Raw genomic sequence first — 144,179 nt, 5'->3', positions numbered from 1 at the left:
AGGGATTACTGCACTGTCTGTGGGTTAGTACTGAGGAATTGCTGCAATGTCAGAGGGTTAGTACTGAGGGATTACTGCACTGACAGAGGGTTAGTACTGAGGGAGTGCTGCATTGTCAGAGTGTCAGTACAGAGGGAGTACTGCACTGTCAGAGGGTTAGTACAGAGGGAGTACTGCACTGTCAGAGGGTTAGTACAGAGGGATTACTGCAGTGTCAGAGGGTAGGTACTGAGGGAGTACTGCACTGTCAGAGGGTAGGTACTGAGGTATTACTGCACTGTCTGTGGGTTAGTTCTGAGGAATTGCTGTAATGTCAGAGGGTTAGTACAGAGGGAGTACTGCACTGTCAGAGGGTTAGTACAGAGGGAGTACTGCACTGTCAGAGGGTTAGTACAGAGGGAGTACTGCACTGTCAGAGGGTTAGTACAGAGGGATTACTGCACTGTCAGATGGTAGGTACTGAAGGAGTACTGCACTGTCAGAGGGTAGCTACTGAGGGTGTGCTGCACTGTCAGAGGGTCAGTAGAGAGCGAGTACTGCATTGTCAGAGGGTCTGTACAGAGGGATTACTGCACTGTCGGAGGGTTAGTACTAAGGAATTTCTGCACTGACAGAGGGTTAGTACTGAGGGAGTGCTGCATTGTCAGAGGGTCAGTACAGAGGGAGTACTGCAATGTGAGAAGGTTAGTACAGAGGAAGTACTGCACTGTCAGAGGGTTAGCACAGAGGGAGTACTGCACTGTCTGAGGGTAGGTATTGATGGAGTACTGCACTGTCAGAGGGTAGGTACTAAGGGAGTGCTGCACTGTCTGAGGGTTAGTACTGAGGGATAACTGCACTGTCAGAGGGTTAGTACAGAGGAATTACTGCACTGTCGGAGGGTTGGTACTGAGGGATTACTGCACTGTCAGAGGGTTAGTACAGAGGAATTACTGCACTGTTGGAGGGTTAGTACTGAGGGATTACTGCACTGTCAGAGGTTTAGTACAGGGGAATTAATGCACTGTCAGAGGGTTAGTACAGAGGAATTACTGCACTGTCAGAGGGTTGGTTCTGACGGATCACTGCACTGTGTGAGGGTTCGTACTGAGGGAGTGCTGCACTGTCTGAGGGTTTGTACTGAGTGATTACTGCACTGTCAGAGGGTTCGTACAGAGGGAGTGCTGCACTGTCAGAGGTTTAGTACTGAGGGAATACTGCACTGTCTGAGGGTTAGTACTGAGGGATTACATTACTGTCGGAGGGTTTGTACTGAGGGATTACTGCACTGACAGAGGCTGAGTACTGAGGGAGTGCTGCATTGTCAGAGGGTCAGTACAGAGGGAGTACTGCAATGTGAGAAGGTTAGTACAGAGGAAGTACTGCACTGTCAGAGGGTTAGCACAGAGGGAGTACTGCACTGTCTGAGGGTAGGTATTGATGGAGTACTGCACTGTCAGAGGGTAGGTACTAAGGGAGTGCTGCACTGTCTGAGGGTTAGTACTGAGGGATAACTGCACTGTCAGAGGGTTAGTACAGAGGAATTACTGCACTGTCGGAGGGTTGGTACTGAGGGATTACTGCACTGTCAGAGGGTTAGTACAGAGGAATTACTGCACTGTTGGAGGGTTAGTACTGAGGGATTACTGCACTGTCAGAGGTTTAGTACAGGGGAATTAATGCACTGTCAGAGGGTTAGTACAGAGGAATTACTGCACTGTCAGAGGGTTGGTTCTGACGGATCACTGCACTGTGTGAGGGTTCGTACTGAGGGAGTGCTGCACTGTCTGAGGGTTTGTACTGAGTGATTACTGCACTGTCAGAGGGTTCGTACAGAGGGAGTGCTGCACTGTCAGAGGTTTAGTACTGAGGGAATACTGCACTGTCTGAGGGTTAGTACTGAGGGATTACATTACTGTCGGAGGGTTTGTACTGAGGGATTACTGCACTGACAGAGGCTGAGTACTGAGGGAATGCTGCGCTGTCTGAGTGTTAGTACAGAGGAATTACTGCACTGTCAGGGGGTTGGTACTGTCGGATTACTGCACTGTTTGAGGATTCGTACTGAGGGCGTGCTGCACTGTCTGAGGGTTAGTACTGAGGGAGTGCTGCACTGTCTGAGGATTAGTACTGACGGAGTGCTGCACTGTCAGAGGGTTTGTACTGAGTGATTACTGCACTGTGTGAGGGTTAGTACTGAGGGAGTGCTGCACTGTCTGAGGGTTAGTACAGACGGAGTACTGCACTGTCGGAAGGTTAGTACAGAGGGAGTACTGCACTGTTTGAGGGTTACTACTGAGGGATTACTGCACTGTCGGAGTGTTAGTGCTGAGGGATTACTGCACTGTCTGAGGGTTAGTACTGAGGGATTACTGCACTGTCAGAGGGTTAGTACAGAGGGAGTGCTGCACTGTCGGAGGGTTAGTACTGAGGGATTACTGCACTGTCGGAGGGTTAGTACTGAGGGATTACTGCACTGTCAGAGGGTCAGTACTGAGGGAGTTGTGCACTGTCTGAGGGTTAGTACTGAGGGATTACTGTACTGTTGGAGGGTTTGTACTGAGGGATTACTGCACTGACAGAGGGTTAGTACTGAGGGAGTGCTGCACTGTCGGAGGGTTAGTACACAGGAATTACTGCACAGTCAGTGGGTTAGTACTGAGGGATTACTGCACTGACAGAGGGTTTGTACTGAGTGATTACTGCACTGTCAGAGGTTTAGTACTGAGGGAATACTGCACTGTCTGAGGGTTAGTACTGAGGGATTACTATACTGTCGGAGGGTTTGTACTGAGGGATTACTGCACTGACAGAGGCTGAGTACTGAGGGAGTGCTGCGCTTCCTGAGTGTTAGTACAGAGGAATTACTGCACTGTCAGGGGGTTGGTACTGTCGGATTACTGCACTGTTTGAGGATTCGTACTGAGGGCGTGCTGCACTGTCTGAGGGTTAGTACTGAGGGAGTGCTGCACTGTCTGAGGGTTAGTACAGACGGAGAACTGCACTGTCGGAAAGTTAGTACAGAGGGAGTACTGCACTGTGAGAGGGTCAGTACTGAGGGAGTACTGCACTGTCTGAGGGGTAGCACTGAGGGATTACTGCACTGTCGGAGTGTTAGTGCTGAGGGATTACTGCACTGTCTGAGGGTTAGTACTGAGGGATTACTGCACTGTCAGAGGGTTAGTACTGAGGGAGTACTGCACTGTCTGAGGGGTAGCACTGAGGGATTATTGCAAAGTCGGAGTGTTAGTGCTGAGGGATTACTGCACTGTCTGAGGGTTAGTACTGAGGGATTACTGCACTGTCAGAGGGTTAGTACAGAGGGAGTGCTGCACTGTCGGAAGGTTAGTACTGAGGGATTACTGCACTGTCGGAGGGTTTGTACTGAGGGATTACTGCACTGTCAGAGGGTCAGTACTGAGGGAGTGCTGCACTGTCTGAGGGTTAGTACTGAGGGATTACTGTACTGTCGGACCGTTAGTATTGAGGGATTACTGCACTGTCTGTGGGTTAGTACTGAGGGAGTGCTGCACTGTCTGAGGGTTAGTACTGAGGGATTACTGCACTGTCAGAGGGTTAGTACAGAGGGAGTGCTGCACTGTCGGAGGGTAAGTACTGAGGGATTACTGCACTGTCGGAGGGTTAGTACTGAGGGATTACTGCACTGTCAGAGGGTCAGTACTGAGGGAGTTGTGCACTGTCTGAGGGTTAGTACTGAGGGATTACTGTACTGTTGGAGGGTTTGTACTGAGGGATTACTGCACTGACAGAGGGTTAGTACTGAGGGAGTGCTGCACTGTCGGAGGGTTAGTACACAGGAATTACTGCACAGTCAGTGGGTTAGTACTGAGGGATTACTGCACTGACAGAGGGTTTGTACTGAGTGATTACTGCACTGTCAGAGGTTTAGTACTGAGGGAATACTGCACTGTCTGAGGGTTAGTACTGAGGGATTACTATACTGTCGGAGGGTTTGTACTGAGGGATTACTGCACTGACAGAGGCTGAGTACTGAGGGAGTGCTGCGCTTCCTGAGTGTTAGTACAGAGGAATTACTGCACTGTCAGGGGGTTGGTACTGTCGGATTACTGCACTGTTTGAGGATTCGTACTGAGGGCGTGCTGCACTGTCTGAGGGTTAGTACTGAGGGAGTGCTGCACTGTCTGAGGGTTAGTACAGACGGAGAACTGCACTGTCGGAAAGTTAGTACAGAGGGAGTACTGCACTGTGAGAGGGTCAGTACTGAGGGAGTACTGCACTGTCTGAGGGGTAGCACTGAGGGATTACTGCACTGTCGGAGTGTTAGTGCTGAGGGATTACTGCACTGTCTGAGGGTTAGTACTGAGGGATTACTGCACTGTTGGAGGGTTAGTACAGAGGGAGTACTGCACTGTCGGAGAGTTAGTACGGAGGGAGTACTGCACTGTCGGACCGTTAGAACTGAGGGACTACTGCACTGTCGGAGGGTTAGTACTGAGGGAGTGCTGCACTGTCGGAAGGTTAATACTGAGGGAGTACTGCACTGTCAGAGAGTTAGTACTGACGGAGTGATGCACTGTCAGAGGGTTAGTACACAGGGAGTACTGCACTGACGTAGGGTTAGTACTGAGGGATAACTGCACTGTCAGAGGGTTCGTACTGAGGGATTACTGCACTGTCTGAGGGTAGGTACTGAGGGAGTGATGCACTGTCTGAGGGTTAGTACTGAGGGATTACTGCACTGTCGGGGGGTTAGTACAGAGGGAGTACTACACTGTCAGAGGGTTAGTACAGAGGGAGTACTGCACTGTCAGATGTTCAGTACAGAGGGATTACTGCACTGTCAGAGAGTAGGTACTGAAGGAGTACTGCACTGTCAGAGGGTAGGTACTGAGGGAGTGCTGCTCTGTCAGAGGGTCAGTATAGAGCGAATACTGCACTGTCAGGTGGTCAGTACAGAGGGAGCACTGCACTGTCCGAGGGTCAGTATTGAGGGAGTACTGCACTGTCAGAGGGTTCGTACAGAGGGAGTGCTGCACTGTCAGAGGTTTAGTACTGAGGGAGTACTGCACTGTCTGAGGGTCAGTACTGAGGGATTACTGTACTGTCGGAGGGTTTGTACTGAGGGATTACTGCACTGACAGAGGGTTAGTACTGAGGGAGTGCTGCACTGTCGGAGGGTTAGTACACAGGAATTACTGCACAGTCAGTGGGTTAGTACTGAGGGATTACTGCAATGTCAGAGGGTCAGTATTGAGGGAGTACTGCACTGTCAGAGGGTTCGTACAGAGGGAGTGCTGCACTGTCAGAGGTTTAGTACTGAGTGAGTACTGCACTGTCTGAGGTTTAGTACTGAGGGATTACTGTACTGTCAGAGGGTTTGTACTGAGCGATTACTGCACTGACAGAGGCTGAGTACTGAGGGAGTGCTGCGCTTCCTGAGTGTTAGTACAGAGGAATTACTGCACTGTCAGGGGGTTGGTACTGACGGATGACTGCACTGTTTGAGGGTTCGTACTGAGGGCGTGCTGCACTGTCTGAGGGTTAGTACTGAGGGAGTGCTGCACTGTCTGAGGATTAGTACTGACAGAGTGCTGCACTGTCAGAGGGTTAGTACTGAGTGATTACTGCACTGTGTGAGGATTAGTACTGAGGCAGTGCTGCACTGTCTGAGGGTTAGTACAGACGGAGTACTGCACTGTCGGAAGGTTAGTACAGAGGGAGTACTGCACTGTCAGAGGGGCAGTACTGAGGGAGTACTGCACTGTCTGAGGGGTAGCACTGAGGGATTATTGCAAAGTCGGAGTGTTAGTGCTGAGGGATTACTGCACTGTCTGAGGGTTAGTACTGAGGGATTACTGCACAGTCAGAGGGTTAGTACAGAGGGAGTGCTGCACTGTCGGAAGGTTAGTACTGAGGGATTACTGCACTGTCGGAGGGTTTGTACTGAGGGATTACTGCACTGTCAGAGGGTCAGTACTGAGGGAGTGCTGCACTGTCTGAGGGTTAGTACTGAGGGATTACTGTACTGTCGGACCGTTAGTATTGAGGGATTACTGCACTGTCTGTGGGTTAGTACTGAGGGAGTGCTGCACTGTCTGAGGGTTAGTACTGAGGGATGACTGCACTGTCTGAGGGTTAGTACAGAGGGATTTCTGCACTGTCAGATGGTAGGTACTGAAGGAGTACTGCACTGTCAGAGGGTAGCTACTGAGGGAGTGATGCACTGTTAGAGGGTCAGTACAGAGGGAGCCCTGCACTGTCAGAGGGTCAGTATTGAGGGACTACTGCACTGTCGGAGGGTTCGTACAGAGGGAGTGCTGCACTGTCAGTGATTTAGCACTGAGCGAGTACTGCACATTCTGAGGGTTAGTACTGAGGGAGTGCTGCAATGTCAGAGGGTTAGTACAGAGGGATTACTGCACTGTCGGAGGGTTAGTACTGAGGGATTTCTGCACTGACAGAGGGTTAGTACTGAGGGAGTGCTGCATTTTCAGTGGGTCAGTACAGCGGGAGTACTGCACTGTCAGAAGGTTAGTTCAGAGGAAGTACTGCACTGTCAGAGTGTTAGTACAGAGGGAGTACTGCACTGTCTGAGGGTTAGTACTGAGGGAGTGCTGCACTGTCAGAGGGTTAGTACAGAGGGATTACTGCACTGTCGGAGTGTTTGTACTGAGGGATTACTGCACTGACAGAGGGTTAGTACTTAGGGAGTGCTGCACTGTCGGAGGGTTAGTGCACAGGAATTACTGCACAGTCAGTGGGTTAGTACTGAGGGATTACTGCACTGACAGAGGGTTTGTACTGAATGATTACTGCACTGTCAGAGGGTCAGTATTGAGGGAGTACTGCACTGTCAGAGGGTTCGTACAGAGGGAGTGCTGCACTGTCAGAGGTTTAGTACTGAGGGAGTACTGCACTGTCTGTGGGTTAGTACTGAGGGATTACTGTACTGACAGATGCTGAGTACTGAGGGAATGCTGCGCTTCCTGAGTGTTAGTAAAGAGGAATTACTGCACTGTCAGGGTGTTGGTACTGACGGATTACTGCTCTGTTTGAGGGTTCGTACTGAGGGAGTGCTGCACTGTCTGAGGGTTAGTACTGAGGGAGTGCTGCACTGTCTGAGGATTAGTACTGATGGAGTGCTGCACTGTCAGAGGGTTTGTACTGAGTGATTACTGCACTGTGTGAGGGTTAGTACTGAGGGAGTGTGGCACTGTCTGAGGGTTAGTACAGACGGAGTACTGCACTGTCGGAAGGTTAGTACAGAGGGAGTACTGCACTGTCAGAGGGTCAGTACTGAGGGAGTACTGCACTGTCTGAGGGGTAGCACTGAGGGATTACTGCACTGTCGGAGTGTTAGTGCTGAGGGATTACTGCACTGTCTGAGGGTTAGTACTGAGGGATTACTGCACTGTCAGAGGGTTAGTACAGAGGGAGTGCTGCACTGTCGGAGGGTTAGTACTGAGGGATTACTGCACTGTCGGAGGGTTAGTACTGAGGGATTACTGCACTGTCAGAGGGTCAGTACTGAGGGAGTGCTGCACTGGAGGAGGGTTAGTACTGAGGGATTACTATACTGTCGGACCGTTAGTACTGAGGGATTACTGCACTGTCGGAGGGTTAGTACTGAGGGAGTGCTGCACTGTCTGAGGGTTAGTACTGAGCGATGACTGCACTGTCTGAGGGTTAGTACTGAGGGATTACTGCACTGTCTGAGGGTTAGTACTGAGGGAGAGCTGCACTGTCAGAGGGTTAGTACAGAGGGATTACTGCACTGTCAGAGGGTAGGTACTGAGGGAGTACTGCATTGTCAGAGGGTAGGTACTGAGGGATTACTGCACTGTCTGTGGGTTAGTACTGAGGAATTGCTGCAATGTCAGAGGCTTAGTACAGAGGGAGTACTGCACTGTCAGAGGGGTAGTACAGAGGGATTACTGCACTGTCAGATGGTAGGTACTGAAGGAGTACTGCACTGTCAGAGGGTAGCTACTGAGGGAGTGCTGCACTGTCAGAGGGTCAGTAGAGAGCGAGTACTGCATTGTCAGAGGGTCAGTACAGAGGGAGCCCTGCACTGTCAGAGGGTCAGTATTGTGGGACTACTGCACTGTCGGAGGGTTCGTACAGAGGGAGTGCTGCACTGTCAGAGGTTTAGTACTGAGGGAGTACTGCACTTTCTGAGGGTTAGTACTGAGCGAGTGCTGCACTGTCAGAGGGTTAGAACAGAGGGATTACTGCACTGTCGGAGGGTTAGTACTGAGGGATTTCACCACTGACAGAGGGTTAGTACTGAGGGAGTGCTGCATTGTCAGAGGGTCAGTACAGAGGGAGTACTGCATTGTCAGAAGGTTAGTACAGAGGAAGTACTGCACTGTCAGAGGGTTAGTACAGAGGGAGTGCTGCACTGTCTGAGGGTAGGTATTGAGGGAGTACTGCACTGTCAGAGGGTAGGTACTGAGGGAGTGCTGCACTGTCTGAGGGTTAGTACTGAGGGATAACTGCACTGTCAGAGGGTTAGTACAGAGGAATTACTGCACTTTCGGACGGTTAGTACTGAGGGATTACTGCACTGTCAGAGGGTTAGTACAGAGGAATTCCTGCACTGTCGGAAGGTTAGTACTGAGGGATTGCTGCACTGAGAGCGGGTTAGTACTGAGGGAGTGCTGCACTGTCTGAGGGTTAGTACTGAGTGAGTGCTGCACTGTCAGAGGGTTAGTACTGAGTGATTACTGCACTGTGTGAGGGTTAGTACTTTAGGAGTGCTGCACTGTCTGAGGGTTAGTACAGAGGGAGTACTGCACTTTCGGAGGGTTAGTACAGAGGGAGTACTTCAGTGTCAGAGGGTTAGTACAGAGGGAGTACTGCACTGTCGGAGAGTTAGTACAGAGGGAGTACTGCACTGTCGGACCGTTAGAACTGAGGGACTACTGCACTGTCTGAGGGTTAGTACAGAGGGAGTACTGCACTGTCGGAGAGTTAGTACAGAGGGAGTACTGCACTGTCGGACCGTTAGAACTGAGGGACTACTGCACTGTCAGAGAGTTAGTACTGACGGAGTGATGCACTGTCAGAGGGTTAGTACAGAGGGAGTAATGCACTGTCGTAGGGTTAGTACTGACGGATTACTGCACTGTCGGAGTGTTTGTACTGAGGGATTACTGCACTGACAGAGGGTTAGTACTTAGGGAGTGCTGCACTGTCGGAGGGTTAGTACACAGGAATTACTGCACAGTCAGTGGGTTAGTACTGAGGGATTACTGCACTGACAGAGGGTTTGTACTGAATGATTACTGCACTGTCAGAGGGTCAGGATTGAGGGAGTACTGCACTGTCAGAGGGTTCGTACAGAGGGAGTGCTGCACTGTCAGAGGTTTAGTACTGAGGGAGTACTGCACTGTCTGTGGGTTAGTACTGAGGGATTACTGTACTGTCGGAGGGTTTGTACTGAGCGATTACTGCACTGACAGAGGCTGAGTACTGAGGGAATGCTGCGCTTCCTGAGTGTTAGTAAAGAGGAATTACTGCACTGTCAGGGTGTTGGTACTGACGGATTACTGCACTGTTTGAGGGTTAGTACAGAGGGATTACTGCACTGTTTGAGGGTTTGTACTGAGGGAGTGCTGCGCTGTCTGAGGGTTAGTACAGAGAAATTACTGCACTGTCAGAGAGTTTGTACTGACCGAGTGCTGCACTGTCGGAGGGTTAGTCCTGAGGGATTACTGCACTGTCGGAGGGTTAGTACTAAGGGATTACTGCACTGTCAGAGGGTCAGTACTGAGGGAGTGCTGCACTGTCAGAGGGTTAGTACTAACGGAGTGCTGCACTGTCAGAGGGTTTGTACTGAGTGATTAGTGCACTGTGTGAGGGTTAGTACTGAGGGAGTGCTGCACTGTCTGAGGGTTAGTACAGACGGAGTACTGCACTGTCGGAGGGTTAGTACAGAGGGAGAACTGCATTGTCAGAGGGTTAGTACTGAGGGAGTACTGCACTGTTGGACCGTTAGAACTGAGGGTCTACTGCACTGTCGGAGTTTTAGTACTGAGGGATTACTGCACTGTCGGAAGGTTAGTACTGAGGGTTTACTGCACTGACATAGGTTTAGTATTGAGGGAGTGCTGCATTGTCAGAGGGTCATGAAAGAGGGAGTACTGCACTGTCAGAGGGTTCGTACAGAGGGAGTACTGCACTGTCAGAGGGTAGGTACTGAAGGAGTACTGCACTGTCAGAGGGTAGGTACTGAGGGAGTACTGCACTGTCAGAGGGTCAGTATAGAGCGAGTACTGCACTGTCAGAGGGTCAGTATTGAGGGAGTACTGCACTGTCAGAGGGTTCGTACAGAGGGAGTGCTGCACTGTCAGAGGTTTAGTACTGACGGAGTGCTGCACTATCAGTATGTTTGTACTGAGTGATTACTGCACTGTGTGAGGGTTAGTACTGAGGGAGTGCTGCACTGTCGGAGGGTTAGTACAGAGGGAGTACTGCACTGTCAGAGGGTTAGTACTGAGGGAGTACTGCACTGTCGGACCGTTAGAACTGAGGGTCTACTGCACTGTCGGAGGTTTAGTCCTGAGGGATTACTGCACTGTCGGAGGGTTAGTACTGAGGGAGTACTGCACTGTCTGAGAGTTGGTACTGACGGAGTACTGCACTGTCGGAGGGTTAGTCCTGAGGGATTACTGCACTGTCGGAGGGTTAGTACTGAGGGATTACTGCACTGTCAGAGGGTCAGTACTGAGGGAGTGCTGCACTGTCTGAGGGTTAGTACTGAGGGAGTGCTGCACTGTCTGAGGGTTAGTACTGAGGGAGTGCTGCACTGTCAGAGGGTTAGTACAGAGGGATTACTGCACTGATAGAGGGTTAGTACTGAGGGAGTGCTGCAATGTCTAAGGGTTAGTACAGAGGAATTACTGCACTGTCAGAGGGTTAGTACTGACGGATTACTGCACTGTGTGAGGGTTCGTACTGGGGGAGTGCTGCACTGTCTGAGGGTTAGTACTAAGGGAGTACTGCACTGTCTGAGGGTTAGTACTGAGGGAGTTCTGCACTGTCAGAGGGTTTGTACTGAGTGATTACTGCACTGTCAGAGGGTTAGTACTGAGGGAGTACTGCACTGTCGGAGGGTTAGTACAGAGGGAGTACTGCACTGTCGGATCGTTAGAAATGAGGGACTACTGCACTGTCAGAGGGTTCTTACTGAGGGATTACTGCACTGTCGGAGGGTAGGTTCTGAAGGAGTACTGCACTGTCATGGGTAGGTACTGAGGGAGTACTGCACTGTCGGAGGGTTAATACAGAGGGAGTACTGCACTGTCGGATCGTTAGAAATGAGGGACTACTGCACTGTCAGAGGGTTCTTACTGAGGGATTACTGCACTGTCGGAGGGTAAGTACTGAGGGAGTACTGCACTGTCAGAGGGTTAGTACTGAGGGATTACTGCATTGTCAGAGGGTCAGTACTGAGGGCGTGCTGCACTGTCTGAGGGTTTGTACTGACGGAGTGCTGCACTGTCGGAGGGTTAGTCCTGAGGGATTACTGCACTGTCAGAGGGTTAGTACTGAGGGATTACTGCATTGTCAGAGGGTCAGTACTGAGGGCGTGCTGCACTGTCTGAGGGTTTGTACTGAGGGAGTGCTGCACTGTCTCAGGGTTCGTACTGAGGGATTACTGCACTGTCTGAGGGTAGTTACTGAGGGAGTGCTGCACTGTCAGAGGGTTATTACTGAGTGATTACTGCACTGTCGGAAGGTTAGTACTGAGGGATTACTGCACTGACAGAGGGTTAGTATTGAGGGAGTGCTGCATTGTCAGAGGGTCATGAAAGAGGGAGTACTGCACTGTCAGAGGGTTAGAACAGAGGGAGTACTGCACTGTCAGAGGGTTAGGACAGAGGGATTACTGCACTGTCAGAGGGTAGGTTCTGAAGGAGTACTGCACTGTCATGGGTAGGTACTGAGGGAGTACTGCACTGTCAGAGGGTCAGTATAGAGCAAGCACTGCACTGTCAGAGGGTCAGTACAGAGGTAGCACTGCACTGTCAGAGGGTCAGTATTGAGGGAGTACTGCACTGTCAGAGGGTTCGTACAGAGGGAGTGCTGCACTGTCAGAGGGTTAGTACAGAGGGAGTGCTACAATGTCTGAGGGTTAGTACAGAGGAATTACTGCACTGTCAGAGGGTTAGTATTGACGGATTACTGCACTGTGTGAGGGTTCGTACTGGGGGATTGCTGCACTGTCTGAGGGTTAGTACTGAGGGAGAACTGCACTGTCAGAGGGTTTGTACTGAGTGATTACTGCACTTTCAGAGGGTTAGTACTGAGGGAGTACTGCACTGTCGGAGGGTTAGTACAGAGGGAGTTCTGCACTGTCGGACCGTTAGAACTGAGGGACGACTGCACTGTCGGACGGTTTGTACTGAGGGATTACATGCACTGTCGGAGGGTTCGTACTGAGGGAGTACTGCACTGTCAGAGTGTTTGTACTGACAGAGTGCTGCACTGTCGGAGGGTTAGTACTGAGGGAGTGCTGCGCTGTCTGAGGGTTAGTACTGAGGGATTACTGCACTGTCTGAGGGTAGGTACTGAGGGAGTGCTGCACTGTCAGAGGGTTAGTACTGAGTGATTACTGCACTGTCGGAAGGTTAGTACTGAGGGATTACTGCACTGACAGAGGGTTAGTACTGAGGGAGTGCTGCATTGTCAGAGGGTCATGAAAGAGGGAGTACTGCACTGTCAGAGGGTTAGTACAGAGGGAGTACTGCACTGTCAGAGGGTTAGTACAGAGGGATTACTGCACTGTCAGAGGGTAGGTACTGAAGGAGTACTGCACTGTCATAGGGTAGGTACTGAGGGAGTACTGCACTGTCAGAGGGTCAGTATAGAGCGAGCACTGCACTGTCAGAGGGTCAGTACAGAGGGAGCACTGCACTGTCAGAGGGTCAGTATTGAGGGAGTACTGCACTGTCAGAGGGTTCGTACAGAGGGAGTGCTGCACTGTCAGAGGTTTATTACTGAGGGAGTGCTGCGCTGTCTGAGTGTTAGTACAGAGGAATTACTGCACTGTCAGGGGGTTGGTACTGACGGATTACTGCAATGTGTGAGGGTTCGTACTGAGGGAGTGCTGCACTGTCTGAGGGTTACTACTGAGGGAATGCTGCAATGTCTGAGGGTTAGTACTGACGGAGTGCTGCACTGTCAGAGGGTTTGTACTCAGTGATTACTGCACTGTGTGAGGGTTAGTACTGAGGGAGTGCTGCACTGTCTGAGGGTTAGTACAGACGGAGTACTGCACTGTCGTAGGGTTAGTACAGAGGGAGTACTGCACTGTCAGAGGGTTAGTACTGAGGGAGTACTGCACTGTCGGACCGTTTGAACTGAGGGTCTACTGCACTGTCGGAGGTTTCGTACTGAGGGATTACTGCACTGTTGGAGGGTTAGTACTGAGGGAGTACTGCACTGTCAGAGAGTTGGTACTGACGGAGTGCTGCCCTGTCGGAGGGTTAGTCCTGAGGGATTACTGCATTGTCGGGTGGTTAGTACTGAGGGATTAATGCACTGTCAGAGGGTCAGTACTGAGAGAGTGCTGCACTGTCAGAGGGTTAGTACTGAGGGAGTGCTGCACTGTCTGAGGGTTACTACTGAGGGATTGCTGCAATGTCTGAGGGTTAGTACTGACGGAGTGCTGCACTGTCAGAGGGTTTGTACTGAGTGATTACTGCACTGTGTGAGGGTTAGTACTGAGGGAGTGCTGCACTGTCTGAGGGTTAGTACAGACGGAGTACTGCACTGTCGGAGGGTTAGTACAGAGGGAGTACTGCACTGTCAGAGGGTTAGTACTGAGGGAGTACTGCACTGTCGGACCGTTAGAACTTAGGGTCTACTGCACTGTCGGAGGTTTAGTACTGAGGGATTACTGCACTGTTGGAGGGTTAGTACTGAGGGAGTACTGCACTGTCAGAGAGTTGGTACTGACGGAGTGCTGCCCTGTCGGAGGGTTAGTCCTGAGGGGTTACTGCATTGTCGGGTGGTTAGTACTGAGGGATTAATGCACTGTCAGAGAGTTGGTACTGACGGAGTACTGCACTGTCGGATCGTTAGAAATGAGGGACTACTGCACTGTCGGAGGTTTCTTACTGAGGGATTACTGCACTGTCGGAGGGTAAGTACTGAGGGAGTACTGCACTGTCAGAGAGTTGGTACTGACGGAGTACTGCACTGTCGGAGGGTTAGTCCTGAGGGATTACTGCACTGTCGGAGGGTTAGTACTGAGGGATTACTGCACTGTCAGAGGGTCAGTACTGAGGGAGTGCTGCACTGTCTGAGGGTTAGTACTGAGGGAGTGCTGCACTGTCTGAGGGTTAGTACTGAGGGAGTGCTGCACTGTCAGAGGGTTAGTACAGAGGGATTACTGCACTGATAGAGGGTTAGTACTGAGGGAGTGCTGCAATGTCTAAGGGTTAGTACAGAGGAATTACTGCACTGTCAGAGGGTTAGTACTGACGGATTACTGCACTGTGTAAGGGTTCGTACTGGGGGAGTGCTGCACTGTCTGAGGGTTAGTACTAAGGGAGTACTGCACTGTCTGAGGGTTAGTACTGAGGGAGTTCTGCACTGTCAGAGGGTTTGTACTGAGTGATTACTGCACTGTCAGAGGGTTAGTACTGAGGGAGTACTGCACTGTCGGAGGGTTAGTACAGAGGGAGTACTGCACTGTCGGATCGTTAGAAATGAGGGACTACTGCACTGTCGGAGGTTTCTTACTGAGGGATTACTGCACTGTCGGAGGGTAAGTACTGAGGGAGTACTGCACTGTCAGAGAGTTTGTACTGACGGAGTGCTGCACTGTCGGAGGGTTAGTCCTGAGGGATTACTGCACTGTCAGAGGGTTAGTACTGAGGGATTACTGCACTGTCAGAGGGTCAGTACTGAGGGCGTGCTGCACTGTCTGAGGGTTTGTACTGAGGGAGTGCTGCACTGTCTCAGGGTTAGTACTGAGGGATTACTGCACTGTCTGAGGGTAGTTACTGAGGGAGTGCTGCACTGTCAGAGGGTTAGTACTGAGTGATTACTGCACTGTCGGAAGGTTAGTACTGAGGGATTACTGCACTGACAGAGGGTTAGTATTGAGGGAGTGCTGCATTGTCAGAGGGTCATGAAAGAGGGAGTACTGCACTGTCAGAGGGTTAGGACAGAGGGATTACTGCACTGTCAGAGGGTAGGTTCTGAAGGAGTACTGCACTGTCATGGGTAGGTACTGAGGGAGTACTGCACTGTCGGAGGGTTAATACAGAGGGAGTACTGCACTGTCGGATCGTTAGAAATGAGGGACTACTGCACTGTCGGAGGGTTCTTACTGAGGGATTACTGCACTGTCGGAGGGTAAGTACTGAGGGAGTACTGCACTGTCAGAGAGTTTGTACTGACGGAGTGCTGCACTGTCGGAGGGTTAGTCCTGAGGGATTACTGCACTGTCAGAGGGTTAGTACTGAGGGATTACTGCATTGTCAGAGGGTCAGTACTGAGGGCGTGCTGCACTGTCTGAGGGTTTGTACTGAGGGAGTGCTGCACTGTCTCAGGGTTCGTACTGAGGGATTACTGCACTGTCTGAGGGTAGTTACTGAGGGAGTGCTGCACTGTCAGAGGGTTAGTACTGAGTGATTACTGCACTGTCGGAAGGTTAGTACTGAGGGATTACTGCACTGACAGAGGGTTAGTATTGAGGGAGTGCTGCATTGTCAGAGGGTCATGAAAGAGGGAGTACTGCACTGTCAGAGGGTTAGAACAGAGGGACTACTGCACTGTCAGAGGGTTAGGACAGAGGGATTACTGCACTGTCAGAGGGTAGGTTCTGAAGGAGTACTGCACTGTCATGGGTAGGTACTGAGGGAGTACTGCACTGTCAGAGGGTCAGTACAGAGGTAGCACTGCACTGTCAGAGGGTCAGTATTGAGGGAGTACTGCACTGTCAGAGGGTTCGTACAGAGGGAGTGCTGCACTGTCAGAGGGTTTGCACTGAGGGAGTGCTACAATGTCTGAGGGTTAGTACAGAGGAATTACTGCACTGTCAGAGGGTTAGTATTGACGGATTACTGCACTGTGTGAGGGTTCGTACTGGGGGATTGCTGCACTATCTGAGGGTTAGTACTAAGGGAGTACTGCACTGTCTGAGGGTTAGTGCTGAGGGAGAACTGCACTGTCAGAGGGTTTGTACTGAGTGATTACTGCACTGTCAGAGGGTTAGTACTGAGGGAGTACTGCACTGTCGGAGGGTTAGTACAGAGGGAGTACTGCACTGTCGGACCGTTAGAACTGAGGGACGACTGCACTGTCGGAGGGTTTGTACTGAGGGTTTACATGCACTGTCGGAGGGTTAGTACTGAGGGAGTACTGCGCTGTCTGAGGGTTAGTACTGAGGGATTACTGCACTGTCTGAGGGTAGGTACTGAGGGAGTGCTGCACTGTCAGAGGGTTAGTACTGAGTGATTACTGCACTGTCGGAAGGTTAGTACTGAGGGATTACTGCACTGACAGAGGGTTAGTACTGAGGGAGTGCTGCATTGTCAGAGGGTCATGAAAGAGGGAGTACTGCACTGTCAGAGGGTTAGTACAGAGGGAGTACTGCACTGTCAGAGGGTTAGTACAGAGGGATTACGGCACTGTCAGAGGTTTAGTACTGAGGGAGTACTGCACTGTTTGAGGGTTAGTACTGAGGGATTTCTGCACTGTCGGAGTGTTAGTACAGAGGAATTACTGCACTCTCAGAGGGTTAGTACTGAGGGATCACTGCACTGACAGAGGCTGAGTACTGAGGGAGTACTGCACTGTCTGAGGGTTAGTACTGAGGGATTTCTGCACTGTCGGAGTGTTAGTACAGAGGAATTACTGCACTCTCAGAGGGTTTGTACTGAGTGATTACTGCACTGTGTGAGCGTTAGTACTGAGGGAGTGCTGCACTGTCTGCGGGTGAGTACAGACGGTGTACTGCACTGTCGGAGGGTTAGTACAGAGGGAGTACTGCACTGTCAGAGGGTTAGTACTGAGGGAGTACTGCACTGTCGGACCGTTAGAACTCAGGGTCTACTGCACTGTCGGAGGTTTAGTACTGAGGGATTACTGCACTGTCGGAGGGTTAGTACTGAGGGATTACTGCACTGACAGAGGGTTAGTACTGAGCGAGTGCTGCACTGTCGGAGTGTTAGTACAGAGGAATTACTGCACTCTCAGAGGGTTAGTACTGAGGGATTACTGCACTGACAGAGGCTGAGTGCTGAGGGAGTGCTGCGCTGTCTGATTGTTAGTACAGAGGAATTACTGCACTGTCAGGGGGTTGGTACTGACGGATTACTGCACTGTGTGAGGGTTCGGACTGAGTCGGTGCTGCACTGTCTGAGGGTTTGTACTGAGTGATTACTGCACTGTGTGAGCGTTAGTACTGAGGGAGTGCTGCACTGTCTGCGGGTGAGTACAGACGGAGTACTGCACTGTCGGAGGTTTAGTACAGAGGGAGTACTGCACTGTCAGAGGGTTAGTACTGAGGGAGTACTTCACTGTCGGACCGTTAGAACTGAGGGTCTACTGCACTGTCGGAGGTTTAGCACTGAGGGATTACTGCACTGTCGGAGGGTTTGTACTGAGGGATTACTGCACTGACAGAGGGTTAGTACTGAGGGAGTGCTGCACTGTCGGAGGGTTAGTACAGAGGAATTACTGTACTGTGTGAGGGTTCGTACTGAGGGAGTGCTGCACTGTCTGAGGGTTAGTACTGAGGGAGTGCTGCACTGTGTGAGGGTTAGTACTGAGGGAGTGCTGCACTGTCGGAGGGTTAGTACAGAGGGAGTACTGCACTGTCAGAGGGTTAGTACTGAGGGAGTACTGCACTGTCGGACCGTTAGAACTGAGGGTCTACTGCACTGTCGGAGGTTTAGTACTGAGGGATTACTGCACTGTCGGAGGGTTAGTACTGAGGGAGTACTGCACTGTCTGAGAGTTGGTACTGACGGAGTACTGCACTGTCGGAGGGTTAGTCCTGAGGGATTACTGCACTGTCGGAGGGTTAGTACTGAGGGATTACTGCACTGTCAGAGGGTCAGTACTGAGGGAGTGCTGCACTGTCTGAGGGTTAGTACTGAGGGAGTGCTGCACTGTCTGAGGGTTAGTACTGAGGGAGTGCTGCACTGTCAGAGGGTTAGTACAGAGGGATTACTGCACTGATAGAGGGTTAGTACTGAGGGAGTGCTGCAATGTCTAAGGGTTAGTACAGAGGAATTACTGCACTGTCAGAGGGTTAGTACTGACGGATAACTGCACTGTGTGAGGGTTCGTACTGGGGGAGTGCTGCACTGTCTGAGGGTTAGTACTGAGTGATTACTGCACTGTCAGAGGGTTAGTACTGAGGGAGTACTGCACTGTCGGAGGGTTAGTACTGAGGGATTTCTGCACTGTCGGAGTGTTAGTACAGAGGAATTACTGCACTCTCAGAGGGTTAGTACTGAGGGATCACTGCACTGACAGAGGCTGAGTACTGAGGGAGTACTGCACTGTCTGAGGGTTAGTACTGAGGGATTTCTGCACTGTCGGAGTGTTAGTACAGAGGAATTACTGCACTCTCAGAGGGTTTGTACTGAGTGATTACTGCACTGTGTGAGCGTTAGTACTGAGGGAGTGCTGCACTGTCTGCGGGTGAGTACAGACGGTGTACTGCACTGTCGGAGGGTTAGTACAGAGGGAGTACTGCACTGTCAGAGGGTTAGTACTGAGGGAGTACTGCACTGTCGGACCGTTAGAACTGAGGGTCTACTGCACTGTCGGAGGTTTAGTACTGAGGGATTACTGCACTGTTGGAGGGTTAGTACTGAGGGATTACTGCACTGACAGAGGGTTAGTACTGAGGGAGTGCTGCACTGTCGGAGTGTTAGTACAGAGGAATTACTGCACTCTCAGAGGGTTAGTACTGAGGGATTACTGCACTGACAGAGGCTGAGTGCTGAGGGAGTGCTGCGCTGTCTGATTGTTAGTACAGAGGAATTACTGCACTGTCAGGGGGTTGGTACTGACGGATTACTGCACTGTGTGAGGGTTTGGACTGAGTCGGTGCTGCACTGTCTGAGGGTTTGTACTGAGTGATTACTGCACTGTGTGAGCGTTAGTACTGAGGGAGTGCTGCACTGTCTGCGGGTGGGTACAGACGGTGTACTGCACTGTCGGAGGGTTAGTACAGAGGGAGTACTGCACTGTCAGAGGGTTAGTACTGAGGGAGTACTGCACTGTCGGACCGTTAGAACTGAGGGTCTACTGCACTGTCGGAGGTTTAGTACTGAGGGATTACTGCACTGTCGGAGGGTTAGTACTGAGGGATTACTGCACTGACAGAGGGTTAGTACTGAGGGAGTGCTGCACTGTCGGAGTGTTAGTACAGAGGAATTACTGCACTGTCAGAGGGTTAGTACTGAGGGATTACTGCACTGACAGAGGCTGAGTGCTGAGGGAGTGCTGCGCTGTCTGATTGTTAGTACAGAGGGAGTACTGCACTGTCAGAGGGTTAGTACTGAGGGAGTACTGCACTGTCGGACCGTTAGAACTGAGGGTCTACCGCACTGTCGGAGGTTTAGCACTGAGGGATTATTGCACTGTCGGAAGGTTAGTACTGAGGGATTACTGCACTGACAGAGGGTTAGTACTGAGGGAGTGCTGCACTGTCGGAGGGTTAGTACAGAGGAATTACTGTACTGTGTGAGGGTTCGTACTGAGGAATTACTGCACTGTCAGAGGGTTAGTACTGACGGATTACTGCACTGTGTGAGGGTTCGTACTGGGGGAGTGCTGCACTGTCTGAGGGTTAGTACTCAGGGAGTACTGCACTGTCTGAGGGTTAGTACTGAGGCAGTTCTGCACTGTCAGAGGGTTTGTACTGAGTGATTACTGCACTGTCAGAGGGTTAGTACTGAGGGAGTACTGCACTGTCGGAGGGTTAGTACAGAGGGAGTACTGCACTGTCGGATCGTTAGAAATGAGGGACTACTGCACTGTCGGAGGTTTCTTACTGAGGGATTACTGCACTGTCGGAGGGTAAGTACTGAGGGAGTACTGCACTGTCAGAGAGTTTGTACTGACGGAGTGCTGCACTGTCGGAGGGTTAGTCCTGAGGGATTACTGCACTGTCAGAGGGTTAGTACTGAGGGATTACTGCACTGTCAGAGGGTCAGTACTGAGGGCGTGCTGCACTGTCTGAGGGTTTGTACTGAGGGAGTGCTGCACTGTCTCAGGGTTAGTACTGAGGGATTACTGCACTGTCTGAGGGTAGTTACTGAGGGAGTGCTGCACTGTCAGAGGGTTAGTACTGAGTGATTACTGCACTGTCGGAAGGTTAGTACTGAGGGATTACTGCACTGACAGAGGGTTAGTATTGAGGGAGTGCTGCATTGTCAGAGGGTCATGAAAGAGGGAGTACTGCACTGTCAGAGGGTTAGGACAGAGGGATTACTGCACTGTCAGAGGGTAGGTTCTGAAGGAGTACTGCACTGTCATGGGTAGGTACTGAGGGAGTACTGCACTGTCGGAGGGTTCATACAGAGGGGATACTGCACTGTCGGATCGTTAGAAATGAGGGACTACTGCACTGTCGGAGGGTTCTTACTGAGGGATTACTGCACTGTCGGAGGGTAAGTACTGAGGGAGTACTGCACTGTCAGAGAGTTTGTACTGACGGAGTGCTGCACTGTCGGAGGGTTAGTCCTGAGGGATTACTGCACTGTCAGAGGGTTAGTACTGAGGGATTACTGCATTGTCAGAGGGTCAGTACTGAGGGCGTGCTGCACTGTCTGAGGGTTTGTACTGAGGGAGTGCTGCACTGTCTCAGGGTTCGTACTGAGGGATTACTGCACTGTCTGAGGGTAGTTACTGAGGGAGTGCTGCACTGTCAGAGGGTTAGTACTGAGTGATTACTGCACTGTCGGAAGGTTAGTACTGAGGGATTACTGCACTGACAGAGGGTTAGTATTGAGGGAGTGCTGCATTGTCAGAGGGTCATGAAAGAGGGAGTACTGCACTGTCAGAGGGTTAGAACAGAGGGAGTACTGCACTGTCAGAGGGTTAGGACAGAGGGATTACTGCACTGTCAGAGGGTAGGTTCTGAAGGAGTACTGCACTGTCATGGGTAGGTACTGAGGGAGTACTGCACTGTCAGAGGGTCAGTATAGAGCGAGCACTGCACTGTCAGAGGGTCAGTACAGAGGTAGCACTGCACTGTCAGAGGGTCAGTATTGAGGTAGTACTGCACTGTCAGAGGGTTCGTACAGAGGGAGTGCTGCACTGTCAGAGGGTTAGTACAGAGGGAGTGCTACAATGTCTGAGGGTTAGTACAGAGGAATTACTGCACTGTCAGAGGGTTAGTATTGACGGATTACTGCACTGTGTGAGGGTTCGTACTGGGGGATTGCTGCACTATCTGAGGGTTAGTACTGAGGGAGTACTGCACTGTCTGAGGGTTAGTACTGAGGGAGAACTGCACTGTCAGAGGGTTTGTACTGAGTGATTACTGCACTGTCAGAGGGTTAGTACTGAGGGAGTACTGCACTGTCGGAGGGTTAGTACAGAGGGAGTTCTGCACTGTCGGACCGTTAGAACTGAGGGACGACTGCACTGTCGGAGGGTTTGTACTGAGGGATTACATGCACTGTCGGAGGGTTAGTACTGTGGGATTACTGCACTGACAGAGGGTTAGTACTGAGGGAGTGCTGCATTGTCAGAGGGTCATGAAAGAGGGAGTACTGCACTGTCAGAGGGTTAGTACAGAGGGAGTACTGCACTGTCAGAGGGTTAGTACAGAGGGATTACTGCACTGTCAGAGGGTAGGTACTGAAGGAGTACTGCACTGTCATAGGGTAGGTACTGAGGGAGTACTGCACTGTCAGAGGGTCAGTATAGAGCGAGCACTGCACTGTCAGAGGGTCAGTACAGAGGGAGCACTGCACTGTCAGAGGGTCAGTATTGAGGGAGTACTGCACTGTCAGAGGGTTCGTACAGAGGGAGTGCTGCACTGTCAGAGGTTTAGTACTGAGGGAGTGCTGCGCTGTCTGAGTGTTAGTACAGAGGAATTACTGCACTGTCAGGGGGTTGGTACTGACGGATTACTGCACTGTGTGAGGGTTCGTACTGAGGGAGTGCTGCACTGTCTGAGGGTTACTACTGAGGGAATGCTGCAATGACTGAGGGTTAGTACTGACGGAGTGCTGCACTGTCAGAGGGTTTGTACTGAGTGATTACTGCACTGTGTGAGGGTTAGTACTGAGGGAGTGCTGCACTGTCTGAGGGTTAGTACAGACGGAGTACTGCACTGTCGTAGGGTTAGTACAGAGGGAGTACTGCACTGTCAGAGGGTTAGTACTGAGGGAGTACTGCACTGTCGGACCGTTAGAACTGAGGGTCTACTGCACTGTCGGAGGTTTAGTACTGAGGGATTACTGCACTGTTGGAGGGTTAGTACTGAGGGAGTACTGCACTGTCAGAGAGTTGGTACTGACGGAGTGCTGCCCTGTCGGAGGGTTAGTCCTGAGGGATTACTGCATTGTCGGGTGGTTAGTACTGAGGGATTAATGCACTGTCAGAGGGTCAGTACTGAGAGAGTGCTGCACTGTCAGAGGGTTAGTACTGAGGGAGTGCTGCACTGTCTGAGGGTTACTACTGAGGGAGTGCTGCAATGTCTGAGGGTTAGTACTGACGGAGTGCTGCACTGTCAGAGGGTTTGTACTGAGTGATTACTGCACTGTGTGAGGGTTAGTACTGAGGGAGTGCTGCACTGTCTGAGGGTTAGTACAGACGGAGTACTGCACTGTCGGAGGGTTAGTACAGAGGGAGTACTGCACTGTCAGAGGGTTAGTACTGAGGGAGTACTGCACTGTCGGACCGTTAGAACTTAGGGTCTACTGCACTGTCGGAGGTTTAGTACTGAGGGATTACTGCACTGTTGGAGGGTTAGTACTGAGGGAGTACTGCACTGTCAGAGAGTTGGTACTGACGGAGTGCTGCCCTGTCGGAGGGTTAGTCCTGAGGGATTACTGCATTGTCGGGTGGTTAGTACTGAGGGAATAATGCACTGTCAGAGAGTTGGTACTGACGGAGTACTGCACTGTCGGAGGGTTAGTCCTGAGGGATTACTGCACTGTCGGAGGGTTAGTACTGAGGGATTACTGCACTGTCAGAGGGTCAGTACTGAGGGAGTGCTGCACTGTCTGAGGGTTAGTACTGAGGGAGTGCTGCACTGTCTGAGGGTTAGTACTGAGGGAGTGCTGCACTGTCAGAGGGTTAGTACTGAGTGATTACTGCACTGTCGGAAGGTTAGTACTGAGGGATTACTGCACTGACAGAGGGTTAGTACTGAGGGAGTGCTGCATTGTCAGAGGGTCATGAAAGAGGGAGTACTGCACTGTCAGAGGGTTAGTACAAAGGGAGTACTGCACTGTCAGAGGGTTAGTACAGAGGGATTACTGCACTGTCAGAGGGTAGGTACTGAAGGAGTACTGCACTGTCATAGGGTAGGTACTGAGGGAGTACTGCACTGTCAGAGGGTCAGTATAGAGCGAGCACTGCACTGTCAGAGGGTCAGTACAGAGGGAGCACTGCACTGTCAGAGGGTCAGTATTGAGGGAGTACTGCACTGTCAGAGGGTTCGTACAGAGGGAGTGCTGCACTGTCAGAGGTTTAGTACTGAGGGAGTGCTGCGCTGTCTGAGTGTTAGTACAGAGGAATTACTGCACTGTCAGAGGGTTTGTACTCAGTGATTACTGCACTGTGTGAGGGTTAGTACTGAGGGAGTGCTGCACTGTCTGAGGGTTAGTACAGACGGAGTACTGCACTGTCGTAGGGTTAGTACAGAGGGAGTACTGCACTGTCAGAGGGTTAGTACTGATGGAGTACTGCACTGTCGGACCGTTAGAACTGAGGGTCTACTGCACTGTCGGAGGGTTAGTACTGAGGGATTACTGCACTGTTGGAGGGTTAGTACTGAGGGAGTACTGCACTGTCAGAGAGTTGGTACTGACGGAGTGCTGCCCTGTCGGAGGGTTAGTCCTGAGGGATTACTGCATTGTCGGGTGGTTAGTACTGAGGGATTAATGCACTGTCAGAGGGTCAGTACTGAGAGAGTGCTGCACTGTCAGAGGGTTAGTACTGAGGGAGTGCTGCACTGTCTGAGGGTTACTACTGAGGGAGTGCTGCAATGTCTGAGGGTTAGTACTGACGGAGTGCTGCACTGTCAGAGGGTTTGTACTGAGTGATTACTGCACTGTGTGAGGGTTAGTACTGAGGGAGTGCTGCACTGTCTGAGGGTTAGTACAGACGGAGTACTGCACTGTCGGAGGGTTAGTACAGAGGGAGTACTGCACTGTCAGAGGGTTAGCACTGAGGGAGTACTGCACTGTCGGACCGTTAGAACTTAGGGTCTACTGCACTGTCGGAGGTTTAGTACTGAGGGATTACTGCACTGTTGGAGGGTTAGTACTGAGGGAGTACTGCACTGTCAGAGAGTTGGTACTGACGGAGTGCTGCCCTGTCAGAGGGTTAGTCCTGAGGGATTACTGCACTGTCTGAGGGTTAGTACTGAGGGAGTGCTGCACTGTCAGAGGGTTAGTACTGAGTGATTACTGCACTGTCGGAAGGTTAGTACTGAGGGATTACTGCACTGACAGAGGGTTAGTACTGAGGGAGTGCTGCATTGTCAGAGGGTCATGAAAGAGGGAGTACTGCACTGACAGAGGGTTAGTACAGAGGGAGTACTGCACTGTCAGAGGGTTAGTACAGAGGGATTACTGCACTGTCAGAGGGTAGGTACTGAAGGAGTACTGCACTGTCATGGGTAGGTACTGAGGGAGTACTGCACTGTCGGAGGGTTAGTACAGAGGGAGTACTGCACTGTCGGATCGTTAGAAATGAGGGACTACTGCACTGTCGGAGGGTTAGTACTGAGGGAGTACTGCACTGTCTGAGGGTTAGTACTGAGGGAGAACTGCACTGTCAGAGGGTTTGTACTTAGTGATTACTGCACTGTCAGAGGGTTAGTACTGAGGGAGTACTGCACTGTCGGAGGGTTAGTACAGAGGAAGTTCTGCACTGTCGGACCGTTAGAACTGAGGGACGACTGCACTGTCGGAGGGTTTGTACTGAGGGATTACATGCACTGTCGGAGGGTTAGTACTGAGGGAGTACTGCACTGTCAGAGTGTTTGTACTGACAGAGTGCTGCACTGTCGGAGGGTTAGTACTGAGGGAGTGCTGCGCTGTCTGAGGGTTAGTACTGAGGGATTACTGCACTGTCTGAGGGTAGGTACTGAGGGAGTGCTGCACTGTCAGAGGTTTAGTACTGAGTGATTACTGCACTGTCGGAAGGTTAGTACTGAGGGATTACTGCACTGACAGAGGGTTAGTACTGAGGGAGTGCTGCATTGTCAGAGGGTCATGAAAGAGGGAGTACTGCACTGTCAGAGGGTTAGTACAGAGGGAGTACTGCACTGTCAGAGGGTTAGTACAGAGGGATTACTGCACTGTCAGAGGGTAGGTACTGAAGGAGTACTGCACTGTCATAGGGTAGGTACTGAGGGAGTACTGCACTGTCAGAGGGTCAGTATAGAGCGAGCACTGCACTGTCAGAGGGTCAGTACAGAGGGAGCACTGCACTGTCAGAGGGTCAGTATTGAGGGAGTACTGCACTGTCAGAGGGTTCGTACAGAGGGAGTGCTGCACTGTCAGAGGTTTAGTACTGAGGGAGTGCTGCGCTGTCTGAGTGTTAGTACAGAGGAATTACTGCACTGTCAGGGGGTTGGTACTGACGGATTACTGCACTGTGTGAGGGTTCGTACTGAGGGAGTGCTGCACTGTCTGAGGGTTACTACTGAGGGAATGCTGCAATGACTGAGGGTTAGTACTGACGGAGTGCTGCACTGTCAGAGGGTTTGTACTGAGTGATTACTGCACTGTGTGAGGGTTAGTACTGAGGGAGTGCTGCACTGTCTGAGGGTTAGTACAGACGGAGTACTGCACTGTCGTAGGGTTAGTACAGAGGGAGTACTGCACTGTCAGAGGGTTAGTACTGAGGGAGTACTGCACTGTCGGACCGTTAGAACTGAGGGTCTACTGCACTGTCGGAGGTTTAGTACTGAGGGATTACTGCACTGTTGGAGGGTTAGTACTGAGGGAGTACTGCACTGTCAGAGAGTTGGTACTGACGGAGTGCTGCCCTGTCGGAGGGTTAGTCCTGAGGGATTACTGCATTGTCGGGTGGTTAGTACTGAGGGATTAATGCACTGTCAGAGGGTCAGTACTGAGAGAGTGCTGCACTGTCAGAGGGTTAGTACTGAGGGAGTGCTGCACTGTCTGAGGGTTACTACTGAGGGAGTGCTGCAATGTCTGAGGGTTAGTACTGACGGAGTGCTGCACTGTGTGAGGGTTAGTACTGAGTGATTACTACACTGTGTGAGGGTTAGTACTGAGGGAGTACTGCACTGTCGGACCGTTAGAACTTAGGGTCTACTGCACTGTCGGAGGTTTAGTACTGAGGGATTACTGCACTGTTGGAGGGTTAGTACTGAGGGAGTACTGCACTGTCAGAGAGTTGGTACTGACGGAGTACTGCACTGTCGGAGGGTTAGTCCTGAGGGATTACTGCACTGTCGGAGGGTTAGTACTGAAGGATTACTGCACTGTCAGAGGGTCAGTACTGAGGGAGTGCTGCACTGTCTGAGGGTTAGTACTGAGGGAGTGCTGCACTGTCTGAGGGTTAGTACTGAGGGAGTGCTGCACTGTCAGAGGGTTAGTACTGAGTGATTACTGCACTGTCGGAAGGTTAGTACTGAGGGATTACTGCACTGACAGAGGGTTAGTACTGAGGGAGTGCTGCATTGTCAGAGGGTCATGAAAGAGGGAGTACTGCACTGTCAGAGGGTTAGTACAGAGGGAGTACTGCACTGTCAGAGGGTTAGTACAGAGGGATTACTGCACTGTCAGAGGGTAGGTACTGAAGGAGTACTGCACTGTCATAGGGTAGGTACTGAGGGAGTACTGCACTGTCAGAGGGTCAGTATAGAGCGAGCACTGCACTGTCAGAGGGTCAGTACAGAGGGAGCACTGCACTGTCAGAGGGTCAGTATTGAGGGAGTACTGCACTGTCAGAGGGTTCGTACAGAGGGAGTGCTGCACTGTCAGAGGTTTAGTACTGAGGGAGTGCTGCGCTGTCTGAGTGTTAGTACAGAGGAATTACTGCACTGTCAGGGGGTTGGTACTGACGGATTACTGCACTGTGTGAGGGTTCGTACTGAGGGAGTGCTGCACTGTCAGAGGGTTTGTACTCAGTGATTACTGCACTGTGTGAGGGTTAGTACTGAGGGAGTGCTGCACTGTCTGAGGGTTAGTACAGACGGAGTACTGCACTGTCGTAGGGTTAGTACAGAGGGAGTACTGCACTGTCAGATGGTTAGTACTGAGGGAGTACTGCACTGTCGGACCGTTAGAACTGAGGGTCTACTGCACTGTCGGAGGTTTAGTACTGAGGGATTACTGCACTGTTGGAGGGTTAGTACTGAGGGAGTACTGCACTGTCAGAGAGTTGGTACTGACGGAGTGCTGCCCTGTCGGAGGGTTAGTCCTGAGGGATTACTGCATTGTCGGGTGGTTAGTACTGAGGGATTAATGCACTGTCAGAGGGTCAGTACTGAGAGAGTGCTGCACTGTCAGAGGGTTAGTACTGAGGGAGTGCTGCACTGTCTGAGGGTTACTACTGAGGGAGTGCTGCAATGTCTGAGGGTTAGTACTGACGGAGTGCTGCACTGTCAGAGGGTTTGTACTGAGTGATTACTGCACTGTGTGAGGGTTAGTACTGAGGGAGTGCTGCACTGTCTGAGGGTTAGTACAGACGGAGTACTGCACTGTCGGAGGGTTAGTACAGAGGGAGTACTGCACTGTCAGAGGGTTAGTACTGAGGGAGTACTGCACTGTCGGACCGTTAGAACTTAGGGTCTACTGCACTGTCGGAGGTTTAGTACTGAGGGATTACTGCACTGTTGGAGGGTTAGTACTGAGGGAGTACTGCACTGTCAGAGAGTTGGTACTGACGGAGTGCTGCCCTGTCAGAGGGTTATTCCTGAGGGATTACTGCATTGTCGGGTGGTTAGTACTGAGGGATTAATGCACTGTCAGAGAGTTGGTACTGACGGAGTACTGCACTGTCGGAGGGTTAGTCCTGAGGGATTACTGCACTGTCGGAGGGTTAGTACTGAGGGATTACTGCACTGTCAGAGGGTCAGTACTGAGGGAGTGCTGCACTGTCTGAGGGTTAGTACTGAGGGAGTGCTGCACTGTCTGAGGGTTAGTACTGAGGGAGTGCTGCACTGTCAGAGGGTTAGTACAGAGGGATTACTGCACTGATAGAGGGTTAGTACTGAGGGAGTGCTGCAATGTCTAAGGGTTAGTACAGAGGAATTACTGCACTGTCAGAGGGTTAGTACTGACGGATTACTGCACTGTGTAAGGGTTCGTACTGGGGGAGTGCTGCACTGTCTGAGGGTTAGTACTATGGGAGTACTGCACTGTCTGAGGGTTAGTACTGAGGGAGTTCTGCACTGTCAGAGGGTTTGTACTGAGTGATTACTGCACTGTCAGAGGGTTAGTACTGAGGGAGTACTGCACTGTCGGAGGGTTAGTACAGAGGGAGTACTGCACTGTCGGATCGTTAGAAATGAGGGACTACTGCACTGTCGGAGGTTTCTTACTGAGGGATTACTGCACTGTCGGAGGGTAAGTACTGAGGGAGTACTGCACTGTCAGAGAGTTTGTACTGACGGAGTGCTGCACTGTCGGAGGGTTAGTCCTGAGGGATTACTGCACTGTCAGAGGGTTAGTACTGAGGGATTACTGCACTGTCAGAGGGTCAGTACTGAGGAAGTGCTGCACTGTCTGAGGGTTTGTACTGAGGGAGTGCTGCACTGTCTCAGGGTTAGTACTGAGGGATTACTGCACTGTCTGAGGGTAGTTACTGAGGGAGTGCTGCACTGTCAGAGGGTTAGTACTGAGTGATTACTGCACTGTCGGAAGGTTAGTACTGAGGGATTACTGCACTGACAGAGGGTTAGTATTGAGGGAGTGCTGCATTGTCAGAGGGTCATGAAAGAGGGAGTACTGCACTGTCAGAGGGTTAGGACAGAGGGATTACTGCACTGTCAGAGGGTAGGTTCTGAAGGAGTACTGCACTGTCATGGGTAGGTACTGAGGGAGTACTGCACTGTCGGAGGGTTAGTACAGAGGGAGTACTGCACTGTCGGATCGTTAGAAATGAGGGACTACTGCACTGTCGGAGGGTTCTTACTGAGGGATTACTGCACTGTCGGAGGGTAAGTACTGAGGGAGTACTGCACTGTCAGAGAGTTTGTACTGACGGAGTGCTGCACTGTCGGAGGGTTAGTCCTGAGGGATTACTGCACTGACAGAGGGTTAGTATTGAGGGAGTGCTGCATTGTCAGAGGGTCATGAAAGAGGGAGTACTGCACTGTCAGAGGGTTAGGACAGAGGGAGTACTGCACTGTCAGAGGGTTAGGACAGAGGGATTACTGCACTGTCAGAGGGTAGGTTCTGAAGGAGTACTGCACTGTCATGGGTAGGTACTGAGGGAGTACTGCACTGTCAGAGGGTCAGTATAGAGCGAGCACTGCACTGTCAGAGGGTCAGTACAGAGGGAGCACTGCACTGTCAGAGGGTCAGTATTGAGGGAGTACTGCACTGTCAGAGGGTTCGTACAGAGGGAGTGCTGCACTGTCAGAGGGTTAGTACAGAGGGAGTGTTACAATGTCTGAGGGTTAGTACAGAGGAATTACTGCACTGTCAGATGGTTTGCACTGAGGGAGTGCTACAATGTCTGAGGGTTAGTACAGAGGAATTACTGCACTGTCAGAGGGTTAGTATTGACGGATTACTGCACTGTGTGAGGGTTCGTACTGGGGGATTGCTGCACTGTCTGAGGGTTAGTACTGAGGGAGAACTGCACTGTCAGAGGGTTTGTACTGAGTGATTACTGCATTGTCAGAGGGTTAGTACTGAGGGAGTACTGCACTGTCGGAGGGTTAGTACAGAGGGAGTACTGCACTGTCGGACCGTTAGAACTGAGGGACGACTGCACTGTCGGAGGGTTTGTACTGAGGGAGTACTGCACTGTCAGAGTGTTTGTACTGACAGAGTGCTGCACTGTCGGAGGGTTAGTACTGAGGGAGTGCTGCGCTGTCTGAGGGTTAGTACTGAGGGATTACTGCACTGTCTGAGGGTAGGTACTGAGGGAGTGCTGCACTGTCAGAGGGTTAGTACTGAGTGATTACTGCACTGTCGGAAGGTTAGTACTGAGGGATTACTGCACTGACAGAGGGTTAGTACTGAGGGAGTGCTGCATTGTCAGAGGGTCATGAAAGAGGGAGTACTGCACTGTCAGAGGGTTAGTACAGAGGGAGTACTGCACTGTCAGAGGGTTAGTACAGAGGGATTACTGCACTGTCAGAGGGTAGGTACTGAAGGAGTACTGCACTGTCATAGGGTAGGTACTGAGGGAGTACTGCACTGTCAGAGGGTCAGTATAGAGCGAGCACTGCACTGTCAGAGGATCAGTACAGAGGGAGCACTGCACTGTCAGAGGGTCAGTATTGAGGGAGTACTGCACTGTCAGAGGGTTCGTACAGAGGGAGTGCTGCACTGTCAGAGGTTTAGTACTGAGGGAGTGCTGCGCTGTCTGAGTGTTAGGACAGAGGAATTACTGCACTGTCAGGGGGTTGGTACTGACGGATTACTGCACTGTGTGAGGGTTCGTACTGAGGGAGTGCTGCACTGTCTGAGGGTTACTACTGAGGGAGTGCTGCAATGTCTGAGGGTTAGTACTGACGGAGTGCTGCACTGTCAGAGGGTTTGTACTGAGTGATTACTGCACTGTGTGAGGGTTAGTACTGAGGGAGTGCTGCACTGTCTGAGGGTTAGTACAGACGGAGTACTGCACTGTCGGAGGGTTAGTACAGAGGGAGTACTGCACTGTCAGAGGGTTAGTACTGAGGGAGTACTGCACTGTCGGACCGTTAGAACTGAGGGTCTACTGCACTGTCGGAGGTTTAGTACTGAGGGATTACTGCACTGTTGGAGGGTTAGTACTGAGGGAGTACTGCACTGTCAGAGAGTTGGTACTGACGGAGTGCTGCACTGTCAGAGGGTTAGTACTGAGGGAGTGCTGCACTGTCTGAGGGTTAGTACGGGGGGATTAGTGCACTGTCAGAGGGTTCGTACTGAGGGATTACTGCACTGTCTGAGGGTTAGTACTGAGGGAGTGCTGCACTGTCAGAGGGTTATTACAGAGGGATTACTGCACTGTCGGAGGGTTAGTACTGAGGGAGTGCTGCTCTGTCTGAGGGTTCGTACTGAGGGATTAATGCACTGTCTGAGGGTTAGTACTGAGGGAGTGCTGCACTGTCAGAGGGTTAGTACAGAGGGATTACTGCACTTACACAGGATTAGTACTGAGGGAGTGCTGCACTGTCTGAGGGTTAGTACGGAGGAATTACTGCAATGTCAGAGGGTTAGTACTGACGGATTACTGCACGTTGTGAGGGTTCGTGCTGAGGGATTACTGCACTGTCTGAGGATTAGTACTGAGGGAGTGCTGCACTGTCAGAGGTTTAGTACAGAGGGATTATTGCACTGACAGAGGGTTAGTACTGAGGGAGTGCTACAATGTCTAAGGGTTAGTACAGAGGAATTACTGCACTGTCAGAGGGTTAGGACTGACGGATTACTGCACTGTGTGAGGGTTCGTACTGGGGGATTGCTGCACTGTCTGAGGGTTAGTACTGAGGGAGTACTGCACTGTCTGAGGGTTAGTACTGAGGGAGTACTGCACTGTCAGAGGGTTTGTACTGAGTGATTACTGCACTGTCAGAGGGTTAGTACTAAGGGAGTACTGCACTGTCGGAGGTTGAGTACAGAGGGAGTACTGCACTGTCGGACCGTTAGAACTGAGGGACGACTGCACTGTCGGAGGGTTTGTACTGAGGGATTACATGCACTGTCAGAGGGTTAGTACTGAGGGAGTACTGCTTTGTCAGAGAGTTTGTACTGACAGAGTGCTGCACTGTCGGAGGGTTAGTCCTGAGGGATTACTGCACTGTCTGAGGGTTAGTACTGAGGGATTACTGCACTGTCAGAGGGTCAGTACTGAGGGAGTGCTGCACTGTCAGAGGGTTAGTACTGAGGGAGTGCTGCACTGTCTGAGGGTTAGTACTGAGGGATTACTGCACTGTCTGAGGGTAGGTACTGAGGGAGTGCTGCACTGTCAGAGGGTTAGTACTGAGTGATTACTGCACTGTCGGAAGGTTAGTACTGAGGGATTATTGCACTGACAGAGGGTTAGTACTGAGGGAGTGCTGCATTGTCAGAGGGTCATGAAAGAGGGAGTACTGCACTGTCAGAGGGTTAGTACAGAGGGAGTACTGCACTGTCAGAGGGTTAGTACAGAGGGATTACTGCACTGTCAGAGGGTAGGTACTGAAGGAGTACTGCACTGTCAGAGGGTAGGTACTGAGGGAGCACTGCACTGTCAGAGGGTAAGTACAGAGCGAGTACTGCACTCTCAGAGGGTCAGTACAGAGGGAGCACTGCACTGTCTGAGGGTTAGTACTGAGGGAGTGCTGCACTGTCAGAGGGTTAATACAGAGGGATTACTGCACTGTCGGAGGGTTAGTACTGAGGGAGTGCTGCACTGTCTGAGTGTTAGTACTGAGGGATTGCTGCACTGTCAGAGGGTTCGTACTGAGGGATTACTGCACTGTCTGAGGGTTAGTACTGAGCTAGTGCTGCACTGTCAGAGGGTTAGTACAGAGGGATTACTGCACTGACAGAGGGTTAGTACTGAGGGAGTTTTGCACTGTCTGAGGGTTAGTACAGAGGAATTACTGCACTGTCAGAGGGTTAGTACTGACGGATTACTCCACTGTGTGAGGGTTCGTACTGAGGGAGTGCTGCACTGTCTGAAGGTGAGTACTGAGGGAGTTTTGCACTGTCTGAGGGTTAGTACTCAGGGAGTACTGCACTGTCAGAGGGTTTGTACTGATTGATTACTGCACTGTCAGAGGATTAGTACTGAGGTAGTACTGCACTGTTGGAGGGTTAGTACAGAGGTAGTACAGCACTATCAGACCGTTAGTGCTGAGGGACTACTGCACTGTCGGAGGGTTAGTACTGAGGGATTACTGCAATGTCGGAGTGTTAGTACTGAGGGAGTATTGCACTGTCAGAGAGTTTGTACTGACGGAGTACTGCACTGTCTGAGGTTTAGTACTGAGGGAGTACTGCACTGTCATAGGGTTAGTACTGAGGGAGTACTGCACTGTCGGACCGTTAGAACTGAGGGTCTACTGCACTGTCGGAGGTTTAGTACTGAGGGATTACTGCACTGTTGGAGGGTTGGTACTGAGGGAGTACTGCACTGTCAGAGAGTTGGTACTGACGGAGTGCTGCCCTGTCGGAGGGTTAGTCCTGAGGGATTACTGCATTGTCGGGTGGTTAGTACTGAGGGATTAATGCACTGTCAGAGGGTCAGTACTGAGGGAGTGCTGCACTGTCAGAGGGTTAGTACTGAGGGAGTGCTGCACTGTCTGAAGGTTAGTACGGGGGGATTACTGCACTGTCAGAGGGTTCATACTGAGGGATTACTGCACTGTCGGAGGGTTAGTACTGAGGAAGTGCTGCACTGTCAGAGGGTTAGTACAGAGGGATTACTGCACTGTAGAAGGGTTAGTACTGAGGGAGTGCTGCTCTGTCTGAGGGTTCGTACTGAGGGATTACTGCACTGTCTGAGGGTTAGTACTGAGGGAGTGCTGCATTGTCAGAGGGTTAGTACAGAGGGATTACTGCACTGACAGAGGATAGGTACTGAGGGAGTGCTGCACTGTCTGAGGGTTAGTACGGAGGAATTACTGCACTGTCAGAGGGTTAGTACTGACGGATTACTGCACTGTGTGAGGGTTCGTACTGAGGGATTACTGCACTTTCTGAGGATTAGTACTGCGGGAGTGCTGCACTGTCAGAGGGTTAGTGCAGAGGGATTATTGCACTGACTGAGGGTTAGTACTCAGGGAGTGCTACAATGTCTGAGGGTTAGTACATAGGAATTACTGCACTGTCAGAGGGTTAGTACTGACGGATTACTGCACTGTGTGAGGGTTCGTGCTGGGGGATTGCTGCACTGTCTGAGGGTTAGTCCTGAGGGAGTACTGCACTGTCTGATGGTTAGTACTGAGGGAGTACTGCACTGTCAGAGGGTTTGTACTGAGTGATTACTGCACTGTCAGAGGGTTAGTACTGAGGGAGTACTGCACTGTCGGAGGGTGAGGACAGAGGGAGTACTGCACTGTCGGACCGTTAGAACTGAGGGACGACTGCACTGTCGGAGGGTTTGTACTGAGGGATTACATGCACTGTCACAGGGTTAGTACTGAGGGAGTACTGCACTGTCAGAGAGTTTGTACTGACGGAGTGCTGCACTGTCGGAGGGTTACTCCTGAGGGATTACTGCACTGTCGGAGGGTTAGTACTGAGGGATTACTGCTCTGTTGGAGGGTCAGTACTGAGGGAGTGCTGCACTGTCAGAGGGTTAGTACTGAGGGAGTGCTGCACTGTCTGAGGGTTAGTACTGAGGGATTACTGCACTGTCTGTGGGTAGGTACTGAGGGAGTGCTGCACTGTCAGAGGGTTAATACTGAGTGATTACTGCACTGTCGGAAGGTTAGGACTGAGGGATTACTGCACTGACAGAGGGTTAGTACAGAGGGAGTACTGCACTGTCAGAGGGTTAGTACAGAGGGATTAGTGCACTGTCAGAGGGCAGGTACTGAAGGAGTACTGCACTGTCAGAGGGTAGGTACTGAGGGAGCACTGCACTGTCAGAGGGTCAGTATAGAGCGAGTACTGCACTGTCAGAGGGTCAGTACAGAGGGAGCACTGCACTGTCTGAGGGTTAGTACTGAGGGAGTGCTGCACTGTCAGAGGGTTAATACAGAGGGATTACTGCACTGTCGGAGGGTTAGTACTGAGGGAGGGCTGCACTGTCTGAGGGTTAGTACTGAGGGATTGCTGCACTGTCAGAGGGTTCGTACTGAGGGATTACTGCACTGTCTGAGGGTTAGTAGTGAGCGAATGCTGCACTGTCAGAGGGTTAGTACTGAGGGAGTTCAGCACTGTCTGAGGGTTAGTACAGAGGAATTACTGCACTGTCAGAGGGTTAGTACTGACGGATTACTGCACTGTGTGTGGGTTCGTACTGAGGGAGTGCTGCACTGTCTGAAGCTGAGTACTGAGGGAGTACTGCACTGTCTGAGGGTTAGTACTGAGGGAGTACTGCACTGTCAGAGGGTTTGTACTGATTGATTACTGCACTGTCAGAGGATTAGTACTGAGGGAGTACTGCACTGTTGGAGGGTTAGTACAGAGGTAGTACTGCACTATCGGACCGTTAGTACTGAGGGACTACTGCACTGTCGGAGGGTTAGTACTGAGGGATTACTGCAATGTCGGAGTGTTAGTACTGAGGGAGTATTGCACTGTCAGAGAGTTTGTACTGACGGAGTACTGCACTGTCTGAGGGTTAGTACTGAGGGAGTACTGCACTGTCAGAAGGTTTGCACTGAGTGATTACTGCACTGTCAGAGGGTTAGTACTGAGGGAGTACTGCACTGTCGGATGGTTAGTACAGAGGGAGTACTGCACTGTCGGACCGTTAGAACTGAGGGACGACTGCACTGTCGGAGGGTTTGTACTGAGGGATTACTGCACTGTCAGAAGGTTTGCACTGAGTGATTACTGCACTGTCAGAGGGTTAGTACTGAGGGAGTACTGCACTGTCGGATGGTTAGTACTGAGGGAGTACTGCACTGTCAGAGAGTTTGTACTGACGGAGTGCTGCACTGTCGGAGGGTTAGTCCTGAGGGATTACTGCACTGTCAGAGGGTCAGTACTGAGGAAGTGCTGCACTGTCAGAGGGTTCGTACTGAGGGAGTGCTGCACTGTCTGAGGGTTAGTACTGAGCGAATGCTGCACTGTCAGAGGGTTAGTACTGAGGGAGTTCAGCACTGTCTGAGGGTTAGTACAGAGGAATTACTGCACTGTCAGAGGGTTAGTACTGACGGATTACTGCACTGTGTGTGGGTTCGTACTGAGGGAGTGCTGCACTGTCTGAAGGTGAGTACTGAGGGAGTACTGCACTGTCTGAGGGTTAGTACTGAGGGAGTACTGCACTGTCAGAGGGTTTGTACTGATTGATTACTGCACTGTCAGAGGATTAGTACTGAGGGAGTACTGCACTGTTGGAGGGTTAGTACAGAGGTAGTACTGCACTATCGGACCGTTAGTACTGAGGGACTACTGCACTGTCGGAGGGTTAGTACTGAGGGATTAATGCAATGTCGGAGTGTTAGTACTGAGGGAGTATTGCACTGTCAGAGAGTTTGTACTGACGGAGTACTGCACTGTCTGAGGGTTAGTACTGAGGGAGTACTGCACTGTCGGAGGGTGAGGACAGAGGGAGTACTGCACTGTCGGACCGTTAGAACTGAGGGACGACTGCACTGTCGGAGGGTTTGTACTGAGGGATTACATGCACTGTCACAGGGTTAGTACTGAGGGAGTACTGCACTGTCAGAGAGTTTGTACTGACGGAGTGCTGCACTGTCGGAGGGTTACTCCTGAGGGATTACTGCACTGTCGGAGGGTTAGTACTGAGGGATTACTGCTCTGTTGGAGGGTCAGTACTGAGGGAGTGCTGCACTGTCAGAGGGTTAGTACTGAGGGAGTGCTGCACTGTCTGAGGGTTAGTACTGAGGGATTACTGCACTGTCTGTGGGTAGGTACTGAGGGAGTGCTGCACTGTCAGAGGGTTAATACTGAGTGATTACTGCACTGTCGGAAGGTTAGGACTGAGGGATTACTGCACTGACAGAGGGTTAGTACAGAGGGAGTACTGCACTGTCAGAGGGTTAGTACAGAGGGATTAGTGCACTGTCAGAGGGCAGGTACTGAAGGAGTACTGCACTGTCAGAGGGTAGGTACTGAGGGAGCACTGCACTGTCAGAGGGTCAGTATAGAGCGAGTACTGCACTGTCAGAGGGTCAGTACAGAGGGAGCACTGCACTGTCTGAGGGTTAGTACTGAGGGAGTGCTGCACTGTCAGAGGGTTAATACAGAGGGATTACTGCACTGTCGGAGGGTTAGTACTGAGGGAGGGCTGCACTGTCTGAGGGTTAGTACTGAGGGATTGCTGCACTGTCAGAGGGTTCGTACTGAGGGATTACTGCACTGTCTGAGGGTTAGTAGTGAGCGAATGCTGCACTGTCAGAGGGTTAGTACTGAGGGAGTTCAGCACTGTCTGAGGGTTAGTACAGAGGAATTACTGCACTGTCAGAGGGTTAGTACTGACGGATTACTGCACTGTGTGTGGGTTCGTACTGAGGGAGTGCTGCACTGTCTGAAGCTGAGTACTGAGGGAGTACTGCACTGTCTGAGGGTTAGTACTGAGGGAGTACTGCACTGTCAGAGGGTTTGTACTGATTGATTACTGCACTGTCAGAGGATTAGTACTGAGGGAGTACTGCACTGTTGGAGGGTTAGTACAGAGGTAGTACTGCACTATCGGACCGTTAGTACTGAGGGACTACTGCACTGTCGGAGGGTTAGTACTGAGGGATTACTGCAATGTCGGAGTGTTAGTACTGAGGGAGTATTGCACTGTCAGAGAGTTTGTACTGACGGAGTACTGCACTGTCTGAGGGTTAGTACTGAGGGAGTACTGCACTGTCAGAAGGTTTGCACTGAGTGATTACTGCACTGTCAGAGGGTTAGTACTGAGGGAGTACTGCACTGTCGGATGGTTAGTACAGAGGGAGTACTGCACTGTCGGACCGTTAGAACTGAGGGACGACTGCACTGTCGGAGGGTTTGTACTGAGGGATTACTGCACTGTCAGAAGGTTTGCACTGAGTGATTACTGCACTGTCAGAGGGTTAGTACTGAGGGAGTACTGCACTGTCGGATGGTTAGTACTGAGGGAGTACTGCACTGTCAGAGAGTTTGTACTGACGGAGTGCTGCACTGTCGGAGGGTTAGTCCTGAGGGATTACTGCACTGTCAGAGGGTCAGTACTGAGGAAGTGCTGCACTGTCAGAGGGTTCGTACTGAGGGAGTGCTGCACTGTCTGAGGGTTAGTACTGAGCGAATGCTGCACTGTCAGAGGGTTAGTACTGAGGGAGTTCAGCACTGTCTGAGGGTTAGTACAGAGGAATTACTGCACTGTCAGAGGGTTAGTACTGACGGATTACTGCACTGTGTGTGGGTTCGTACTGAGGGAGTGCTGCACTGTCTGAAGGTGAGTACTGAGGGAGTACTGCACTGTCTGAGGGTTAGTACTGAGGGAGTACTGCACTGTCAGAGGGTTTGTACTGATTGATTACTGCACTGTCAGAGGATTAGTACTGAGGGAGTACTGCACTGTTGGAGGGTTAGTACAGAGGTAGTACTGCACTATCGGACCGTTAGTACTGAGGGACTACTGCACTGTCGGAGGGTTAGTACTGAGGGATTAATGCAATGTCGGAGTGTTAGTACTGAGGGAGTATTGCACTGTCAGAGAGTTTGTACTGACGGAGTACTGCACTGTCTGAGGGTTAGTACTGAGGGAGTACTGCACTGTCAGAAGGTTTGCACTGAGTGATTACTGCAGTGTCAGAGGGTTAGTACTGAGGGAGTACTGCACTGTCGGATGGTTAGTACAGAGGGAGTACTGCACTGTCGGACCGTTAGAACTGAGGGACGACTGCACTGTCGGAGGGTTTGTACTGAGGGATTACTGCACTGTCAGAAGGTTTGCACTGAGTGATTACTGCACTGTCAGAGGGTTAGTACTGAGGGAGTACTGCACTGTCGGATGGTTAGTACTGAGGGAGTACTGCACTGTCAGAGAGTTTGTACTGACGGAGTGCTGCACTGTCGGAGGGTTAGTCCTGAGGGATTACTGCACTGTCAGAGGGTAGGTACTGAGGGAGTGCTGCACTGTCAGAGGGTTAGTACTGAGTGATTACTGCACTGTCGGAAGGTTAGTAATGAGGGATTAATGCACTGACAGAGGGTTAGTACTGAGGGAGTGCTCCATTGTCAGAGGGTCATGAAAGAGGGAGTACTGCACTGTCAGAGGGTTAGTACAGAGGGAGTACTGCACTGTCAGAGGGTTAGTACAGAGGGATTACTGCACTGTCAGAGGGTAGGTACTGAAGGAGTACTGCACTGTCAGAGGGTAGGTACTGAGGGAGCACTGCACTGTCAGAGGGTCAGTATAGAGCGAGTACTGCACTGTCAGAGGGTCAGTACAGAGGGAGCACTGCACTGTCTGAGGGTTAGTACTGAGGGAGTGCTGCACTGTCAGAGGGTTAATACAGAGGGATTACTGCACTGTCGGGGGGTTAGTACTGAGGGAATGCTGCACTGTCTGTGGGTTAGTACTGAGGGATTGCTGCACTGTCAGAGGGTTCGTACTGAGGGATTACTGCACTGTCTGAGGGTTAGTACTGAGCGAGTGCTGCACTGTCAGAGGGTTAGTACAGAGGGAATACTGCCCTGACAGAGGGTTAGTACTGAGGGAGTTCTGCACTGTCTGAGGGTTAGTACAGAGGAATTACTGCACTGTCAGAGGGTTAGTACTGAAGGATTACTGCACTGTGTGAGGGTTCGTACTGAGGGAGTGCTGCACTGTCTGAAGGTGAGTACTGAGGGAGTACTGCACTGTCTGAGGGTTAGTACTGAGGGAGTACTGCACTGTCAGAGGGTTTGTACTGATTGATTACTGCACTGTCAGAGGATTAGTACTGAGGGAGTACTGCACTGTTAGGATGTTTGTACTGACGGAGTGCTGCACTGTCGGAGGGTTAGTCCTGAGGGTTTACTGCACTGTCGGAGGGTTAGTACTGAGGGATTAATGCACTGTCAGAGGGTCAGTACTGAGGGAGTGCTGCACTGTCTGAGGGTTAGTACTGAGGGAGTGCTGCACTGTCTGAGGGTTAGTACTGAGGGATTACTGCACTGTCAGAGGGTTCGTACTGAGGGATTACTGCACTGTCTGAGGGTTAGGACTGAGGGAGTGCTGCACTGTCAGAGGGTTAGTACAGAGAGATTACTGCACTGTTGGAGGGTTAGTACAAAGGGATTACTGCACTGTCTGACGGTTAGTACAGAGGGAGTACTGCACTGTCGGACCGTTAGAACTTTGGGACTACTGCACTGTCGGAGGGTTAGTACTGAGGGAGTGCTGCACTGTCTGAGGGTTAGTACTGAGGGATTAATGCACTGTCAGAGGGTTATTACTGAGGGATTACTGCACTGACAGAGGATTAGTACTGAGGGAGTGCTGCATTGTCAGAGGGTCAGTACAGACGGAGTAGTGCACTGTCAGAGGGTTACTACAGAGGGAGTACTGCACTGTCAGAGGGTGAGTACAGAGGGATTACTGCACTGTCAGAGGGTAGGTAATGAGGGAGTACTGCACTGTCAGAGGGTAGGTACTGAGGGAGTGCTGCACTGTCAGAGGGTCAGTATCGAGGGAGTACTGCATTGTCAGAGGTTCAGTACAGAGGGAGCACTGCACTGTCAAAGGGTCAGTATTGAGGGAGTACTGCACTGTCAGAGGGTTAGTACAGAGGGAGTACTGCACTATCAAAGGGTTAGTACTGAGGGAGTGCTGCACTGTCTGAGGGTTAGCACTGAGGGATTACTGCACTGTCGGAGGGTTAGTACTGAGGGATTTCTGTACTGTCGGAGGGTCAGTACTGAGGGAGTACTGCACTGTCTGATGGTTAGGACTGAGGGATTACTGCACTGTCGGAGGGTTAGTACTGAGGAATTACTGCTCTGACTGAGGGTTAGTACTGAGGGATTACTGCACTGTCAGAGGGATAGTGCTGAGGGAGTGCTGCACTGTCAGATGGTTAGTACTGATGGATTACTGCACTGTCTGAGGGTTAGTACAGAGGGAGTACTGCACTGTCAGAGGGTTAGTACTGAGGGACTACTGCACTGTCGGTGTGTTAGTACTGAGGGATTACTGCACTTTCGGAGGGTTTGTACTGAGGGATGACTGCACTGTCGGAGGGTTAGTACTGAGGGATTACTGCTCTGTCGGAGGGTTAGTACAGAGGGAGTGCTGCACTTTCAGAGGGATAGTACTGACGGAGTGCTGCACTGTCAGAGGGTTAGTACTGAGGGATTACTGCACTGTCGGAGGGTTAGTACTGAGGGATTACTGCACTGTTTGAGGGTTAGTACAGAGGGATTACTGCACTGTCGGATGGTTAGTACTGAGGGATTACTGCACTGTCGGAGGGTTACTACTGAGGGATTACTGCACTGTCGGAGGGTGAGTACTGAGGGATTACTGCACTGTCTGAGTGTCAGTACAGAGGGATTTCTGCACTGTCAGAGGGTTTGTACTGCGGGAGTGCTGCACTGTCGGAGGGTTAGTACTGAGGGATTACTGCACTGTCGGAGGGTTAGTACTGAGGGATTACTGCACTGTCTGAGGCTTAGTACAGAGGGATTACTGCACTGTCAGAGGTTTTGTACTGAGGGAGTGCTGCACTGTCTGAGGGTTAGTATTGAGGAATTACTGCACTGTGTGAGGGTTACTACTGAGGGATTACTGCACTTTTGATGGTTAGTACTGAGGGATTACTGCACTGTCAGTGGGTTAGTACTGAGGAATTAATGCACTGTGTGAGGGTTAGTACTGAGGGATTACTGCAATGTCGGAGTGTTAGTACTGAGGGAGTACTGCACTGTCAGAGTGTTTGTACTGAGGGATTACTGCACTGACAGAGGGTTATTCCTGAGGGATTACTGCACTGTCGGAGGGTTAGCACTGAGGGATTACTGCACTGTCAGAGGGTCAGTACTGAGGGAGTGCTGCACTGTCTGACGGTTAGTACGGAGGGAGTGCTGCACTGTCTGAGGGTTAGTAGTGAGGGATTACTGCACTGTCAGAGGGTTCGTACTGAGGGATTACTGCACTGTCTGAGGGTTAGTACTGAGGGAGTGCTGCACTGTCAGAGGGTTAGTACTGAGGGATTACTGCACTGTCAGAGGGTTCGTACTGAGGAATTACTGCACTGTCTGAGGGTTAGTACTGAGGGATTACTGCACTGTCGGAGGGTTAGTACTGAGGGATTACTGCACTGTTGGAGGGTTAGTACTGAGGGATTACTGCAGTGACAGAGGGTTAGTACTGAGGGAGTGCTGCACTGTCTGAGGGTTAGTACTGAGGAATTACTGCACTGTCGGAGGGTTAGTACTGAGGGATTACTGCACTGACAGAGGGTTAGTACTGAGGGATTACTGCACTGTCAGAGGGTAGGTACTGAGGGAGCACTGCACTGTCAGAGGGTCAGTATAGAGCGAGTACTGCACTGTCAGAGGGTCAGTACAGAGGGAGCACTGCACTGTATGAGGGTTAGTACTGAGGGAGTGCTGCACTGTCAGAGGGTTAATACAGAGGGATTACTGCACTGTCGGAGGGTTAGTACTGAGGGAATGCTGCACTGTCTGTGGGTTAGTACTGAGGGATTGCTGCACTGTCAGAGGGTTCGTACTGAGGGATTACTGCACTGTCTGACGGTTAGTACTGAGCGAGTGCTGCACTGTCAGAGGGTTAGTACAGAGGGATTACTGCCCTGACAGAGGGTTAGTACTGAGGGAGTTCTGCACTGTCTGAGGGTTAGTACAGAGGAATTACTGCACTGTCAGAGGGTTAGTACTGACGGATTACTGCACTGTGTGAGGGTTCGTACTGAGGGAGTGCTGCACTGTCTGAAGGTGAGTACTGAGGGAGTACTGCACTGTCTGAGGGTTAGTACTGAGGGAGTACTGCACTGTCAGAGGGTTTGTACTGATTGATTACTGCACTGTCAGAGGATTAGTACTGAGGGAGTACTGCACTGTTGGAGGGTTAGTACAGAGGTAGTACTGCACTATCGGACCGTTAGTACTGAGGGACTACTGCACTGTCGGAGGGTTAGTACTGAGGGATTACTGCAATGTCGGAGTGTTAGTACTGAGGGAGTATTGCACTGTCAGGGAGTTGGTACTGACGGAGTGCTGCACTGTCGGAGGGTTAGTCCTGAGGGATTACTGCACTGTCGGAGGGTTCGTACTGAGGGATTAATGCACTGTCAGAGGGTCAGTACTGAGGGAGTGCTGCACTGTCTGAGGGTTAGTACTGAGGGAGTGCTGCACTGTCTGAGGGTTAGTACTGAGGGATTACTGCACTGTCAGAGGGTTCGTACTGAAGGATTACTGCACTGTCTGAGGGTTAGTACTGAGGGAGTGCTGCACTGTCAGAGGGTTAGTACAGAGGGATTACTGCACTGTTGGAGCGTTAGTACTGAGGGATTACTGCACTGTCTGAGGGTTAGTACAGAGGAATTACTGCACTGTCGGAGGGTTAGTACTGAGGGATTACTGCACTGACAGAGGGTTAGTACAGAGGGAGTACTGCACTGTCGGACCGTTAGAACTGTGGGACTACTGCACTGTCGGAGGGTTAGTACTGAGGGAGTGCTGCACTGTCTGAGGGTTAGTACTGAGGGATTAATGCACTGTCAGAGGGTTAGTACTGAGGGATTACTGCACTGTCAGATGGTTAGAACAGAGGGATTACTGCACTGTCCAAGGGTTAGTACTGAGTGATTACTGCACTGACAGAGGGTTAGTACTGAGGGAGTGCTGCATTGTCAGAGGGTCAGTACAGAGGGAGTACTGCACTGTCAGAGGGTTACTACAGAGGGAGTACTGCACTGTTAGAGGGTGAGTACAGAGGGATTACTGCACTGTCAGAGGGTAGGTACTGAGGGAGTACTGCACTGTCAGAGGGTAGGTACTGAGGGAGTGCTGCACTGTCAGAGGGTCAGTATAGAGGGAGTACTGCATTGTCAGAGGTTCAGTACAGAGGGAGCACTGCACTGTCAAAGGGGCAGTATTGAGGGAGTACTGCACTGTCAGAGGGTTAGTACAGAGGGAGTACTGCACTGTCAAAGGGTTAGTACTGAGGGAGTGCTGCACTGTCTGAGGGTTAGCACTGAGGGATTACTGCACTGTCGGAGGGTTAGTACTGAGGGATTTCTGTACTGTCGGAGGGTCAGTACTGAGGGAGTACTGTACTGTCTGATGGTTAGCACTGAGGGATTACTGCACTGTCGGAGGGTTCGTGCTGAGGAATTACTGCTCTGACTGAGGGTTAGTACTGAGGGATTACTGCACTGTCAGAGGGTTAGTGCTGAGGGAGTGATGCACTGTCAGATGCTTAGTACTGAGGGATTACTGCACTGTCGGAGGGTTAGTACTGAGGGAGTACTGCACTGTCAGAGAGTTAGTACTGACGGAGTGCTGCACTGTCTGAGGGTTAGTACAGAGGGAGTACTGCACTGTCAGAGGGTTAGTACTGAGGGATTACTGCACTGTCGGATGGTTAGTACAGAGGGAGTACTGCACTGTCGGAGGGTTAGTACAGAGGGAGTACTGCACTGTCAGAGGGTTAGTACTGACGGAGTGCTGCACTGTCATAGGATTAGTACAGAGCGAGTACTGCACTGTCAGAGGGTTAGTACTGACGGAGTGCTGCACTGTCAGAGGTTTAATACAGATGGAGTTCTGCACTGTCGGAGGGTTAGTACTGAGGGATTACTGCTCTGTCGGAGGGTTAGTACAGCGGGGGTGCTGCACTTTCAGAGGGATAGTACTGACGGAGTGCTGCACTGTCAGAGGGTTAGTACTGAGGGATTACTGCACTGTCGGAGGGTTAGTACAGAGGGATTACTGCACTGTCGGATGGTTAGTACTGAGGGATTACTGCACTGTCGGAGGGTTACTACTGAGGGATTACTGCACTGTCGGAGGGTTAGTACTGAGGGATTACTGCACTGTCTGAGTGTCAGTACAGAGGGATTTCTGCACTGTCAGAGGGTTTGTACTGCGGGAGTGCTGCACTGTCTGAGGGTTAGTACTGAGGTATTACTGCTCTGTGTGAGGGTTACTACTGAGGGATTGCTGCAATGTCTGAGGGTTAGTACTGAGGGATTACTGCACTGTTTGAGGGTTAGTACAGAGGGATTACTGCACTGTCGGAGGGTTCGTACAGAGGGATTACTGCACTGTCGGAGGGTTAGTACTGAGGGATTACTGCACTGTCGGAGGGTTAGTACTGAGGGATTACTGCACTGTCTGAGGCTTAGTACAGAGGGATTACTGCACTGTCAGAGGTTTTGTACTGAGGGAGTGCTGCACTGTCTGAGGGTTAGTATTGAGGAATTACTGCACTGTGTGAGGGTTACTTCTGAGGGATTACTGCACTTTTGATGGTTAGTACTGAGGGATTACTGCACTGTCAGTGGGTTAGTACTGAGGAATTAATGCACTGTGTGAGGGTTAGTACTGAGGGATTACTGCAATGTCGGAGTGTTAGTACTGAGGGAGTACTGCACTGTCAGAGTGTTTGTACTGAGGGATTACTGCACTGACAGAGGGTTAGTCCTGAGGGATTACTGCACTGTTGGAGGGTTAGTACTGCGGGATTACTGCACTGTCAGAGGGTCAGTACTGAGGGAGTGCTGCACTGTCTGAGGGTTAGTACTGAGGGAGTGCTGCACTGTCTGAGGGTTAGTACTGAGGGAGTGCTGCACTGTCAGAGGGTTAGTACTGAGGGATTACTGCACTGTCTGAGGGTTAGTACTGAGGGATTACTGCACTGTCTGAGGGTTAGTACTGAGGGAGTGCTGCACTGTCAGAGGGTTAGTACAGAGGGATTACTGCACTGTTGGAGGGTTAGTACTGAGGGATTACTGCAGTGACAGAGGGTTAGTACTGAGGGAGTGCTGCACTGTCTGAGGGTTAGTACAGAGGAATTACTGCACTGTCGGAGGGTTAGTACTGAGGGATTACTGCACTGACAGAGGGTTAGTCCAGAGGGAGTACTGCACTGTCGGACCGTTAGAACTGTCGGACTACTGCACTGTCGGAGGGTTAGTACTGAGGGAGTACTGCACTGTCTGAGGGTTAGTACTGAGGGATTACTGCACTGTCGGAGGGTTAGTACTGAGGGATTACTGCACTGTCGGATGGTTAGTACAGAGGGAGTACTGCACTGTCGGAGGGTTAGTACAGAGGGAGTACTGCACTGTCAGAGGGTTAGGACTGACGGAGTGCTGCATTGTCAGAGGTTTAGTACAGATGGAGTTCTGCACTGTCGGAGGGTTAGTACTGAGGGACTACTGCACTGTCGGTGTGTTAGTACTGAGGGATAACTGCACTTTCGGAGGGTTTGTACTGAGGGATTACTGCACTGTCGGAGGGTTAGTACTGAGGGATTACTGCTCTGTCGGAGGGTTAGTACAGAGGGAGTGCTGCACTTTCAGGGGAATAGTACTGACGGAGTGCTGCACTGTCAGAGGGTTAGTACTGAGGGATTACTGCACTGTTTGAGGGATAGTACAGAGGGATTACTGCACTGTCGAAGGGTTACTACTGAGGGATTACTGCACTGTCGGAGGGTTAGTACTGAGGGATTACTGCACTGTCTGAGTGTTAGTACAGAGGGATTTCTGCACTGTCGGAGGGTTTGTACTGCGGGAGTGCTGCACTGTCTGAGGGTTAGTACTGAGGAATTACTGCACTGTCGGAGGGTTAGTACTGAGGGATTACTGCACTGTCTGAGGTTTAGTACAGAGGGATTACTGCACTGTCAGAGGTTTTGTACTGAGGGAGTGCTGCACTGTCTGAGGGTTAGTATTGAGGAATTACTGCACTGTGTGAGGGTTACTGCTGAGGGATTACTGCACTGTCTGATGGTTAGTACTGAGGGATTACTGCACTGACAGAGGGTTAGTCCTGAGGGATTACTGCACTGTCAGAGGATCAGTACTGAGGGAGTGCTGCACTGTCTGAGGGTTAGTACTGAGGGAGTGCTGCACTGTCAGAGGTTTAGTACAGATGGAGTTCTGCACTGTCGGAGGGTTAGTACTGAGGGACTACTGCACTGTCGGTGTGTTAGTACTGAGGGATTACTGCACTTTCGGAGGGTTTGTACTGAGGGATTACTGCACTGTCGGAGGGTTAGTACTGAGGGATTACTGCACTGTCTGAGTGTCAGTACAGAGGGATTTCTGCACTGTCAGAGGGTTTGTACTGCGGGAGTGCTGCACTGTCTGAGGGTTAGTACTGAGGTATTACTGCTCTGTGTGAGGGTTACTACTGAGGGATTGCTGCAATGTCTGAGGGTTAGTACTGAGGGATTACTGCACTGTTTGACGGTTAGTACAAAGGGATTGCTGCACTGTCGGAGGGTTCGTACAGAGGGATTACTGCACTGTCGGAGGGTTAGTACTGAGGGATTACTGCACTGTCGGAGGGTTAGTACTGAGGGATTACTGCACTGTCTGAGGCTTAGTACAGAGGGATTACTGCACTGTCAGAGGTTTTGTACTGAGGGAGTGCTGCACTGTCTGAGGGTTAGTATTGAGGAATTACTGCACTGTGTGAGGGTTACTACTGAGGGATTACTGCACTTTTGATGGTTAGTACTGAGGGATTACTGCACTGTCAGTGGGTTAGTACTGAGGAATTAATGCACTGTGTGAGGGTTAGTACTGAGGGATTACTGCAATGTCGGAGTGTTAGTACTGAGGGAGTACTGCACTGTCAAAGAGTTAGTACTGACGGAGTGCTGCACTGTCTGAGGGTTAGTACAGAGGGAGTACTGCACTGTCAGAGGGTTAGTACTGAGGGATTACTGCACTGTCGGATGGTTAGTACAGAGGGAGTACTGCACTGTCGGAGGGTTAGTACAGAGGGAGTACTGCACTGTCAGAGGGTTAGTACTGACGGAGTGCTGCACTGTCATAGGATTAGTACAGAGCGAGTACTGCACTGTCAGAGGGTTAGTACTGACGGAGTGCTGCTCTGTCAGAGGTTTAATACAGATGGAGTTCTGCACTGTCGGAGGGTTAGTACTGAGGGACTACTGCACTGTCGGTGTGTTAGTACTGAGGGATTACTGCACTTTCGGAGGGTTTGTACTGAGGGATTACTGCACTGTCGGAGGGTTAGTACTGAGGGATTACTGCTCTGTCGGAGGGTTAGTACAGCGGGGGTGCTGCACTTTCAGAGGGATAGTACTGACGGAGTGCTGCACTGTCAGAGGGTTAGTACTGAGGGATTACTGCACTGTCGGAGGGTTAGTACTGAGGGATTACTGCACTGTCGGAGGGTTAGTACAGAGGGATTACTGCACTGTCGGATGGTTAGTACTGAGGGATTACTGCACTGTCGGAGGGTTACTACTGAGGGATTACTGCACTGTCGGAGGGTTAGTACTGAGGGATTACTGCAATGTCGGAGTGTTAGTACTGAGGGAGTACTGCACTGTCAGAGTGTTTGTACTGAGGGATTACTGCACTGACAGAGGGTTAGTCCTGAGGGATTACTGCACTGTTGGAGGGTTAGTACTGCGGGATTACTGCACTGTTAGAGGGTCAGTACTGAGGGAGTGCTGCACTGTCTGAGGGTTAGTACTGAGGGAGTGCTGCACTGTCTGAGGGTTAGTAGTGAGGGATTACTGCACTGTCAGAGGGTTCGTACTGAGGGATTTCTGCACTGTCTGAGGGTTAGTACTGAGGGAGTGCTGCACTGTCAGAGGGTTAGTACTGAGGGATTACTGCACTGTCAGAGGGTTCGTACTGAGGGATTACTGCACTGTCTGAGGGTTAGTACTGAGGGAGTGCTGCACTGTCAGAGGGTTAGTACAGAGGGATTACTGCACTGTTGGAGGGTTAGTACTGAGGGATTACTGCAGTGACAGAGGGTTAGTACTGAGGGAGTGCTGCACTGTCTAAGGGTTAGTACAGAGGAATTACTGCACTGTCGGAGGGTTAGTACTGAGGGATTACTGCACTGACAGAGGGTTAGTCCAGAGGGAGTACTGCACTGTCGGACCGTTAGAACTGTCGGACTACTGCACTGTCGGAGGGTTAGTACTGAGGGAGTACTGCACTGTCTGAGGGTTAGTACTGAGGGATTACTGCACTGTCGGAGGGTTAGTACTGAGGGATTACTGCACTGTCGGATGGTTAGTACAGAGGGAGTACTGCACTGTCGGAGGGTTAGTACAGAGGGAGTACTGCACTGTCAGAGGGTTAGTACTGACGGAGTGCTGCATTGTCAGAGGTTTAGTACAGATGGAGTTCTGCACTGTCGGAGGGTTAGTACTGAGGGACTACTGCACTGTCGGTGTGTTAGTACTGAGGGATTACTGCACTTTCGGAGGGTTTGTACTGAGGGATTACTGCACTGTCGGAGGGTTAGTACTGAGGGATTACTGCTCTGTCGGAGGGTTAGTACAGAGGGAGTGCTGCACTTTCAGGGGGATAGTACTGACGGAGTGCTGCACTGTCAGAGGGTTAGTACTGAGGGATTACTGCACTGTTTGAGGGATAGTACAGAGGGATTACTGCACTGTCGAAGGGTTACTACTGAGGGATTACTGCACTGTCGGAGGGTTCGTACTGAGGGATTACTGCACTGTCTGAGTGTTAGTACAGAGGGATTTCTGCACTGTCGGAGGGTTTGTACTGCGGGAGTGCTGCACTGTCTGAGGGTTAGTACTGAGGAATTACTGCACTGTCGGAGGGTTAGTACTGAGGGATTACTGCACTGTCTGAGGTTTAGTACAGAGGGATTACTGCACTGTCAGAGGTTTTGTACTGAGGGAGTGCTGCACTGTCTGAGGGTTAGTATTGAGGAATTACTGCAATGTGTGAGGGTTACTGCTGAGGGATTACTGCACTGTCTGATGGTTAGTACTGAGGGATTACTGCACTGACAGAGGGTTAGTCCTGAGGGATTACTGCACTGTCAGAGGATCAGTACTGAGGGAGTGCTGCACTGTCTGAGGGTTAGTACTGAGGGAGTGCTGCACTGTCAGAGGTTTAGTACAGATGGAGTTCTGCACTGTCGGAGGGTTAGTACTGAGGGACTACTGCACTGTCGGTGTGTTAGTACTGAGGGATTACTGCACTTTCGGAGGGTTTGTACTGAGGGATTACTGCACTGTCGGAGGGTTAGTACTGAGGGATTACTGCACTGTCTTAGTGTCAGTACAGAGGGATTTCTGCACTGTCAGAGGGTTTGTACTGCGGGAGTGCTGCACTGTCTGAGGGTTAGTACTGAGGTATTACTGCTCTGTGTGAGGGTTACTACTGAGGGATTGCTGCAATGTCTGAGGGTTAGTACTGAGGGATTACTGCACTGTTTGACGGTTAGTACAGAGGGATTGCTGCACTGTCGGAGGGTTCGTACAGAGGGATTACTGCACTGTCGGAGGGTTAGTACAGAGGGATTACTGCACTGTCGGAGGGTTAGTACTGAGGGATTACTGCACTGTCTGAGGCTTAGTACAGAGGGATTACTGCACTGTCAGAGGTTTTGTACTGAGGGAGTGCTGCACTGTCTGAGGGTTAGTATTGAGGAATTACTGCACTGTGTGAGGGTTACTACTGAGGGATTACTGCACTTTTGATGGTTAGTACTGAGGGATTACTGCACTGTCAGTGGGTTAGTACTGAGGAATTAATGCACTGTGTGAGGGTTAGTACTGAGGGATTACTGCAATGTCGGAGTGTTAGTACTGAGGGAGTACTGCACTGTCAGAGTTTTTGTACTGAGGGATTACTGCACTGACAGAGGGTTAGTCCTGAGGGATTACTGCACTGTTGGAGGGTTAGTACTGAGGGATTACTGCACTGTCAGAGGGTCAGTACTGAGGGAGTGCTGCACTGTCTGAGGGTTAGTACTGAGGGAGTGCTGCACTGTCTGAGGGTTAGTAGTGAGGGATTACTGCACTGTCAGAGGGTTCGTACTGAGGGATTACTGCACTGTTTGAGGGTTAGTACTGAGGGAGTGCTGCACTGTCAGAGGGTTAGTACTGAGGGATTACTGCACTGTCAGAGGGTTCGTACTGAGGGATTACTGCACTGTCTGAGGGTTAGTACTGAGGGAGTGCTGCACTGTCAGAGGGTGAGTACAGAGGGATTACTGCACTGTTGGAGGGTTAGTACTGAGGGATTACTGCAGTGACAGAGGGTTAGTACTGAGGGAGTGCTGCACTGTCTGAGGGTTAGTACAGAGGAATTACTGCACTGTCGGAGGGTTAGTACTGAGGGATTACTGCACTGACAGAGGGTTAGTCCAGAGGGAGTACTGCACTGTCGGACCGTTAGAACTGTGGGACTACTGCACTGTCGGAGGGTTAGTACTGAGGGAGTACTGCACTGTCTGAGGGTTAGTACTGAGGGATTACTGCACTGTCGGAGGGTTAGTACTGAGGGATTACTGCACTGTCGGATGGTTAGTACAGAGGGAGTACTGCACTGTCGGAGGGTTAGTACAGAGGGAGTACTGCACTGTCAGAGGGTTAGTACTGACGGAGTGCTGCACTGTCAGAGGTTTAGTACAGATGGAGTTCTGCACTGTCGGAGGGTTAGTACTGAGGGACTACTGCACTGTCGGTGTGTTAGTACTGAGGGATTACTGCACTTTCGGAGGGTTTGTACTGAGGGATTACTGCACTGTCGGAGGGTTAGTACTGAGTGATTACTGCTCTGTCGGAGGGTTAGTACAGAGGGAGTGCTGCACTTTCAGGGGGATAGTACTGACGGAGTGCTGCACTGTCAGAGGGTTAGTACTGAGGGATTACTGCACTGTTTGAGGGTTAGTACAGAGGGATTACTGCACTGTCGGAGGGTTTCTACTGAGGGATTACTGCACTGTCGGAGGGTTAGTACTGAGGGATTACTGCACTGTCTGAGTGTTAGTACAGAGGGATTTCTGCACTGTCAGAGGGTTTGTACTGCGGGAGTGCTGCACTGTCTGAGGGTTAGTACTGAGGAATTACTGCTCTGTGTGAGGGTTACTACTGAGGGATTACTGCACTGTCTGAGGGTTAGTACTGAGGGATTACTGCACTGTTTGAGGGTTAGTACAAAGGGATTACTGCACTGTCGGAGGATTAGTACAGAGGGATTACTGCACTGTCGGAGGGTTAGTACTGAGGGATTACTGCACTGTCGGAGGGTTAGTACTGAGGGTTTACTGCACTGTCTGAGGTTTAGTACAGAGGGATTACTGCACTGTCAGAGGTTTTGTACTGAGGGAGTGCTGCACTGTCTGAGGGTTAGTATTGAGGAATTACTGCACTGTGTGAGGGTTACTGCTGAGGGATTACTGCACTGTCTGATGGTTAGTACTGAGGGATTACTGCACTGACAGAGGGTTAGTCCTGAGGGATTACTGCACTGTCAGAGGGTCAGTACTGAGGGAGTGCTGCACTGTCTGAGGGTTAGTACTGAGGGAGTGCTGCACTGTCTGTGGGTTAGTACTGAGGGATTACTGCACTGTCAGAGGGTTCGTACTGAGGGATTACTGCACTGTCAGAGGGTTAGTACTGAGGGAGTGCTGCACTGTCAGAGGGTTCGTACTGAGGGATTACTGCACTGTCTGAGGGTTAGTACTGAGCGAGTGCTGCACTGTCAGAGGGTTAGTACAGAGGGATTACTGCACTGTTGGAGGGTTAGTACTGGGGGATTACTGCAGTGACAGAGGGTTAGTACTGAGGGAGTGCTGCACTGTCTGAGGGTTAGTACAGAGGAATTACTGCACTGTCGGAGGGTTAGTACTGAGGGATTACTGCACTGACAGAGGGTTATTCCAGAGGGAGTACTGCACTGTCGGACCGTTAGAACTGTGGGACTACTGCACTGTCGGAGGGTTAGTACTGAGGGAGTGCTGCACTGTCTGAGGCTTAGTACTGAGGGATTACTGCACTGTCAGAGGGTTAGTACTGAGGGATTACTGCACTGTCAGATGGTTAGTACAGAGGGATTACTGCACTGTCCAAGGGTTAGTACTGAGGGATTACTGCACTGACAGAGGGTTAGTACTGAGGGAGTGCTGCATTGTCAGAGGGTCAGTACAGAGGTAGTACTGCACTGTCAGAGGGTTACTACAGAGGGAGTACTGCACTGTCAGAGGGTTAGTACAGAGGGATTACTGCACTGTCAGAGGGTAGGTACTGAGGGAGTACTGCACTGTCAGAAGGTAGGTTCTGAGGGAGTGCTGCACTGTCAGAGGGTCAGTATAGAGGGAGTACTGCATTGTCAGAGGTTCAGTACAGAGGGAGCACTGCACTGTCAGAGGGTCAGTATTGAGGGAGTACTGCACTGTCAGAGGGTTAGTACAGAGGGACTACTGCACTGTCAAAGGGTTAGTACTGAGGGAGTTCTGCACTGTCTGAGGGTTAGCACTGAGGGATTACTGCACTGTCGGAGGGTTAGTACTGAGGGATTTCTGTACTGTCGGAGGGTCAGTACTGAGGGAGTACTGCACTGTCTGATGGTTAGCACTGAGGGATTACTGCACTGTCGGAGGGTTAGTACTGAGGAATTACTGCTCTGTCTGAGGGTTAGTACTGAGGGATTACTGCACTGTCAGAGGGTTAGTGCTGAGGGAGTGCTGCACTGTCAGACGGTTAGTGCTGAGGGATTACTGCACTGTCGGAGGGTTAGTACTGAGGGAGTACTGCACTGTCAGAGAGTTAGTACTGACGGAGTGCTGCACTGTCAGAGGGTTAGTACAGAGGGAGTACTGCACTGTCGGATGGTTAGTACAGAGGGAGTACTGCACTGTCGGAGGGTTAGTACAGAGGGAGTACTGCACTGTCAGAGGGTTAGTACTGACGGAGTGCTGCACTGTCATAGGGTTAGTACAGAGGGAGTGCTGCACTGTCAGAGGGTTAGTACAGAGGGAGTACTGCACTGTCAGAGGGTTAGTACTGACGGAGTGCTGCACTGTCAGACTGTTAGTACAGAGGGAGTTCTGCACTGTCTGAGGGTTAGTACTGAGGGACTACTGCACTGTCGGAGGGTTTGTACTGAGGGATTACTGCACTGTCGGAGGGTTAGTACTGAGGGATTACTGCTCTGTCGGAGGGTTAGTACAGAGGGAATGCTGCACTTTCAGAGGGTTAGTACTGACGGAGTGCTGCACTGTCAGAGGGTTAGTACTGAGGGATTACTGCACTGTCGGAGGGTTAGTACTGAGGGATTACTGCACTGTTTGATGGTTAGTACAGAGGGATTACTGCACTGTCAGTGGGTTAGTACTGAGGAATTAATGCACTGTGTGAGGGTTAGTACTGAGGGAGTACTGCACTGTCTGAGGGTTTGTACTGAGGGAGTGCTGCACTGTCGGAGGGTTACTACTGACGGAGTGCTGTTTTCTTGGATAGATTCTGAAGATACCAAGGCATGATTTTGAACAGCAGTGGAATTCACCCTGGGGCCTGACCAAACCCGACATCACTAAAACAGATTCTCTGATCATTTGACACATTGCTGTTTGTGGGATCTTGCTGTGTGCCAATTGGCTGCTGTGGTTCCCAAATGACAACAGTGACTACACTTCAAAAATACTTTATTGGCTGGAAAGTGCTTTGGGATATCCTATGATGGTGAGATCTTGGAATTAGAAGCTAGTCCAGTGGTGACCATGAAACCATTGTCCATTGTTATGAAAACACATCTGGATCACGAATGTCCTTTAGGGAAGGAAATCTGCCATCCTCACCTGGTCTGACCTCCATGTGACTCCAGACCCACAATGTGGTTGACTCTTACTTGCCCTCTGAAATTGTCCAGCGAGCCTTTCCATTCAAGGGCAATTAGGGATGGGCAATAAATGCCAGCCTCGCCAGTGATGCCCACTTCCCACAGATCAATAAAAAACTAATGGAATCTTCCTTTTCATTAGAGGGCAGATCAGACAGAAATGGGAATGAGAGGAAGAAAATTAAGTTCCAAAGAGAGTTATTTGGAGGGAGTGATGAACATGTTTAAATTGAAACTTTCTCCGGCCACGTTCTTCCCCGGCCAAGTTTATAAGAATGTTTTTGGTGCAGCCTTTTGGAAATAACTTCCTGTAAACATTGAACCCCGAATGAAGTTTAAAGAGGGACAGGAAGAGTTTGTGAGGAGCAGCAGCGCTGAGCAGCCCCGGCAGAACAGGACATGGCAGGGGGGACCGCCCTGTAACTGGCTCCTCCCCGGGGAAGCGATGCTTTATCAGCCGAGGCAGCAGCTGCTTCACCTCCACCTCCGGCTCCAGGATGAGTGAAGCTGCGGCCGCGAAACAGCAGCGGGTCCCCCTGTGTGACGGGAACAGCCTCCCGATCCTGGGGCTGGGAACCTGTTCACTGGATAAGGTGAGGCAGAGCGGAGAGGGGAGTGAGTGGCTGTGGGGTAGTAAAGGGAGTGTGAGGGAGGGAGGGGCGGGGGATGGGGCTGGAGGTGGTGGGTGAGGTTGAGGGAGCTGGAGGGGGGGGGTGAGGGTTGGTGAGGGGAGTGTGGGTGAGGAGGATTGGGGGGGGTGGTGGTAGTCGGTGAGGGGGTGGAGGGGGAAGGGTGAGGAGATGGAGGTGAGGGTGAGGAGGTGGAGCAGAGAGAGGGTGTAGAGGAAGGGGTGGAGGGGGTTGAGAGAGGGCTGGAGGAGGAGGTGGAGGGCAAGGGGTGGAGGGGAGGGGGAGGTGGTGGAGGGGAGTTGGTGGAAGGTGGGTTGAGGGGGAGATGGTGGAGGGGGAAGAGGAGGTGGTGGGGGGGGTTGAGAGAGGGCTGGATGAGGAGGTGGAGGGGAGGGGGAGGTGGTGGAGGGGAAGGGGGAGGGGGAGGTGGTGGAGGGGGAAGGGGAGGTGGTGGAGGGGGAGGTGGTGGAGGGGAAGGGGAGGTGGTGGAGGGGGAGGTGGTGGAGGGGAAGGGGGAGGGGGAGGGGGAGGTGGTGGAGGGGAAGGGGGAGGGGGAGGTGGTGGAGGGGGAAGGGGAGGTGGTGGAGGGGGAGGTGGTGGAGGGGGAGGTGGTGGAGGGGGAAGGGGAGGTGGTGGAGGGGGAGGTGGTGGAGGGGGAAGGGGAGGTGGTGGAGGGGGAAGGTGGTGGAGGGGGAGGTGGTGGAGGGGGAAGGTGGAGGTGGTGGAGGGGGAAGGAGTGGGGGGGGAGGTGAGTGAGGGTGTTGGGTGTTAAGGGTGGGAGGAGGGTGATCCTGGGGTTTGGTGAGTGGGAGTGTTGAATCTTTATAAATGGGCTATGGACACTCTGACAGCAGCCTGCAGACTCTATAATATCAAAGAAAAGACTGTGTTTGTATTAATGTGAATTTAAGTAATTTTCGACACTTTGAGATTGAAACAATATCACCCTGTCCTGGAAATTGAACAGCAGCTGACTGCTGATATGAGATTCAACTCGAGTTGCCAACATTCCCGAGTTACAAAATCACAGAATCAGTACAGTGCAGAAGGAGGCCATTCGGCCCATCATGTCCGCACCGGCTCTCGGAAAGACCAACTCCCTCAGTTCCATTCCCCTGCCTTCTCCCTGTAACCCTGCACATTCTTCCTTTTTATATCACTGTCTAATTCCCTTTTGAATGCTTCAATTGAACCTGCCTCCACCACACTCTCAGGCAGCGCATTCCAGACCTTAACCACTCGCTGCATGAAAATGTTTTCCCTCATGTCACTTTTGCTTCTCTTGCCAAATACTTTAAATCTGTGCCTCTCGTTCTCAATCCTTTCACGACTGGGAACAGTTTCTCTCTGTCTGCTCTGTCCAGACCCCTCATGATTTTGAACACCTCTATCATATCACCACTGAGCCTTCCCTTCTCCAAGGAAAACAATCTTAACTTCTCCAATCTGTCTTCATAACTGAAATTCCTCATCCCTGGAACCATTCTCGTGAATCTTTTCTGTACTCTCTCTGATCGTCCTGGAGTCTCCAGGAATGAATAAATTAAACTCTTGGACATTGCTGGGAACAACCCAGGAGAATAATGATGGGCATTATCAAGGGAGGCAGTGGCGTGTTGGTATTGTCACTGGCCTAGTAACCCAGAGACCCAGGGTACTGCTCTGGGGATATGGGTTCAAATCTCACCACAGCAGGAGGTGGAATTTAAATTCAATTAATAAATCTGGAATTAAAAAGCTAATCTAATGATGGCATGAAACAATTGTTGTAAAAAAAACCCATCTGGTTCACTAATGTCCTTTAGGGAAGGAAATCTGCTGTCCTTACCTGGTCTGGCCTACATGTGACTCCAGACCCACAGCAATGTGGTTGACTCTTACATGCCCTCTGAAATGGCCTAGCAAGCCACTCAGTTGTACCTAACCTCTACAAAGTCAATAAAAAGGAATGAAACCGGACGGACCACCCGGCATCGACCGAGGCACCGGAAACGACAACGGCAAACCCAGCCCTGTCGACTCTGCAAAGTCCCCCTTACTAACATCTGGGGGCTTGTGCCAAAGTTGGGAGAGCTGTCCCACAGACTAGTCGAACAACAGCCTGACATAGTCATACTCACGGAATCATACCTTACAGACAATGTCCCAGACACTGCCATCACCATCCCTGGGTATGTCCTGTCCCACCGGCAGGACAGATCCAGCATAGGTGGCATCACAATGGTAGAGAGATGCCCTGGGAGTCCTCAACATTGACCCTGGACCCCATGAATTCTCATGGCATCAGGTCAAACATGGACAAGGAAACCTCCTGCTGATTACCACCGACCGCCCTCCCTCAGCTGATGAGTCAGTACTCCTCCATGTTGACAAGGGCGCAGAATGCACTCTGGGTGGGGGACTTCAATGTCCATCACCAAGAGTGGCTTGGGAACACCACTACTGACCAAGCTGGCTGAGTCCTAAAAGACATAGCTGCTAGACTGGGTATGTGGCAGGTGGTGGGGGAACCAACATGAGGGAAAAACATAATTGACCTCGTCGTCACCAATCTCCCTGCCGCAGATGCATCAGTCCATGACAGTATTGGTCGGAGTGACCACTGCACAGTCCTTGTGGAGACAAAGTCCGTCTTCACATTGAGGATACCCTCCATCGTGTTGTGTGGCACTATCACCGTGCTAAATGGGATAGATTTTGAACAGATCTAACAATGTAAAACTGGGCATCCATGAGGTGCTGTGCGACATCAGCAGCAGCAGAATTGTACTCAACCACAATCTATAACCGCATGTCCCCCACTCTACCATTGCAAGCAAGCCAGGGGATCAACCTGGTTCAATGCAGAGTGCAGGAGGGCATGCCAGGATCAACACCAGCCATACCTCAAAATGAGGTTTCAGCCTGATGAAGCTACAACCCAGGACTACCTGCGTGCCAAACAGTATAAGCAGCATGCGATAGACAAAGCTAAGCGATCCCATAACCAACAGATCAGATCGAAGCTCTGCAGTCCTGCCACATCCAATCGTGAATGGTGGTGGACAATTAAACAACTAACTGGAGGAGGGTCTACAAATATCCCGATCCTCAATGATGGGGGAGCCCAGCACATCAGTGTGAAAGATCAGACTGAAGCATTTGCAACAATCTTCAGCCAGAAGTGCCGAGTTGATGATCCATCTCGGCCTCCTCCTGAAGTTCCCCAGCATCACAGATGCCAGACTTCAGCCAATTAATTTCCCTCCGCGTGATATCAAGGAACTACTGAAGAAACGAGATATTGCAAAGGCTATGGGCCCTGACAACATTCCGGCAATAGTACTGAAGACTTGTGCTCCAGAACTTGCCGCGGCCCTAGCCGACCTGTTTCAGTAGAGCTACAACACTGGCATCTACCCGGCAATGTGGAAAGTTGCCCAGGTATGCCCTGTGCACAAAAAGCAGGATAAATCCAACCTGGCCAATTACCGCTCCATCAGTCTACTGTTTAGAGATACAGCACTGAAACAGGCCCTTCGGCCCACCGAGTCTGTGCCGACCATCAGCCACCCATTTATACTAATCCTACACTAATTCCATATTCCTACCACATCCCCACCTGTCCCTATATTTCCCTACCACCTCCCTATACTAGGGGCAATTGCTAATGGCCAATTTACCTATCAACCTGCAAGTCTTTGGCTTGTGGGAGGAAACCGGAGCACCCGGAGGAAACCCACACAGACACAGGGAGAACTTGCAAACTCCACACAGGCAGTACCCAGAATTGAACCCAGGTCGCTGGAGCTGTGAGGCTGCGGTGCTAACCACTGCGCCACTGTGCCGCCCAACTGACTGGCCTATAACTACCTGGCTTATCCCTCGCACCCTTTTTAAACAATGGAACAACATTCGCAGACCTCTAATCATCTGGTACCTTGCCTATATCTAGTGAGGATTTGAAGATGATTTGAAGATGATCCTTAGCGCATCCGTTATTTCCTCCCTGGTTTCCTTTAATAGCCTGGGATGCAAAACATCTGGTCTTAGCAATTTATCCACTTTCAGGGATGTCAGGCCCTCAAGCACTTCCTCTCTCGTTATGTTTATCTTATCTAGTATTTCACACTCCTCTTTAACTACAATGTCTGCATCAACCCTCTCTTCTGTAAAGGCAGAGACAAAAAACTCATTAAGAACCCTGCGCAATATATCTAAGTTTGCTGATGATACAAAATTAGGTGGGAATGTAAGCTCTGAGGAGGACACAAAGAGGCTCCAAAGAGGTATCGACCGGTTAAGGGCAACGAAGTGGCAGATGGAATATAATGTGAGGAAGTGTGAGATTATTCACTTTGATAATAAGAGCAGAAAAGCAGAATAGCTTTTAAAAGGTGCAAAACTTTTAAATGTTGTTGTTCAGAGAGACTTGGGTGTACTCGTACAAGAAACACAGAAAGTTAGCATACAAGTACAGCAAGCAATTAGGAAGGCAAATGGGATGTTGGCCTTTACTGCAAGGGGATGGAGTATAAGAACAAGGAAGTCTTGCTACCATTGTTTAGGGCTTTGGTGAGACCAGTTTTGGTCTCCTGATCATCATCAGTAAAGTGATGGAAGGTGTCGTCAACAGTGCTATCAAGCGGCATTTACTTAGCAATAACCTGCTCAGTGGCGCTCAGTTTGGGTTCTGCCAGGGCAACTCAGCTCCTGACGTCATTACAGCCTTGGTTCAAACATGGCCAAAAGAGCTGAACTCGAGGTGAGGTGAGAGTGACTGCCCTTGACATCAAGGCAGCATTTGACCAAGTATGGCATCAAGGAGCCCTAGCAAAACTGGAGTCAATGGGAATCAGGGAGAAAACTCTCCGCTGGTTGGAGTCATACCTAGCGCAAAGGAAGATGGTTGTGGTTGTTTGAGGTCAAAAATCTGAGCTCCAGGACATCACTGCAGGAGTTCCTCAGAGTAGTGTCCTAGGCCCAACCATCTTCAGCTGCTTCATCAATGACCTTCCTTCAAACATAAGGTCAGAAGTAGTGATTTTCGTTGATGATTGCGCAATGTTCAGCACCATTCACGACTCCTCAGATACTGAAGCAGTCCATGTAGAAAGACACTAAGACCTGGACAATATCCAGGCTTGGGCTGAATAGTGCGAAGTAACATTTGCGCCACACAAGTGCCAGGCAATGACCATCTCCAACAAGAGAGAATCCAACTATTTCCCCTTGATATTCAATGCCATTAAGATCGCTGAATCTCCCACAATCAACATACTGGAAGTTACCATTCACCAGAAACTGAACTGGAATAGCCATATAAATACTGTAGCTGTAAGAGCAGGTCAGAGGCTAGAAATCCTCAGTGAGTAACTCACCTCCTGACTCCCCAAAGCCTGTCCACCACCTACAAAGCACAAGTCAGGAGTGTGATGGAATACTCTGCTCTTGATTGGATGGGTGCAGCTCCAACAACACTCAAGAAGCTCGACACCATCCAGGACAAAGCAGCCCGCTTGATTGGCACCCAACCCACAAACATTCACTCCCTCTACCACCGATGCACAGTGGCAGCAGTGTGTACCATCTACAAGATGCACTGCAGCAACGCACCAAGGCTGCTTCGGCAGCACCTTCCAAACCCGCGATCTCTACCAACTAGAAGGACAAGGGCAGCAAATGCATGGGAACACCACCACCTGCAAGTTCCCCTCCAAGTCACACACCATCCTGACTTGGAACTATATCGCCGTTCCTTCACTGTCACTGGTTCAATATCCTGGAACTCCCTAACAGCACTGTGGGTGTACCTACCTCACATGGACTGCAGCGGTTCAAGAACGCAGCTCACCACCACCTTCTCAAGGGCAATTAGGGATGGGCATCAAACAAGTAAATGATGGGGTGGGCTCAGGTGGAAATGTAGGATAGATAACTGTTCAAAAACTAATGAAGGGTAAGAGAGTAGAATAACAGTCAGCAATTGTGCTTTCGGCACCACAGGTAAAGGGAAAACTAAAAGATAAAAAGTAAAACATTAGAGTTGAAGAACCGGTTAGGGTGTGTGTTCCAAATAAGCATTCTTTATCCAAATCCATGAGTATAAGGAACAAATTGAACTGCAGGAGCAAATTCAACTTGGAGGGTACAATGTGGTTACCATTGCTGAGACATTGGCCGTAATTTTAAGTAGGGCACTAGGCCCTACACACAGGTCAAAAAGTTGGAGGTGAGCCCGCCTCTGCCTGGTCTGTGGAGCCACGCCAGGATTTTACACTCTCTGGGCCCTTAATTGCACTTGGATGGGACTTCCACCTCTCTGAGGCTGTAAGTCCGCTTCCAGGAACTGCCGGCCATTCAGTGGGCCGGCAGCTCTCAATCCCAGCAGCAGCACTGGGAGCGGTGGCCATTGCTGGGACTGCACCTAGCCAACAGCAGGATCGTGGACGTTGGCCCCGAAAGAGAAGTAGGTTTTGGGGTCTCGCTGGGGACAATTGGCCGGGCCCCGGCAAGGCAAGGGGGTGTCGGGTGGGGGGTGGTGACTTTATTTTCGTGGAGATGGTTGGGGCTTCGGGGGAAGAGGGCCTCCGTGGGGCGCAAGGTACCTGATCAGGAAGATCCTCCCAGCCTACAAGGTGCCCGCCAGCTGCTGGTAAAATACCAGCGGCAGTGGGAAGAGGCCCTAAAGAGGCAATTAATTGGCCACATAAGGGATTTGATTACCCTGGGATGGGCAGACCGTTTCTTGTCGCTGCCCCTGGTAAAATTGCAGCTGGGGCTGGAAGGCATTGGGAACAGCACCACGCATCCTGCCCAATTTGACGAGCACCCCCCCCTCCCTACCCCGCAACCCCACCAGCTATCAGCTGCCCTTGTGGGGTCGGGCTTGTGGGTGGTGGGCATATAATTCCGGCCTTAGCTGCAAGATGCACAGGACTGGGAACTAAATACACCAGATGATGAGGTCGACAGGAAACTGGTAAAGGGAACATACGAATTAGGAGCAGGAGTAGGCCACTCGGCCCTTCGAGCCTGCTCCACCATTCAATAAAATCATGGCTAATCTGATTGTAATCTCAACTCCACATTCCCGCCTACCCCCAATAACCTTCCACCCCTTTGTTTATTCTGAATCTATCTGCCTCTGCTTCCACTGCCTTTTGAGGAAGAGAGTTCCAAAGACTCACGACCTTCTGAGAGAAATAATTTTTCCTCATCTCTGTCTTAAATGGGCGACCCCTTATTTTTAAACAGTGACCCTTAGTTCTAGATTCTCCCACAAGGGAAAACATCCTTTCCACATCCACCTTGTCAAGACCCCTCAGGATCTTATGCGTTTCAATCAAGTCACCTCTTACTCTTCTAAACTTTGGCTGATACAAGCCTAGCCTGTCTAGCCTTTCCTCATAAAGCAACCCGCCCATTCCAGATATCAGTCTAGTAAACCTTCTCTGATCTGCTTCTGTTAAGACCAGGTGAGAAAGAGGTCTAGGGTTCCCTTTCAGCCTTCACCTGGTCTTACTGTAACAGGGTTTACTTTTAAACACACTGTGTTTTTAGCTCCCCCTTGGTGAATCCTTGTTCACTACTTTCCAATTATAAGGTAAAGAAATGAGCACAAACAGGCTTTCTGAGGTTTAAAGAAGAAAGGTGAAATTTTATTCAACTTGAACTCTAATTCGGTTAACCCCCACAGATACATGACGCGTCTATGCCAGCATGCATAAGCAATACACACATGCAGATAGGGACAGAAAAGAGCAGAAGAAATAAAGTAGAAAGGTTTGAGGCAATCTCTGAAGAAGGTTTTTGTTGCTGTGCTTCAAGCTCGCTGTAGAGTCCTTGATTGTAGGTAGATCTTGCTTTTTGCTGGGGCCCAACATTCTTCTTAAACCTTGTTCACTGTAGGAGACGTTTCTCTCTAGGGGTTCATGTGTCTTCAGGGAGTTTCAGTTCTGTGAGAAGGAGACGGGAGCAGACAGGCACACAAGAGGTCTTCTTCAGTCCAGGAGCAAAGAGCTTTCTTTGTTCAAGTTCAAACACTGTCTTTAACATTTAAAACTCCCCACGTTGGCCAGCAGGGTAGTCGCGTGACTGGTATAACCACTTCTGGCTTTGTGTATTGGGTGGGGGAATGGTCCTTTGTTCCAAGCAGTGTCTGTTAATATGCAAAAATGTCCTTCCAGCCAGGGGCTTGGCACCCCCTCGTATCAGGCCTTTTCTTCTTTTCAGCAACAATTTGAAATTTAATGTTCATGTGGTGAAATTAATGTGCCTATTCTTGGTGGGGGGTGGGGGGATGGAGACGAGGCCCGCATGACAGCTTCCAATGTATTTATATCCTTCCTTAAATAAGGAGACCAATACAGTACATGGTATTCCAGATGTGGAGAGGAGTAGCTTTACTGATTGAGGATGAAATCACTTCTATGGTAAGAGAGGATATAAGGAGAAGTGAGCAGACAGTGGATACTTTATGGGTAGAATTATGTAATAGAATAGGATTTAAGACTGTAGTGGGAGTTGTTATAGGCCCCCGATAGCTGTGAAGTGATAGATTGTATTAGTGAAGAGATTAAGCAAGCAGGTGGCAAAGGTACCTGGTTTTATTGGGGGATTTTAACTTTCATATGTTAATCCACTGCATTCTCCCTGGAGTACTGTACTCCAGGGAGAATGCTGTCACTGAGACTGCCCTCAATGCAGCCCAGCCTCTACCAGTCATGGATGAGCTGGACATACAGCCAACCAAATCGGAACTCAGTGATGCCATTGATTCCCTAGCCAGCGGAAAAGCCCCTGGGAAGGACAGCATTACCCCTGAAATAATCAAGAGTGCCAAGCCTGCTATACTCTCAGCACTACATGAACTGCTATGCCTGTGCTGGGACGAGGGAGCAGTACCCCAGGACATGCGCGATGCCAACATCATCACCCTCTATAAAAACAAAGGTGACCGCGGTGACTGCAACAACTACCGTGGAATCTCCCTGCTCAGCATAGTGGGGAAAGTCTTTGCTCGAGTCGCTCTGAACAGGCTCCAGAAGCTGGCCGAGCGCGTCTACCCTGAGGCACAGTGTGGCTTTCGTGCAGAGAGATCGACTATTGACATGCTGTTCTCCCTTCGTCAGATACAGGAGAAATGCCGTGAACAACAGATGCCCCTCTACATTGCTTTCATTGATCTCACCAAAGCCTTTGACCTCGTCAGCAGACGTGGTCTCTTCAGACTACTAGAAAAGATCGGATGTCCACCAAAGCTACTAAGTATCATCACCTCATTCCATGACAATATGAAAGGCACAATTCAACATGGTGGCTCCTCATCAGAGCCCTTTCCTATCCTGAGTGGTGTGAAACAGGGCTGTGTTCTCGCACCCACACTTTTTGGGATTTTCTTCTCCCTGCTGCTTTCACATGCGTTCAAATCCTCTGAAGAAGGAATTTTCCTCCACACAAGATCAGGGGGCAGGTTGTTCAACCTTGCCCGTCTAAGAGCGAAGTCCAAAGTACGGAAAGTCCTCATCAGAGAACTCCTCTTTGCTGACGATGCTGCTTTAACATCTCACACTGAAGAATGCCTGCAGAGTCTCATCGACAGGTTTGCGTCTGCCTGCAATGAATTTGGCCTAACCATCAGCCTCAAGAAAACGAACATCATGGGGCAGGATGTCAGAAATGCTCCATCCATCAATATTGGCGACCACGCTCTGGAAGTGGTTCAAGAGTTCACCTACCTAGGCTCAACTATCACCAGTAACCTGTCTCTAGATGCAGAAATCAACAAGCGCATGGGTAAGGCTTCCACTGCTATGTCCAGACTGGCCAAGAGAGTGTGGGAAAATGGCGCACTGACACGGAACACAAAAGTCCGAGTGTATCAGGCCTGTGTCCTCAGTACCTTGCTCTACGGCAGCGAGGCCTGGACAACGTATGCCAGCCAAGAGCGACGTCTCAATTCATTCCATCTTCGCTGCCTTCGGAGAATACTTGGCATCAGGTGGCAGGACTATATCTCCAACACAGAAGTCCTTGAAGCGGCCAACACCCCCAGCTTATACACACTACTGAGTCAGCGGCGCTTGAGATGGCTTGGCCATGTGAGCCGCATGGAAGATGGCAGGATCCCCAAAGACACATTGTACAGCGAGCTCGCCACTGGTATCAGACCCACCGGCCGTCCATGTCTCCGTTATAAAGACGTCTGCAAACGTGACATGAAATCGTGTGACATTGATCACAAGTCGTGGGAGTCAGTTGCCAGCATTCGCCAGAGCTGGCGGGCAGCCATAAAGACAGGGCTAAATTGTGGCGAGTCGAAGAGACTTAGTAGTTGGCAGGAAAAAAGACAGAGGCGCAAGGGGAGAGCCAACTGTGCAACAGCCCCAACAAACAAATTTCTCTGCAGCACCTGTGGAAGAGCCTGTCACTCCAGAATTGGCCTTTATAGCCACTCCAGGCGCTGCTTCACAAACCACTGACCGCCTCCAGGCGCGTATCCATTGTCTCTCGAGATAAGGAGGCCCAAAAGAAAAAAGAAAGAATGTTAATCCACTTCTTGTAATTTAAATGTCAGAGAGGTAGTGAATTTCCTGAGTGTATCCGGGACAGTTTTCTGCAGCAATACGTCCTAGAACAAAGGGTCAGGCCATGTTAAATTTAGTAATGAGTAAAGAGCCAGATTTAATTAACAGCCTAATGGTGCGTGAACATTTATCCAATAGTAATTATAATGTGATCGAAAGGGAGAAATGTGAAACAGCTACTAAATTCTAGGATTAGGTAAGGCTGACTTCAATGTGATGAGACAGAAAACTAGGAAAATCTGTTAATGGGTAAAATGACAAATTAGTTGGGAGGTTTTGAAAAAGAATTTAATATGATTCAGAACCAGTTTACAACCCGAAACAGTAATCCCTCTACTTGCTAAAAAACACAGCCATGGGCAACTCAGAAGGGAAGGAAAAACATAAAACTAAATGAAAAACCATACAAAAATAGAAAAAAAGTGCAGCTCCTGGTGAAAGGGAGAGATACAAAGAATATCAAAGGATGACAAAATAAATAAGAGCCACAAAAGTGAAGTACAAAAAGGAACTTGCAAGGGTTATCAAAAGCAACAATTTTGCTATTATTTTAGGAGGAAAATGATAGTCAAGAGCAATGTGAGTCCCTTGCAAAACTGATAATGGTGATATTGCCAGTGAAAGTAAGGAAATGGCAGACATGCTGAATAATTAATTTGCATTAGTGTTTACAATCGAGGAAGACATTCCAAGGAAACTAATATTGAATAGGGACAGGCCCTTGCAAAAATTAACATAAGCGAAATAGTTGCTCGGCAGTACAGCACTGGAGTATTGCTGAAAAAAGAGACATGCTGTTGATGCTTTTTGTCTTGCACTTATCAGGACAGATGCAAGAATGCCAAATTTCAAAGGGAACAACAATTTATACTGCATGAGAAAACGGGTGCTGATTGGAAGCAAGTTGACTGGTTGAGGTGTTGCCATTGAGGGTGCACCAGGGAACTATTATCCCCCACGCTATTGTTTAATTCAAAAACGGTGCAACGCCTGGGCATGTTCCTTTTTCCTGCAGAGGATAGGTGCTTGCATATGAATATATGTAGTTTCTGGTAAGTGTAAGTGAGCCACATTGGGAGCCCGAGAGATAATCTTAAATTGTTTGTTAGTGTAATTCGTAACACACGTGGGGTTGTTTAGTAAGTATTGCCCAATCGTGGAATCACATCTAATGTTAGACATTGTGCTCTGAGTTTTGCAAGTATGGGTTGGTTGAGTCTGGTCATTTCTGTGCCTATTGCGAACAACCGAAGGAAACTAGTGTTTGATACGATCCGCCAGTCATTGGGACGTACGACCTACATACCTGGCATTGCACCGGCACTGGAATTTATATATTACATTATTCATATAGAGTTATACAGCACAGGAACAGGCCCTTCGGCCCACTGTGTCCATGCTGGCCATCAAGCCTATCTATTCTAATCCCATTTTCCAGCACTTGATCCGTAGCCTTGTATGCTGTGGCATTTCAAGTGCTTATCTAAATACTTCTTAAATGTTGTGAGGGTTCCTGCCTCTAACACCCCTTCAGGCAGCGTATTCCAGATTCCGACTACCCTCAGGTTGAAAAAGCTTTTCCACAAATCCCCTCTAAACCGCCTGCCCCTTAAATCTATGCCCCCTGGTTATCGACACCTCCACTAAGGGAAAAGGTTTCTTCCTATCTCCACTATCTATGCTGCTCATAATTTTGTATACCTCAGTCAGATCCCCCCTCAGCCTCCTCTGCTCTAAGGAAAACAACCCTAGCCTATCCAGTCTCTCTTCATTGCTGAAATGCTCCAGCCCAGGCAACATCCCAGTAAATCTTTTCTGCACCCTCTCCACATCCTTCCTATAGTGTGGCGACCAGAATGTACGCAATACTCCAGCTGTGGCCTAACTAGCGTTTTATACAGCTCCATCATAACCTCCCTGCTCTTATACTCTATGCCTTGGCTAATAAAGGCAAATATCCCATATGCCTTCCTGACCACCTTATCTACCTGTGCTGCTGCCTTCAGCGATCTATGGACACGTACACCAAGGTCCCTTTGACCCTCTGTACTTCCTAGGGTCCTACCATCCATTTTATATTCCCTTGCCTTGTTAGTCCTCTCAAAATGCACCACCTCACACTTCTCAGGATTAAATTCCATTTGCCACTGCTCTGCCCATCTTACCAGCCCATCTATATCATCCTGTAATCTAAGGCTTTCCTCCTCACTATTTACGACACCACCAATTTTCGTGTCATTTGAAAGGACCTGCCCTTTGCAGGCAGAAAGGAACATGCCCAGGCGTTGTGCCTTTTTTGAATTAAACAAAAGCGTGGGGGATAATAGTTCCCCGGTCTTTTTTTTATTCATTCATGGGATGTGGTGTTGCTGGCCAGGCCAGCATTTATTGCCCATCCCTAATTGCCCTTGAGAAGGTGGTGGTGAGCTGCCTTCTTGAACCGCTGCAGTCCATGTGGGGTAGGTATACCCACAGTGCTGTTAGGAAGGGAGTTCCAGGATTTTGACCCAGCGACAGTGAAAGAACAGCGATATAGTTCCAAGTCAGGATGGTGTGTGACTTTGAGGGGAACTTGCAGGTGGTGGTGTTCCCATGCATTTGCTGCCCTTGTCCTTCTAGTTGGTAGAGGTCGCGGGTTTGGAAGGTGCTGTCGAAGGAGCCTTGGTGCGTTGCTGCAGTGCATCTTGTACACACTGCTGCCACTGTGCGTCGGTGTATTCTTCATGGTAATGCCTCGACCAATCAGCACCCCTTTTCATGCAGTATAAATCGTTGCTCCCTTCGAAATTTGGCATTCTTGTGTCTGTCCTGATGACTGCAAGAGGAAAAGCTTCGATGGCATTTCTTTTTTTTCCCAGTAATACATAAGCAAAATAACAATAATGAAGAAAATAATGGCACTAAAGAGTGGCATATTTCCAAGGCCAGGTAGTTTGCAACGCAGAGTTTAAAAGAAGTAGGTGAGAATATTGTAGATGCCCTAAATATAATCTTCCAAAGTTCTCTCCATTCGGGAAATGTTCCGTTTGATTGAAAAATTGTGTATGTCCCTCCAATATTTAAGAAAGGTGACAGAGGGAGACCAGGAAACTACAGACCAGTTAGTCTAACATTTGTTGTCGGGAATTTGCTAGAATCCACAATTAAGGACATAGTGAACACCTTTTGAAAATTTTCAGCTGATCAGAGAGAGTCAGCATGGATTTGCAAAAGGGTAGGTCGAACCTGATTGGAATTTTTTGAAGAGGTCACTAAAATAGTGGACAGGGGACTGTCTATAGAGGTTATTTATATGGACTTGCAGAAGGCATTTGATAAAGTCCCTCATATGGGACTGTTAGCTAAAGTTGAAGCTCATAGAATTGAAGGTAAATTATTAATCTGAGTAGGAAATTGGCTGAGCAGCAGGTGACAGAGTGTCGGGATAATGGGCAGGTGCTCTTATTGGCAGGATGTGACGAGTGGGCTGCTGCAAGGATCTGTGTTGGGGTCTCAACTGTTCACTGTATTTATTAGCAACCTTTATGATGAGTTAGAAAGCCACATATCCACATTTACTGATGACGCAGATAGAAATAAGCAGTGTAGATGGAAGCATAAAATTACAAAGAGGTATTGTTTGATAGATTAAGTTGTTGAGCAAAGGATTTCAATGTTGGCAAATGTGAGGTCATCCACTTTGGACTGAAAAGATGGAGCAGGGAACTTCCGAAATGGTGAAAAGCTAGAAACAGTGAAGATCCAAAGTGATTTGGGGCTTCAGGTACGTAGATTATTAAAATGGCATGAACAGGTACAGAAAATAAGCAAAAAGGCTAATGGAATGATGGCCTTCATATCTAGAATACGAGGGGGTAGAAGGTATGTTTCAGCTATACAAAGCCCTGGTTAGGCCATACCTGGAGTTACTGTGAGCAGTTGTGGGTACCACACCTCAGGAAGGACATAATGGCCTTGGAGGGACTTTAGAAGGTTAAGGGTAGACTTGATAAAGGTTTTCAGAATATTACAGGGAGCAAGTAGGGTAGATAGAAACAAACTATTTCCACTGGTTGGGATATCTGGGACAAGGAGGCAGAGTCTAAAAATTAGAGCCAGAACTTTTCAGGAGTGAAATTAAAAAATGCTTTTACTTACAAAGGGTGTTCGAAGTTTGGAATTGTGATGTGCAAATGGCAGTTTTTGCTCGATCAGTTGTTCATTTTAAAACTGAGATTGGTAGTTTTTTGACAACCAAAGGTACTGAGGGATATGGGCAAAGTCAGGTATATGGAGTTTGGTCGCAGATCAGCCATGATCATGCGGAACAGGGTTGAGGATGATATGTTCCTGCCTTATGCCCATTCTCAAAGCCCAGCTGATCCTTATCCTGCTATCTGGCGTGATCAGCAAGCTGCATATGGTATCACCATGGATGTTTTGCTTTCCATCCCAAGCTGATCCTGTGCCTCCAATCTTTCCCTTCTAATTTTCTGCTCTCAGCAACCCAAGAACTGCTGCCTGCCCAGTCACAGCAGCCCCGGGAGGAAGAGAGAACAAAACAGCACCATACTAACGAAGAGGTTCCGTCACGTGACCTGACACTTGCAGCTGCCAACTCAGATACTGGCATTGCACCTATCTTGGAGGCTGGTACTGAGTTGAGATCAGCACGTGGTGCATCACTGGGTGTGAGTGGGCTGCTGCTAGGCCAGGGGAAAAGGATGTTTCATGTGCCAGCTCAACGTGTCACAAACCAGTTCTGCTGCAGGGGATTCAGATGAGAACCTTGATGGGGCAGCACACAGGAGAATTTTTTTAGAATTAGAATTAGAGCATTACAGCGCAGTACAGGCCCTTCGGCCCTCGATGTTGCGCCGACCTGTGAAACCATCTGACCTACACTATTCCATTTTCATCCATATGTCTATCCAATGACCACTTAAATGCCCTTAAAGTTGGCGAGTCTACTACTGCTGCAGGCAGGGCGTTCCACGCCCCTACTACTCTCTGAGTAAAGAAACTACCTCTGACATCTGTCCTATATCTATCACCCCTCAACTTGAAGCTATGTCCCCTCGTGTTTGCCATCACCATCCGAGGAAAAAGACTCTCACTATCCACCCTATCTAACCCTCTGATTATCTTATATGTCTCTATTAAGTCACCTCTCCTCCTCCTTCTCTCCAACGAAAACAACCTCAAGTCCCTCAGCCTTTCCTCGTAAGACCTTCCCTCCATACCAGGCAACATCCTAGTAAATCTCCTCTGCACCCTTTCCAAAGCTTCCACATCCTTCCTATAATGCGGTGACCAGAACTGCACGCAATACTCCAGGTGCGGTCTCACCAGAGTTTTGTACAGCTGCAGCATGACCTCGTGGCTCCGAAACTCGATCCCCCTACTAATAAAAGCTAACACACCATATGCTTTCTTAACAGCCCTATTAACCTGGGTAGCAACCTTCAGGGATTTATGCACCTGGACACCAAGATCTCTCTGTTCATCTACACTACCAAGAATCTTCCCATTAGCCCAGTACTCTGCATTCCTGTTACTCCTTCCAAAGTGAATCACCTCACACTTTTCCACATTAAACTCCATTTGCCATCTCTCAGCCCAGCTCTGCAGCCTATCTATGTCCCTCTGTACCCTACAGCATCCTTCAGCACTATCCACAACTCCACCGACCTTAGTGTCATCCGCAAATTTACTAACCCACCCTTCTACACCCTCTTCCAGGTCATTTATAAAAATGACAAACAGCAGTGGCCCCAAAACAGATCCTTGCAGTACACCACTAGTAACTAAACTCCAGGATGAACATTTGCCATCAACCACCACCCTCTGTCTTCTTTCAGCTAGCCAATTTCTGATCCAAAGCTCTAAATCACCTTCAACCCCATACTTCCGTATTTTCTGCAATAGCCTACCGTGGGGAACCTTATCAAACGCGTTACTGAAATCCATATACACCACATCCACTGCTTTACCCTCATCCACCTGTTTGGTCACCTTCTCGAAAAACTCAATAAGGTTTGTGAGGCACGACCTACCCGTCACAAAACCCTGCTGACTGGTATGCATATTGAGAGGCAGGGTGCAATGCTGGCCTGCCAATCAACCTGCTGTACTGTCGAGGAACATGGAGGAGTCTTACTGTAACTTGGCAGAGGTCATTGTGCAGAACGTGTCCTCTCCACAGTCCCTACTCCATCTCCCCATCATGCTGCAGCCTTCAAGGCACTGCAGCTGCAGCCCCCATACCTGTTGCAGCCTTTGTGTGGACAGGTCACCTACTCCTCTGTCCTCCCTGTGAGGATGCAGCAACACTCTCTGCCAAATCCAAGAACTCACCAAAATACCTCCAAATACACTCCAGAGTACTTTCAGACATTTTTTAATAGCAGAGATTCATAAAAACTACCTGACCTGCAAGTTGGGTGCCTGGCCCTTTAAGTAACGCTTGTGCAGGGCCCATCCTGCAGCTGAATGCTTGATCGTTTGTGAATGATCTGCAAATTCATCGAATGGACCTGAGTGGTCCAAGCTTGGTAAATGAGTGTCACACCAGCTGGTAGGGCTATGTAACACCATGATAGGACACATTCAGTTGTCTCTGGCACTCTCAGAAGGCCAGCATGGATGCCCTTCACAAGATGATGCACTCTGTGTGCCACACGGGAAGCAGTTGGCAGCATTGCCTGCACCCACAGGAGTGTGTTCGGCTTCAGTAGCACTGCCTCCAATGGTGCTAGTGATCTGAATTTCATACCCCTTGTGTGTTTCAGCCTAACAACCCTTTCAGCTCCGTGTTATGTAATTAATGCCAGCTAGTTTATTTACTTGATCCTCTATATATGTCTGTCTTTACAGAACAATGTTTTTGGTCCTGAAATTCATCATCTCCAATGTAATCAGTGTCATAGAGGGAAAAAGAATGATTTATGAGCACAAAGTTAAAACTAATGCTGTCTAGACTGGCTGTCATATCTTTGTGTGAGAATGATGTAAAATTATCTATATTCTTACATGCTGGATGTTTGAGGTGGTGGATAAGCTGCTGATCAAGTGAATTGCTTTTTCTTGAATTTACTGAAGCATCTGGGTAGGAGCAGCATATTCCATCATATTCCTGACTTGTGTCCTGAAGATGGTGGAGAGGCTTTGGCGAGTTGGGAGTTGAGTCATTCAGACCAGATTTTCAGCCTCTGAGCTGCTGTTGCAACCACAGTATTTATATGGCTGCTTTACTTAAGTTTATATTCAATGGTGACCCCCAGAATGTTGATGATGGGACATCTGGGGATGATAATGCCATTGAATGTCAAGGGGGGGGGGGGGCAGAAGGGTGAGATTCTCTCATTGGAGATGGGCATTGCCTGGCATTTGTGTGGCATAAATATTACTTGCCACTTAACAGCCCAAGTCTGAATGTAATACAGGTCTTGCTGAATGAATCAAATTGATTGAAGATTGGTACCTGTGATGGTAGGAACTCGGGAGGATGCTGAGAAGGACCATCCACTCAGCACTTCTGTCTGAAGATGGTTGGGAATGTTTCACCTTGTCTTTTGCACTGCTGATCCAGGCTCCCCCAGCATTGAGGATGGGAATGTTTATGGAGTCTCCTTCTGCTAGTTTTGTTGTCCACCGCCATTCATGACTGGATGAGGCAGGACTGCAAAGCTTAAATCTGATCTGTTGGTTATGATATTGCTTTGCTCTGTCTGTCACATGCTGCTTCCTCTGTTTAGCATACAAGTAGTGTTGTAGCTTCACCAGATTGGCGCCTCATTTGTTGGGAGAGTTAAGTCCTTTGCAGACAGCACTGGATCAAAACAACAACCCAAAACAACTTAATAATAAGGCTGATGCAACTCCTACTCATGGCACACTCTTCTGCATTTGAATTAGAGTTGTTCATCTAGCTTAATGGTGATGGTGGAGTAAGAGATAGGCTGGGCCATGAGTCTGTAGATTCTGATGAAATACAATTTTGTTTGCTTTTGGTCACAGCTCCTCCTGGATGCCCAGTTTTTATTTGCTAGATCTGTTCTTAATGTATCCCATTTAGCCTGGTGATAGTGTTACACAACACATTGTAGGATGTCCGCAGTGTCAAGACAGGAGTTGTTCTCCAGGCGGACTGTACTCTCTGGTGGTCGCTACTTTCATGGACAGAGTTACATATGACTGGTAGATTGGTGAGGATGAGGTCAAGTAGGTTATTCCCTCATCTTGGTTCTAATATCATTTACCACAGGTGCATCTTGGCAGCTATGCCCTTAAGGACTCTGCCAGCTTAGTTGGTGGTGATAATACTGAGCCACTCTTGGTGATGGACATTGAAATCCCTCACCCTGAATACATTCTGTGCCTTTGCTGCTCTCTGTGCTTCCTTCAAGTGGTGTTCAACATGGAGGAGTCCTGATTCATCAGCTGAGGGATGGTAGTAGTTGGTAATCAGAAGGAGGTTTCCTGATGCCATGAGACTTCATGGGTGTGGATTCAATTTTAAGGAAGTCCAGGACACTTCCATGTGACTCAAATGTGATGGATTTTTCCCCATCTCTGGTGGGTCTGTTCTGCCTGTGGGACAGGACATACCTAAGGATGATTCTGTAGGTATGATAATGTCAGGCTGTTGCTTGACTAATCTGTGGAACAGTTCTCAACTTTGACTCTAGCCTGCAGATGTTAGGACTTTGTAGGATCAACGAGGCTGGTTGTGCCTTTGTTTTCACAGTAAATGCCTCTTAGAATTTCCTTGTAGGTTCTATGGATCTCCTCCCATAACTTCAGATCAGTGGAAACCCTGGAGAAATGTAGGGAATGGGGCTAAGGGAGCAGGAGGCAGTCTTAGTGGGCATGATGAGCTCAGAGATTGGTGAGAAATTCGAGAAAGATAAGGGTTTGGGGATGTTCGGCTTGGTACCGAAGGGGGAGGAGGTAGTTGAGGCAACTGAATGGATTGTCTCACCAACAAGTCCATGAACTTCTCTCATTTGGTAGTGGGAAAGGGGCTTAAGGGGATAATTGGTCGTGGAGAATTGAAGCCAGGTGATATCTTTGTTCTCCGGTTTGATCCTAGAGTTGTCAGCAGTTTTACGAAGTGAATGAAGGTCCGATCCTGCTTGATGTGGTCCCACCAGATCTGCTACTCATAGAATAGTACAGCACAGAAGGAGGTCATTCAGCCCATCGAGTCTTCATTGACTCTTTTGAAGACCAATCCAATCGATCCCGCTCCCCTACACATTCCTCACATTGTGCAATTTTTTTTTTCCATCCTTTAATTATCTAATTCCCTTTTAAAGGCTCCTATTCAGTCTGTATCCAGCACCCCATCAGCCAGTACATTCCAAATCCTAAGCACTTGTTGCATGAAATAGGGTTTCCTCATGTCACCTCTGGTTCTCTTTGCCAGTTTTTGACCTATAAGTCATTGCAAACAGTTTCTCTTTAATAACTATATATAAACCCTTCATAATTTTAAACACTTCAACTAAATCTCCTCTTCTGTACTCTAAGGAGAACATCCCCAACTTCCCCAGTCTGTGCACGTAACTGAAATCCCTCATCCCTGGAACCATTCCAGGAAGTCTCTTCTGTATCCTATCCAAAGCCTTCACAGCCTTCTGAAAGTGTGGTGCCCAGAATTGGACACAATAATCGAGCTGGGTCGAACTCGTGTTTTATATAACTGCAACTTCCTAGTTTTTGTACTCTATGCCTCTATTTATAAAGCCTGGGATCCCATATGTTGTATTAACTGCTTTGTTAACCTGTCATGTCACCATCAAAGATTTATGCACAAACACCCCCTTTAAAGTTGTACCATTTAGCTTATATTGTCTCTCCTTATTCTTCCTCCTAAAATGTATCAGCTCCCACCTTTCTTCGTTGAATTTCATCTGCCAAGTGTCTGCCCATTCCACCAGTCTGCCTATGTCCTCTCAAAGTCAATTACTATCTTCCTCATTGTTTACTACACTTCAAAATGTTATGTCATCTGCAAATTTCAAAATTGCACCCTGTACCCCTAAGTCCAAGTTATTAATCTGTATCAAAAACAAGTGTCCCTAGTATTGAATGGATGGTTTAAAGCAGTTGTTTGCCAGTTATGTACAACTCTGCAGCTCCCTCTGACTCGAAGGCGTGAAGATGGGGGCTATCCCAGGGTGGGACAGAGTAAAGAAGACAAAAGCATCAAAGGTGGAGGACTAAGTAATTGAACAGATCAAAGCTGCAGAAGTGTTGTGGCAAGTGGAATGCCAAGGTGAGGCAATCTTGAAAGTGCATGTCCAAGTGGGAGAGTTCCCGCCCCCACAAGTGCAGACGCAGAAGGAAGTAGGGATGCAAGGAAGTTAGCAAAGATGACTTTGCCTGTGATCGAAACCATTGGAATAGAGAGGCCGTGTGAGATGATAATTTTAGAAGGTGGTTGTGAATATTGCATTTATATGGAGGAAGAGGTCAAGGAGAGAACGGGAGGGCAGTGAAATCAGAGGAGAGGTGTAAAGATTAATTGAGCTGGAGATTGAAATCACTGACGGTGAGGAGTTAGGGTTTAGAATCTGAGCAAGGAAATATGAACAAAAGAACAAAGAACAGTACAGCACAGGAACAGGCCATTCGGCCCTCCAAGCCTGCGCCGATCTTGATGCCTGCCTAAACTAAAACCTTCTGCACTTCCGGGGACCGTATCCCTCTGTTCACATCCTATTCATGCATTTGTCAAGATGCCTCTTAAACGTCGCTATCGTACCTGCTTCCACCACCTCCCCTGGCAGCAAGTTCCCGGCACTCACCACTCTCTGTGTAAAGAACTTGCCTCGCACATCCCCTCTCACCTCAAACCTATGTCGCCTAGTAACTGACTCTTCCACCCGAGGAAAAAGCTTCTGACTATCCACTCTGTCCATGCCGCTCATAACTTTGTAAACCTCTATCATGTTGCCCCTCCACCTCCGTCGTTCCAGTGAAAACAAAAAAAAAATGAAATGAACGATATCTTGTTTTTAAATAAAAACTTGGGGTGGGGCTGGGGAAGGGATGGCAGGGAGGAAGGATTTGAAAGGAGAGGCAACAAGTGAGAAATGAGGTGATGTGCTTAATGAAGAGAAGACTGAGGAGGTGGGGGGTGGTCGGTGATGGGGGCAGCTGGAGAGACCAAGTTGTGATTTGGTGACGAGAGTTACATGACCAGTTTGAGCAGGTGTGTGGTAGTAAAACATAGCCAGATTGGGTGGCTTCAGTAATGTGCAAGGTATTGATACCTGTGAGCCAAGGTTCTGTTGAAGCCATGGTGCCAGTGAAGTCATCTACAGTTATTGATTGCAAGGGAGCGAAGGGACACACTGGAGGGAAATGTGGAGCGGGACAGTGACTGTCCCTCAGATCAGTCTGGGATGGGAAGGAGATTGGCGAGGTTAGCCTCCAGCAGTGACACTGAAAGGGAAGATCAGCAAAGGATGGGGCGTTCAGGCTTGTGGTTGTTTCAGACAGGTGTTAAGTGGTGTGGGTGGCTTCCACTTTGCACCTCCCAACTGACTGCAGTCATGTTTTATGAAAATGGTGTTGCAGTCTCTGAGTGTTTTTATGATTAAAAAAAACAACTGACAGGTTTTCTTGTAGGTTTAAAAGAAAGGAAGATAACTAATTTTAAACATTTGCCGAAATGGTCGCAACCTCTCTCTCGCTCTCCTGCACTCACACACACTCTCTCTCATATATATACACAGGAATAGATAGATAGAGAGAGAAAAGGGTGGGATGCAATTAAAGTCCAATGTGATGTAAGAGCTCGTGGTTTACAGAATACTGTTGAATTTTCTCAGGAGAAAGGTGTATTCTTAAAGATGCGGGCCTGGATGTTGGCAGTCTTGAACTTGCTGAGTTCTAGTGGTTAAACGCAGCCCAAAGTTGGTGATATGAATTTGGTTTAACTTCGCAGATAGAGAGTTTCAAAGTCCCCATGTAATATCTCTGCTGTAGAGGTTGTTTAATTCTTGTTCAGCAGGGTCCTTCTGTTTAGCTGGATCTCTCTCTCAGTCTCTGGCTGGAAACTGGCTCTCTGTGGTCTTGGCTTGATCTCCCTCTCTCTCCAGAAGGCTACCTTTTTCAGGTAAAAATCAATCACATTTGAGTCTCTGTCAGGTGTTATAAGGCCCTCTCTCCTGACGTGACCAAATAATGGTCCAGGATAGGAAACCATGACTAATCTATTGGTGTCTGAATGGGAACCATTCTGTTATAATGGTGCTACTTTATATCTATTCATTTTCATTTGGGCTGTGAGACTGTCTGTCTCCAGACCCATTGTTAGTCTTTCATGTAAGTAGGAGTCATCAGTATGCAATGATGCTCCTTTCAATTTCAGTGGGTTCTCCCCAGAGCTATTTTAGAAGAGGTTAATGAGTTTCATGTTCAACAGAGAAGTGTGTATTTCATTTTGTCTGTGGTACAAGTGTTCATGTTCTTGTGGTTCAGTTTAACAGTTGACTTTTTATTTTCATAATTCCTCCAATTCATTGTTTATTTCATCACGGCTCCTTCCGAGCATGCCATAGTTGAGAAGCAACAGAGGTCTCGATGGGCCCTTCAGAGAATTCCAGACTTATAAATAGGTGTTGCGTTCTGATCTGAAACCCAGGTTCAGAGACACTGCAGAGAGGGAGTGAATCCAAGAGCTATTTGAGGCACACTGCTGGAGCTTCTGCAATGGGATGTAAGGGACCAAGGAGGAGTAGAAAGTTGACCATGAGCCAACAGAGGTTGATCCAAGGGTCCAGTAGAGGTGTGTAGTGGCCTTGGCATCAATAGTTCACACCAGTGGATCCAGCAGAAAGTACAAAGGAACGTGGTTCTATCTGCTGCCCCTGTTATACAGGGATGTGACACAGTATCAAGCATTGTAGCTCTGTGCTTACTCGTGTACTTTCAGGCAGATACACTGGCCACAGGTCAGATGTCGGGGCCTGTTTTTCATTCTAAATATTGAAGCACTTAGTGTTCTATTGCTGCCCTGGCTCAGCACAGAATGTTTGTTTAAAATTGATACCTGAGTTACCCTGGTGACCTGGTGAGTAAAGGCCCTGTCCAATGGAGGACCAGGCCACAAAGTTCCAAGGCCAGAATTTAATCTGTGAGTTGGCAAATTCCAGCCAGGAGAGCAACAAGGGGACTGTGAGTAGCAGCAGTGCCCCTGGACCAGGGAGAGAAAGTTCACCCAGCTTTACTGTTAATCGCTACCCATTGAACCCCTTCTGAAACGGAATATGGGAATGTTGGGTGAGAGTGGGATTGGACTTGTGTGAGGTACCGGAAGGCTGTTTGTAACTGTGGAGTTGGACCTAGCTGAGCGTTAGGACCCTCGGGAGAGGGAAGGAGAAAAATAGTGGCAGACTTGTCAGTGAGTTGTTTGAATGAGAATACAGGAATTAGGTATAAATTACTCAGTAGGATGTTTCAAAGTGCTCTTGGATTGACTAAGAACTGTCCCAGCTGGTGGTGTGTGAGGAAAAAGGTATCTGAATCAGTTTCTGGTCTACAGCTGGAGTTGACAATATACTCTACATCTGAGGTATGATTGGTTATGGTGAGCCAAGGAGATGACAGGAAATAGACTAAATGTGTTTGCACTGCTGTGCTAAATGGTATCAAACTGAGACCTGTTTGTTTTGTCCCAGACTCTTTCTAGTTTCAGGCTGCTCACTATCAGTGAGTAGGGTGACCTGGCTGAGGCAACATCTTCTCCCTGTCTGTTGTCTGTGCTGAAGGAGGCTTATAGAAATGGAATAGGGATCCTGCCCTTCTCACAAGCCAGTGGAAATCACCCTACTGTTAATTGCAGTTTTCAGATGCTCCACAGAAATGGGGCCAAAGACTGCCTGGGAAGTGGGGAAGTCTAAGATGTGTGTGGGTGGATGGGTGTAGCTGTATATTTTGAACATAACACTTATGGATGCTTGTTTTGACAGGTTGTTAAAGGTGAGACAGTAAAAGCTGTGAAGGCTGGCATTGAAATTGGGTACCGTCACCTCGATGGAGCCTTTCTGTACGGCAATGAAGATGAAGTAGGCGAAGCCATTCGGGCAAAGATTACTGATGGAACAGTGAAACGGGAAGACATCTTTTATACCAGCAAGGTATGAAGTGTTCCTTCACAGTCACAGGCATGTGCCGTGTACTCGGGGGAACCTCCTAAGACAGGAATCTCTGAGTATAAAACAATTTCTGTTGATTTTCAGACCATTTTATTGGGTTGAAAGGTTTACAAAAAGGGAAGGGAACCTGCAATATCTTCTCTACCTCAAATATCATTGTTAAGTTGTGTTGTTGAGATAAAATGAGCAGGGAGAGCCAGGGACAGAGAAAAGAGGAGTGTGAGGAATCAGAAGAAAGTACAGTAGGAAGAGCAATGGTGAGAGGAGTCAGCAGGGGATAGGTCAGAAGTGAGAGGAATGGATGGGAGAGAGGAGGGATCTGGGGTGGAAAGGGTGGCGGGCAAAAGAGGGACAGTTGGAACTGGGAGAGGAGAAGAGGAGATCACGAGAGGAGTTGTGGAAGAAGAGGATCGGAGGAGTCGAGTCAAGAAAAGAAACTGAGAGGAAAGGAAGAAGTTTATAGCAGGGCGGGTGGAGAGAACACGAGATGGGAGATGGAAGTGGGATGAGAGGAACTGTACCTCCCTCATCAGGGAGGGGAGAGAAAAAGGGTAGGAGCTGAAGAGGAGAGAAAATGCACTGAAAGGGTTTGGGAGAAGAGAAGATGCAGGGAGAGACTGAAGAAGGGAAAAGAGGAGTGGGAGGGGTCTGGAAAAGAATGGCAGGACCCATTGGTTAGGGAAAGTCACGCAGTAAGGGAGGCTGATGGGGCCAGTGGAATGTGGGAGAAGTTTAGTGGAAGTTGAGGCTGGGTTTGCAATGTCTTTTCTTTAACCTCTGAGAAAAGTGAGCAATAAAATCAATATATATTTCACTACATGGGAGGGTTTAGGAACAGGAGTTGGTCATTTAGCCCATTGATCCCATTTTAGCCATTCAGTCAGCTCATGGTTGTATATTCCCTCAAACCTTCGCCAAACCAAAAAGCCAACCAGTCTCAGTCTTGAAAACTTCAGTTCTCTCAGTATCCAATCTCTTGAAGGAGAGATTTCCATATTTCTACTCCGCTTTGTGTGAAAACTCCTTTGTTTTATTCTTGCTTTTTCTCCTTCCCTGGATTTGCTAACTCTTGCGTAGGTACAGTTACACATGGCAGATATCTCAACAAAGAAAGAACTTGCATTTATAAAGCAGTTTCACCACCTGGGGACGTCCCAAAGTATTTTACAGCCAATGAAGTTGTTTTCGAGGTGTTCTCATTGTTGGAATCATGCGGCACAGAAGGAGGCCATTCGTCCCATCGTACCTCTTTGAAAGAACTATCCAGTTAGTCCCACTTCCTTGCTCTTTCTCCATAGCCTTGCAAATTCTTCCACTTCAAATATTGAAAGTTATTCTTGAATCAGTTTCCATCCGCCTGTTCGGGCCTTGCATTCCAGATCAGAACAGTTTCTTACGTCATTTCTTTCCCTCATGTTGTCTCTGGTTCCTCTGCCAAGTACCTTAAATCTGTGTCCTCTGTTTACCAAACCTTCTGCCACTGGAAACAGTTTCTCCTTTGTTACTTTCAAAATTCTTCATGGATTTTGACCACCTCTATCAAATCTCCTCTTAACTGCTCGAAGGAGAACAACTGCAGCTTCTCCAGTCTGTCTACATAAAACTGAAGAACTGAATCCCTGGTTCTATTCTAGTAAATCTGTTCAAGGTCTTACAAGAATTGGCCACAATATCCCTGCCTGACCGGTGTTTTATAACATGTTTAACATAACAGTGTACAAAAGCAAGGAAGTTACATTTATAAAGCCAAGAATCCCTCAAGTCTTTCTATCAGCATTCCCAGCTTGTCCTGCCACCTTCAGAGAGTTGTGTCTATACACTCCCAGGTCTCTTTCTTCCTGAACCCCCTTTCAAACTGTTCCTTTTAGTTTACAGTGCCCCTCCTTATTCTTCCTACACCCCACATATCTTCTGTGTTAAATTTTATCAGCCAAGTGTTTACTTATTGCACCAGTCTGTCTGTGTCTTCCTGATGTCTGTTATTATCCTTCCCATTGTTCGCTACATTTCTGAGTGTCATCTGAAGACTTTGAAATGATTCCCTGTAAACCCAGATCCAGGTCATTAATTATATATCCAAAAGACCAGTGGTCCCAACACTGACACCATTTCCCTCTCGTCTGAAAAACAACCATTTAACACTACTCTCTGCTTTTGGCCTCTGAGCCAATTTTTGGACTGTGTACCACTACCCCTTTAACTCCATGGGTTTTAATTCTGCAGACAAGTCTATTTTGTGGTACTTTATCAAATGTCTTTTGAAAGTCTGTATTGAGGTCAACAGCACTATCCTCACCCACTCTCTCCATTACTTCATTAAAGAATTCAACCAAATTAATCAAACACAATTTGCCTTTAACAAATCCATGCTGACTCATTTATTAATCCATATTTTACCAAGTGCAAATCATTTGCCTCAGTTTAAAAGTTTTCCCACCATCAGCATTGACCTAACTGGTCTCTTAATTGCCAGGTTTGTCCCTATCCCCTATTTTGAACAGGGGTGTAACAATTGCAATCTTCCAGACCTTTGGCATCACTCCATATCTAAGGAGGATGGAGGATTGTAGCCAGAGCCTCTGCAATTTCCTTCCATACTTCCTTCAGTAACCACATCCCATCCAAACTGGGTTTTCTGTTTGACGACTGCCAATCTTTTAAGTACATCCTGTTACCTATTTTTATGCTATCGAATTTCTCTATTACCTCCTCCCTCTACTGTGGGATTCGCAACATCCTCTTTAGTAAATCCCCTCTGCACTAGAACTGGATGTACTACTCCAGTTGGGGGCTACATGGAGCATTATAAAGATTCAGCATAATTTCCTTGCTTTTGTACTCAATGCCTCTATAAAGTCCAGGATCCCAAAAGCTTTACTAACCACCCTCTCAATATGTCCTGCTACCTTCAAAGATCGATGAATGTGCACCCTCAGGTCCCTCTGTTCCTGCACCCTTACCTCTGGTGTTCCCCCGAGGATCTACCCTTGACCCCCTCCTATTTCCCATTTACATACTCCCCTCAGTGACATCATTGGAAAACACATCAGGTTGCACATGTACACCAAGGACACTCAGCTCTATCTTACAACTGCCTCTCTGGACCACTGCACTGTCTCTGATTTGTCACACTGCTTGTCTGACACCATCCAGCAGAAATTACCTCCAACTAAATATTGGGAAGACTGAAACAATTGCCTTTGATCACCACCACAAACTTCATTCCCTGGCAACTATCTGAAACTGAGCCAGGCTGTTTGCAACCTTGGTGTTCAGTTTGACCATTAGATGAGCTTCCGACCACACATCTATCACCAAGACTGCCTACTTCCACTTCTGTAACTTCGCCCAACTCTGCCCTGCCTCAGCTGCACTGCTGCTGAGACCCCCATCTATGCCTTTGCTATTTCTAGATTTGACTATTGCAATGTCTCCTGGTCTCCCAGCTTCCACCCTACATAAACTGGTGCTCATCCAAAACCCTCTTGCCTGTATCTTAACGTCCAGCAAGTTTCATTCACCTATCACCATGTGTTCGCTGACTTACATTGACCCCCAATCGAATAACTCAATTTTAAAATCCTTAATTAATATAAAAACAAGAAATGCTGGAAATACTCAGCAGGTCTGGCAGCATCTGGAAGCAGAGTTAACGTTTCAGGTCAGTGACCCTTCATCAGAACTGACAAATATTAGGTTTTAAGCGAGTAAAGTGGGGGTGGGGCAAGAGATAACAGAAGAGAAGGTGTTGATAGGACAAGATCACAGAGAATAACTAACCAGAAGGTCATGGAGCAAAGGCAAATTGTATGTTAATGGTGTGTTGAAAGACAAAGCGTTAGTGCAGAGAGGGTGTTAATTGACAGAAATATGAACAGCCTGGCCCCAAGCACAAATCCTTATCCTTGTTTTCAAGTCCCTTCATGGCACGCCCCTTTTTATTTCTGTAATTGCCTCCATCCCGACAAGCTTTGAGAATCTGCGCTCCTCCAATTCTGGCCTCTTGCACACCCCCAATTTTAATTTCTCCACCATTAGTGGATGTGCTTCCAGCTGCCTTGACCCTAAGCTCTGGAATTCCTTCCAGAAACCTCTCCGCCTCGCTATCTCTCTCTCCTCCTTTAAGATGCTCCTTAAAACCTACATCTTTGAGTAAGCTTGTGGTCATCTTTTATGGCTCGGTCTCAAATGTTTTTATTGATATTGCTCTTGTCAATACCTTGTGATGCTTTACTATATTAAATGTGCGATATAAATGTATGTTAGTAATTGTGGAAAGGATATGTCTCCATGAGATTAAAGCACTATCTCTGGAGCAAGTAAAACAAACAGTTCTTGCCTATTGATTTTGATATACTGATGCATTGCAGCATTATCAATCCAAGGTTTTTATACAGATGATGAACAGCCCTTGCGGTATTCTGGGCCATTGTGACCAGCTGAATTGTATATAATCACAACCTGTAACCTCATGGCCTGGCATATGCCTTCCTCTGTGATCACCATTAAGCAAGGTGACTAATCCTGGTTCAGTACAAAAGGGCATGATAGGAACAGAACCTGACATGCCTTGCAATTATGTATGTACCTAGTGAAGCTGCTGCACAGGACTACCTGCAGGCTAGGCCTCAAAAGCAGCAAACTATTGACCGTTAAATAGGTCCACAACTAACAACAACAACAGCATATATTTATAAAGTGCCTTTAATGTAATAAAACATCCCATTACAGGAGCATTATAAAACAAAATATTGGACTGAACCACATAAGGAGATATTTGGTCAGGTGACCAAAATCTTGGTCAAAGAGGTAGGTTTTAAGGAGTGTCATAAAGGAGGAAAATGAGGTAGAGAGGCAGAGTGATTTAGGGAGGGTATTACGGATCTGAAGGCCGAGGCAACTTAAAATTGGGGATGTTCAAGAGGCCAGAATTAGAGGAGCACAGGTATCTTGGAGGGTTGTGGGGCTGGAGGGGATTAGAGATAGGGAGGGGCGAGGCCATGGAGTGATTTGAAAACAAGGGTGCGAATTTTAAATTCAAAACATTGCATGACCGGGCTCTAATATAGGTCAGTGAACAAAGAGATGATAGGTTAATGGGACTTGGTGTGAGTTGAGACATGGGCAGCAGAGTTTGGATGACCTCAAGTTTACGGATGGTAGAATATGGGAGACCAGCCAGGAGTGTGTTGGAATCATCAAGTCTAGAGGTAATGAAGGCATGAATAAGGGTTTCAGCAGCAGATGAGCTGAGATGCGAGAAGTTGGATGATATCGTGGAAGTGGCAATGGACTGTCTTAGTGATGGGCAAGTATAAGGTCAGAAGCTCATTTCGGGGTTAAATGTGACACCAGGATCATGATTAGACTTTTTTAATCTCAGACTGTTGCCAGGGAGAGGGATGGACTTAATAGCCAAGGAATGGAGTTTGGAGCAAGGACTAAAATGATGGCTTCAGTCTTCCCAATATTTAATTGGAGGAAATTACTACTCATCCAGTACTGGATGTCGGATAAGCAGTCTGATAGTTTAGCAACAGTGGAGGAGTTAAGACAAGTGGTGGTGAGATAGAGCTGAGTGTCATCAGCGTACACGTGAAAACTAACGCTGTGCTTTCGGATGATGTCGCTGAGGGGCAGCATGTAGATGCGAAGTAAGAGCAGGCCAAGGATAGATCCTTGGGGACACCAGAGGTAACTGATCAAAACAAAGCTCTGTAACCCTACCTCATCCAGTCAAGAATGGACAACAAACAGGAAGGATGGACATCCCCATTCTCAAGCATGGCACAGCAAAGGCTGTAATTTTCCTAGTGTCTTTAGCCAAAAGTGCTCAGTGGATAATCCTGCTCTGCCTTTTCCCTGGGTCCCCAGCAGATTCCAATGTCTAGACAAAAGCAAAATACTGTGTAAGATGGAAATCTGAAATTTAAAAACTAAAACCACTGGAAATGCTGAGCAGGTCAGGACACATCCAGGAATGTAGGAGCAGGAATATTCTGTTTCACCGCCTCAAGCCTGTTCCACCATTCAGTGAACTCATGGCTGATCTGTGACCTAATTCCATATCCCTGCCTTTGCCCCATATCCCATAACACCTTTGACTAACCTGCGGAGAGAGAAACTGAGTTAACTTTTCAAGTTGATGACCTTTCATCAGAACTGGAAGATGTTGGAGATTAAATTTTTAAGCAAGTACTGAGCTGAGGAAAGGCAGGGTGGTGGGTGTGGTGGAGAGGGAGCAGGAAAAGAACCAGAGGAACAAGTCTATGATGGAGTGGAGTACAGGGCTGATAATGCAGTGTAAAAGGCAGTGATAATGAGGCCAGTAAAGAAACAAAATATGGGTTCAGAGGAGATGTCTAAACAATTTGGTTTATTCCGTAAGACATATCTTGAGTGAACTAGAACGGCAAAGATTAAGGGCTTTGACAGCATCCCAACTAAGGCTTGTTCACAAGCCCTAGTGCTTCCCTCGTTCCACTGTTCCATTACTGCTATAGTATATATCTACCTCACAATATGGACAATTTCCCCGATACATCCTATCCACAATTACTACCCTATCAGCCTCATCCCAATCATAAGGAAAGTGATGATACTGAGAGCTCATTCATTGAGTGATGTGTATTCACTGAATCTCCATTTGAGTTTCACCAGAAGCACTCTGCTTTGACCTCATCACAGCCTTGCTGTAGCCATGGCATTCAGTTCTTGCATCCAGAGGAGAGGCAAGTAGCTTTCCTCAACATCAAGGCAACCTTCAGCCAAGTGGGACCCCTAGCAAAACGAAAGTCAATTGGGTCAAAAGGGAAACTCACCAATGGCGAGAGCTGTATTGACTAAAAGGAAGATGACTGTGACTGTCAGACGCTGATTGTCACAGCCCCAGGCCATCACCGCCAGAATTCTTGGGCCCAACCATCTTCTAGTGCTTCATCAATGATCTCTATGTGATAACATTGGGGTGAGACATTCAAAATGATAATGGTCCCAATGAGTTGGAGAATCCCAATCTTCTTCCGACATCCCTTCCCCCACTTCCCCACTTTACCATTGCTACTTTCACCAGTGCATTTTTAAAAAACTTTAGCCTGTTTCTTCTCCACACGCAAGTTTTGCCCTCGATCCTGGAAGTTTTGACCTTTTTTGAAGAACAACCTTTCATGTGGGGAGTAATCACCTGACTTTTGAAATTCTACACAATGCTATAGGTTTTACTATTCTTAACTCTGATACTATTTGTGTAACAATGTGGTAAATAGCAGTCAACATGGAAAAGGCCTGCCTGATAATTCAGAAGTTGGTCAGCCAGGCCTTTTCCATGTTGACTGCTATTTAGCATGTGATGGTTATACAGATAATCCTCAAATTTACTCCGATAATTGATGTCATTATTTTATGTGGAATTGAAATAGGACTAATGAACCTGTAACATCTCCAGGTCGTACGCTAACCTGATATGTACATGTGTTTCTATTCCTTCATCACCACTGGGTTAGTATCCTGGAATTCCCTACCGAGCATCATTGCGGGAGTAACATCACCACAAGGGCTACAAGAAGGCTTGTCTGTACCTTCTCGGGGGATACTGGACATTGCCAGCATTGCATAAACTCTGAGAACAAATAGCTTAACAAAAGCAGTGTGTGAAATCCTGAGCATAAACCCTTTTCTCAGTATCCCCTATCTACCTGGGTTGGTTGGTTGTATTGTATAATTCAAGTACATTTTTTAAAAAGAAACACTCTGCTGAAAATGCCCATAGCCATTTGAAATGACAGATCAACACTTCATTGTCTAAAGTTAATTGGTTAATGTGAATGGCTGTGGAAGGGGCAGGCCAGTTTGCAAATGTCCCCTGTTCACTCAGTCCAGTTGTTCTGAGCCCACCTGCTCAGTCTGACTGGGTGGTTCCTGGGCCTGCTGCTCACTCTTGCATCTATTCCAAGTGCTTGTCAACCTGGCTGTTCACCCAGTTTGTCAAAGTACTTCCTAGTCCTGCCATCCTTGTCTGTTCCCTGTTGGGTGGAAAACCTCCCACAAGGCAGTCGGACACAGTCACCCACCCAAGTGTGTTCTGGCCCACCTACCCTCAGTACTTTCCCATCTGCCTGACTGTTTCTCTTCTCATTGAGAGGTCAAGGAGAAGAGACTGAAGTAGTGAGGCCAGGCTGAAGGAAGGGCAAGATTTGTCTTCAAGATGTACCAGTATTCTTAGCAAGAGGGATATGAGAAGCTGAGCATTTTTCTGATGGGGCTTGACCATTATTTGTGAAATACTGAATGAGATTTATTTTTGGTGATGTTTATTGCTAAGGTGGGCTTAAATTTTGCACTCGAGCATAAGGATTTTCTCCAACTAATTTAGCGGTGCCCCTCACAGTTGACGCACTTTCAGGGAATGCTCTTCCCTCTGGCTCATGCCCACCTAAATGCACCTCTTCATCTTCTTTAGCTGTGCCTTCTCTGCAGTACCTTATCCACTTCTCTGCACTTCTGCTTCTCACCACCCCTGCCAATTCTGCCACTTTTTAGCCTGCTGCTAAAGTGATGCAAGCCAGCTGCCATGCTCTATCTGGAATAAAGACAAGAAATGCTGGAAATACTCAGCAGGTCTGGCAGCATCTGTGGAAAGAGAAGCAGAGTTAACGTTTCGGGTCAGTGACCCTTCTTCGGAACTGAAGCTCTATCTGGATCTGGCCACTCCTGGAAATGTGCCAGTACTCTGGATCTGAATCTGTACTGAAGAGCTCATCCTCACCCAGTTTCCCCCCCGGCAGTGTGCCTAGATCCTTCCAGTCTACCTGTCTGGTTTCCAGTCCACTGCATTGCTCCAGGCAGACCATTAGCCCCTGAATGTACCCATAAATACCGTTCCTTGCAAACCACCGTATCCTAAAGCACTCACTGATTTGTCCCACACATTTCAATCCCCTGAGCCAGATCGAACAGAAACCCAACCTCTTGAACGCACATCTTCAGATTCTGACTCTTATGCCCTCCTTTGTTTCCCCCACCACTCCCCTCCTCACCACTCCCCTCCCCTCCCCTCCCCACCAGGTCCTTGCCAATATACCAGATATTCTTCTGGGCTCCGATCACTGAGCATTCTCAAACCGAAAGATGATTAAAAGATGATAAGATTGAGAAACTTTAAACTAAATCAGGAAAAATGATTTCCAGTGTTTGTTGAGTTGATAAATAAAGGGCATTAATTTAATAAAAACAAAATACTGCGGATGCTGGAAATCTGAAATACAAACAAGAAATGCTGGAATCACTCAGCAGGTCTGGCAGCATCTGTGGAAAGAGAAGCAGAGTTAACGTTTCGGGTCAGTGACCCTTCATCGGAACTGACAAATATTAGAAAAGTCACAGGTTATAAGCAAGTGAGGTGGGGGTGGGGCAAGAGATAACAAAGGAGGTCGAGATTGGAGCAGGCCACATAGCTGACCAAAAGGTCACGGAGCAAAGGCAAACAATATGTTAATGGTGTGTTGAAAGACAAAGCATTAGTACAGATTAGCTGTTAATACACTGAATATTGAACGGCATTAATTTAATATCGCCAGAAGAATGAACATGTGTGAAAAATGACGGGCAGGAAAAGACCTACTTGTCCATACAACAGGGATAGGCACCAACATGTTGCACCACGGACATCTGACTAAATTATTGACTCAGCCATGGACATGGGGGCAATCAATCTGTATATAAAGATTTAAAACACGTTTCTCCCTATTTAGTGAGATACCTGGCATTGTTTTTGCTTGCACAAGTAGTCAATGTCAGCCTGCACACTTGATGTAGTGATGCAGAGAATTCAGGCCAATGTCCATCTGTCATGAGCTTTCGCTCCCCACTCTCCTTCTCCACCCTCCCCCTCTGCTTCACCCAGTGTGCACCAGGAGCGGAAACACATTGCTACTTGGTGCCAGCCCTGCATTCTGAGAGAAACCAGGGCCTTTGGAGAGCTGAGAACGTGGACTATCTGCATTTTTTTTAAAAAAAGCTTGCTCTGGCTCAAAGAAATCTTCCTTTTCCAGTTCTATCATTGCTTTCCTGTGCACTATCCTATCTGTTCTACTCACGCCAACACTCTCCAGGGTTGATTCTGCAGGTCAGACATGGGCAGGGAGCACATGTCAGGAAAAGCATGCAGTGCCGGTGATGTCTCAACCAGCTCTGCCTGCAAGTGCTCCTTTGTGCTGGGAGTGCCCAACCGCAATGTTAGTCCGACAATCACCTCCCTTTGCCACTCCACCTGCCCTCAGCCCCACTCCCATTGGTCAGCACCCCCTGATTGACAGCACCAGTCTTCCCAGCAAGTCCTGCCTCCTGTGCACTCCTATTTGATGGAGGTCCACGCGCAGGCAACCTGTTTTGATTTGTGGATTGACGGGCCCGGTCCAGACCTTTAGCAGGCTGGATTCTGGCCCATGGGCTGTAGGGCCTTGCCCGATGCCCCAATGATCCTGATCCTTTCTAATTACTTTAGCTCCTGGTAACTTTAACTGTCTTGCTCCAAGCCTGTAAATTTGTTTTAAATTAACCGAGCCACTAGGTTATTTTAAAACACAAGTTTAAAGGCTTGGAATTACCATGGACCTCAAAATTTGTTACCATGGACACTGATGTCCATGTACAGACACGTTGCCAATCCCTGCCATGCAGCCTGTTCCATACAGTTGGAACATCTTGTCTATCACAATGCATTCATTGCCCACCCAGAGCCATGTCATCTCCTGGGAGATGTGGAAAACAAGCTAAAAACCCAAGCTACTTAGGGGGGAAAACTTCTGGAAGGTTCCTCTCTGACCCATTTGTTGATCAAAACTAGTCCAGGAGAGCAGTCTATGTCACCAGGTACCTATCTCTTGTACAAGGTGATTGCCACCCCGGCCAGAAACGAGTCCAGTTCTTTTTCTTGGGAGATTAGGAGAATTTTTATTTATATTTGGGGTGATAAGAACATGGAATGCCCCAGCAGAAACCATGGGAGATGCCGAATCCACAATTGCCTTTCAATAAAAAATAGATGAATACTTGAGAGAAGAACATTTGTAAAAGGCATTTTGAGAGCCAGCACAAGGTTGATTATTAATTGTATTATTGTATTCAGATGGTGGGTATTAATTGTGCTTATATTTATTATAATATGAGTTGTCCTTCTCCTACATGAGCTGCTGAGCCTCACCAACTCTTTCTACATGACCATCCAGTCCATTGATACTGCCTCTGCTTTTTCGCACTGACAGCTGACGAAGACTTTACTATCTGGTCTATAGCTGGGTGCTTTAGTAGAGTTTTCCTTCTCCTAGGTAGGCTGCCATCCAAGGCTGATGCGCCTCACCTATTTTTCAGCTATGCTCTTGTATGTACTCAAAGATCTGGACATAGGAATACACAGTCAATCCAGGACAGACAGCAACCTCTTCAATCTGCAAATTTCGAGTCTGGCACAAAGATCAAGGAACAGCTACTCAGTGAACTCTTTGTTTGCCGATGACTCTGATCTCATAGCTCTCATAGCAGACAATCCAGAGGACATCCAGCTGCTTGTTGACTGCTTTGCCCAAGCCTCCGATCACTTCAGCCTTGTAATAAGTCTGGAAAAGACAGAGATCTTGTACCAACCTACTCCTGGCCACAAACTTCAAGACCTCACAGTCACAATCAACAATAGATCCCTCAACGCAGTTCAGAAGTACTGAAATCTGGGGAGTATCCTCTCCAGCAACACCACGTTGGATGATGAAATAATTGCCCATTGACTGGCAAAGGCAAGTTCAGCAATCGGCGGCTTTCCCACCGGCTTTGGCGAAAACATGGAGTCTGTCTCAAAACAAAGATCAAAGTCTACAAGGCAGTGTTCTCACATCACCGGCTGAATTTTATTATCCCACTGTCAGGAACGGCAGCAGGGTGCAAAATGAGGGCGGTAATTCCTGTGACGTCAGAGGCTGCACTGCCACGATTACACGGCTGTCAGCCATTTAGCATCGCGGCAATGACCGTCATCCCAATCACGTGGCGGGGCAGCTGTGCAGACGCCGTTCACGGTATCACCTGATGTTGGAGCAAGTGCTGACGCCATCTTTAAAAGGCTGCCAGACCTGCATATACCATCTCTATTCTCCTTGGATCTTCAGTTTCCTTCAAAAGCTAAAGTAAACCTGTAGGATGCCTGCAGTTGCTCTATAACATGGATTAATGTTGATCTGACAATTTTACAATAAGTGAGAGCCATCATTACCATCCCAATACCATTTAAACTACCCAGTAATGCCCTTCCCCCAGACAAATACAACCTATACATTCTCTGAGTCCGCCCCTTTCAAACAAGGTCCACTTGCAGTGTTCCACCACCCTGCCTCAAAGACAATGCACTTGCAGTGTTCCCCTACCACCTTGACAAACCAGCCCCTTGCAGATTCAGCATAGCGGCAATGTCCACTGCAAACCCCACTTCCCCTACATAACTCCAGTGAAGTGACCTTCCCTCTCGAGGCACCGAAGACTCTCGCCTTGGTGGCTTCAGCGTTTGAAAGACACGAAACTGAAGGCACGTGAGCACTGCACGTCAAACACAAAATTAAGTCCGCCTCATTGAATCATGGTGAATAACATTCAAAAATATGCAAAAACATATAAATGATGCCATTGCATCGGGGTGGCAGTGCCACCATGGTACTTCGCCACCTCCGACAAAATCGGAAGCGTAAATTACGTCGCTGGTTCCATAACGGATGCGTCATCAGGGATTCTCCGGCTCCTCCCCGTAATGATCCCACCTTCAACAGGAGTGTAAAATCCATCCCCACATCTATATAGCAATGAGGCATGGACAACTTACTGGTGTCACATAAAGCAACTAGTTGCATTTTACCTTCACTGCTGAAGATCTATCTGCAGCATAAATTGGCAGGACAAAGTCCTGGAGAAGTCTCTGTCATCAGCAATCTCAACATTTGAGGAGAACAGAGTCGGGTCCCTGCAGGACGAGCGAGCACCCGCAAAGCCAGTGCCTTCACCCACCCCTCCAACAGAGACCTCTTATGTAATATTTGTAATTGGATCTGCAAATCAAGATTTGGTTTAACATCATCTATGAGACGAACCAACCTAGATAGTTGAACAACCGGTCTCCTTGCTGAACACTCATCTGTCTAAGGGACAGGAGAATCCGTCATGTATAGCAGCCGGACTGAGTGAGGGATTGTTGGTTGGAGGTGTGCAATATGTGTAAATAAAATCTTAGAAATGTATCAAGACCAAACTGCAGTGTTCTGTCTGGCTATCTCAGCTGTAACATCAATGGGTCTGATTGGGCTTCGTCTGTGCTCCCTAATGCTGTTTCCATGATTCACGTGTGTAGTATTAATTCTTAAGTGCTGAAACAAATGAAACCTGATTTTTGCCACCATAATCTTAATTTTATTAAATGTACTTCTCATTTCTGTGCGGATGGTTCAATGAAACCAGCCACAAAGGACGTGTAACCACTGGGATGATATAAACTTATCCTCCAAATTACAGTAAGCAATGCCACAGGGGATCTGTAGCACACAAATAAAGTCTTGCACTTCGCATCCACCTGCTACACGCCAAAGTTTCAGCTTTAATTACATGTACAACACAAACAAAAGAGCCATCTCTTTGTGAGCTTTTGATTTGAAACCATGAATCCAGAGGAAGCTGTAACTGCCAGCACGTAACTATAACCTATTAAATTATTGTATTTACCTATTTCGAGAGTAATTAACCTAAGAAAGGACAGTCTAAGTTGAACATACTTCCATTTTAACAACTGAATATCGCAATTGTGCTTGAGACTCCAGGTTATCATTGAGCAAGACGAGGGCAATCCGCCAGCATATTTAAATATGAATTAACAGAGTTGAGTGATTGGAATACTACAATCTATAAACATGCCAGGAAGATTAGGAGACCTGTAGGACACTTTACTGATAACATTCTAAATACAAACAGAAACGTGGGATAATTTTCTGATCGCATTAAGAACTCTATTGTGTTGTGTTTTGACTGTAGCTATGGATGACCTATCTTACTCCCACCCTGGTGCGGAAAGGTCTTGAGAAGACACTGAAAAGCCTGCAGCTGGACTACGTTGACCTATACCTTGTGCACTGGCCTATGGGTTTGAAGGTAAAAACAAAATCAGTTGGTGTACCCATGATAGGTGGAGCTTCGAATGACCAGTGGGTGAACAGCCTAGTATAGTACTGAGCTAAACAAATGAGAATTCCCAGGTTTAATCCTCAGTCTCTGCTGAGTTAGCCGATCTTAGCAGGGGCAGCAATCGAGGCTCCACGGAGTTCGTGTGTTTAGAGTAGGAAAATTAAGCAGTGTTCCCATTTCTGATCATTATCCAGCTCTCCCAGTGAAAGTTCCATCTGTGTGGATCTCACAGTTAGGGATTCAGTGGCTATTTTCTTTGAATAGGACTCAAACATCAGCTGCCTGAAAATGTATTTTGAGCCAAGGGCTGAGCTGTTGGGTGATAATTTCCACAGTCCCATGCTCGATTGGCCATAGACACATGAGAGGTGATTTAAAATTTGCACAGGCCGCAATCATTGGTCAGTCAGGAGACATCTAGGACCTTGGTATTGAAAACATTTCTTGGATCTCTTTGGTCTTTGAAGAGGGGCTTTTTAAGAATCAACACACTCACCAGAAGTCAGCCAGTAAAGCAAGATAGGCAGTGGCATAGTGGTATTAGCACTGGGCTAGTAACCCAGAGACCCAGGGTATTTCTCTGGGTTCAACTACCACCACGGCAGAAGGTGGGATTTGAATTTAATTAATAAATCTGGAATTAAAAGCTAGTCTAATGATGGCCATGAAACCATTGAACCAGCTGCCAGACTGGGTCTGCGGCAGGTGGTGGGGGAACCAACACGAGGGAAAAACATACTTGACCTCATCCTCACCAATCTGCCTGCTGCAGATGCTTCTGTCTATGACTGTATTGGTAGGAGTGACCACCGCTCAGTCCTTGTGGAGACGAAGTCCTGCCTTCACATTGAGATACCGTCTATCGTGTTGTGTGGCACTATCACTGTGTTCAATGGGATAGATTTCTAACAGACCTAGCAGTGCAAAACTGGGCATCCGTGAGGCGCTGTGGGCCATCAGCGGCAGCAGAATTGTACTCAACCACAATCTGTAACCTCATGGCCCGGCATATCCCCCACTCTACCATTACCACCAAGCCAGGAGACCAACCCTGGTTCAATGAAGAGTGCAGGAGGGCATGCCAGGAGCAGCTCCAGGCATACCTCAAAATGAGGTGTCAACCTGGTGAAGCTACAAGACAGGACTATCTGCCTGCCAAATTGCATAAGCAGCATGCGATAGACAGAGCTAAGCGATCCCAAAACCAACAGATCAGATCTAAGCTCTGCAGTCCTGCCACATCCAGCCGTGAATGGTGGTGGACAATGAAACAACTAACTGGAGGAGGGGGCTCCACAAATATCCTCATCCTCAACGATGGGGAAGCCCAGCACAACAGTGCAAAAGATAAGGCTGAAGCATTTGCAACAATCTTCAGCCAGAAGTGCTGAGTTGATGATCCATCTCGGCCTCCTCCTGAAGTCCCCAGCATCACAGATGCCAGACTTCAGCCAATTCGATTCACTCCACGTGATATCAAGCAACGACTGAAGGCACTGGATACTGCAAAAGCTATGGGCCCTGACAATATCCCGGCGATAGTACTGAAGACCTGTGCTCCAGAACTTGCCGTGCCCCTAGCCAAGCTGTTCCAGTACAGCTACCACACTGGCATCTACCCAGCAATGTGGAAAATTGCCCAGGTATGTCCTGTACACAAAAAGCAGGACACGTCCAACCCGGCCAATTACCGCCCAATCAGCCTACTCTCAATCATCAGTAAAGTGATGGAAGGTGTCATCAACAGAGCCATCAAGTGGCACTTGCTTAGCAATAACCTGCTCAGTGACGCTCAGTTTGGGTTCCGCCAGGGCCACTCAGCTCCTGACCTCATTACAGCCTTGGTTCAAACATGAACAAAAGAGCTGAACTGAAGAGGTGAGGTGAGAGTGACTGCCTTTGACATCAAGGCAGCATTTGACCAAGTATGGCATCAAGGAGCCCTAGCAAAACTGAGGTCAATGGGAATCAGGGGGAAAACTCTCTGCTGGCTGGAGTCATATCCAGCACAAAGGAAGATGGTTGTGGTTGTTGGAGGTCAATCATCTGAGCTCCAGGACATCACTGCAGGAGTTCCTCAGGGTAGTGTCCTAGGCCCACCCATCTTCAGCTGCTTCATCAAGGACCTTCCTTCAATCATAAGGTCAGAAGTGGGGATGTTCGCTGATGATTGTACAATGTTCAGCACCATTCGTGATTCCTCAGATACTGAAGCAGTCCGTGTAGAAATGCAGCAAAACCTGGACAATATCTAGGCTTGGGCTGATAAGTGGCAAGTAACATTCGCGCCACACAAGTGCCAGGCAATGACCATCTCCAACAAGAGAGAATCTAACCATCTCCCCTTGACATTCAATGGCATTGCATTGCCATCGCTGAATCTCCCACGAGGAACATCCTTGGGGCTACCATTGACCAGAAACTGAACTAGAGTAGCCATATAAATACTGTGGCTACAAGAGCAGGTCAGAGGCTAGGAATCCTGAGGTGAGACCTTCTGTCTCCCCAAAGCCTGTCCACCATCTACAAGGCACAAGTCAGGAGTGTGATGGGTGCAGCTCCAACAACACTCAAGAAGCTCGACACCATCCAGGACAAAGCAGACTGCTTGATTGGCACCCCATCTACAAACGTTCACTACCTCCACCACCGACACACAGTGGCAGCAGTGTGTACCATCTACAAGATGCACTGCAGCAATGCACCAAGACTCCTTTGACAGCACCTTACAAACCCACGACCTCTACCAACTAGAAGGACATGGGCAGCAGATGCATGGGAACACCACCACCTGCAAGTTCCCCTCCAAGTCACACACCATCCGACTTGGAACTATATCGCCGTTCCTTCACTGTCACTGGGTCAAAATCCTGGAACTCCCTTCCTAACAGTACTGTGGGTATACCTACCCTAAATGGACTGCAGTGGTTCAAGAAGGCAGCTCACCACCACCTTCTCAAGGGCAGTTAGGGATGGGCAATAAATGCTGGCCTGGCCAGTGACGCCCGCATCCCATGAATGAATAAAAAAAAAGAGGGAAGGAGCAGATCGTGTACACCATTGGCCATATAGATGGTGGAATGATGCCATCTTCCAATGTTAAGTAAAAAGCTCCCCAAGTGTGCTCGTTCCGGGTATTATTTAATTTTGTTACGCAAAAAGAAATTGAACTTATTGCACAAAGTGTCTTTCAACATACTTGCTGTTGTGTGTGTTTCTATCCACCATGAAGAAAGTAGCTTTACAACAGAAACAAATCACAGCTTGCCAAGGGTGAAACCTTACTCCCTTCTGAAATAGCCAAGCAAGTGACTCAGTCCTCAAGAAGTTGACTCACGATGAATTGTATAAGGGCAATTAGGGATGGGCAATAAATGCTGGCTTTGCCACTGATTCTGTGAATGAATTTTTTAAAAAAGGCCCTGAAATTATGGGCTAAAATCAGACTTTAAACAGGCCTGTTTGTTAGCGGGAATGAATCTAGAAGAATCACATGACACTCAGGTCTGCTCCAATGTCAAACAGTTTATTTAGTTACGCCAGCGGGGAGCAGGTCACTGAGCTGTTTAGATGCCTCTCCACTGAACAAAGGAAAATCATCCATACTTATACATTTTCAAACAGTTAGTCAGCCCATCCCGGTCGGACATGGTCCAATCACAACGATTATCGATTCTATACATTGATTATTAGAGCCAATAGAAGCGGTTACTAGGCATAAAGGGGCTGCATAACCGGCCCATACACAGATAGGGGATTACTCATGATGTTTTCCATACCCCCTTATCTTCACCTCGTTACAGGCTAGCACCTTTGTTAGCATTCCACAAGGGCGTCTGCTTTTCATTTTAATTAGCCTTTTGTTTGAGATTGGATTACTCAGCTCCTGTGGAATGTGGTCAAGTTAACTGAGCCCCATGGTGCTTTGCAACCTCCTCACTGTTCACTAATATTATATGTTACTGGTTACTCAAATAATATTTAAACATTATGATATTTACGGCAGGTGCCTCTGCGCTTGGGAATAGCCTACAACACTGTTTTATTAGCACAGCACCCACTTAGCACCTGTTTTTCCCCTTTCCTCAAAATAACTCCACTAGTTTTCAACAAAAAAATCAAAAAGCAGTGACACTTGTCTTTCCAGAATCTGTAACAGTGTGCATTCTCTCCGATCTCTGTCTCCAGGTCCTATAGCTATAGTGTACGCAGAATATGATGCACTGCTGTCACTGGGGGTGAGTGGCCTGAAGTGCATCTATCAATTGGAGCACCTCCACTTTCCCAGCCATTGAATACATGATCAGTGTGTACAACTCTCTATGCTGACACTCTACAGCAGGTTTCCACTTCTCCCATTTCAATCTTTGGTTGAAATGCACTTAGAAATTTTCTAAAAGCTCGACAGAATTTTGCTCCCGATAGAGCTACATATCTTTGAATTGGCTGTATTCCCCTCACTCCCACTCCATCCTGCATCAGGCCAGAAGTACACAGGGCACAATGAAGAATCCTGCAGGTGATCTGTCCAGAATGTCCATTTCTAAATTTCTAACTTCGGTAGATTCTATCCCATCTCCTTCCTTTGCTCTCTCCAAACTTATCCTGTCCATGACACCCACCTCCTGCTCCCTCAGTCCTATTCTGACCAAACTGTTGACCATCTAGCTTCCCTTTCTGGGTGCCATGTTAGCTGATATTGTTAATGATTTCCTCTCCTCAGGTACTGTTCTTCCCTCATCCACACACTTCCAAAACTGCTGTCATCACCCGCTCTTCAGAAAACCACCCTTGAGCTCTCTGTGTTGCAAGTTGCCACACCATCTCCAACATTCCCTATCCTCTCAAGGCCTTGAATGTGTTGTCACCTCCCAAATCTGTGCCCATCTTTCCCGGAAATTCCATGTTTGAATCCATCCAATCAGGTTTCTGGCCCCACCACAGTTCTGAAATGGCCCTTAACAAAGTCGTAAATGACATTCTTTGTGACTGTGACTGTGGTAAACTATCCCTCCTCATCCTTCTTGACCTGTCTGCAATCTTCAACATGGTTGACAACATCATGCTCCTCCAACGCCTCTCCATCGTGGCCCAACTGGGTGGGACTGCACTCGCCTGGCTTCATTCTTATCTATCTAATTGTAGCCAGGGAATCATCTGCAATAGATTCTCTTCTCACTCCTGCATCATTACCTCTGGTGTTCCCTAAGGATCTATCCTTTGCCCCTTCTATTTCTCATCCACACGCCACCTTACACAATATTATCTGAAAGCAGAACATCAAGTTCCACATGTACACTCACTGCACTCCGCTTGACCTCACCACCACCTCTCTGGACCCATCCACTGTCTCTGATTTTTCACACTGCTTGTCCGACATCCAATACTGGAGCAGAAATTTCCTTCAACTAATTGTGTTGGGAAGACTGAAGCCATTGACTTTGATTCCTGCCCCAAACTCAGTTCCCCAACTCTGTTTCCAACCCAAGCAACTGTCTGAAGCTGAGCCAGACTTGGTGTTGTGTTTGACCCCGAGATGAGCTTCCGACATATATCTGTTCCATCACTTCTACTGCCTATTTCCACCTCCGTAACATTGTCCAGCTCCGACCCTGCCTCAGCTCAGCTGCTGCTGACACCCTCAACAGTGCCTTTCTTATCTCGATACTTGACGATTCCAAAGTTCTCCTGGCCTCCCATCTTCCACCCTCCATTGTGCTAATCCAAACTTCTGCTGCCTATATCCTAACTTGCTCCAGATCTATCTGATTCATCGCTCCTGTGCTTGCTGACCTACACTGACTTCCAAATTGATAACGCCTCAATTTTAAAACCTCGTACTTGCTTTCAAGTCCTTTTGTGGCCTTATCCCTCCCTATCTCTGTAATATCCTCCAGCCAGAAAAGACTGTGAGGTCTCTGCATGCCTTTAATTCTTGCCTTTTGCGCATCCCCAATTTTAATCGTTGCCAAGGCCCTAAACTCTGGAATTCGCTCCCTAAACCTCTCTAACTCACCTCTTCATGACATTCCTTACCGCCTCCGTCTTTGGCCATCTGTCCTTGATATCGCCTTATGTGGCTCGGTGTCAACATTTTTCTCATTGATCTTCCTCTTGTTTAAGCACCTTGGCATACTTTGCTATGTTAAAGTCACTATGTAAATGCAAGTTGTTGTTTGTTGCAGCCAAGTGAAGAGGAATTGTTTCCTGAGGATGCAAGTGGAAAGGTTCTCCAGAGCGATGTGGATTTCCGTGAAACTTGGGCTGTAGGTACTCACTGTCAGAAGTCGAACTGTATGTGACAATTGGGAATATTTAGAACATAAAAATCGAAAGTAGAACTGGATCGTCAATCTTGTGAATTGTTAAATAGCTGAAGTATTGTGGGATGCTTTTGGTTCCAAACCCATCTGCTTTCATTCTTGGAATGATCAGAATGGATAGGGACATAAGAAACAAAACTAGGGGAACTTAAAAGTAAGTCAAGTGGAAGAGGTACAAATATCGATGTTTTTTATAAAAACAGTGGAGAAAGTAATAGACCTTAAGAAAGACAAATCTCGAGGACCAATATTTTCCGTTCCAAAGTATTGAAGGAAATAGGAGAGAATGCTGCAGATGCATTAATTCTAATATTCCAGTTTTGGGAATTGAGCCTTTAGATTGGAAAATTGCAATTTCACTCCATTACTGAAGAAGGGAGTGTGAAACCAGAACATCAGTTGTGGGGAAGTTAATGAAATCTATCCTCAGAAACCAAGTGACTTAACACTTGGATAAGTATGAGCTGATCAAAAAGTCAGCATGAAGTTGTGAAGGTGTTATGACCAACAACAAATTAACTGTTTATTAAAACTAAATCTTAAACACTATTAAGATAAATTATGTCCAAAGACCTTGTAACTTCTTTCTTCTAACCCCCTCCCACCCCCTATGCACGCACACATACATTCAAAAATCAACAGTTAACCGGTTTTAAAATGGTGTTTCTTAGGAATAAAATAAGTAGCTGGGTTGTAAGTCCCGGTGGGTTATGTTCCTGGTTGATGAGGTGGCCCAGAGTAGAATAATCAGATGCCACTCGAAGCCTCCAGGCAAATTCAACAAAACTGTATTTAATAGATAGGCAATCAAAGTATTTCAGCTGCAATAGGCGTCATGCAGTTCTTCCAACAAGGAGCACAGCAACAGGTCTATTTGGATTTTCAGACTGACAGTCCTTCGGCAGAAACTTCACTGAGAATTCCAGCAAACACAAACAGGCAATAGAGAGCATTACTTCTGTAGCAGAGACTTCTTCAAGTTTTGAAGTAAAATGGAATTTACTACCTTGAACAATGAAAATGTTCTTTCCAGAGTTTTTTCTCCTTAAGCAAACAGTCTGAGCTCAATGTAGATTTTTCTGCTGAGATATAGACAGCTTCTTTTTAGTAAGCACACTTCATTGGGGTCCAGGTTAGACGAGTTTCCGCCACAGTCCCTGCACACAGTCAAATTGCAGCATGTCTCCTGTTGCCTATGGAACAGGCCTGCTGTTTGCACTGTTCCCTCTCTGTTTTAAAGGCACACTGTTTTTAAACAGAGGAGAAAAAAAATTGTTCCATGGAAAACGGTACGTCATTATCCGACTCATCAATTGAAGTCACTATTGTGGTGGATAGGAGACTGTCTCTATGGACTTCCTAAAGACACTTAATCAGGTTTTGCACAAGACATTATTGGCAAAAGTAAGAGCTCATGTAACTGGAGGTAACTTTGTGACGTGGGTTAGTAAATGGTTGGGAACTTTGAGATAGGTAGATAGATCTGGGCGGCACAGTGGCGCAGTGGTTAGCACTGCAGCCTCACAGCTCTAGCGACCCGGGTTCAGTTCTGGGTACTGCCTGTGTGGAGTTTGTAAGTTCTCCCTGTGACTGCGTGGGTTTCCACCAGGTGCTCTGGTTTCTTCCCACAGCCAAAGACTTGCAGGTCGATAGGTAAATTGTAAATTGTCCCAAGTGTAGGTGGGCGGTAGGAGAATGGTGGAGATGTAGTAGGGAATATGGGATTAATGTAGGATTAGTATAAATGGGTGGTTATTGGTGAGCACAGACTTGATGGGCCTGTTTCAGTGCTGTATCTCTAAATATAAAAATAAAATGAATAAATGGAATCATTGAAACTTACAGCAGAGAAGGAGGCCATTTGGCCTTTCATGCCTGTGCCAGAACTTTGAAAGAGAAGTTGTGCTTAGAACTACACCCTTTTTTGTCCATTATCCTGTAGATTCCATATCCTGAAACACCTGTCCAACTCCATTTTAACATTAAATAAACTTCCACCATTTTTAAGGTAGAGAGTTCACAATCACCGCAACAGAGTGAAAATCTTTCTCCTCATCCCTCATCTAGATGCTTTTGCCAGTGATTTTGAATCCAAGTATCTCTGATTATTGACCTCACTCGGCAGAGGGAATAGTTTTTCTCTCTCTACTCCATCAAAACCTCACATCATCTTGAAAACCTCTATTAGGTCACCGCTTAACCTCCTGTTCCAAGGAGAACCATCATAACCTTTCCAACATAGTCTCATATCTGAAATCCTCATCGCTGGTAAACTTCTTCTGTACCCTTTCTAAGACCTTCACACCTTTCCTGGAATGTGGTGCCCAGAATTGCCCAGAATACTCTCATGTACTTTCATTAGCTGGATGTGACAAGTGGTGTTCCTGAGGTACTTGGATGAAGGGAAGAAGAGCAGGTTGTGTAGATGAGTGCAGGAAGTTTCATAGACCAATTAAATGAATGGGCACATCTGTGACAGATGACGTTCAATGCAGGGAATTGTGAGCTTTGTATCCAAGGAAGGAATAAAATTGGGATCTTGGCACTTGACGAGGTCAAGGTGGATGAGAAGGCTCACACAGAGACATTGTGTGCTATGGAATGCTATGATGATCTAGGAAAGGCACGAGGAAGAAGCACAGTGTTGGCAGCATGTGAGAAGGGGGAAGGAATCATAGAATTTATTCAGAAAGGAAGGAGAGAGAAAATGGGGAACTACAGATCTGTCAGCCTGACATCAGTAGTAGGGAAAATGGTAGAATCTATTATAAAGGATGTGATAACTGGACATATGGTAAATAACGGTGGGATTGGGCAAAGGCAACAAGGATTTATGAAAGGGAAATCATGTTTGACAAATCTGTTGGAGTTTTTTGGGGATGTAACTAGCAGAATAGATAAGGGGAAACCAGTGGATGTGTGTATTTGGATTTTCAGAAGACTTTTGATAAGGTCGCACACAGAAGGTTAGTAAGCAGAATTAGTGCACATGGAATTGGTTAACGGACGGAAAACAGAGAGTAGGAATAAACGGGTCATTCTCAGGTCGGCAGACTATTACTACTGGGGTACCGCAAGGATCAATGCTTGGACCCCAGCTAGTCACAATCTATATCAATGATTTGGATGTGGAATATTTCCAAGTTTGCTGATCACACAAAACTAGTTGGGAATGTGAGTTGTGAGGAGAATGCAGGGGCTTCAAGGGAATTTTGACAGGTTAAGTGAGTGGGCAAGAACATGGCAGATGGAATAGAATGTGGAAAAATGTGAAGTTATCCACTTTGGTAGGAAAAACAGAACTGCTGAGTATTTCTTAAATGGTGAGAGATTGGGAAGTGTTGATGTCCAAAGAGACCTGGGTGGCCTTGTTCATGAGTCACTGAAAGCTAACATGCAGGTGCAGCAAGCGATGAGGAAGGCAAATGGTATGTTGGCCTTTATTGCAAGAGGATTTGAGTACAGGAGTAAAGAAGTCTTGCTGCAATTCTGCAGAGCCTTGGTGAGACCGCACCTGGAGTATTATGTACAGTTTTGGTCTCCTTACCTAAGGAAGGGTATACTTGCCATTGAGGGAGTGCAATGAAGGTTCACTGGACTGATCTGTGGCATGGTGGGATTGTCCTTTGAGGAGAGATTGAGGAGACTGGGCCTCTAGTTTCGGAAAATGAGAGGTGATCTCATTCTTGCAGGGCTGGACAGGGTAGATGCAGGAAGGATGTTTTACCCTGGCCGGCAGGATCTTGAACCAGGGGACTCAGTCTCAGAATAAGGGGTAGGCCATTTAGGATTGAGAGAGATGAGGAGGAATTTCTTCACTCGGGGTGGTGAATCTTTTGAATTCTCTACCCCAAAAGGCTTTAGAGGCTTAGTTATTGAGTATATTCAAGACTGAGATCAATAGATTTCTAGATGTTAAAAATATCAAGGGATATGGGGATAGTGTGGGAAAATGGCATTGAGGTAGAAGATCAGCCATGATCTAGTTAAATGGCGGAGCAGGCTCCTGTGTTCCTAATCACACTACACAGCAGAAGGCCATTTGAGTTTTCGTGCCTGTGCCAGCTCTTTGAAAGAGCTATCCATTTAGTCCCACTCCCCTGCTCTTTCCCCAAAGCCTTGCAATTATTTTTCATCTTTCGAGGATTTATCCAAAGAACAAAGAACAGTACAGCACAGGAACAGGCCATTCGGCCCTCCAAGCCTGCGCCGATCATGATGCCTGTCTAAACTAAAACCTTCTGCACTTCCGGAGACTGTATCCCTCTATTCCCATCCTATTCATGTATTTGTCAAGATGCCTCTTAAACGTCGCTATCGTACCTGCTTCCACCACCTCCCCCGGCAGCAAGTTCCAGGCACTCACCACCCTCTGTGTAAAGAACTTGCCTCGCACATCCCCTCTAAACTTTGCCCCTCGCACCTTAAACCTATGTCCCCTAGTAACTGACTCTTCCACCCTGGGCAAAAGCTTCTGACTATCCACTCTGTCCATGCCACTCATAGCTTTGTAAACCTCTATCATGTCGCCCCTCCACCTCCGTCATTCCAGTGAAAACAATCTGAGTTTATCCAACCTCTCCTCATAGCTAATACCCTCCAGACCAGGCAACATCCTGGTAAATCTCTTCTGTACCCTCTCCAAAGCCTCCACGTCCTTCTGGTAGTGTGGCGACCAGAATTGTACGCAATATTCTCAGTGTGGCCTAACTAAGGTTCTGTACAGCTGCAGCATGACTTGCCAATTTTTATACTCTATGCCCCGACCGATTAAGGCAAGCATGCCGTATGCCTTCTTGACTACCTTATCCACCTGCGTTGCCACTTTCAGTGACCTGTGGACCTGTACGCCCAGATCTCTCAGCCTGTCAATACTCCTAAGGGTTCTGCCATTTACTGTATACTTCCCACCTGTATTAGACCTTCCAAAATGCATTACCTGACATTTGTCTGGATTAAACTCCATCTGCCATTTCTCCGCCCAAGTCTCCAACTGATCTATATCCTGCTGTATCCTCTGACAATCCTCATCACTATCCGCAACTCCACCAACCTTTGTGTCGTCCGCAAACTTACTAATCAGACCAGCTACATTTTCCTCCAAATCATTTATATATACTACAAACAGCAATGATCCCAGCACTGATCCCTGCGGAACACCACTAGTCACAGCCCTCCATTCAGAAAAGCACCCTTCCACTGCTACCCTCTGTCTTCTATGACCAAGCCAGTTCTGTATCCATCTTGCCAGCTCACCTCTGATCCCGGGTGACTACACCTTTTGTACCAGTCTGCCATGAGGGACCTTGTCAAAGGCTTTACTGAAGTCCATGTAGACAACATCCACTGCCCTTCCTTCATCAATCATCTTCATCACTTCCTCAAAAAACTCAATCAAGTTAGTGAGACACGACCTCCCCTTCATAAAACCATGCTGCCTCTCGCTAATAAGTCCATTTGTTTCCAAATGGGAGTAAATACTGTCCCGAAGAATCCTCTCTAATAATTTCCCTACCACTGACGTAAGGCTCACCGGCCTGTAATTTCCTGGATTATCCTTGCTACCCTTCTTAAACAAAGGAACAACATTGGCTATTCTCCAATCGTCTGGGACCTCACCTGTAGCCAATGAGGATACAAAGGTTTCTGTCAAGGCCCCAGCAATTTCCTCCCTTGCCTCCCTCAGTATTCAGTATCCAATTCCCTTTTGAAAGTTATTATTGAATCTGAGCCTATCATCCTTTCAGGCAGCACATTCCAGATCACGACAGCTCACCGCATGAGCAAAAACAAGTCACCTTCTCTCCCCTCTGATTCTTTTGCCAATTATCTTAAATCTTTATCCTCCAGTTACTGACCCTCCTGCCAGTGGAAACAGAGTAAATAAAGAGAAACTATCAAAACCTCTCATGACTTGGAATATCTCTATTAAATCTCCCCTCAATGTTTACTATGTGAAGTCAAGTTGCTCATTTATTCATTGTAGGTTATGGAAAGCTGCAAGGATGCTGGCTTGGTGCGGTCTATCGGAGTGTCCAACTTCAACCGCAGACAGCTGGAGATGCTCCTGAAGATGCCCAACCTGAAATACAAACCAGTGTGTAACCAGGTAAGATACAGGAAACATTCTAACAAATCAGAGATGTAATTCCATATCCAGTAGCTCTGATTACTAACGTTGGGTCCATTTGCGTCATGTACTCCAGGAAGGGCTCTTCACGAGTTACTTAGTAATAAACTAGAAGGTACTGCAGAGTTTCAAACGTGCAGTCCTCTGGTACCTTACCAAAGTGGTTATCTTTCATACCAGAGTCCAGAACATGAGTGATAGCAGACTGATCGACCATGGAGGTTCACTGTTACCCAATTCTATTCTAATTTAGTACGTACACAGCGATGAACAGCAGGAACCCTAACCTCCCTCTCTCCTCATTGTCCCTTTTGAGCCTTCACCCACAAACCTGTCTGGGGAAAGAAATGTATTCACCCTTTCAAAGGATCTTCTTTCCCCAGCAATAACTATTGAACTACTGAGATCGTGGTCCCGAGATTTACTGATGTGTGGTTTCAGAGTGATGGGAAATTAGGGTAGGGGAACCCGGAAGGATGTAGTTGTAACTCCAGTGTATGTTTGAATTCTTTTTCCCCAGGATCCCCACCCGACAGCCAGCCTGATTGATGGGATTGGATGCCTGTCGGGTGAGGAAAGCTACTACACAAGACCACAGCCCAGGAGCTGGTAGGTTTAGTGATGTTGGGGAAGGAGGAATTGCCGGGAGGTTTACAGCATTAGCTTGTTGGGTCTGGAGGAAATCCTCCTGCTCCATCTGGCACATATGGAGTGTTTTAAAGGCACTTAACTATAGACCCAGCCTTTCTCATCCCCTTTTACCTCCTGAAAAATGGTAGTTAAAAATAAAAATGTTCTTAAAATAGAGAAACAGAGACTCATGAAAAGGTTTCAATGACCGACCGGCCTCTTGAGGTTTCTCACATTTGTTAAAACTGGAAGTAGACGGGTTGGGCTCCTGTTTGAATTTTTGAACATTTTATCTTTCCACCTGTTTCTGAAGGGTTAAAGTTACCCGTGTGTCGGTTTGGCTCAGCAGGTAACTCTCATCTTGAGCTCCACTCCAGAAGTTGAGTCCGTAAACTGAGCTGGAGAAGTGTATCTCTAAAGGTGCTGGCTGTTAAACTGAGGCCCCATCTGCCTGTCCAGGTGGATGTCAGGATCCGGCAGCACATTGACAAATTGTCCTTGTGCCCTGGCCAGCATTCCTCCTTTAGCTAGCAGCATCCAGATTGTTGTTTGTAGGGACATCGCTGTGTGCAAAATCACTGAACTCCAAGAGTAATTCATTGGCTGTGTTTGAGATATTTCAGTGCAAATATTATTATGCTTTTCCATGTTTCACCTCCTGTTGTAGGGAGTCTATAAACAATCCAGGCCTTTGGTTTTTGCAGGTTGAATGTCACCCGTACTTGAACCAGAGCAAACTGCTGAAGTACTGTAAATCCAACAATATCATTCTAATGGGCTACAGTCCCTTAGGAACATCACAAGATCCAAAGTGGTAAGTTCATTGGAATCAACTAGTTGTAAGGTGAAACTAAATTTAGAATGTACTGTATGATCGGATGTAATTCTCTGTAGATCTTCCCTGGGTCTGGGAGCTGGAGATCCAGAATATAAAGGGGACTTTGAGTTCAATCACATTGGTTGCAGCAACATGCAAATGTATGAAAAGGTCAAGGAAAGTTCCGGTTTTCCCATCCACACGCAGTACAGCACATGCACCATTAACTCATCCTCTAATCACACACTCAGTTAGCAGAAGCAAAAGTAAACCCAGTGGCCAGTGCAGCAACTCTCCCAATCAAAATTTTGAAAACAACTGAGCAAAGCTCCACAGGACTGCGGTAACCCTGAACCATGATGACACAGAAGGAGGCCATTCAGCCCATCGAGTTCATGCTGTAGAGCAATCCAGTCATTCCCATCTCCCCATTCTAATCCCGTAGCCACTGCAGTTTTATTTCCTTCAAGTGCCCATCCAGTTTCCTTTTGAAATCATTCATCGTCTCAGCTTCCACCACCCTAGTAGGCAGCGACTTCCAGATCAATACCATTCACTGCATATAAAAGTTCTTCCTCACACCCTCATTACATCTCTTGCCTAAAACCTTAAATCTAAAACCCCTAATTCTTGTACCTTCAGCTGATGGGAACAGATTTTCTTTGTCACCCTTATCCAAGCATGTCATAATCTTGTTCAATTCTATCAGGTCCTTTAGGAGAACAATCCCAGCTTCTCCAAAATAAAATTGTAGCTGAAATATCTCATACCTGATAAATCTCCTGTGAACCTTCTCAAGGACCCTCACATCCTTCCTGAAGTGTGGTGTCCAGAACTTGATCAAACATATTTTCCCATATTTCCCCTTGTCTGCGAAAGGCGCTGACTGGGGTTTGAGCACAATGAATGCTGGCAACTCTCACAATGTGAAAATCAACAGATTAGTCAACTCTGGAGGGAATTGTAGACTACTGTCCCTCCTGGTCTCCACACAATCAGGAGGATCATTGGATAGTAATTGAGAGCAGCAACCTTGCTTGATTTGTAGTTCACTGCCCTGTTCTAGGCTCGGATTTTGAGGGCTATTGCAATGCTCCAACTGCTGCTTAGCAGAGATTAATAATCACCACCCCTTCGCACCCAATCCTAATTCACTGCACTGTCCTACTGTCTGTCTCCTCTCTGATTCACCACTACATCTTGCTGATATCTCGGCTGTTTCCATCCCAGGATCTCATCTGCTCTGGGCTGTTCTCCAGCTTTCCTCTGCTCTAAGAGGGACACCCTTCAGCAAGGCACAACATATAACATTAGCTCTCTGAGCAACCATCCAAAATGCCTCATTCCACACTCCCAGCAGCAACCCCATCCGCTGTGCTCCTGGGGACTCGATTCCCAAATCCCTTCTTATTTCCATTCTTGACTGATTTTCCCAGCAGTTTCCTCAACCTGGATTGCTCTGTAGAATGTCTGTTGTTTTGTTATTAACATTCTCTTCACCCTGAAGGGTATCCACTAATGCCCTTCGGGGGAGGAAATCTGCTGACCTTAACTGGTTTGGCCTACATGTGACCAGCAAGTGGTTGACTCAACTGCCCACTGAAATGGCCTAGCAAGCCAGTCTGTTGTATCAAACTGCTGCAGAAAAGTCAAATAAGAATAAAAGGGAATGGGCCAGCTGGCATCGGCCCAGCATCGGAAATGACAAAGACACCACCAGCCCAGTCGCCCCTGCAGAGTCCTCCTCACTAACATTTGGGGACTTCTGCCAAAGTTGGGAGAGCTGTCGCACAGGCCAGTCAATCAACAGCCCAACATAGTCGTTATCACTGAATCGTACATTACAGCAATGTCCTCGACTCCTCCATCACCATCCCTGAGTGTGTCCTGTCCCACTGGCAGGATAGACCCCCAGTGGTGGTAGCACAGTGGTATACAGTTGGGAGAGAGTGGCCCTGGGAATTCTCAACACTGACTCATGGCATCAGGTCAAATGTGGGCAAGGAAACCTCCTGCTGATTAACATCTACTGCCCTCCCATAGCTAAATCAATACTCCTCCATGTTGAACTCCACTTGGAAGAAGCACTGAGGGGAGTAAGGACACAATATACTCGGGGTGGGGAACATCAATGTAGTAGTATCACCACTGGCTGAGTCCTGAAGGACATAAATGCCATACTGGGGCTGCAGCAGGTGGCAAAGGAACCGACAATGGGGAAATAACCGATTCGACCTCATCCTCACAGTCTACCTTTCGCGGATGCAGCATTGGTAGGAGTGACCATCACACAGTCCTTGTGGAGATGAAGTCACATCTTCGCATTGAGGATACCCACCATTGTGTTGTGTGGTACTACTACCGTGCTAAATGGGATAGATTCAGAACAGATCTAGCAACTCAAAACTGGGCATCCAAGAGGTGCTATGGGCCATCAGCAGCAGCAGAATTGTATTCAACTACAGTCTGTAGTCTCATGGCCTGGCATATCCCTCACTTTACCATTACCATCAAGCCAGGGGCCCAACCCTGGTTCAATGAGAAGAGCATGCCAGGAGTAGCATCAAGCATACCTAAAAATGAGGTGCCCACCTGGTGAAGCTACAACACAAGATTGCATGCATGCTAAACAGCAGAGGCAGCAAATGATAGTCAGAGCTAAGCAATCTCACAACCAAAGGATCAGATCTGAGCTCTGCAGTCCTGCCACATCCAGTCGTGAATGGTCGTGGCCAGTTAAACAACTAAAAGAAGGAGGAGGCTTAAAAACATCCCTATCCTCAATGAGGGGGGAGATCAGCACATCAGTTACAACCATATTCTTCCAGAACTGTTAGGTGGATGATCCATCTCTGCCTCCTCCTGAGGTCCCCAGTGTCACTGATGCCAGTTTTCAGCCAATTCGAATCACCCCATGTTATATCAAGAGACAGCTGAAGGCACGCGATACAGCAAAGGCTATGAGACTTGATAACATCCTGGCTCTAGTTCTGAAGACTTGTTCTCCAGAACTAGTCATGTCCCTAGTCAAACTGTTCCAGCAGAAATACAACATTAGCATCTACCGCACAATGTGGAAAATTGCCCAAGTATGCCCTATCCACAAAAGCAGGACAAATCCAATCTGGCCAATTACCCACCCCATCAGTCTACTCTCAATTATCAGCAAAGTGATGGAAGGGTCATTGACAGCTTAAGCAGCACTTACTAAGCAATTATCTGCTCACTGACGCTCAGTTTTGGTTTCGGCAGAGCCACTTGGCTTCAGGATGATCCTTAAGTAGTTCTTGTGTTCTTGTTAGTGGTCTTGGCAGAGAGCAAGACCAGATGATATTTGATATGATCTACCCAGATCTGGTGATTATTTGCGCACCAGATAAGCTCAAGTCTGCATAGCCTGGACTGGGGGGACTAAAATAAGGAAGGCCCAACTGGAATTGAGTTGTGAAAAAATAGAGATATGGAAGTTCTGGGCTCGGGTCTGCAGTGGCAGCAGAAATGTGCATGCAAATTGAAACGGAATTCAGGTTACATTGACCTGGCAGAGATTAGGAGGGATGGGGCATGGTTGTAAATGGAGAATAGGCGGGAGATAATAGAGTTTGAAGTTTCGGTCTTGAGCTTGTATGGATGAAGTTGCCTTGTAGATAGGGTGAAGTCAGCTTGGAGCGCCAATGTCAAGGTTTAGAGACATTTGTGGGAGGATTAAGTCCAGGAGCTGTTTGAGGGTTGGAGGATCAGGGGGTAGAGGATCAGTGGGCAGTTATCCAGTGGGAAGATAGAGAGTAGAGGAGGCACGTAGAGTTGACTGTGACCCAGATGTTGATTCAGGATCCAGTGGCAGTGAGTAGAAGCCTCGTTAGTAATGGTCACCAGAAGATCCAATAAACCAGCTGAGGAGTGAGGGGTTGTGGGAGTGAAATCCAAGATTACAAACTCCAAGAGCAGTGAAGACAAGGGAATAGGGAAATATAAATCCATAGCCTCAGTACAGGTGAGAGGGAGTTAATCCAAGGAACATGTGTAGGGAGGTGAGGATCGGGAGCTGTGTAGGAGCTTGATGAGCAGATCCCACCCAGTCCAGCAAAGAGTGATAAAAGGAGTTCCGAGTCAGTGGCAGCAGAAAGTAGAGATTACTCAGCAGCAAGTGAGGAAACAGAATAGGGTGGGGACCAGCAGGAAGAGATCTGAGCTAGTTGAGCACAATGAGAAACTCCTGGCAGAGGAGCAGACCAGCTACTAGAATAGAGGAGGTAACTTTCAAATCTTGAAAGCACTGAGAGCTGACTGCATGCATCACAGCTGCCAAGGACTGTAAAATGGTATGAAGTGTGCTGTCTGTTCTTTTCCTCTGTTGCCACTAAAACTGCTGTCTGCATCTGTGAAGGTGGAACTACCACCTAGTCTCTGTCCAGGCGAGTTGGCTGCAAGTTCCAGTGACCCTCCATTGATCTCTGTAATGATAGAAAAAAGAACCTCCCCCAATGAGAGATGTAAGCTTGAGAGTCTCATCTGTCAACTGCTGCACATCCTTGGATATGGAGCTCTGAGTCTCCATGCAAGTGTGATATTCCTCAATCAGCCTTCTTTTCAGGTGAATAGTCATGAGTTCAGTGTCCCATGACTCTAAAGCCAAATGTAATCTTCTCCTGAGACTCTACTGAGCAGTTGTACATCCTTCCCCACACCTCACCCCTTAGTTTCCCTTGTATTATTTGAATCATGGGCAGCATGGGAGATTTAAACATTCATTCTTGTGTTCTGGGCATCACTGGCAAAGCCACCATTTATTGCCCAGCCCTAATTGCCCCTGGGAAGGTAGCGGTAGGCCTTTTTCTTAAACTATTGAAGTCTTTGTGGTGAAGGTACTCCCTCACACAGTGCTGGTAAGTGAGAGTTCCAGGACTTTGACCGAGTGATGATGAAGGAATGGCGATATGTCCAGGATGGGTTAATGTGTGACTTGGAGGTGATGGTGTTCCCATGCACCTGCTGCCCTTGTCTTAATGTAGTGGAGGTTTCAGGTTTGAACAATGCTATTGAAGAAGCTTAATGAGTTGCTGCAGTGTATCCTGTAGATAGTACACAGTGCAGCCATGGTGCATCATTGGTGGATGTTTACAGTGGTGAATGAGCTGCTGATCAAGTGCATTGCTTTGTTGAGCTTCTTGAATGTTGTAGCTACACCCAACCAGGAAAGTGAAGAGCATCCATCACACTCTTGACTTGTTGGAGGTAGAGAGGCTTTGGAAAGTCCAGTGGAGTTTCTGATCAATGGCATACCCCTACAATGTTGACGTTGAGAGATTCGGCGATGGTAATGTGATCATTGCCTGGCTTAAATGTGGCATCACTGTTACTTTCCACTTATCAGCACAAGTCTCAATGTTGTTATTATGTTGAAGAATTGTGACTGGAGTAGAACACTGCAATCATCAGCAAACAGTCCCACTTCTGCCCTTATGATGGAAGGGTCACTGGTAGCCCAACTATATTCAGCTACTCTGTGAATGCTGCCCTGAGGAACTCCTGCAATCACTGTCTGTGTTTGGACCAAGAATGCAATGAGGTCTGAAGCCAAATGGTCCTGGCGGAATCCAAACTGAGCAGCTTATTGGTGAGCAAGTTGACAACTTGCACTGTTGACAACTCCATGCATTGCTTTGCTGGAAATAGGCTGATGGGTGGTACTTGGCATGATTAGATTTGCCCTGTATTTTGTGGGCAGGACATAACTGGGCATATTTCCACTTGGTAGGGCAGAGTCCAGTGCTGTAGCTGTACTAGAACAGCTTGGCTAGAGATGTGACTAGTTCTGGAGCTGAGATCTTCAACAGCATAGCTGAGATGTAATTGGGGCTCACTGCCTTTGCTGTATCTGGTACATTGTCAGTTGTTCCTATTACATGGAGTAAATTGAGACTGACATTTGAGATAATGGGGTTCTCAGGAGGAGGCCAAGATAGATCATCCATTTGGTACTTCTGGCTGAAGGTAGTTTGAAATGATTCAGCCTTTTTGTTTGCACTCACATGCTGAGTCCTGCCACGATTGAGGCTGGGATGTTTATGGAGACTCCTTGTCTGTTTATTTCTTTAATTATCCACCATGGTTCATTACTGGATATGGCAGGACTGCAGAGCTTTTAATTTATCCATTTTTAATGGGATTATTTAGCTGTGTCTATAGCATGCTGCTTCTGTTGTTCAGCATGCATGTAGTCCTATGTTGTAGCTTCACCAGTTAGCACCTTATTTTTAGGTATGCTTGATGCTGCTTATCCCCAGGCAATGAAAGTTGTCAGGCTATTGAACCACGAGGGGCAACACAGCTGAACCAAACATAGTTCTCTGGGCTCCACACCAGGAATTGGCGATAATGGCTTATTTTCTAATTAATTATCCATTCCCAGTCCAGTGGCACTTAGGTCACTAACACCCCACCATCTTGAATCTGCTTATTCACCAGCCTAACCGAGGCATTCTGGCTTGAATTACTTAGGTCCACCCTGCTAGGTGTTAATTGTATCTTAATTGTTTACTTCTATGTAGGTGGAGGGCATTAATTGAGGTTTCACGAGCATTTAAAAAGAGACATTTAGTGAAACAGTGGTGTGTGGTTGTTTTAGGAGGTGTATGCTCGTAATGTTTCACTCTGTAAATAAATGTTAGACTGAATAAAGATTTGCTTCGATATCATCCTTCACCAACTGACCTTTCAGAATAGAAGAGTAGGGACCTTTTATCAGTTGAGCTGATTTTCACTGACAAGCATCAAATGAAAGGGAATCACAGCTATCCACTGTGTAATTGAGCGAGGGAGGAAATCCTGCGATCTTCTAATGACCTTTTTCAATTTCTAATACAGGTTCTGCACAAGCAATCCTATCCTTCTGAACGACCTGGAGCTGAAAAAGATTGGTGAAAAACACCACAAAACAGCAGCTCAAATAGCCCTTCGTTATCAAGTGCAACGTGGTGTTGTGGTTATTCCGAAAAGTTTCAATCTTGGACGGATGAAACAGAACAAAGAGGTGAAATATCCCTCATGGAGGTGTTAATCCTTTTTATAGTTTCCCACTGTTGAGTTTTAGCACAGTCATTCCTGACCTCCATTCAACATGGACAACTTGCATTTATGCAGCATCTTTAACTCAGGAAAATGCTCCCAGGCATTTGGAATGTGAATGTTGGATCCCATTAGTTGCACAAAGAGAGACAAAGTCCGACTGTAGCTTTAAGAAACTTTATTGCAGTACTTAATTGTTACATCTTCAGAAAACTTAAAAATGAACTGAACTAAACTGCACTAACCTAAAACTAAAAGCAACACACACACTGAACTAACACTGATCTAATCCTGAACTAACCCACCTTTTGCACCAAATCAAGCCTTATTATAGTTATTCATACAAATCAGTAACACGTACTCTTTGTTCCCAATTGGTCTCCAAACTTCTGCAGTTTCTTGGTTTCGGGGCCTGATTGGGGTACTGCCTTGTCAATTTGTTTTAACTTCTTACTCCAGTTTCCCATCCCCTTATCTCCTTGTGAACCGTTAGGCTGATTGTTGTACAATAGGCTACTATTAAGTGGTCTGCAGCTGCTCCGTTAATTTCTGCTTGTTAGTCTGTTTCTGCTGATAAGTTGCCTCTGCAGCCCTGAAGTTATGAAGTCATTTCTGATAAGCTGTCTCTGCAGCTCCGAGGTTAGTTTGTTAGTAGTACATGATTGATTAATTATTTCACCTTAAATGTCCCCATATTATTCTGTCCCCACAGTCCCCCCTTTGATTCTTCAAACACTTTTAAGAATCATTCCCTTGATCCCACCTAGGTGCCTTTAATGGTCTCTACTTGTCTAGAAACAGCCTTCAACACCCGGATGGGTCACACTCAATACGTTGCCTGCTTGTGCCACAAGAGGGGCCCGCGGGAGCTCTGTAAAGGCATAAGTTTTGCAGGGGCTTCAATTACTTGTTTACAACAGCACTTAATAAGCAAAAACATAAAAGGTAGTGCACTTGTACAATTACAATTTCATTGAGGCATCACTATTACATAATCGATTGTACAAACATAATACAATTTCATTCTTAAAGTACATTGATCATTCATTAATTCATATATATGAAAAGGTTATACAATTATCCTTTTATGGCATAACTAATTGTCTCTCCTTTTATAGAGCAGGTTCGAACACTAATTGCTTTTCGGGTAGCTGTCCAACCTGTGTTCATACATCCTCTTACATCGCCTAATTAATTTCTTAAGTTGCCAAATTAAATAGGTCACATCTAACACCATAATACCCAAAACCACTATCAGGACATGGGAGATAATTCTAAACCAGGGATGTGTCTGCACGTCTGACCCCCAGTTCCATAAGTCCTGCCACCAGGTAGAATCATTTATCTCGTCAATCTCATCTTGTAGCATCTTCGACTTTTGTTCCAGATTGTAGTACACTACAGCAATGACTTCTAGCTGCTGTCTCTCTTTACCCAAGCGTGTGGGCAATGGCTGAATAGTATATTCATATTCCCAGAGGTAATTTGTCAAATCCTCCTTAATATTTTCTGTCACAGTTATCGTTTCTGTCTTTTGTTTATGTATTTCTACCAACTCCATCTTCCCTACTCGGATTGGTATTTGTGGGTTGAACCAAAATGTGCTGTTGCTCACCGGACAAGTCCGTTTATGTCCATACTGGTACTCCTTCGCTGTGGTGGTTAAGCAATATCTCCCCTTTCCCATATAGGCCACATGGGTTAGCCCTGACAATGCTTTCCTAGTCTCCATGGTGCAATTTACAGTGGCATTAAATTCACATTTTGATTCTGCCGTTTTATAGATGAGGACATAGGACCACCTGGTTTTCCAGACTACACTCAGACAATGTTGTTCCAATTACCTCTTTTCCAATTTCCATAACATTTCCATAACATAGGGTAATATATCATTGTATTTTATGTAATCTTTTCCCCTTATCACCCCTATCTTTTCTACTTCATGTAATTACATCCCTAACTTATCTCTCAGAATTACAGTTATTCCCAACACTAATCCAATACTCATAGATCCTGTATTTATACGTTCCTGACCTTTCCATACCTTAAGTTTTCTGAGTTGGCACCTGGTAATTTTATCATTTGTGTGACTAGCTAAGTATTCCAACTGGGTGTCATTGATCCAAACTGGTACATGCCCCGCATCAATTTGCCTCCAATCTGAGATATTCAATATTACCGGTACCAACTCAAGCTTTATATTGTCATATACAATTTTATTAGTTTTTATTATCGCAAGTCCATTTTCTAGCCCTGCAGTTAAGGCAGGGCAAGGGAGACCAGTCACTTGTGACTGCTGGGTCGTAACCTTACTCGTTGGTAATTCGGATGTGGGGGTAAACGTGGGGGTTGGTGCTTCTTGTCTGTTTAATCTCACAACCTGGAATAGGGACTGTCCTTTTTATTTATCTTAGAGCTTTCATATCTTGCGCTAGGGGGAGTTCGAGGATTGTCTGCACTCACTTTTGCTTTCCCTGTGTTATTACTATTCCCAAATAAGAAACCTTTTCCTTCATTATCTGTGCCTTTTTCAGCTTAACTTTCACTCTGACCTTCTGGAGGAAGGTGGAATATCGATGGATTATTATAAAATCCCTGGGAGAGACACGTCCAGGTGAACTGTTGTCCCTGGAACGTAAACGTAAAGAACCCATTGTTAATATCCAACACAGTAAGCCACTTAGACTGTTCTGTTTTTTTATTTTCTAAAACTTTGATTGTCCTCTTAAATATCAGGTAAATTTCCCTTTGAGTGCTTTAAATAACCACTCATATCAATTAAATTTTGCTTATTGATTCCAATTTCTTATGCCCAGACTTGGTGGTATTTATTGTATGTTAAAGACAGAAGTGCTTGCAACTATCTCTCCTTCTCAAGCACTTTGTCTCATTGATAAAGATGCTGTGACATTTGATGTCTGCAATTAAGTTCTTAAATTCTCAAAGCTGCTGGATCTCTTGCTGTGGCATCAGTTCTCATGTGGCCTTGGAACCTGCCGTCACCTGCTTAAAAAAAACATAAAGAATCCACTGTGGCTCTGCCCCTGAGCCCAATGGGTTAATTTGTCCAACTATATTTGTTCTCAGCTGCGTCACTTTATGTAACCTTTTTTTCTGATCGAAAAGAAGTACTCCATTTTAAACTTTTTTCAATACTTTTGGTATCCTTAGGGTTTGAAAACAACAAAATCATTAGTAACTTATCAACTTCAAAGGAAAACATCTCCTTCAGGAAAGACAGCATTTTAGATCAAACTGCAATTGTTTTCAAATTTTTAGCATCTTTTGTAAGAGGTTTCTAATGCCAGGATTTTTTTTATCACAAAGATGATTCCAAATTCCAATTCACAGCAATAAATATTTAAAAATCAAAACTGCCAATGTTATATGAACGAGTCTTATGTCCGGAACTGAAGGCTCCTCCAAAACTTGACATAATAAACTTGAAAGTTCATTGTGGCCACAAATGAAATTTCCAGTTTTTCAACTTAACAGGTCAATTAACCTTAATCGTATAAACTTAACTCAGACTTATTAACTTATAATACTTATTAACTACACACAGAACAGAATAGCACGTACTTTTTAAATTACGTCATTTTCCTTGTTCTTCAGGCGCCTTTTCAAATGCCTGTAATAAAACCAAAAACTAAAGGAAAAGTTATTTAACATTCTTAACACAAAAGATTTAACACCAACTCCTTACACAAACTTTAAACAGGATTTCTTTCCTATATCTCTTTTGTTTATCCTTCTCTCCCTTAAACCAAGATCCAATTCCTGACATTTGCTACTTAAACTGTCAGTAAAACATGTCTTCAAGTTTAGACTGCAAAATAAAGCAATAGCAGAGTTTCCAATTAAAGCAGTGTTTTAAACTTCAAATTGGATTTTTGCCAGACATCTTCAGACCTTCAAGGCTGAAGCTTATCTCTTAGAAAATTGTTCCTTGCCTTTTCACGGTTGCAAAACCAACTTTTAAAATAAAAATAAAACTTTAACTTAAAATATAATGCAATTTTATATCCCACTACTGGGTGCACAATCTTAAATTGAAATTAATACACTCAACAATCACTTTTCTCACCCATTCAATTCCAAACAACTTAAGAGACCCATGCTTTCAACATCAAGGCCAGATAACAAAGAGTTAACGACAGTCAGTTCTACAGAAACTACAGGGGTAGGCGGTGGCGTAGTGGTATTATCACTGGACTAGTAAACCAGAGACCCAGGGTATTCTTCTGGGGACATGGGTTCGAATCCCACCACAGCAGAAGTTGGAATTTGAATTTAATTAATAAATCTGGAATTAAAACTAGTCTAATGATGGCAATTAAACCATTGTCGATTGTTGTAAAAACCCATCTGGTTCACTAATGTCCTTCAGGGAAGGAAATCTGCTGTCCTTACCTGGTCTGGCCTACCTGTGACTCCAGACCCACAACAATGTGGTTAACTCTTACATGCCCTCTGAAATGGCCGAGCAAGCCACTCAGTTGTACCTAACCGCTACAAAGTCTATAAAAAGGAATGAAACCGGACGGACCACCCGGCATCGACCTAGGCACCGGAAATGACAACGGCAAACCCAGCCCTGTCAACCCTGCAAAGTCCTCCTTACTATCATCTGGGGGCTTGTGCCAAAGACTAGTCAAGCAACAGCCTGATATAGTCACACTCACGGAATCATGCCTTACAGACAATGTCCCAGACATTGCCATCACCATTCCCGGGTACGTCCTGTCCCACCGGCAGGACAGACCCAGCAGAGGTGGTGGCACAGTGGTACACAGTTCGGAGTTCCCCTGGGAGTCCTCAACATCGACTCCGGATCCCATGAAGTCTCATGGCATCAGGTCAAACATGGGCAAGGTAACCTCCTGCTGATTACCACCTACCGCCCTCCCTCAGCTGATGACTCAGTACTCCTCCATGTTGAACACCACTTGGAGGAAGCACTGAGGGTGGCAAGGGCACAAAATGAACTCTGGGTGGGGTACTTCAATGTCCATCACCAAGAGTGGCTCGGTAGCACCACTACTGACCGAGCTGGCCGAGTCCTAAAGGACATGGCTGCTAGACTGGGTCTGCGGCAGGTGGTGGGGGAACCAACACGAGGGAAGAACATACTCGACCTCGTCCTCACCAATCTGCCTGCCGCAGATGCATCTGTCCATGACAGTATTGGTAGGAGTGACCACCGCACAGTCCTTGTGGAGACGAAGTCCCGCCTTCACATTGAGGATACCGTCCATCGTGTTGTGTGGCACTATCACCGTGCTAAATGGGATAGATTTCGAACAGATCTAGCAATGCAAAACTGGGCATCCATGACGCGCTGTGGGCCATCATCAGCAGCAGAATTGTACTCATCCACAATCTGTAACCTCATGGCCCGGCATATCCTCCACTCTACCATTACCATCAAGCCAGGAGACCAACCCTGGTTCAATGAAGAGTGCAGGAGGGCATGCCAGGAGCAGCACCAGGCATACCTCAAAATAAGGTGTCAATGGTGAAGCTACAACCCGGGACTACTTGCATGCCAAACTGCGTAAGCAGCATGCGATAGACAGAGCTAAGCGATCCCATAACCAACGGATCAGGTCTAAGCTCTGTAGTCTTGCCACATCCAGCCGAGAATGGTGGTGGACAATTAAACAACTAACTGGAGGAGGTGGCTCCACAAATATCCCCATCCTAAATGATGGGGGAGCCAGCACATCAGTGCGAAAGATAAGGCTGAAGCATTTGCAACAATCTTCAGCCAGAAGTGCCGTGTTGATGATCCATCTCGGCCTCCTCCTGAAGTCCCCAGCATCACAGATGCCAGACTTCAGCCAATGCGATTCACTCCACGTGATATCAAGAAACACAGTGCCGCAGTGGTTAGCACCGCAGCCTCACAGCTCCAGCGACCTGGGTTCAATTCTGGGTACTGCCTGTGTGGAGTTTGCAAGTTCTCCCTGTGACTGCGTGGGTTTTCACCGGGTGCTCCGGTTTCCTCCCACCACCAAAGACTTGCAGGTTGATAGGTAAATTGGCCATTATAAATTGCCCCTAGTATAGGTAGGTGGTCGGGAAATTGAGGGAAGGGTGGGATGTGTTAGGAATATGGAATTAATGTAGGATTAGTATAAATGGGTGGTTGATGGTCGGCACAGACTCGGTGGGCCGAATGGCCTGTTTCAGTGCTCTACCTCTAAATAAAAAAATAAATTAAAAAAAAAAACGACTGAAGGCACTGGATACTGGAAAAGCTATGGGCCCTGACAATATTCCGGCAATAGTACTGAAGACCTGTGCTCCAGAACTTGCCGCGCCCCTAGCCAAGCTGTTCCAGTACAGGTACAACACTGGCATCTACCCTGCAATGTGGAAAATTGCCCAGGTATGTCCTGTACACAAAAAGCAGGAGAAGTCCAACCCAGCCAACTACCACCCCATTAGCATCCTCTCAATCATCAGTAAAGGGATGGAAGGTGTCATCAACAGTGCCATCAAGCGGCACTTGCTTAGCAACAACCTGCTCAGTGACGCTCAGTTTGGGTTCCGCCAGGGCCACTCAGCTCCTGATCTCATTACAGCCTTGGTTCAAACATGGACAAAAGAGCTGAACTGAAGAGGTGAGGTGAAAGTGACTGCCCTTGACATCAAGGCAGCATTTGACCAAGTATGGCATCAAGGAGCCCTAGCAAAACTGAAGTCAATGGGAATCTAGGGGAAAACCCTCCGCTGGCTGGAGTCAGACCTAGCACAAAGGAAGATGGTTGTGGTTGTTGGAGGTCAATCATCTGAGCTCCAGGACATCACTGCAGGAGTTCCTCAGGGTAGTGTCCTAGGCCCAACCATCTTCAGCAGCTTCACCAATGACCTTCCTTCAATCATAAGGTCAGAAGTGGGGATGTTCGCTGATGATTGCACAATGTTCAGCACCATTCATGACTCCTCAGATACTGAAGCAGTCCGTGTAGAAATGCAGCAGGACCTGGACCTGACATCATCAGCGCGTCCGATGGAGGCAGTGTTCGTAGCCATTGAGGGCTGAGGGAGTTTGGGTTCAATTTGTTTTTTTGTGTCAAATTGAGCAGCACCATCTTTATTCCTGGCAGCTGCCTGAGACATCACGGACGGTGATGTTTCGCTCGGCTCCATCTTTATTCCTGGCAGCTGCCTGAGACGTCGCAGACGGTGACGGTTCAGTGCGTGAGGCTGCGTTTGTGCATGTGACAGTACTGCGCCACCTAGTGATTGCATTATTAACAAACGCAGCCTTAAGTAAAGCATGGATTCCTTAACTATTTCTCAGCTTTATTCTCTGACTGGAGTGTAGTCAAACACGAAGCTGAAACTGACCAAATAAGGAGCTATTAGGAGTGAGTACAATCTTGGTGAAAGAGGTAGATTTTAAGGAGCGTCTTGAAGGAGGCAAGAGATATTTAGGGAGGGAATTTTAGAGTTTAAGGCCTTGATGACAGAAGGCACTATCACTGGTGGGACAAAAGGAAGGAAGGATGCACAAGATGTGACAGTTGTTGGAATGAAGGGTTCTTGGGAGGTTGAAAGAGGTATTCAAACACAAGGATAAGTAGTTTAAATTTGAGCCTTTGTTGTACCAGGAGATAACGTACCCCAATTAGCACAGTATGATGGGTAATTGGGACTTCCTTGCAGGTTAGGATATGGGCAGCAGAGTGTTGGATGAACTCATTTGTAGAGGATGGCGAATGTATGTGGCCAGGGGAGCACTGGCATAGTGGAGTATGGATGGGTTTCAGTGACAGATGGGATGGAGCAGGGGTACAGAGGGGTGATTTTACAGAGGTGAAAGTGTGTGGTATTGGGGTTGGAGTGGATGTGGGGTTGGAATCTCAACTCAGAGTTAAATAGGTCACTGAAATTGCACACAGTCTGGTTCAGCCTGATATAGTGGCTGGAAAGGGAGTGGAATCAGTGGTTAGGGGGCAGAGTTTATGGTAGGGTTAGGGGAGCCAAAGACAATGGCTTCAGTCCCCAAGGTTTACTGGGAGGAAATTGTGGCTTATCCAGGACTGGATGCCTGACAAGCAAGCTGACAACACAGAGGCAGTGGAGGTGTTGAGAGACAGATGGTGGTGAGGCAGAGCTGGATGTCATCAGGGTACAAGAAGAACCTGATGTCTTGCTTTCAGATGATCTCACAAAGGGGCAGCATGCAGATGAGAAATTGAAGGGGACTAAAGAGTCATAGAGTCATCACAGCACAGAAGGAGGCCATTCAGCCCATTGAGTCCATGCCGGCTCTCGGTAGAGCAATCCAGTCAGTCCAATTCTCCCACTCTATCACCATAGCCCTGCAAGTTAATTTCCATCAAATGCCTATCCAATTTACTTTTGAAATTATTCATTGTCTCCTCTTCTACGGCCCTCGTAGGATCATAAGAAATAGGAGCAGGAGTAGGCCATTCGGCCCATCCAGCCTGCTCCACCATTCAAACGGATCATGGCTGATCATCTACCTCTATGCCATTTTTCCCCACTATCCCCAAATCCCTTGATGTCATTAGTATCCAGAACGCTATCGTTTTCTGCCTTGAACATGCTCAGTGATTGAGATTCCACAGATTCACCACCCTCTGAGTAAAGAAATTCCTCCTCATCTCAGTCTTAAATGACAGGCCCTTTATTCTGAGGCTTATTCTGAGACTGTGTCCCCTGGTTCTAGACTCACCAGCCAGAGGAAACATCCTATCCACATTTACCCTGTCACGCCCTGTAAGAATTTTGTAAGTTTCATTGAGATCAACTCTCATTCTTCAAAACTCTAGAGAATACAGGGCCAGGCAATTTCTCTTCATCAGACAATCCCGCCATCCCAGGGATCAATCTAGTGATCCTCCATTGCACTCCCTCTGTCACAAACTTATCCTTCCTTAGATGAGGAGACCAAAACTGCAACGCACTACTCCAGGTGTGGTCTCACCAAGGCTTTATGCAATTGCAGCAAGACATCCTTACTAAAATAAAAACAGAAAGTGCTGGAAATACTCAGCAGGTCTGGCAGCATCTGTGGAGAGAGAAGCAGAGTTAACGTTTCAGGTCTGTGACCTTTCGGTTTCCCCACCAGAGACATTAGGCTGACTGGCTGTAGTTGACGGGTTTATCCCTCGTCCATTTTAGACAGGGGTGTAACATCTGCAATCTTTCAGTCATAGTCATAGAGTCATACAGCACAGAAAGAGGTCCTTCGGCCCATCGTGTCTATGCTGGCCATCCAGCACCCAACTATTCTAATCCCATATTCCTGCACTTGGCCCATAGCCTTGTATGCTGTGGCGTTTCAAGTGCTCATCTGAATACTTCTTAAATGTTGTGAGGGTTCCTGCCTCCACCACCTCTTCAGGCCGTGCGTTCCGGATTCCAACCACCCTCTGGGTGAAAAAAATGTTTCCTGAAATCCCCCCTAAATCTCCTGCCCCTTACCCTAAATCTATGCCCCCTGGTTCTTTCCCCCTCCGCTAAGGGAAAAGGTTTCTTCCTATCTAACCTATCAATGCACCTTATAATCTTGTACACCTCAATCATGTTCCCCCTCAGCCTTCTCTGCTCCAAGGAAAACAATCCTAGCCTTTTCCGTCTCTCTTCATAGCTGAAATGCTCCAGCCCAGGCAACATCCTGGTGAATCTCCTCTGCATCCTCTCCAGTGCAATCACATCCTTCCTATATTGTGGTGACCAGAACTGTCCTCTTACACCACTCTCATATCTGAGAAAGATTGTAGTCACAATTTCCATCCTTATTTCCCTCAGTAACCTTGGATACATCCCATTCAAACCGGGTAGCCTTTCTACTTTGAGGACTGCCAAACCTTCGCGGGGGTGGGAGGGCAGTGGGGGTGGTGCGGGGAGGTACTAAAAATGGCTGGTTATGCTTAGGGTAGATAAATCACCTGCTCTGGATGGCTTGCATATCAGGTTGCTAAAGGAAGTGAGGATGAAGATAGTGGAAGGGTTTGCCATAATCTTCCAATCTTCCCTGGATACAGGAGAGGTACCAGAGGATTGGAGAGTAGAAAATGTGACACCCTTATTCAAGAAAGGGTACAAGAACAGTCCAAGCAACTACAGGCCAGTTAGTTTAACATCAGTGGTGGGTAAGGATTTAGAAACAATATTCAGGGAAAATATCAACAGCCACTTAAAGAGGTTTGAATTAATTATAATGATAGCCGGCATGGGTTTGTAAAAGGGAGATCATGCTTGACTAATCTAATTGAGTTTTTTGTTGATGTAACAGAAAAGTTAATGAAAGGAATGCATTGGATATTGTTTACATGGATTTGAAGAAAGCATTTGATAAGGTGCCACATAAAAGGCTGGTTAACAAAATTGAGGCCCATGAAATTGGAGGATCAGCGTCCAATTGGATAAAAAAAAATGCCTTAAGGACAGAAAACAGACTGGAGGATGGTGGACAGTTCCCCAGGGGTCAGTGCTGGGACCACTGCTTTGTTTGCTATATATAAATGACTTGGATCTTGGAATATGGAGTAAAATCTCAAAATTTGCAGACTACACCAAACTTGGAGGTGAGGCAAACAGTGAGGATGATACGAACTGCCTGCAACAGGACATAGCTCTGCGAGCAGAATGGGCACAGAGGTGGCAGATGGTATTTAATATAGGCAGGTGTGAAGTGATGCATTTTTAGCAGGAGGAAGAGGGAGAGGAAATATATACTTAATGGCACCGTTCTAAAGTGTGTGCAGGGACAGAGAGACCTGGAATGGTTCCATGGATGGGGGATTTTAGTTACAAGGTTAGGTTGGAAAAGCTGGGTTTGTTGTTCTCAGAATAAAGGTGATTGAGGGGAGATTTAATAGAAGTGTACAAGATTATGACTGGCTTAGATCAGTTTGACAAGGAAAAACGGTTGCCTTTTAACAAATGGCACAAGAATTAGGGAATGCGGATTGAACATTTTGAGAAAAGCAGCAGGAGGAATGTGAGGAAACACTTTTTTACGCTGCAGGTGGGAATGACCTGGAACTTACTGCCCCCAAGGGTGGTGGAAGTGGAGACAATCAGTGAGTTCAAGAGGAAGTTGGATGGTCACCTGAGAGAAATAGACTTACAGGGCTACAGGGATTGAGCTGGGGAGTGGGACTGACTGCATGGCTCTGTGGAGAGCCAGCATGTACTTGATGGGCTGAATGGCCTCCTTTAGTGCTGTAAATAACTCTATGACTCGAAGGTTAAGAGGAGATTTGATAAGAGGCATTCAAAATCATGAACCATTTTGAAAAAGTAATTACGGAGAAACTTTCCAGTGGCAAAAGCATTAGTAACCAAAGGACCCAGATTGAAGGGAATTGGTTCTTTTGCCAGAGGCGACACAAGGAAACTTTTATTTTAAACAATGTGTTGTTGTGATCTGGAATGCACTGCCTGAAAGGGCAAGGGAAGCATATTCAATAATAACTTTCAAACAAGAACTTGATGAATAGGGAAAATACCACAGGGCTATCTGGAAAGTGCAGGGGAGTGGGACTATTTGTACAGATCTACCAAAGATCCAGCGTAGGCACAATGGGTCCTGTGACTAACTCTGTTCTGTATCAATCTGCGATTCTAATTTACCAGCAGAGCTACTGGGGAGGGTGTATTTTTCTGTGTTGAGGGATCACCTCAGGAAGGAGAGAGCAGGGGCTCTGACACAAATTTTCAGATCCCCTCTGGCCACAGGAGAGGTACCAGAGGACTGGAGGACAGCGAATGTGGTACCATTATTCAAGAAGGGTAGCAGGGATGAACCAGGTAATTACAGGCCGGTGAGTCTAACATCAGTGGTAGGGAAATTATTGGAAAACGTTCTGAGGGGCAGGATTAATCAGGGGTAGTCAGCATGGCTTTATCAGGGGGAGATCATGTCTAACTTGATTGAATTTTTCGAGGCGGTGACTAGATGTGTAGATGAGGGTAAAGCAGTTGATGTAATCTACATGGACTTCAGTAAGGCTTTTGATAAGGTCCCGCATGGGAGATTGGTTAAGAAGGTAAGAGCCCATGGGATCCAGGGCAAATTGGATCCAAAATGGCTTAGTGGCAGGAGGCAGAGTAATGGTCGAGGGTTGTTTCTGCGATTGGAAGCCTGTGACCAGTGGTGTACTGCAGGGATCGGTGCTGGGACCCTTGCTGTTTGTAGTGTACATTAATGATTTAGATGTGATTATAGGAGGTATGATCAGTAAGTTTGCAGATGACATGAAAATTGGTGGTGGCGTAAATAGTGAGGAGGAAAGCCTTAGATTACAGGATGATATAGATGGGCGGAGCAGTGGCAGATGGAATTTAATCCTGAGAAGTGTGAGGTGATACACTTCAGGAGAACTAACAAGGCAAGAAAATATGCAATGGATGGTAGGGCCCTAGGAAGTACAGAGGGTCAGAGGGACCTTGGTGTATTTGTCCATAGATCACTGAAGGCAGCAGCACAGTTAGGAAGGCATGCGGGGTACTTTCCTTTATTAGCCTAGGCATAGAATATAAGAGCAGGGAGGTTATGATGGAGCTGTATAAAATGCTAGTTAGGCCACAACTGGAGTACTGTGTACAGTTCTGGTCACCACACTATAGGAAGGATGTGATTGCACTGAAGAGGGTGCAGAGGAGATTCACCAGGATGTTGCCTGGGCTGGAGCATTTCAGTTATGAAGAGAGACTGGATAGGCTAGGGTTGTTTTCCTTAGAGCAGAGGAGGCTGAGGGGACATGATTGAGGTATAGAAAATTATGAGGGACATTGATAGGATAGATAGGAAAAAACTTTTTCTCTTAGCGGAGGTGACAATAACCAGGGGCATAGATTTAAGATAAGGAGCAGGAAGTTTAGAGGGGATTTGAGGAAAAATGTTTTCATCCAGAGGGTGGTTGGAATCTGGAACACACTGCCTGAAGGGGTGGTAGAGACAGGAACCCTCACAATATTTAAGAAGTATTTAGATGAGCACTTGAAACGCCATAGCATACAAGGCTATGGGCCAAGTCCAAGTGCAGAAAATGGGATTAGATTAGATGGGTGCTTGATGGGTCGGTGCCGACACGTTGGGCCGAAGGGCCTGTTTCTGTGCTGCATAATTCTATCGATGATGTATAAAATATCATGCCCAAGGATTGTTGTATAATAGCGAAGGACATGTAGCAATTTCCAAATTTGGATGTAACAGAATCTCTTTCTATACAATTGCAGATCTTTGACTTCCAACTGACTGATGAAGAGATGGAAGCAATTGATGGATTGAACAAAAACTGCCGATATATAACTCTTAAACAGTAAGTGATATACAGCTGGGTCTAATTGCTGTGCTGTGATCTTTAATGTAAGGGTCACTGGTCGTACTAGTAATATTAGGAGCTTGCTCAGGATGACACTTTTTCACAATATCTTTCTTTTGGACATTCTGAAGTTGACAAGTCTGTTCTGACATGTGGATTTCACTGTCACTGACTGAGTTGATCCCTGTGATAGAATCATCTGTGATTACATTTTCTTTCCCTCTAGCAGAATTGATAGTGTTAGAATATTCCTCACATTGTCCATGTGCCTCTGCTGGAGTCTCAGAAGTCTTTCTTCTATTACTTGGAGCCCACATAGATTAAGCAACTAAAGTGTGGCAGGTGACATTTTGCCCATGGTGCTCAACTCTGGTTGATTGGAGATTCAATCTTGCTATGCACGTGGCTAAGTGGCCATGTTCCAGGATTTGGTGGATATAGCTTTGTGCAGTCGAAGGAAGGTTCTGGGGTAAACTCTGTTCTTAACACAAAGGACGCACTTCTATTGCGCTGAAACTGATGTCATCCATGATCCTCTAGAAAATTATGACCAGGAAGTCCTCCCCTTGGCTGCTCTTGACATTAACTCAGTCCTCACATCCTGTTTCTTGTGCTTGTTTCTTTCGGGATATAGTATACACTGCAGTTCAACATAATTCACCATTAACATGGTCATTCCTCCATATCATCGTAAGCTTTTCTGATACTATTCCTAAGTTTCTGAAGGATACCCAAATGTTAATATCAGCAAACTGAGCAAACACTAGACCCATACTCAGGTATTGGATTGTCATTGACTTAAGTGAGGAGCAGAAAATGGGCTGAGCAAGTCCTGGGGACTCCTGCTATTATGGGATAACTAGGTGGCATTTGTTGTGCCCACTCTGAGACCAATTGTATTCTCTGCCAGGACCTTTGATAATCCATTGAATCTGTGGAGATGTCAAGCTGGGAGGTTGCAGATCTGCAGACGATTGCTCTGGTAGTTTTACCAAGTTGTCACTGGTGGTACTTTCTCTCTTGAACCTTGCTTGGCCCAAGTTGAAGAAGCCAATGCCCTCAAAGTGATGACTCTCTCCAGCAGCTTTCCTGGACAGTTCAGCAGGCTGATAGGTCAGTAACTGCTTGGGTCAGTTGAGGCCTTGCCTAGATTTTGAGCGATTATGACTACAGTTGATTTCCAGCATCTCAGGAAATAGCTCAGCACATGATGTAAAGGGCTTAACTGTTCACTGTCATCATCTCATCCAGTACCTCACTAAACATGCATTTAATATTGCCACCCTCATCTGGGGCTTTCTCTTCTATCCTCCTTACCCTCAACTGGAATTGCAGTAATTTGCTGGCTCAAGGCAGTTGCCTTGTTTGTCAGTACATTATCACTTCTGCTTTTACCAGGGCAGTGCATGGAGTTTGGAGCAGTTCTGCTTGTATGTAGATGCAATGATCCACGTCTGTTTCTCAACTACAATTAAATTCCAAGTGGAGAGTGTCATAGAGTCATATCGGTAGAGAAGGAGGCAATATAGGGCTGTCAAGAAGGCATATGGTGTGTTAGCTTTTATTATTAGGGGGGTCGAGTTTCGGAGCCACGAGGTCATGCTGCAGCTGTACAAGACTCTGGTGAGACCGCACCTGGAGTATTGCGTGCAGTTCTGGTCACCGCATTATAGAAAGGATGTGGAAGCTATGGAAAGGGTGCAGAGGAGATTTACTAGGATGTTGCCTGGTATGGAGGGAAGGTCTTACGAGGAAAGGCTGAGGGACTTGAGGTTGTTTTCGTTGGAGAGAAGGAGGAGGAGAGGTGACTTAATAGAGACATATAAGATAATCAGAGGGTTAGATAGGGTGGATAGTGAGCGTCTTTTTCCTCGGATGGTGATGGCAAACACGAGGGGACATAGCTTCAAGTTGAGGGGTGATGGATATAGGACAGATGTGAGAGGTAGTTTCTTTACTCAGAGAGTAGTAAGGGCGTGGAATGCCCTGCCTGCAGCAGTAGTAGATTCGCCAACTTTAAGGGCATTTAAGTGGACATTGGATAGACACATGGATGAAAATGGAATAGTGTAGGTCAGATGGTTTCACAGGTCGGCGCAACATCGAGGGCCGAAGGGCCTGTACTGCGCTGTAATATTCTAATTCTAATTCAGCCCATCGAGTCCATGCCAGCTCTCTGCAGGGCAATCCAGTCAGTCCCATTCTCCTGCTCTATCCCTGTTGCCCTGTAAGTTTATTTCCCTCAAGTGCTCATCCAGTTTCCTTTTGAAATAGAACATAGAACATAGAACATTACAGCGCAGTACAGGCCCTTCAGCCCTCGATGTTGCGCCGACCTGTGAAACCATCTGACCTACACTATTCCATTTTCATCCATATGTCTATCCAATGACCACTTAAATGCCCTTAAAGTTGGCGAGTCTACTACTGTTGCAGGCAGGGCGTTCCACGCCCCTACTACTCTCTGTGTAAAGAAACTACCTCTGACATCTGTCCTATATCTATCACCCCTCAACTTAAAGCTATGTCCCCTCGTGTTTGCCATCACCATCCGAGGAAAAAGGCTCTCACTATCCACCCTATCCAACCCTCTGATTATCTTATATGTCTCTATTAAGTCACCTCTGCTCCTCCTTCTCTCTAACGAAAACAACCTCAAGTCCCTCAGCCTTTCCTCGTAAGACCTTCCCTCCATACCAGGTAACATCCTAGTAAATCTCCTCTGCACCTTTTCCAAAGCTTCCACATCCTTCCTATAATGCGGTGACCAGAACTACACGCAATACTCCAGGTGCGGCCGCACCAGAGTTCTGTACAGCTGCAGCATGACCTCGTGGCTCCGAAACTCGATCCCCCGACTAATAAAAGCTAACACACCATATGGCCTTCTTAACAGCCCTATTAACCTGGGTGGCAACTTTCAGGGATTTATGTACCTGGACACCAAGATCTCTCTGCTCATCTACACTACCAAGAATCTTCCCATTAGCCCAGTATTCTGCAATCCTGTTACTCCTTCCGAAGTGAATCACCTCACACTTTTCCGCATTAAACTCCATTTGCCATCTCTCAGCCCAGCTCTGCAGCCTATCCATGTCCCTCTGTAACCTACAACATCCTTCGGCACTATCCACAACTCCACCGACCTTCGTGTCATCTGCAAATTTACTAACACACCCTTCTACACCCTCATCCAGGTCATTTATAAAAATGACAAACAGCAGTGGCCCCAAAACAGATCCTTGCGGTACACCACTGGAAACTATACTCCAGGATGAACATTTGCCATCAACCACCACCCTCTGTCTTCTTTCAGCTAGCCAATTTCTGATCCAAAGCACTAATTCACCTTCAATCCCATACTTCTGTATTTTCTGCAATAGCCTACCGTGGGGAACTTTATCAAACGCCTTACTGAAATCCATATACACCACATCCACTGCTTTACCCTCATCCACCTGTTTGGTCACCTTGTCAAAAAACTCAATGAGGTTTGTGTAGCACGACCTACCCTTCACAAAACCGTGCTGACTATCGCAAATGAACTTATTCTTTTCAAGATGATTATAAATCCTATCTCTTATAACCTTTTCCAACATTTTACCCACAACCGAAGTAAGGCTCACAGGTCTATAATTACCAGGGCTGTCTCTACTCCCCTTCTTGAACAAGGGGACAACATTTGCTATCCTCCAGTCTTCCGGCACTATTCCTGTCGACAATGGCGACATAAAGATCAAGGACAAAGGCTCTGCAATCTCCTCCCTGGCTTCCCAGAGAATCCTAGGATAAATCCCATCTGGCCCAGGGGACTTATCTATTTTCACACTTTCCAAAATTGCTAACACCTCCTCCTTGTGAACCTCAATCCCATCTAGCCTAGTAGTCTGTATCTCAGTATTCTCCTCGACAACGTTTTCTTTCTCCACTGTAAATACTGACGAAAAATATTCATTTAACACTTCCCCTATCTCCTCCGATTCCACACACAACTTCCCACTACTATCCTTGATTGGCCCTAACCTATCTCTAGTCATTCTTTTATTCCTGATATACCTATAGAAAGGCTTAGGATTTTCTTTGATCCTATCTGCCAATGACTTCTCGTGTCCTCTCCTTGCTCTTCTTATCTCTACCTTTAGATCCTTCCTGGCTAGCTTGTAACTCTCAAGCGCCCCAACTGAGCCTTCACGTCTCATCCTAACATAAGCCTTCTTCTTCCTCTTGACAAGCTCTTCAACTTCTTTAGTAAACCACGGCTCCCTCGCTCGACAACTTCCTCCCTGCCTGACAGGTACATACTTATCAAGGACACGCATTAGCTGCTCCTTGAATAAGCTCCACATTTCGATTGTGCCCATCCGCTGCAGTTTCCTTCCCCATCCTACGCATCCTAAATCTTGCCTAATCGCATCATAATTTCCTTTCCCCCAGCTATAATTCTTGCCCTGCTGTATATGCCTGTCCCTGCCCATCGCTAAGGTAAACCTAACCGAATTGTGATCACTATCACCAAAGTACTCACCAACTTCTAAATCTAACACCTGGCCGGGTTCATTACCCAGTACCAAATCCAATGTGGCATCTCCCCTGGTTGGCCTGTCTACATACTGTGTCAGAAAACCCTCCTGCACACACTGGACAAAAACAGACCCATCTAAAGTACTCGAACTATAGTATTTCCAGCTCGAACTATAGTATTTCCAGTCAATATTTGGAAAGTTAAAGTCCCCCATAACCACTACCCTGTTACTCTCGCTCCTGTCAAGAATCATCTTTGCTATCCTTTCCTCTGCATCTCTGGAACTATTCGGAGGTCTATAGAAAACTCCCAACAGGGTGACCTCTCCTCTCCTGTTTCTAACCTCGGCCTAGACTACCTCAGTAGACGAGTCCTCAAACGTCCTTTCTGCCGCTGTAATACTTTCCTTGATTAACAATGCCACACCCCCCACTCTTTTACCATCTTCTCTGTTCTTCGTGAAACATCTAAATCCCGGAACCCGCAACATCCATTCCTGTCCCTGCTCTACCCATGTCTCTGAAATGGCCACATTCATTGTCTCCACTTCCACCACCCTTGTAGGCAGCAAGTTCCAGCTCATTAGCACTCGCTGTGTAAAAGAAAACACAAGTTCTTCCTCACATCCCCCCTGGGTAACCACTGTTACCCAAAACCTTTAATCTGCATCCTCAGTCTTTGTACCATAAGCTAATGGAAACGGTTTTTCTTTGTCTACTCTATCTAAACCTGTCTCAATCTTGTACACTTCTATCAACTCTCCCCTCAATCTCCTTTGCTCCAAGGAGAACAACCTGAGCTTCTCCAACCTAACCTTGCAGCTAAAACCCTTCATCTCTGGAACCATTCTGCTAAGTCTCCTCTGCACCCTCTGAAGGCCCCTCACATCCTTCTAAAATGTGGTGACCAGAACTGGATGAAATACTCTATTTGTAGACTGACCAAAGCTTTATAAAGGTTCAGCATAACTTCCCTGCTTTTGTACTCTATGTTTCTATTTATGAAGCCCAAGATCCCACTACTCTCTCAATATGTCCTGTCACCCTCAAAGATCTATGCATAAAACCCCCAGATCCCTCTGTCCCTGTACATTGTTTAGAACAGTACCATTTAGTCTAGTATTGTCTCTCCCTATCCCTTTTGCCAAAATACATCACTGCACACTTCCCTGTATTAATTTCCAGTGCAGAGATGATCTTTGAAGAATCAGTTTTTAGTCTTCACTGTAGCCCAGGGTATCCTGGTTCGATTCTTGGTCTGTACTAATCTCAGCAGTTATCATGTCCCATTCCCTCCTGCACCCCACAAAGTCTCACATTTCCATCATCCCTGAATTTGCCAAACTTCATTTGTTCCCTGTGTTCAATAAATTGACTTTCAAGAACCTCACGTTAATTTTGTTCAGTGTTTTCCTGCGATCTGTCTTGATGTTCTCTTCCAGCCATATATCTGTGTAGATAGAATTGGGGCAATTCCCTGAAAATTCCGCTGTTCAGCTACATTCGCAGCTCCTAATTGTGTAGTAGCCTATGCTGGCTGACAACAGGACCAGCACTGAGAGTAAGCACATGGCAGCGGCAGAGTACTGGCTCACTTCTTGACTCCCCAAAGCCTCTCCACCAGCCAAAGGGTCGGGTTAGCAGTGTGATGGAATATGCAGTACTGGGTGCAACTGAATGAATTCTCAAAGCTTAAACATCATCCAGGATAAAGCAGTCTACTTGCTCAGGATCGAGGCCACAGGCTATCTGCTCCCTCCATCTCCATCACTGTACAATCTAAAAACTTACCAAGTTTGCTTGGTACCAACTCCCACCCAGAGTCATAGAGTTATACAGCACAGAAACAGGCCCTTCGGCCCACCTCTGTGACCTATATCACTGAGGGCAACAGCAGCAGTGACATGGCAGCACCATCTTTCAAGTTACTTACCATCCAAATTTGGATGTGTATCACCCTTCCTGGAATGCACTATCATTGGAGCCCCATCACAGCAAGGACTTGTAGTGTTTCAAGAAGGCCACTGCTGTACAATCCTAGAGTAGGTAATAAATTCAACTTTACCAGTGTCATTGACATCCTGTTAATATTTTTAAGAATTCAGCTCCTCCACTTCAAGGCAATATTTGTTTTGTGATATTTCCAGTTGTCAGCTGACAGCTTTTCTTCAGCTGCTTGCCCCTGCCCAGGCTAAACCCCTCACTAAATCTCCTGAATTTCTTTCAAAGATCTTTTTTAAAAATCCTCATCTTTGACCATCCTTTACCCACATGTGATTCTATTTTCCATACGCTGTTTCCTTCTGCTTTGTAGGAGGAACACTGGATGGAAATAGTCATTCAATTTAGAATTCCAGCCTTGGATTGTGCCTTTTTGGGATTGTGGAAGTTGAGCACTTACCTTCTGGAAGCTAAAATGTCAATGATGGTGTGTGGAGAAAGGATTGTTTCATTATCAGGAGAATTGCGTTCCGCCAGGGCCACTTGGCTTCAGACCTCATTACAGCCTTGGTCCAACACGGACAAAAGATCTGAATTCCAGAGGAGTGGTAAGAGTGACTGCCCTTGACATCAAGGCAGCATTTGACCACGTGTGGCATCAAAGAGCACTGGTAAAATTGAAGCCAACGGGAAACGGGGTTAAAAGTCTCCACTGACTGGAGTCATATGAAGCACACTTCACCTCACCCTCAACTCTTTTTCTGGTACATTGATGAATGAATCAGTGCTGTTTCCTGCTTTTGCCCTAAACTGGAAAATTTCATCAACTTTGCTTCCAATTTCCACCCTTCTCTCACCTTCACATGGTCCATCTCTGACTCTTCCCTTCCCTTCCTCGACTTCTCTGTTTCCATTTCTGGGGATAGGCTATCAATAAGTATTCACTAAAAGTCTACAGACTCCCACAGCTAACTCATTACACTTCCTCACCCACTGGTTCCCACCTTGACAAAGGAAGGTGGTTGATGATTGTTGGTTGCTAATCATCTCAGCTCCAAGACATCACTGCAAGAATTCCTCAGGGCAGTATCCGAGACTCAAGCATCTACAGTTGCTTCATCAATGATCTTCCCTCCATCATAAGGTCAGACGTGGGGATGTTTGCTGATGTTTGCATAATGTCCACCATTCGCAACTCCCCAGATACCGAAGCAGTCCATGCCTGCATGCAGCAAGACCTGAATGACATTCAGGCTTGGGCTGATAATTGGCAAGTAATATCCACGTCACACAAGTGCCAGACAATGATCCATTTCCAAGAAGAGAGAATCTAACCATCTCCCCTTGACATCACTGAATCCCCCACCATCAACATCTTGTGGGGGGGGGGGTCACCATTGACCAGAAACTGAACTGGACTAGCCCTATAAATACTGTGCTACAAGAGCAGGTCAGAGGCTAGCAATCCTGTGGCGAGTAACTCGCCTCCTGACTCCCCAAAACCTGTCCACCATCTACAAGACACAAGTCAGAAGTGTGATAGAAGTGTGATAGAATACTGTCCAGTTGCCTGGATTGGTGCAGATCCAACAGCAGTCTACACGATCCAGGACAAAGCAGCCTGCTTGATTGCCACCCCATCCACCACCTTAAGCATGGGTAAACTTTAGGTTTTCTGACCAGAAAATTTCTCCAAAACTGATCGGCTTTGAGCTTTAAATCAGCTTCCCTCTGCTTCTCCTGCAGCATTTGTAGACAATCTCTACAGATCTTGTGTTAGTTTCTGGACAGGAAATCAGGGGATGACCTCTGATCTCCCAGCTCCATATATGAAATTTGACCATCTGGGCCACTGATAAAGCCAGCTAGCACCTTCTTCCAAAGTGAGGATAGTTAGAATCCAACCCCTGCTGAGCTCAAATGGAGAGGACATCTTAGTAGATATAGGCAATTCAAACACTTTGGACAAATTTTTCTTATTCATTCATGAGATGTAGGCATCGCTGGCCAGGCCAGCATTTATTGCCCATCACTAATTGCCCTTGAGAAGGTGGTGGTGAGCTGCCTTCTTGAACCACTGCAGTCCATGGGAGGTAGGTACACCCACAGTGCTGTTAGGAAGGGAGTTCCAGGATTTTGACCCAGCGATAGTGAAGGAACGGCGATATAGTTCCAAGTCAGGATGGTGTGTGGCTTGGAGAGGAACTTGCAGGTGGTGGTGTTCCCATGTATTCGCTGCCCTCATCCTTCTAGTTGGTAGAGGTTGCGGGTTTGTAAGGTGCTGTCTAAGGAGCCTTGGTGCATTGCTGCAGTACATCTTGTAGATGGTACACGCTGCTGCCACTGTGTGCCAGTGGTGGAGGGGGTGAATGTTTATGGATGGGGTGCCAATCAAGTGGGCTGCTTTGTCCTGGATGGTGCCGAGCTTCTTGAGTGTTATTGGAGCTGCACCCATCCATGCAGGTGGAGAGTATTCCATCACACTCCTGACTTATGCCTTGTAGATGGTGGACAGGCTTTGGAGAGTCAAGAGGTGAGTTACCCGCCCCAGGATTCCTAGCCTCTGACCTGCTCTTGTAGCCACGGTATTTATATGGCTACTCAAGTTCCCTTTCTGGTCAATGATAACCCCCAGAATGTTGAGAGTGGGGGATTCAGCGATGGTAATGCCATTAAATGTCAAGGGGAGATGGTTAGATTCTCTCTTGTTGGAGATGGCTATTGCCTGGCACTTGGGTGGCACAAATATTACTTGCCATTTATCAGCCCAAGCCTGGATATTGTCCAGGTCTTGCTGCATTTCTACACGGACTGCTTCAGTATCTGAGGTGTCGCGGATGGTGCTGAACATTGTGCAATCATCAGCGAACATCCCCACTTCTGACCTTATGATTGAAGGAAGGTCATTTATGAAGCAGCTGAACCTGGATGGGCCTAGGATACTACCCTGAGAAACTCCTGCAGTGATGTCCTGGAGCTCAGATGATTGACCTCCAACAACCACATCCATCTCCCTTTGCACTAGGTATGACTCCAACCAGTGGAGAGTTTTCCCCCTGATTCCCATTGACCTCAGTTTTGCGAGGGCTCCTTGATGCCATACTCGGTCAAATGCTGTTTTGATGTCAAGGGCAGTCACTCTCACCTCACCTCTTGAGTTCAGCTCTTTTGTCCATGTTTGAACCAAGGCTGTAATGAGGTCAGGAGCTGCGTGTCCCTGGCGGATCGCAAACTGAGCGTCACTAAGCAGGTTATTGCTGAACAAGTGCTGCTTGATAGCACTGTCGGTGACTGCTTCCTTCACTTTACTGATGATTGAGAGTAGACTGATGGGGCGTTAATTGGTCAGGTTGGATTTGTCCTGCTTTTTGTGTACAGGAAATACCTGGGCAATTTTCCACATTGCTGGGTAGATGCCAGTGTTGTTGCTGTACTGGGACAGCTTGGCGAGGGGCGCGGCAAGTTCTGGAGCACAGGTCTTTAGTACTATTGCCAGAATATTTTCAGGGCCCATAGCTTCTGCAGTATCTAGTGCCTTCAGTCATTTCTTGATATCAGGCAGAGTGAATCGAATTGGCTGAAGTCTGGCATCTGTGATACTGGGGACTTCAGGAGGAGGCCGAGATGGATCATCAACTCGGCACTTCTGGCTGAACATTGTTGCAAATGCTTCAGCCTTATCTTTTGCACTGATGTGCTGGGCTCCCCCATCATTGAGGATGGGGATATTTGTGGAGCCCCCTCCACAGTTAGTTGTTTAATTGTCCACCACCATTCATGGCTGGATGTGGCAGGACTGCAGAGCTTTGATCTGATCCGTTGCTTATGGGATCGCTAAGCTCTGTCTATCACATGCTGCTTACGCAGTTTGGCCCGCAAGTAGTCCTGGGTTGTAGCTTCACCAGGTTGACATCTCATTTTGAGGAATGCCTGGTGCTGCTCCTGGCATGCCCTCCTGCATTCTTCGTTGAACCAGGGTTGGTCTACCATCCTGATGGTAATGGTAGAGTGGGGGATATGCCGGGCCATGAGATTACAGATTGTGGTTGAGTACAATTCTGCTGCCGCTGATGGCTCACAGCACCTCATGGATGTCCAGTTTTGCATTGCTAGATCTGTTTGAAATCTATCCCATTTAGCATGGTGATAGAACCACACAACACGATGGACGGTATCCTCAATGTGAAGGGGGCACTTGGTCCCCACAAGGACTGTGCGGTGGTCACTCCTACCAATACTGTCATGGACAGATGCATCTGCGGCAGGCAGATTGGTGAGGATGAGCTCAAGTATGTTTTTCCCTCGTGTTGGTTCCCCCACCACCTGCCGCAGACCCAGTCTAGTAGCTATGTCCTTTAGGACTCGGCCAGTAGTGGTGTTCCCGAGCCACATTTGGTGATGGACATTGAAGTCCCCCGCCCAGAGTACAATCTGTGCCCTTGCCACTCTCAGTGCCTTATCCAAGTGTTGTTCAACATGGAGGAGTACTGATTCATTAGCTAAGGGAGGGCAGTAGGTGGTAATCAGCAGGACGTTTCTTTGCCCATATTTGACCTGATGCCATGAGACTTCATTGGGTCCGGAGTCGATGTTGAGGACTCCCAGGGCAACTCCCTCCCAACTGTATACCACTGTGCCGCTACCTCTGTTGGGTCTGTCCTGCTGGTGGAATAGGATGTACTTGGGGCTGGTGATTGCGTTGTCTGGGACATTGTCTGTAAGGTATGATTCCGTGCGTATGACTATGTCAGGCTGTTGCTTGACTAGTCTGTGGGACAGCTCTCCCAACTTTGGCACAAGCCCCCAGATGTTAGTAAGGAGGACTTTGCAGAGTCGACAGGGCTGGGTTTGTCGTTGTCATTTCCGGTGCCTAGGTCAATGCCGGGTGGTCCGTCTGATTTCATTTTTTATTGACTTTGTAGCAGTTAGGTACAACTGAGTGGCTTGCTAGGCCATTTCAGAGGGCATGTAAGAGTCAACCACATTGCTGTGGGTCTGGAGCTACATGTAGGCCAGACCAGGTAAGGACAATGGATTTCCTTCCCTAAAGGACATTAGTGAACCAGATGGGTTTTTACAACAATCAACAATGGTTTCATCATTAGACTAGCTTCTAATTCCAGATTTATTAATTAAATTCAAATTCCACCTTCTGCTGTGGTGGGATTCAAACCCATATCCCCAGAGCAATACTCTGGGTCTCTGGGTTACTAGTCCAGTAACAAAACCACTGCACCATCACCTCCCCACAGGCAAATGTGTTTCCTGAATCTAATCTATAATCCTCAGAAGCTGCTGTAAAGTATATAATAGGTGTGAATGTAAGGAGTGAGGGACAGAACTCGCTCAGCTGTAACTAAACCCCTCCACCTACAATCATTCCGGGAAAAATCCCATTCATTTTAAACAGCTTTAGCTGGTTCATGTTTTTCTGTTCTAATGCAGATTGCTTGACCACCCAAAGTATCCATTCCACGATGAATATTAATGAGGTCTGCACGTGACGGAGGTCTCAACAGTGATGCAACATTGTCAAAATTGACAAGACCAACTGAATAGGTCAGGAACAGACTGAGATTGCTTGGAGCAAATGCATTACTTGGATAAAGATAAATAAACTCTGAGAAGTATTAAATATTTCATGGAATGTGTTATTATTTAATGTTCAATGAACTGAATATCCATCATATTCTCTCTCTCCCCTTTTCTCCCCCTCTCCAAAATATTCTTGACTCTATTTTTCCCTATTCCTCTCCTGAGTGTGTTGATTCCCACCGTAGTGCATTTATATGGGCATTAGAGGGCCCTCTGGTGCCTGACGCAATGGATCATTCAGCATGTGAGATTAGTGGAAAAGACGGTTTGGCAGGTGTTGCAGAGCATCATAGCCAAATCCTACTGTCTCACTGTTGTGTGGTCTATATTCACTCCCAACTCAGTTTCCCTGGGGCCAACTGGAATGCCACAGATTAACTGATTGCACAGAGGAGGAATCAAGATTTGGGGGCAGATTTTCTGCTTTTGCTTTCTCCAGCCTATGATTCTCTGTCATTGCTCAGGGTCTAGCTGTATGTGGAAGTTATTTTAAAAGTGGCAAAGATGATGATTGTGAACAGTTATCTGTTCATTCCTGCCATGTTTTCCTAGCTGTTTGTTTTGGTTCCTGTTTTCAGGAGCCTTTGTGACAATTGGTCTACAGCTGCCCTTTTTTTCCCACAGCTCCATTCGTACCACAGTAGGTTTCCCAATGGCAGTCCCTCTATACTGGATGCAGGGGTGTAAGCACCAGGAGGTAATATTAGAGAGCAATTTGCATAGAGAATTGGGAGAGGCAGATAGCACTGGAGTAGGAAATCGTAGGTGGGGCCAGAGTAAGAGACAACGTAATAAGGTCTAAATTAGGTTTACAGTGTATGAATGTGAATGCGCAGAGTGTGGTAAATAAGGTTGGTGAGCTGCAGATGCAGATGGCCACATGGAAATATGATGTTGTAATAAATGATCTGACTCAAAAAAGGGCAGAATTGGGTACTAAATATTCCTCGATACAAGGTGTTCAGGAACGATGCAGAAAGAAAGGAGGAGGGGTAACAGTATTAAAGAGAACATTACAGTGCTGGAGAGAGAGGATGTCCTCACAAGGTCAAGGACTGAATCTATTTAGTTAGAGCTCAGAATCAGTAGAGGTACCATTACTTTGCTGAGTCTATTCCATCGGCTGCCAACTAATGGAAAAGTTAGAGGAACAAATCTGCAAGGAAATTAGAGAGGTGCAAGAATTATAGAGTAATTATAATGAGGGACTTTAAATATCCTAATATAGGCAGGGATAGTAATAGTGTAAAGGACAGAGAGGGGAAAGAGTTTCTAAAGTGTGTTCAGGAGAATTTTATACATCAGTTTGTTTCCAGTCCAATGAGGAAGGAGCCATTGCTGGATCTGGTTCTGGGGAATGAGGTGGTTCAAGTGAATCAAGTGTCAGTAGGGGAGCATTGAGGTAACAGTGATCATAATATCAGAAGGTTTAGGTTAGCTATGCAAAGGACAAGGAGCAATCCTTGTAAAAAAATAAATAATTAATAGTGGAGAATTAACTTCAATGGGCTGAGAATGGATCTGGCCCAGGTAAATTGGAATCAAATAAAAGCAAATACTGCAGATGCTGGAAATCTGAAATAAAAACAAGAAGTGCTAGAAATACTCAACGGGTCTGGCAGCATCTGTGGAGAGAGAAGCAGTGTTAACTTTTCACGTCAGTGACCCTTCACCAGAACTGACAAATATTAGAAATGGACAATATTTTCAGCAAGTAAAGTGGGGGTGGGGCAAGAGATAACAAAAGAGAAGGTGTTAATAGGACAAGGTCACAGAGAATAACTGACCAGAAGGTCATGGAACAAAGGCAAAGGGTGTGTTAATGGTGTGGTGAAAGACAAAGCGTTAGTGCAGAGAGGGTGTTAATGGACAGAAATATGAACAGCCCTGGCCCAAGCACAAACATGAAAAAAATAGTGGGTAGGCACAGTAGAAACAAACTAAAATAAAATAAACAAAAAATAAAAAAGCAAAAAGAAAAAATAACTAAAATTAAAAAGGGGGGCCCATCATGCTCTGAAATTATTGAACTCTATGTTCAGTCTGGCAGGCTGTAGCGTGCCTAATCGATAAATGAGCTGCTCTTCCTCGGGCTTGCGTTGATGTTCGCTGGAACACTGCAGCAATCCCAGGACAGAGATGTGGTCATGAGAGCAGGTGGGTGTGTTGAAATGGCCAGCAACCGGAAGCTCGGGGTCATGCTTTTGGACTGAGCGGAGGTGTTCCACAAAGCGGTCACCCAATCTGTGTTTGGTCTCCCCAATGTAGAGGAGACCACATTGTGAGCAGCGAATACAGTATACTACATTGAAAGAAGTACAAGTAAATCGCTGCTTCACCTGAAAGGGTTTGGGGCCTTGGATAGTGAGGAGAGAGGAGGTAAATTGGCAGGGGAAGGTGCCGTAGGAAGGGAACAAGGTGGTGGGGGTAATGGAGGAGTGGACAGGGTGTCGCGGAGGGAACGATCTCTTCGGAATGCTGACGAGAAGGGAGGGGAAGATGCGTTTGGTAGTGGCATCACGCTGGATGTGGCAGAAATGGCGGAGGATGATCCTTTGGATGTGGCGGCTGGTGGGGTGGAAAGTGAGGACAAGGGGAACCCTGTCGCAGTTCTGGGAGGGAGAGGAAGGGGTAGAGGTGTGGAAATGGGCCGAACACGGTTGAGGGCCCTGTCCTCAGTTGAGGAAAAAGGAAGACATATCAGAAGCGTTGTCGTGGAAGGTTGCATCATCTGAACAGATGTGTTGTAGACAGAGAAATGGGGAGAATGGAATGGAATAAATTGGAATCAAAGATTGGCAGGCAGAACAATAACTGAACATTGTGGTTAACTTTAAAGAGAAGATAGTTCGGGTTCAGTCGAGGTACATTCCCACGAGGGGGACAGGTAGAGCAAACGAAACCAGAGCTCCCTGAATGTCAAAAGAGATGGAAAGTAAGATGAAGCAGAAAAAGGGTGCATATGATAGCTGTCAGGTGGATAATACAATTGAGAATCAGGCTGAAAATGACAGGTTCAGAGGAGAAGGGACAAAATAAATGCGAAGCAAAGAGAGAGTACAAGAAGAGACTGGCAGCTAACATAAAAAGCGAACCCAAAGTCTGCTCTCGGCATACAAATAGTAAAAGAGTGATAAAAGGAGGAATAGGGCCAATTATGGTCCTGAATAGGGATGTATGCATGGAGGCAGGGGGGCATGGCTAAGGTACTAAATGATTACGTTGCATCTGTCCTTACCAAGGAAAATGATGCTGCTCGAGTCATTGTGAAAGAGGAGGTAGTTGAGACACTGGTTGGGCTAAAAGTTGTTTAAATCAATTGTCATGCAGACCCCCACCTGCCAAGAATGAGGCATATTAATTTTGTCATATGAACATTGATTTTAAACTATTGCTGGAGCGTGGAAATGACTTGTTAAACAGATCAGCTGTGGCTGGAAACAATATTTACATACTAAAAGACAGTGCTTGTGAAGCAAAGGACCATTCCCTGACACATTCAACCCACAATGGACTTTGATCACCAGACATTGAAGGT

The 144,179-nt window shown here is 47.5% G+C and overlaps 1 protein-coding gene across 3 annotated transcripts; it reads left to right on the top strand.

Annotated features, from left to right (window-relative positions):
- Positions 1-55,212: 55,212 nt before the first annotated feature.
- Positions 55,213-140,686, top strand: LOC137379756 (aldo-keto reductase family 1 member C23-like protein). 3 transcript variants are annotated; one of them, XM_068051083.1, is made up of 9 exons: positions 55,214-55,341; positions 79,910-80,077; positions 94,151-94,267; positions 100,486-100,566; positions 106,610-106,732; positions 108,088-108,197; positions 115,068-115,233; positions 128,499-128,581; positions 140,492-140,686. In XM_068051083.1, the coding sequence occupies exons 1-9, from the start codon at positions 55,246-55,248 to the stop codon at positions 140,532-140,534; spliced, it is 987 nt and encodes a 328-aa protein (XP_067907184.1). In that variant the 5' UTR covers positions 55,214-55,245; the 3' UTR covers positions 140,535-140,686. The 3 variants fall into 3 exon arrangements, with proteins under 3 accessions (XP_067907186.1, XP_067907185.1, XP_067907184.1); XM_068051085.1 differs by lacking the exon at positions 94,151-94,267 and having other exon boundaries at positions 55,213-55,341; XM_068051084.1 differs by lacking the exon at positions 100,486-100,566 and having other exon boundaries at positions 55,213-55,341.
- Positions 140,687-144,179: the final 3,493 nt, after the last annotated feature.

Source organism: Heterodontus francisci, chromosome 18, assembly GCF_036365525.1.
Source record: "Heterodontus francisci isolate sHetFra1 chromosome 18, sHetFra1.hap1, whole genome shotgun sequence".
In the NCBI taxonomy this organism is placed as follows: domain Eukaryota; kingdom Metazoa; phylum Chordata; class Chondrichthyes; order Heterodontiformes; family Heterodontidae; genus Heterodontus; species Heterodontus francisci.
This window is presented reverse-complemented; position numbering and strand designations above follow the sequence as displayed.

Coding starts and splice junctions, on each gene's coding strand:
- LOC137379756 (XM_068051083.1), top strand. CDS start 55,246: ATGAGTGAAGCTGCGGCCGCGAAACAGCAGCGGGTCCCCCTGTGTGAC. Junction 106,733..108,087: donor ACAAACCAGTGTGTAACCAG/GTAAGATACAGG, acceptor TGGTTTTTGCAG/GTTGAATGTCACCCGTACTT. Junction 108,198..115,067: donor ACATCACAAGATCCAAAGTG/GTAAGTTCATTG, acceptor TTTCTAATACAG/GTTCTGCACAAGCAATCCTA.